A 141,511-nucleotide genomic window follows, 5' to 3' on the forward strand; every position below is an offset into this window, starting at 1 on the left:
CCTCCAGGTAGTGGCTGGAGATCTCCTGGAATTACAACTGGTCTCCAGGCCACAGAGATCAGTTCACCCGGAGAAAATGGCTACTTTGGGGGGTGGACTCTATGGAATTATGCCATGCCAAGGTCCTTTCCCTCCTCAAACCCCTCTTCCTCCAGGTTTCACCCCACAGATCTCCAGGAATTTCCCAACTTGGAGCTGGCAACCCTAATTATACCCCACTGCTTTGGGTCCAGTGATATCTAGACATGTCTGAGAGAGGATATACCCAAGGCTGACAGAGAAGGGCAATAAGGGAAAACATCTGAGCCCTTATCCACTCAAGGGTTAATATTCTTGCTAAAAGAAGCCTGCTTGCGGGGAGGGTGGAATACAAATCTAAAATAGTAAATAAAATCAATTTGGCCTTTATCCTGTACTGACTAAGCACAGGAAGAATACAAAGAAATAATAAACATAGTGTGCATGAGCACATGTTGATTTGATACACTTTAGTTACTCCAGAGCACAGAGAGATGGGAGACATAAAGAAAGAGCAGGATGTCCCAAAAATTTCCTAATATGTCAGTCTTACATTTGCTTATGCTCTGTTCCAGCGTTTCTTCAACTCTGTATTTTTGCTGGTTGTAAATCTTTGCAAATTTTAATTTATGTGCCCAATGCACGCTGCTTATTGAAACATCTTTGAAACTCATTATACTCACTGAGTAACCCACTCTGAGTTTCAGTGAGAAAGGTGGACTATAAATAATGTAAACAAAATAAATAAATAAATAAATAAATAAAAAAGCAGTGTGATCTTGGGCCAGTCGCTCTTTCAGCCTAAACTACCTCACAGGGTTGTTTTGAGGATAAAATGGCGAACCACGTATGCGCTGTTGGGAGTCTTTCCGACAAAAGGTGGGATATACAGTGAGGAAAGTTGAGAGGAAGAAAACTGATTCATTTGAAATGTGGTGCTGGAGGAGAGTTTTGCAGATACCATGAATGGTCAAAAAGATAAATAAGTGGGCACTAGATCAAATCAAGCCTGAATTCTCCCTGGAAGCTAAAATGACAAAACTGAGGCTATTGTACTTTGGTCACGTCATGAGCGGACAAGACTCTCTGGAAAAGTCAGCAATGCTAGGAAAAGCGGAAGGCAGCAGGAAAAGAGGAAGACCCAAAAAGTGATGGCTGGAATCAATAAAAGAAGCCACGTCCTCCAGTTTGCAGGATCTGAGCAAGTCTGTTCATGATGGGACGTCTTGGCGGTCTTTCATTCATACGGTCGCCTTAAGATGCAAGCATGCATGTCCACGTGTGTCAACCGCTGGGTTTGCAAGGCGTTTTAGAACTAATAGACAAATAATAATAACTGCATTACAGAGTGCTGAATTGTAAGATCTTCGGGGGGGGGGACCAGTCTTCTTGCTTGAGGCACTGTAAAGCACCACGTGCAAAGGACCATATACCAATACGCATGCGCCCCCTTGGCGCGGCCCGTTCGCCTCTCCTTTCGGCGTTCAAGGCCAGCGCAAGCGCGTTGGCGGGCGGAGAATGGTGGGCGTGGCTTGGGGGAGTGGGTGGGAGGGGCACGTTAGAGAACGGCTGCTAAGGGCCGTCCCCCGCGCGGGACTGGCCACGTCACTTATGCTGGTGAGGTGACGGTGGCGGCTCGGCGCATGCGCGCTAGGCGCCACCTCAGAACCGGCGTTGTGAGGCAAGAGGGAGAGAGAGACTTTTGGGTGCGCGCGCGAAAGGGAAAGAGCTCGCGGAGGGTGAGTGGCGTGGGTGCGCGCGCGCGCGATGGGGGGGCTGAGGTGAGGAGGGCGTCGTGCGCGCGCGCTCCCTCCCCCCCTTGTGGAAAAGTGTTGGCAAGAGTGCCTCTGATCATGTGCAGAGCGCCTTGTCGCCTCCGCTTCTGAGCTGCGGCTCCTGGCTTCCTCCCCCGGGGCGCTTCAGGTCGAGGGGCCGCCAGAGAAGCTCCCTCTTCCCTCCCTCAGGCGTTGGGACGCCCGAAGCGCTTCAGGCACGTTGTTTTCTGGTCGTTCTCACAACAGCCCCGCTAGGTAGGCTAGAATAGTCCTCATCTCCAGCCTGCGGGGGTGAGAAGAACTCCTGCTCAGGCTGGTTTGGCTAATGGGCTGTTGTGAAGAATTGCTGCCTCTTGGACTGGGTTTTCATGCTTTTAATGCACTTAAATGTGCTTATGTTTTAACGTATTTTACTGTGATTTTATAGATTGATGTTACCCACTCGGAGTCCGGCTCGTGAGGAGAGCGGGTTATAAATATAATTTTTTTTAAATTAAAACAAATGTAAATTTAAATCGGCCAGGGCAGAATTTGAACTTTTTGAGCTTGCAGCTGCCAAGCTAAATTTTGGAAATGGGGGGTGGGGGGTCAGTTTAAACATAAGAAGAGCCCCACTGGAAGAGACCCACCTAGCCCAGCACCCCGTCTCACACAGGGGCCGGCCACTTACGCTGGAGGGCCAACAGCCGGGCACAGAGGCCGAGGCCTTCCCCAATGTTGCCACCGAGGTTGACTGCCTTGGAGTCTGGAGGTTCCCTTTATTCGCCATGGCTAACTCCCCTGATAGACCCCTCCTCCATCAATCTGTCTAATCCTCTTTTAAAGCCGTTTACGCCTGTGGCCACCACTCCGTCCTCTGGCAGCGCATCCCGCGTGTTAGTCACTGGTTGCATAAATTTATTTATTATTTATTTATGTTGTTTACAGTCTGCCTTAAAAGAAGTATTTCCTTTTGTTCATTGTGTATCTACTTCACATCAGTTTCACTGGACGCTCCCACATCCTCTAGCCTGTGCATAATTTTATAAACCGGTATCATATCCCCCCCCCCACTTAGTAATTTCTTCTGAATTGCTGAGTTCCAGACTCACCAGCCTTTACTCATAAGAAGGGTGTTCGATAGGGGAATTTTTAAAATAGAACTCTGTCACTGAGGCAGGTTTGCCTCTTGTGTGGGTGTCCTGTGAGGATGAATCCTTGCCTATTAATTTTAGAGGAGGGGTCCCTTAACAGTGTTCCAACCCTCTAACCATCTTGGTTGCCCTCTTATGTGCTTTTTTCAGCTCTGCCATGTCCTTTTTGAGATATGGTGACCAGAACTGCCCGCCGTATTCCAAATGAGGCAGCACCATAGATCTATCCAGGGACATTATAACATTGGCCATTTTATTTTCAGTCCCTTTCCTAATAACCCCCAGTATAGAGTTGGGCTTTTTCGCTGCTGCAGCACAGTTGTTCGACACTTTCATTGAGCCTCACTGAGTTCCTTGGAGGAACGGGAGGGATAAAGATGCGCTAAATAAACCGCCACTCATCCTACTATTGGAAATTGAATGTATCTATCAGGAGCTTCTGATATTTATCTTTTATTTACTTGGAACTGTATATGGGTGTGAATAAGACATACAAGGGAAATTTAATTGTATAGCCTCAGGTTCAAAAATGTTATATAGCACCACAGTCTCTTACAAATGAGTAGTTGTGATTAACATAAGACCTATTAAGTGCAATGCACCTGAAGCTTTTCCGATCATCACTGCTCAGCCTTGTTACATCTCCTGCTAACTGTGATCTCAACTGTTGGTAATAGACTTAGTTTATTTTAATATGCTTATTCTACTCCTTCATCTGACGTCTCCAGGGTGGCTTACAAGTGAAATTAAAAATAAAATGTAACATCTAAAATTGAGCAGCATGATGATGAGTGCCGTCAAATTATAAAACAGCAAAATAAAACAGTCAACAATAGATGAGGCATCAATTTAAACAAGGGCAGAAGCAGTAATAATATTACATGCCCTGTGGGGGGGAAGTTCCACCTGGCATATAAAATAAAAGAATGCTGCAGAAGGAATTCCACAATAGGGTGTCACCACTGAAAAGGCCACCCCTCTGTTTGTTTCGTGCTTAACTTCCGAGGGGAGGAGACAGCAGAGGAGAGTTTTAGAAGACTTCCTCCTCTAGTGACAGAGAGGCTATTTTCCAAGTTCCTAAAGCAGATCCGTTTCTTGTAGAAATCGTGATTACTCCAGCTTTGGCGCCAAGAGAAACTGGCCTCAAGCAGGGTGGGAAAGATCCAAGATAAAGTCGGCTGCTTCCTTGTTTGCTTTCTCCATCTTTTACAGCAAACATTTCCTTTCTATTTGTTTAATCATTATTGATTGACTAAGCTTTAGTGAGTTTCCATGTGTTCAAAAGGAACTGAGATGCTGGTACTGCAGTGATACAGCATCAAATGTATGCTCTCTGGCAGGGGTCCACAAAGTCTGACTTCAGGCAAACTTTTATCTGTGGTTGCTATGGCACCCCATATTCTGGAGCATGTGCAGAGAGCTTGGGGCAGGAGGACTGTTTTCCATAGACTTGGGCTTCTGCAGAAGCTGAGCTACCACCTGCTGTGAAAGATCAGTGGGGAGGGAAACTGCCCCATGGAGAATTTGAGGGGGGTCCCCAGAAGCTGTGTTGGAACCCAGAGCTGGGGGAGGGGCATTCACCACTGGCAAACAGGGGTGGTGCAGCTATTCATGCAATGGAAGTCCAGTTCCCTTTGCATGTGTCAGACGGTATTCCCCCCATTAGCATGCCAAAACCTGGGAAACTCTTTCAGGATGACTCAGCCCAAACCCACCTTCCTGAGTAGATATAAATTACCTGCTAACATTTTCTCCACACCGGAACACTGAGAATTCTGTCTTTTGGTGCTACACCTCTGAAGATGCCAGTCACAGCTTCTGGCGAAACGTCAGGAACTACAATGGCAAGACCACGGCCATACAGCACAGAAAATCTACAACAACTAATGTCAGACTAATGTTGCAAAGTTCTGGGGAGCCCAAAAAAGAGCATGAAAGATACCAGAAAGATAGGCATGGTGAAGTACCTGTTTCCTGAGCTCATTGTAAGACTCTTGCATGCTGTTAAGGTGAACTTGTTCAGGTTCTTCTCTGATGAGATCCCCATAGCAATAGCGGTCTACACTAAATTTTTGTATTGATGAGACTAATAGTGTTTGTTTTTAAAGAAATTTTGGAGAGTTGGGTTTTTTTTAATACTTTTAATTTTATTGATAAGTTTAAAATCTCGAAAAGAGAAAGAAAAAAATAAAAAGGAGAGAAAATAATAGAAATTAAAGAAAAAGAACAAAGAAAAATAATACATATTTACATTTTTCTCTACAACACCCAGGGTTTTTTTTCAGCTGGAACGTGGTGGAACGGAGTTCCGGCACCTCTTGAAAATGGTCACATGGCTGGTGGCCCCGCCCCCTGATCTCCAGACAGAGGAGAGTTTAGACTGCCCTCCGCGCTGCTCAGCAGCCACCAGTCATGTGACCATTTTCTCCGAGGGCAACCCACTGAGTTCCACCACCTCTTTTCCCAGAAAAAAAGCCCTGACAACACCTATTATATCTTTTCAAACATTATACATAGTTTTGATACCACCAAAATTTACCTTTTCAATACTGCCCCCCTTCTATTTAGTTTCCCCAAATTTATCTTCTTAGAAGATAAATTTCTTGACAGGGCTTTACAGGAAATATATCGCAGTTAGTCCTTGTTCTACAAAATGCTCCAGTGAAATTAATTAATTAAAATAGGTCTCTAAAGGATCTTTGTCTTCAAAGGCGTATTGAACTTAGAAAATTTGTTTAACCTGAGTTCAAAGAACGGGCATGATGAAAAATAAACACTAATTTTATTAACTTTACATTGCAGATGTCAGGGTAAGAAGCCTCTGTGCGATCATAGTATTGGTTGGATTTGTATCTTTATTGCATTTTATAGTTTTTCATTTTCATAATTGGGAGCTAAAAAAGAAATGGTGTGTTGGGGGGTGGGGACAAATTCAGGGTACAGTAGAAGGGTAATTGGAGGGCAGAGGAATAAGAGGATAACCCAGTAGGAGGGCCACTCACACACAATATTTAGTCCAAGTTATCTTGTGTCATCCTGGCTTTCTTGTGATGCACATAAGGAAGCCAGGATAACCAGCCTAGTGAACCACCCTTGTTGTAAGGGTGCCAGGCCAAGGCAAAACGAACTGGGTGTTGGAGGGGCAGGGGGCTGGTCTAGTTCCCCCCTTAAAGGCAAAAAAGGGGAAAAGCTGTATGTTTACCCCAAAAGCAAAGAGTTGTAGGCTGAAATCGAAAGACAGAAGAAACTTTCAAAAAGCAAGGAAGAATCAGCACAGAAAGTATTTCCAGATGGCAACTGTTTGATCAAAGTTGTCCTTTGATTTCAGAACGCCAGTTGCTGGTCTTGCTGCCATGATGCCTGTAGCAACAATAAAGGCCGACACTGACAGCATGCCGTTGTATGATCCCCGCCTCCTTCGTGAGCTGGATTGGAGCCAGAGCAGCGTCACCTTTTCACCTGCCATTTCTCCTGCAGACCCTGGCGACGGTTTGGTTTTGAGACCTTTATGCATTGGTGACATCAACCGAGGTACAGTTCCCTTTGGGTTCTTTTTTAAAAATCAACTGAGTTACATGAAAATGGTGAGAAATTAGTAGGGTTCTGCACCATCTACTCTTGGAATTTACGGGCCTTACGTTGTGAATATTCTATCTGTTCCTGGCAGGCATGCTAGCAAATTCAGCTTGGGCTTGAGATAAGAGAATAGTGTCCAGAACACCAGGAAGAGTTCAAGATGTTTTATTGGATTAACTGTAATTGTTGGGAGAGAGCAAGCTTTTGAATGCCACAGAACACTTCTCTAGGCTGAAACTGTTCTGTGGAGTCTTAACATCTTGATACCAACAGATAAACCCAGTGAATTATGCTAGGATTGTAAGTAAAATGACTGGATTTTAGGATGGTGTCTGGATTGAGTACCAGAGACACCAAGTCAGACCATGGCTCCATCTCAGTGGTCTCTTCTGTCCAGCATCCTGGGCAGAGAAAGGGTCTTCCTGACACTTGCTGCATGTCTTCCTTTCAGGTGAAGATGTCAGAGCATAGACTTGAGACATACGGACCAGGCGCTCTGCCATGGCCTGGGGCTCCTCCTCAAGATTCTGTCCCTGCCAGACGGTATCCCATGCAAGCCACTCCTGCCAGGTTGCTTGGAGCCACCCTGTCTTCTTGATCTGGCTTTACGAAATTGCCTTCCCTTGACTTTATAACTAGTCAAGAGAACATATTTTGGCTTTGCCTTTGAAACCAAAATCTTAGGGTTGGATCCCGCCAAATATTTTGTTGGTGCCAGAGGAAAGAGGGCCCCTCTTTGACCCCGACCCCCCCCCCCATCTAAAATAGAGATTATGAGATCTGTATGGACCAAAATCCACCCAGGCCTGGGCTCTTGTGAGGATCGGAAAAGAGTCTCTCCTCAGCCTTGTGCCAGTAGAAAGGCTGATCAACTCCAACCGTCAGTCTTGGAATGGATAGCCGAGCTTTGAACATGACACTGATATGATCAAGTGACTTCCTATGTGACTTTCCACAGGGCCAGGGTCTTCTTTAAACCACGTGTGCAAAATAGCTCCCCGTGCTTAGCTAGCCTGCCAGCATAATGGCTCCAAGGGCTGGGACTCTGTGGCACATGCTGCTCCTTTGCAACAGGTGGCAGCGCAGTTTAAATGAGTTGCTGAACTTGTTCAAAGTAGTTTGGAGAAAGTATTTCACCTCACATGCTTCACGTTTACATCTGTTGTATGAAAAAAATGATTACTGGAAGAGCAGGGTGCGTGCCTATTGATCGGGAGGGTGAGTTTTCTTGCCTCTTTCATTGTGCAGTGGAATGTGGAAGACCCAGAGGGAATGCCGCCTTCTCCCAAGACCTCTCCCGAAGTCTCTGAACGCAAGTGGTGCTTTGGGTGTATATCGGAGCCTGTCCCGGCAGTGCTTTTGCAGTGGGTGTTGACGCTGTTTGCAAAACTCGTCTTTAAAAAGCATCTTTTCTCTTGCAGGCTTTTTAAAAGTTCTGGGTCAGCTGACTGAAACTGGCGTTGTCAACCACGAGCAATTCAAAAGTGAGTTTGTGTTTTGCTGCTTGGGAAGAAGTAAGCGGAAGTGGCCAATTCCACAGAGTCTGCTGTGTTGCAGCCCAAACAGCAGGACAGTCTTGTGCCACCTTCCAGACTGGCCATAAGCCCACTTTGGTAGCTGCAAGTGATGCCTGTCACATGAGGAGACACCACTGGACTCCTCAGTGAGAGACCTGTGAGGTCCTTGACAAGGAAATCTTTCCTTCCAGCCAGTTCTTGTCCACTGGTGAGCTGCACATTCCAGTTGCTTCTTAAGTGCCCCTCCTATCCTGCGTAGGTGCACTGAGATGCCTGTGAGCAGGCAGAGAAGGTGGGCAGGGCTGCCCGGAAAAAAACATGCTGCTTGTGTTATCAAGGTTGCCCTTGCTCCTGTTTCCACAGAAACTTTTGAACACATGAAGAGTTCTGGGGACTATTACGTGACCGTAGTGGAAGATACAAATCTAGGACAGATTGTGGCGACTGCAACTTTAGTTATTGAACATAAATTCACTCATTCATGTGCAAAGGTATGTATGAAACAAAGTTGTTATCACAAATAAGCTCTGTGGCTTACTAGTCCTAGCCGTTTATGATATGGGAATAAACCCAGGGTTTAGTGGTGGCTGAGTATTGATAGACAAGTTCAGGTTCCTGCCAGAGGGATGGCAAGAGCCAGTTTGGTGTAGTGGTTAAGAGCACAGGACTCTAATCTGGAGAACCGGGTTTGAGTCCCCACTCCTCCACTTGAAGCCAGCTGTGTGACCTTGGGTCAGTCACAGCTCTCTCAGGGCTCTCTCAGCCCCACCCACCTCACAGGGTGTTTTGTTGTGGGGATAATAATGACATACTTTGTAAACCGGTCTAAGTGGGTGTTAAGTCATCCTGAAGGGCGGTATATAAATTGAATGTTGTCATTATTATTACTAAGAGTTGTATCCTGCTGCTCCACTCTCCATGGCGCTTTCCCCCAGCCAGGGCGACAGGCTTCCTGGAATGGTGCAGTACAACCCCTCTTTTCTCCCCAAGATGCTTCCAGTGTCTTCACAAGATAGGGATGTGAATTTCCTTTTTAAAAACACTCATTCAAATGTGTTATTGTAGAAACATCAGATCCAGGGAGGGGAACTGAGCCCGCAGGGCCTCTTGTTCCTCTTGGTTCGCTACAACAGACTCCCCTGCTCATCATTGGTCTGACACCAGTGTGGTGTAATGTTTCGTGTCAGACTAGGATCCAGGAAACCTAGGTTCAAACCCCCACTCTGCCATGGAAACTTTCGGGTGACCTTTGGCCAGCTCCATACTCTCAGCCTAACCTACCTTGCAGGGTTGTTGGGAGGAAAAAATGGAGGAGAATGGTGTAAGTCACTTTGGCTTCCCATTGGGGGAAAAAGTGAGGCAAAAGTAGGTAAATAAATATTTACAGAAACATATACACGGTAAATGTATCCTTATCATTTAAATGTTTACTAATTTGCAAGCCCACCAGAAGTGTTGTTTGTTTGCGTCAGTGGACCCTCTCTGTGTGTGCTTTCTCTGAAGAAAGTCCCATTGAGTTCATGGGGACTTCATGTGCCCTTGGTCCTTCCTACCTTATACTTATGGTTACTGAACATACCTGATGAGAATTTGTTTCATGTTTCCAGAGGGGAAGAATAGAAGATGTTGTCGTAAGCGGGGAATGTCGAGGAAAGCAGCTTGGGAAACTGTAAGTATTTCTTGACAGTTGTGATCACTGACCAGGGAGGCCAAGGTCATGCGTTCGAATTACAAGCAGGTTTCTTGGTCCAGAAAACTGCAGTCCTACTAATTTCCCACATGGATACTGAAATAACTTAGCACGGCATTCATCAAGTGTCCAAAGCTCTTCATGGTCATTAGTGCCGTGATTCTGACATCTTTGTAAAGTAGGCCAGTAGCATGACATCCGCATTTACAGCTTTTCTAAGGGCCACATGATGGGGCCAGAGAATCTCTATCCCTGTGTTGCATGAACACCTCAGCCAGATTCTAAAAGGCGATGCTGCAGCTGTTGGGCTTTTATGAGGGAAACCCACATCTATTTCCCTGCACATTCTTTGGCTGTAGACGTTTGCTGTCAGCCCACCTTACCAAGAAGCCAAAGTAATTATATTACTGTAATATTCTTTATTCAGGGCTGTCTCTGAACACTACCAAGAAACTTCAGCTGGGCCAAATTGACCTGCCAGGTTGCAGTCAAGACCTGGGTATAAGGGATTGTACCACTGGCTGCCAGTTTGTGACTATGTGCTAGTTCCTACATTTACAGCCCTAAATGGCTTGGGGCCAGGGTACCTAGACTGCTTTTTCTCATACTGTCCAGACAGCCCATTAATATCTTCCTTCTGAGCCCTGTTCTCTGTGCAGAGCCACAAGAGAGAGACACAGCTTTATCAGGTGGTACCTTTTGGAATGCTGCTCTCCCGTGGCCCCCCTGGCACCTGCTTTACTGGCTTTTAGGCACCAAGCCAAAACATTTCCTATTTCCCAAGCTTTTAACTGAAGGAACATCCATCCATATCTGTTGCTGAGGACTGTTTTATGGTTATTGTTTTATGCCCCCTGCTAAAAAGAACCTTACGGTGTTGAATATGGTTTTATGCTTATGTTTATTTCCTTAGCAGTCTTCTGGCTTGTGTTGCTGGTTTTAAATTCTGACAGTTTTGTGCTTGGTTTGATGATGGAAGTGTATAAAGCTGTTTTACTTGTGAACCTCCTTGAGCAGGCCTTTAAAGAGGTAGTTTATAAATTTTTTCAGTAAATAAAACCCTCATGGAGTTTTTAGGCTAGAATGCTACTTTGAGTTCCTGAGGAATTCAACTGCAATTACAAAGACATAAAATCATTTAAGTCTCTGGTTGGAAAGCATGAAGGGCAAATTAAAACTGGGCAGTTCTGTTTCCTGTCCGGATGTTCAGCCCTTTTCGGGATGGCTTGTATGGATTTTCCATCTGCTTCAAAGGCTTGATCTGCTTCCTCTGCCTGTTGTTGTGTGGGTGGCTCTTGCAGCGGCTAGTGCCGTACCTTTCTTCCGTTCACACCTGTCTTTGCATTCAAACCTTCTGGCTCCCTCTATCCATCTCCCCCAGAGGCAGGTTGGAAAGGGGAGTGTGCCTTCCCCTCCTCTTCTCTCTAAGCTTGAAGCTGATTTGTTTGGGGATGGTATCATAGCATTGACAGGTAGAGAGAACGTGGTTTTCATCCATGCCATCGTAAAAGGCGCTCACCCCTCCTGGAAGAATCTTGCCAGATCATCCTCCTTTTTCAAAGTACTAACTCTCTTTTCCCCCCTCTCTTTAGATTGACAGCCACTCTTACGTTGCTAAGCAAGCGACTGAATTGTTACAAAATTACACTCGAGTGTCTGCCAAAAAATGTAGCTTTTTATAAAAAGTTTGGGTATTCAGTATCTGAAGAAAACTACATGTATCAAAGGTTCTTCAACTAAAGAAATTCCGCTGTAATCTCTTGCAACAGACTGCTGGTGGGGGACCTTGTGCTGCTGTCTGCATTCTTCCTGGAAAACCAGTATTTTCTGTAAAAGGTACAATCGCCTCTAAAAACGGGACAACAAATACTTAAATGCTGCAGACCGATTCTTTTAGGTTTATTTGCAAATGGTGAAACCTATTTTTCCTACTGTTCATACTAAGTAATGTTTTTGTTAATAGGGAGTGGATGAATATTATGAAAGGAGATCGTTTTTTTAACCAAAGGGTATATATTTTTACCTGATGCATTTTCTTGCCTCGTATTTTTCTAAAGTGATGTGCTGCTTTTTCTCAGTAGCCAAACAGTTCTTACAGGTTTGGACTGACGTGCAATTTCTGTCACTTAGGAATGATAAACACAAGCTCTTCGTTGGGCTTCAGTCACTTACGTTGTCATCAATGTACCTCCCAAGGTTCACATGCCCTAGAAGAGTCCGAAGGGAGATTTCCCAACTGAGGTAGCTTGTGCAAAATCAACAGAGATCAATACACCTGTTCAACATCTCAGATGCCCCCATGGCTTACGCCTACAGTGGATTTTTGGAACAGGATGTGGCAACTCTTGTCCCTGCTAAAAGACACAGGAGTCCCAGTGTCCCCTCACAATTACCTGCTTAAACTTGGTGGGGTTTGTTTGCAGGTGAAAGTTTCTGCCATGTTCTGCACATGTTACAAACCAAAAATTCTGCTTTCAGGAGCTTGATGGGATTAGGCACTTTGGATTTACATAAATTGTTTTAGCACTTTTTGTCATCAGTTGACAATAAACGTATGGCAAATCCACCCACACCCACCCTCCATTTAACTCTGGAGGGTGTTTCCATATGAAGTTCAGGGCATTGTGAGCAAATGAAGGCCATTACAGAAAAGTCTGCTGTTTGAATAATCAAGCTTCACTGAACCACAGAGGGCTGTTCTCAGCTAGGAGGGCTCTTTCATTTCATGAGTAGTGTGGTACGTAACTTTCTGGAAAAGTTTGTTCTATTTATTCAATTTAAAAGCATTGTAAAACTGAAAAATGGGGACTTAATAAATCTCATTTTGAGTCTATTAATTCTTATCCTTTGGTTTGAACGTGCTGCCATCCACTTAATGTGCTAAGATTAAATTCACAGAATTGGTCTGAATGTGTGCCGTAAACATTGAAGGCGACTGTCATGCCTTAAAGGTCAACCTTCTGCCCCAATGTTGCCTCCCAGCACTGGTACTTAGAGGCTTACTGTGGCTAGTAGCCACCGATGGACCTCTTCTCCATGATTCTGTCTGATCCTCTTTTAAAGCCAGCTCTGCTCATGGGCTACACTAGCAGTGAATTCCACAACTGAATTACTTGATGTATTTCATTTCCCGAATATACTATTTAATTTTATTGGGTACCCCCAATTTCTAGGATTATAGGTCATGGGAAAAGCTTCTTTGCCCACTTTCTCTAACACATACGCAACCTCTATCATGCCCCCACCCCCACCATCCCACCTTTTTCCTAAACTGAAAAGCCCCAGACTCGTCGGGAAGGCGCTCCAGCCCCTTAGTCACTGGGATTGCCCTCTTTTGCACTTTTCCCAGCTCTGCAATATCTTTTGAGATACGGTGACTAGGACTGTAAACCATGCTCCCAATGAGGTCTATGCAGGTGGCATTACAATATTGGCAGTTTTATTTTTTAATTCTTTTTCTAACAATTCCTATCATGTAGTTTGCGGCACTGCAGCACAGCGAGGTGACATTTTCATTGAGCTACAACCCAAAGACTTTCTTTCCCAACTGGCCAGTTCAAACTCCACCAGCATATAAAATTCCATTCTTAAGAAGTGAGGCTAGCAAAACCTGATCCCTTTCTTACTACTTCCCCTGCACTTGCCAAAAAGTAGCTCTGGGTTCTGGTTTAGGCAGTGGGTAATGTTTTCCAGCAGTGGAGAAGCCTACCTGTTTGGGTTGCTCCTTGCATCTGTTCCACAAGCGGGGCTGCACTGTAGACATGCAGAGTCCCTCCAGCTCTGCTGGGAGGCAAATCCCCAATATATGCCCAGCCACCTCTGCGGAAGCACATTGCTGAGAGGTATTTCCTGGCATGGCATATACATATGCAAAAACTGCCTACAATTTTTTTTTTCTGAAATGTCACACAGCTAGTGCCCCAAATCTCATCCCAAACCTCCTATGCTGTCTGTCTAGCACACCAGTTAAGGTCTTCTGCAGAAGCCGTTCCTGCCTTCAGCGAGGGCCATTTCAATAATGGGAAGTGACTTCTGGAATGTCCGTCTCCTTGAGGATCACCGATCACCTATGCTACTCTCTTTCGGGAACCTGGCCAAAACACTTTCTACCTAAGCTTTTAATTAAGGGTTGATCTTTTAACTTCATTTTTATAGGCTGCTTTTAGCCCAAGACGCATTTTAAGCTGCTTGACGTTTTATGCTTTTATGCCGTGACAGAACAGTCAACCCTGGCCAAGCGCTGCTCAAGAAAAGCGGCACATGTCCTCCTCTCCGGTACTGCCTTGCAGATGCAAGCCATTGATCTGGATCCTCAGCTCCCTTTCTGCTCACTGCAGGCACTTCCGCTCCCAGAAAGAGGGCACGGACAATTTTCCACCATTCTCTCTGCAACCTCCATAATGTTCCTGGGCCCCCAACGATCCAGGGGGCACAGATCAATGAAGCCAGAGGGGGGAGGCAGGAAAATTAATATTTATAGAGCACAACGGTCCAAGCTGTTGTTTCCGGGGAAGACACCGATTTTCTGCTCAGTGGGCAGCCTGTCCCCACCCTTGGTTTCTGCAGCAGACGGGTAACCTGGGAACTCGATCTCGTCCTTAGTGAGCTGCATGAGGCATGAAGGCCCACAGGCTCCCACAACTGAATTCTTCCTGTGCCTAATGCAGTGAATGGATGGCCCCGATAGGGAAACCTCTTCCTATCGTTTGCCTGCTGAGACCATTCCTGTGGTCAAGGTCATCTTCCAATAAACCAGCGGCTTCTCACCGGGCCAAAATAGCTGCTTAACTTGGAAGAGAACCTGAGCATTGTATTATGGCTAAACACAAGGTATGAAAAACCCATTCTAATTCATGGTGACTGTGGAAATAAATCCGAACACCTCACAGAAATCATTTTCTGTATCTTAAAAGAATCTTGAGAAGTGAAACACCATACAAACTACAGTAAATTTTAAGAAGTTGGTGGTTGTTGTTTTTTTACTAAAGACTCTTGTTATAAATTACACAAATAACTTTATAAACAAATCCTCCCCACCCAAACTCGCATTTTGTTTAAAGTAATAACTTTATCAATACAAATAAAGAAATTTCAAGTATGAAAAGTGCATTATTGCAATAATACCTCTTTGCAAGTCCAAAAGTCTTGGTTTAGGGTAAAACTATAAAGTGTAAAAAAAGGAATAAAACAATCAGTGCCATCTAGTCAGTCCAGGAGTCCAATACCTTAAAATGCTGCCTGGTGTGCTATTGGAGGGGCAGGTTTGCATCTGGAAGTTGGGCTTGTGTCCCCCCCTCCCGTAAATATTCAGCTGATTGAATCCTGCTGAAATTAGCACCTGCCAGTGAATGGAAATGCCCCGCCCACAATTCTAGGGGGCCCTCAGCATCAACCGTTCTGTGCTGCTGCTTGCATATTGCCGACTTCTTCATCCTCTTCATGGGTCCGTTTCAAACTTCCTGCAAAGAAGACAGATTCAGTTGGAGAGGCTGGGCAAGAAGATGGAAGCAAGAAGATTTATTACCGAACTGAAAGGGCCCTTAGGGCCAAAGTAGACGTGATGGTGCCCGCAGGGATACTGCTACCATCATAAAGTGATTTTAAAATGCTGTGGTGGTCTGAGGTGGCCCCTTGCCTCCCATGTCCCTTATCAAGCGTCAAAATAGCTGCACCATCTCCCTTGCTGCTTCGGCACGAGAAAAGGTGCATGTGTGGGATGGAACCCAGCGCTGCCGGCCTGATCAGCACCAGGCCCTTATGGCATTATTAAAACACTTTATAATAGTGGCAGTGCCCTCGTGGCAGACGGGGGACCATCACATCTAGATTGGCCCTTGGTTCGAATATAAAGGAATAGATTTCTGCAGAAACATCTCATTTTTCCTTGAAATATTCCATTCAAAGACAAGTTAGAAAGCTGAATTTTTATTAACTGTGTCCTTTTTAAGACTACACCAAAATCTGTAATAATAAAAGGACCAATCAGTAGAAGGCACAACTCAAAGCTGGGAGTTTCAAAACTGGCCACCGGCGTCAAGATGATCATAGGAGTTGCAGGGCCAGAAGAGAAGGGAATCAGAACACCCCTCTTGCTTTTTGCAATGAAAGTAAAGGTTTACTCACAAGAAGTCCGTAAGGTAAACGAAGCACAGACAGGGAGGGTTCAAAATATCTCCTCCATCACCAAAGGAGGTTTAAACACTTCCCTGGCCTATAGCCTGTGTGGTCTATTGGTTAGTTTCAGCACAGAATCTGGGTGGCCCTGCTTTGAATCCCCTCCGCCATGGAAGCTCGCTGGGCGACTTTGGGCCAGTCACATCCGCACAGCCTAATGCTCCTCACATGGTTACTGCTGTGACAATAAAATGAAGAACAGGAGAATGATGTGAGCAGCTTTGGGGCCACGCTGGGGAGAATTGTAGCAGAAGCTGGGTGGAAAATGTCCCTTCCATTACAAAAGAAAGAACTTCTCTGAGCTATCAGAGAAGTCTGGTGCAGTGCTTAGAATGAGGTCTGAGTCCCCCCTCTGCCACAGAAGGTTGCTGGCTGCTCTTGGGCCAGTCAGACACTCAGCCAGGCCTACCGCACAGGATTACACTGAGGATAAAAAGGAAGAGAGGAGAAGGATGTAAGCTGCTTTGTGTCTCCGCTGGAGGGCAAACGAGGGCATAAATAAAGTCTATAATAATAAAGTGGGGAGGGGGTGTCTCTCAAATCTTTTCATTTGTCCGCCTGTCTTTTTGTGGCAGGCATAACTCGTCAGAATAGAAAGCCAGGCACTTGCAAACTGGCCACCAGCTTCAGCACAATCGTGGGAGCTGCTGTGCTGAAGACGGAGGGAATCGGAACATCCTCATTCTATTTGCAATGGAAGCAAAGACTTAATCACAAGAAGCCAGAAAAGTGCAGGCAGCATAGAGGAGGGTGGGAAATAGCCCCTTCATTACAAAGCAAAGGGGGCTTAACAACTTCCCTGACTTGTCACTCCAACCCACTTCTAAGGATGTTGTTGTGAGGTTTAAAAGCATTACAGGAGAAGGATGTATGCACTTTGGGTACACACAGCAGAGACAGGGAGGGTAGAAAATATCCCCTCCTTTACAACACTGGGGCGGGGAGGTGACAATGATTTCTCTGAAGTCTTAGAGCCAGTGTGCTTAGTGGTCAGAACATCAAGGAGATCCAGGTTTAAGTCCCCACTCTGCCATGGCAAGCTGGTTGGAAACCTTGGGTCAGTCAGACACTCTTAGCCATGCCTACCTCACGGGTTGTTGTGAGGATAAAATTGAGAATGAGAGAAAGGTAAACTTTTTTGGGTCTCCATCTGAGAGAAACGCAGTGTGAGATTTGTTATAAATCTAACATTGCCTACAGTTTGCCAAAAAAGGATGCGCACTATTGCTTCATCAGGTATCGCTGCTAGTATTTTGGCAGGAGGGAGAACTGCTCTTCCAGTATTCACAGCACTGTTAAATATTGTGAGCGCAGCGAGCAATGGGGTGGGCCCCAATGTAGCAAACAAATTCCGTCAATTTTTTTACAAATGTATACTAAATTTAGTTACTGTGCAAAGGATTCTGCATCTGATCACCTTTTCCAGCTTCTCTTTCTGTATCTGAAATGAATAATTTCAGTCATCTTGTGCTACACGATCGTTTACTCCTGAGATTGCTGCAGATATATTTAAAATATTTACCTCAGCTTTCAATTTCAAATCTACAACACGACACCACAATTCTAAACACCCCGTAGCAATTAAAAACGCGAGCCATGCCAGAATCCAGCAAGTACAGCGAAAAACCCAACCGAGGGCAGAACAGAAACAGGATCCGCATCGACAGGAAAATCTAACTCGGCACCCCAAAGGTTCACAAAGACCACCCCTGTCACCTGAACGCACGTGACGGCAGGGCAAAACAAACTTCCCTCGGGGGAACTCTCCAGTTTCCGCACCACGGCCCTTTCTCAAATGGCCACCCGCAGAATCTCCAACGACAGTCCTTTAAGCAGGCCCAGAAAAACCGATGAGGATGATGCAAGACTGGGATATAAGAGAATCCCTGCAGCCGCCAGCTACGCTTGGACCACCACTAACATTTCTGGAAAGGAGCAGACGCACATCCTGTGCGTTCCAGTTGTCTAATCTTGCTGTAATTAAGCCATCAACCTTCTTCTAGAGAAAAGGGAACAACCAGTGGACCAGCCTGCTCCCTGGCCACCATATACTGCCTGCACATCCCAGGATCAAGAGAATGCACCTGAGTTATAAATCCGAAACTCACAGAAGAATGGAACTCCTGCTAACACAGGCTGTATACATGTTCAGACAGAATCCCAAGTGACAGCGATGGGATTTTCACCGTGTCTAGATTAATCTTTGGTTGAAACTGGCCTGGTCTGGCCCTGAACCAAGACAGTCACTGGGGGCTGTAGCTGGTGCCACTCTGTGTTATCAGGACAGGACAGAGCCTAGAAAACTGTCCTGCTGCGAACACAGCCTAGACCGTGAAGCTCACCTCATTAAAACAAAATGGAGGTGTGAACATCCCCTTCCACGGCAGCAACAGGCCAACCTTGTTAGGATGGGGGCAGAGACAGCAGCAGAGAGAGAGCTCACCTGTAGTAACAGACAGTGATCGCTCCAGTTGCCGAGGTGACATCATCTGGATAGTCAACTTGGCGAGATAGATGGCTTCGTATTCCTAAAAGAGGCAGTACTGTGAATGGTGGGGCAAGCACAGGTGGGAATCTAGCTCAAGCAGCCCCCAAGACACAAGAAGAGGAAGATGACCAGAGACCCAAGACAGAATCATGAAGGCGGGAATATTACACTCTTCTTCACCTGGCTGGTCAGAATTACACATTAAACAGAGATGGAGGCAGGGCATCAAACCCTTTGGGCTGGATTTAGAGGACCAAAAGCATAGCTCTGCCCCCTCCTCACTTCCTACTGCAGCCCACTGTCCTCCCCCCCTCTTCTGGAACTGTGAACTCAAGACCTGAAACCATTACAAACCACGGCAACTCTCCCATCTGAACCACCTGAGCAGTTACAAAACTGTTGGCGCTTACGTTCCTTTACGTGCTGAATGGAGTGAACTGCCTAAAACCCTGAAAAACCTTGGAGACAGCCAATCACCACCAAGGGAGAACAGCAGTTTTCTAACCAGAATAGAATTATGCAGCATGTACAGTGTTCTGGCAGCCACAGTTACACCTGTCTGACAGATCTGTGAAAGTCTGAACATAGCCTAGGGATGTCACAGCAAAATGGAATGAAAATGCAGCAACTGGGATAATATGAAGGCTACTGCCTCACTGCCAGTTGCAAGCTAAGGTGCAGAAAGTGCTGTGGGATCCAAACACTTGAACATCAGACAGCCCTGTCAGTTCTAGGTCAAGACCCGCCCCCCACTCTAGGTGCTTTGTACATGACGATGGCCCAGGTTTTTCCAGACCACTTCCAACGTGTCTTTCCGGGATCCTCTGCAAGCCTCAGTGCTTTCCAGAGCTAAAAGCCTCTGTGAATTATAGGTGATCTCCAGTTCCTGCTCAGGATATTCTGGAGGCTTGAGGCTGTAAGCAATTAACTGCAGATGTGTAGCAAGTGGATGGGGACAATGTCCACAACAGAAATTGACAGGAAAAGCCAACTTGCGGTACTATGCCTATCAATAGCCAAAGCCATTTTCAGAAAAACGGTAAGGCAAGTGGTAAATAAATGTTTCCGTCTCAGTCACCGAAGACCCATGCATTTCAGACCCATGCATACCAGAAAGACCACCAAGACGGAGGGAGGGGGGCTTACCTGAAGTTGATGAACAAATCCGGCATTGGGGTTAATACAGAACCTTCTTTCTTGCACGTACGTAAATGCGTCCCTGCACAAGAAAAGATGACTGGTCTTCGTATTTGATTTATACCAGTCAGCGTTAGCTTCCTTACGAGCTTTCTTGGCATTTTCTTGAGCGCTGTGTGTATTCTATACATCAGGCGTGATTAGCTATTATAGCCACCAGGAGAAGTCCCAGTGGGCTGATGGCCTGGGGGAATCAGCTCGCCTCACCCAGGCCGTGACAGTCACCTTGCCTGCCCAACCATGCTGCTGCAGCCAGGCCAGACTCTGCGCGTTGCTCCTTTGGGTCATGCCTCCCTTTCCAGGGCCATTAGGCCCTCCCAGCCTACCCTTTCTGGCCTTCCTTCAAGGGGCAGAGAACGGTGTTCAAGGGCTCCCCCAAGAAGCCCTACCCAGGCATTAGCCTCATGCAGAGCTGCTTTGTTTCAGGAAGGGCTCCAGTTGTTACTTTAGCACTGAAGAGGGGCTCAGCTCACTGGGAAGATCTGCTGTGCGTAGCCTGCTGGAACTGACAGGCCCACTGAAACACAAACCCGTCAAGGACGACAACACTTCCTTCTTTGCAGCAATCCTTTGAGGCGAGTTCATGTGAAATGAAAGCCTCTTTTACAGAGGCTGAGGGCACAATAACAGATATCCAGGTATCTAAGGTGGAAATCTGGACTTCTGTTCTCTAGATCAAGATGCAGCTCTTGGACATGAGCCCGTTTTGCTCGAAACAGATCTGGACCCAGGACCCCACCTTGAAACAGGGAACCCACTGAATTTTTTATACTGGGAGGGGGAAAGCACCACTTCCCACTTCCAGCATCTCAAATAACCTTCAACTACATTATGAACAGAACCCCTCCCCCTGAACCAATCTAACCCCCTGAGGATACTCCTTTTGCCTGCCTCCAGTTTCAGCCCCAGAAACCCCTGGCCCTAGATGTGCTCATACACCTATTCCACACACACACACACACACCAAGGGCACTGACTAAAAGCCATGGGTGCACCAGGGAACACCCTGCATGCCAAGTATCCACTGAGGCCAGATAACGTAGCGAGGGCAGAGGAAGTAGGTCAGCAAAGAACAGGGAGGAACATTTCTGAAAATGGCTGCCAGCGGAGCCCAGAGTAGAGATGTCAAGTTGCTCGTACAGGGACTGGTTCGCCATTCAAAAATAGGTGCTGTTCTCTGGGATCTCCTACTGGCCTTTGGAAGGGGCTAGAGCTCAGGGGTAGGACGTAAGCGTTCCGTGTCTAAGGTTCCAGATTCAGTCTCGGCACCTCCAGTGGAAGGATCTCAGGAAGCACAGAAGTGAAGGAGGCTGGAGAGCCATTGCCAGTCAGAGAGGATAATACTGGATGGGGTGCTCTGTTGTAACGTAAGGCAGCTTTAAGTGCTGGGGAAGGGACGACAGATCTGGAGCTTCACCCCAACAGGCAGGCTCATTTGCTCATCTGCTCCATTTCAGCCACTGGGAAGGGGAGAAGCCTGCTGTTCATCGTGGCCCCTAGCTACCATGACAGCAGCAGCGAACTTGACCCAGGAAGAGCTGCCCTAGAGTTGATGGGGAGGGCAGGAAGAGTGGCTGTTCCACCCCCACCATCCTCATGAAAGCTTGGAGGCAAAGGGGCAGCCTGGCTCAATGCAGCAGCATCTCTCGGAAAACCCATTTTGGCCACATTGTGGCTCAGGGATCCAAGACAGAAAATAGGATCATACATTTCCATACCTGTACTTCACCCCAAATGTTTCCATAATATACGCAATAACTAAGGCAGCACTGAAAAAAGAAAAAAAAGAAGTAAGGTAAGATATCCAATGGCCACACCTTGTGAATGCTAAAATAAAGAGAAGCCATCGTTACCTTCTGGAAATCCCTGCGTTCCCATGGACAAGAACTTTTCCTGGGAATGGAAATAGTTACTTTACACGAGCCGGCCTGAATTCTCCCCCCAAATCACCAACTACTTGTCTTTAAAGACTGAATTTATACCCCCATCTTTCAAATCTTCAACAAAACCCGCAAGGGGGCTTTTTAGCAAAGTAACATGAGCACAACCACGGCTCACTGAAAGCCAGCAGGACGAACACCAGTCCCTTAAGCACCTCTAAGCAAAAGGCAAAGGTCCGCTCTAAGCTCTGCGTTTCCCTCTGGGTCCCCCAAGCAAGGCCTCCACGCTGCAACCTATTCCTCAGCCTCTCAGTAACCTGAGTGGTGAAGGCAGAACTTGAAGACTCCTCTAGCCACCATCAGCCCCCAGAAGATACTATTCACTCAGTGAGAAAAGCTGCTCCCCAAATTAGAAGGAGCACCCAGGTAGGGAAATGCCCACTTTGCCTTGGATCTATAAACACTCCTACCACCACGACATAAGTTCAACCACCTCCCCATACTCACTTATGTGTGATTAGGATAAAAGTAGGGAGGCAAACAGAAAAGCCACATACCTCCAGTCTGTAAACTGCCATCAATAAACTCCTTAGTCTAAAGGGGAAAAAACACACGGAGATGCCATTCCTGTTACATTCAACTCAGAAGTTCTTACAGCAGGACTGGTGATCATGGACAAAAGAAAGTTTACACAAAGGAAAATGAGGTTTGCAATTGCTGATAAGTCTTATTACTGACATTTTTTGCAGAAGAAAGATGACTTTCCTTAAACATTTGCTGCTTTCAGGCTACACCTGCAGTAGCCATCTATGGCTTAAAATGGCTTGCTGAATGTGAGTTCAATGACCACACATCAGAGGGGTGCGCTGTGTCTGGATGCTGTGGCTCAAGGAAGCTCAACTGCAGTCACGTCTGCAGACAAAAATCTTCCTACCAGCGGTGTTGCCTCTTTGTGCAACGTTGCACTTACCTTGCCAGCACGAATATCAACTTTCACACAGCAACATTTCCCTACATAAAGCTGTGCTAAGAAGTGCATTCTGGACATACTGCTATATGTTCTGTGCTGCCACAGAGCAGCAGCAAAAGGGCTATTAACGGCCTCCAAGGCACTTTTGTTAAAGGCCAACAGACAGGCTCATCCATCCCTTCCCAATTATCAACTTCCAGGCTAAAAGATGGACGGGAAAGTTTTCACAGAGGTGTTGCATTTAGATATGGGAACCCATGTCGACAAGATGCATGTCTACCTGCAAATATCTGCATTTACAGAACAGAGGTCTTCCTAGAAGCTGCAGGTAACATCTGGAGTGGGAATAATTTGCCTTCTGTTTTTGTAGAGAGGCTCCTAGTCGCCAGAGCTGTGAAGCAGCAACGTGGGGCCAAGAGATCTGCAGCCTTTCCCAGTGTTTCTTCAAACTCCTGGCACGTACACAGAGCATTCAGACGTCTCTACAGCACTGTAAGAGTCTCTACACGAGATGCTGGGGCCCGTGTCTGTCAAGTGTCGGGAGACACAATGTTAGCCAGGAAGTGTAGTTTTGAAAGACAGAGCCGGCAGAAATCACTCCGGAGGGGACGGATTCACTCACAGCCCTCCGCTGCTTTGGCGTGCTGGTCTCCCCTTCTGAAGCTTTTACCTTGCCACCCTTGCTGCTTAAAACTTTGAATCAACCGAGCCTCAGCAGGGCAAAGGCTTTGGGAGACGCCAGAGGCAGCAGAGGGCTGTGAGAGACTCCGTTCCCTTTGGAGCGTTCTCCACCGGCTATGTCTATCAAAACCATGCTTTCCAGCTAACATTGCATCTCCCACCATGTGAAAACCACATGTCAAAAGTACGGTGCAGAGAGACTCCCAGAGGCCCCCACAGGCGTGAGGAGATCGTCGTCAGAAATGCTAACCATGGTCAATGGTCTGGTGAACAACTAATCTCCAGGGCAACTGGGCACCTAGCAGACTGAAGAGTAAAAGTAACTCAGATATCTTCTAGAATCAAGCAGAAGATTAGCAAAGCCATTCTTGAGGCAAGAATCACCGTACTGGACAGCTCTTCCCCCTCAGCGTTTGCATGGCTCTAAAACAAGACACAATCACCTGAGAAGGTCTCCAGCACAAATTACATTAAAAGGAGAGCACTCTGTGCATTGTTTCGAAAGCTGCTATGAGCCTAGAAAAAAGACAGGGTATATATATGCTTCAAAATAAACTTTCACGCAGCTCTCATTCACAGCAGTGCCACTTGCACAGGAGAAAAGCAGGCTGCTTACTCGCAACTGTCATTCCTTGAACAGTCACCCGGGCATCACATGGATGGGCTTTGCGCCTCTGCAGAAACTGGCATTTGGAGCTTCTAGAGTTAGCAGTTTGCAAAGACCTCCCCCTCATGAGTGTCGCCTCAGACTGTGCACGCTCTGAGAGAGATGCGGCATCCTGCTCAGTTCCTTCCACAACGTACAAGTACACGGCAGCAAGCTAAAAGTACCTTTTGCATATGCATCGAGGCACAGGTGACCACTTGAAGAACACTTACAGGTACGCAACTGGTTTTTACTTCCTTGTGGTTTCTGCACATCACATTAATGCATGAATACGAGCTAGCTTCCCTGCCTGGAGGCAGTTACGGGCGCATTAATGAAAGAGCGAGTTAAACACAGCATGTCCAAACAATGCACCGCTTCTAGCTCATGTATCGAAGATGGAGCATTTAATACATTTTGTTGACTGAGGCCAAGCAGCTACACACCTCTACCAAAAGTTGAAGTTGCTGCTACAGCTCCTATAGAATAAAACGGATTCTTAGCAGGAGCGGTTTCTTTGCCACTTCATAGCAGAGATGACTAGAGCTAGGATATCCAACCACAGGCATCGGGATGACACTTTAGCCTTTCTCTATTCCGTAGTAGACAAAACACGCAAGATGTCTGAAGAACTCCTCAGTGCGGCTGACACAGAAGGAGAGGGCCCTTGTGGCACCTAAGGAAGGGCGAGTCCCTTCTGCATCTGATGAGAGGGAAGGGCTGGCAGAACAAGGTTCTGGTTCTGATGGAATCCCAGCACCACCTCAGGAATGAAGGAGCTGCCAGGGCCAAGGAGACCTGCTCTGTATGGAATCACAGGAATGGGGGGATCAGAGCAGAGTGCAGAGAGAGCTGGTGCCTGCCGCCTTGTGAGAATGCCGCTAGGAAAGCTGTCTTCTGTGCAAGATGCTGGATGTCACAGGTAGCCACAGGTAAGCCCGGCCATAAATTGAATCAGAACAAGCTGCAGGGTCCATGCTGGAGTCAGAAGCTGCACTGGAAGATACGGCCAAATGAGGCTTCAGAAGAACTGCTATGTTATGTTATGAGAAGAGGGAGCATCCTCGGATGACAGGCTGAGAAGCGGAGACAGCCACCAGACGGACCTTGAGTGATGAGTGTTCCAATCCTAGAGACGGACAATGGAAAAGATACTCCAGGATGGAAGGCAGAGGACAGGTAGATGGATCTCCTCCCCGTAACGAGCAAAGGTGGTAGAGCACTTCCATTTGCACTGCTCTCTGGTTAAGTGGCTTCCTCCCCACTTCAGAGCACACGCAGTCTGAAGCTGTGATCCTAAAGGGGAGGTCTTTGTGCCAAAAAAACAAGCCCCGAAGTTTCTGAACGCCAGCCTCTGCACAAGCACAAAAATCCAGTGTGAGGCACAGAGACCACAAAGTAGTAACAGCCTAGCGATGGGTTACCTTTGGATAGCGCAATGCTGCTAACTAGGGGGAGGATTCACAAAACTGTAGCTACATGAACTACATAGGATGTCGTGCTGAACGGATCTTTCCACTTCAAGAACAGCCATGCAATGTGGCCCAGAAAAATGCTTCCTAGAGCATCAATGACAGTCGCTGCTGGTGTCACCACAGGAGCAAGAAAAAACGACTGCAATGCTTTGGGGGAAGGAGCAGCCTCTTGCTCTCATGAACATGAGTTAGTGTAGCACCACTCCTGAACAGCATTAGTATGAAACTCACAAGCCAAGAGAAACACTTACCATAGGGAAAAATCTTATTATATTTTCAATGGGATTATCTGCAATATCCAAGACTAAATACCTACAATTAAAATAAGTGTGTTAAATTCACAGCCATGACTGCTCATCTTGTAGACTGCAAACACGTAGCTTGGAAATAATCAGAAATTGATATAAAGAAGCCAAGTTAAAATGCAGGCTCCCGGCTCGGGGCAAGCCACAGGTTGTGCTGCAGTGGTACGCAATAACGGCCCCAGAGCCCCGTTTTTGCGAGCTGCCTTTGGGAAGGAGCCCTCTGCAGGGCTGGCCACTCCCCCCCCCCGAAGCCCTCCCCCCCACAGCTGCTTTAAGCCAGTTCAAACTAGGTCTGAAATTACTGAGTAATTGGAAGCTGCTTAGATGACAGGGACTGGAGGAGAAGAGGGGATGGCAGAGGAAGGGTTGCACATGCCCTTGGCTCCAACAGAGATGGGGCAGTTTGGCTATCGGTAGATGTGGTTGCAGCGTCACATGTCATTTGCACCTTAAGAGTCATGGTACAAGAGGCAGCAAAATTTATACATCAAAAGATTAAATTATTCTTAATCGAAGGGATGGTTCCAAATAATGCTTAAAGGCCGCCCACCACTTTATGCCCCCCGCCACAAATCCCTACACAGATGCAATTTTGGGAAGGTCAATATGAAATGGAACGAAAGATACGACACATCCCGGCTCTCTCCTCTTTCTTCACACCTTTTGAAGGATGGTTAGTTTGAGGATGGGAACTGAAGGCTTGAAACTAATAATGTAACCAGAAATAAGCCTATGCTGACCAGCAGCTACACCCCCAAGCCCTTGAAGAAATTCTGTGGTTTGTTTTCGAGGAGGGGGAGCACAGACCTTGCCTGCCTGACAAAGCTAGTGTGAAAACTTGCCCTGCTGACCTCTGGAGTTACAAAACGGCAGCACTTGTCCCATCCTCCTAGTTGCTCCCTTGTGGGAACAAACACGGCTCCTGAAATGGGAACTAGACTGGAGAGAAGCAGAGAGGCCCTTCTGAAGTCACAGCAGCTGGAAATGTGAACATTACCTGGGAAAAGGCCTGTTTTGATAGGGTTGACAAGACAGACAGGACATAACCTCACTTTTCCTCCTTTGTCCATCATAATGCAAGTTATGAAGAAACTAGATGAACATGCCAAGGAAACTCCTGCGCCTGCACTTCCAACCCTATGGAGGCATTGACGTATGGACTGAGTCCTGTTCCTCTTTCCCTCTAATGGCAGTGCTCTTCCTCGGCAGAAAGGGGCTCTGCACTGGGGAAGCGCTAGGGAGAGGCTCCATGGGAACCAATCCAGCATACTTGCCAACTTCTTGGATTCAAGAGACCTTTGAAACTGTCCCTACATGAAGAATCCACCGGGAAACTTGCTAACAAAGCACATGTTTCTTGAATAAAGCGTCAGACTGTCATTTGCAGAATAGTGTTGCAATGCTTACCTAAATAATTGCTGGAAGTTTGGTTTAATAAAGTTTGCTTCAATATTTTGCCGTATGCATATTATATGGGTAATTCCATTTTTCTGAAGTATAGGTAGCTGCAGAACGAAATGTTAAAAGAAAATGAAAACCTCTTGAAGTTAGTACTGATGCAATAATGGTAGGAGAAAACTGACACCTTTTGGGGTCCTCTGCATTTAACTGGTAGACATTTCCACAAAGGGGACTCCATCTCCAGATACACAGGAAAAAATCACTTATCAATCAAAAGGAAAAGAAAACTGATGAAGAGTGACCATGTTCCAAAAAGGGCACAATATTGACAGGAGTTGAGTGGTGAAGGAGAAATATCTGCTTGAGCCTCAGAGCTTAGAGAATCTTGGCAGTGTGATTTACAAACAACCCCCTACTTGGACAGTAATAACCAGCATCTTGCACAAGCCCCTGTATACTGAAGAATCACCACAAAGACTTGCTGTCGTTCCCATCCAGGTTTCTGGAGACTGTCCAGCCATTTCCAATAGTTCTGGGGGTAGGATAAAGGCAGCTTCCTAAAGGAGCTTCCCTGCCACTTCCATTCAAAGCTCTGGAAGGAGACTGGGCAGTTCAAGGGAACCAGAGAGAGTCTGCTAATGCAGCACAGGCACACAAACGCTTTAAAGCTGTCATTAAATTAACATGTGCATGAATTTAATGGCAAATTTATTTGATTCAGAAGTTTCAAAAACCTATCTGAAAGTTTTGAAGGTCAACACAATGGAAAATGTTTTTAATAGAAGAGATTCCAGAGAGTTCATTGGTACTGCAAGTTATTGATATGTATAGATTTAATTCTGGTTTAAGTTACCACACAAAGAAAAGACAAGATTTTGGTAAACCTTCTTTCAAACAAAATGATGAATTAGAGAGCAATGTAATACATTCAGTAGCAATTAACATATCAAAAGGTGTGTAATTATTCCCGTGTGCAGAATAATTGATGTTCTTTGTACAATTGCATTTACTTGCAGCATAAAAAAAAGCTTAAGATAGGCGTACCTTGCTTTTCATAGCTGAAGAATATGGGCCCAAGAACAACCCAGGTAAAATTTCCTAAAAAGGAAGGGGGGAGGGAAGGAAACAAAACACACAAAATTCAGCCTACTATACTGTTAGTGACAGCGGAAGACACGTTATTTGCACTTTAACTGTTCAAGTCTAATAAGCCTCTAAATTTGCTGCCCTGCTCCCTGCGGGCTACATGGCGAGGATGGGGGTTCTTTGGCTTCAGAAATGGTGGTCACAAGATGTGTCTATGACCAAAAAGAATTTCACCCAGTAGCATGTGAGCAGCACAACAAACTACGGCCGGACTGTTGACACAGCTGTTATTATTGGTGTACTAGCAGTAAAACGGCAATATGCTGGGAAGGTTCAGTTAGGATCAGCCAGTCCATGCTACACCAGGGACTTCAACCCAGACATCAGATACAAATCCAGCTACCTCCCCACGCCAGAACTTTTCGGTCGTTAGGCCTGGAGCTAAAGGGACAACACACTCATAAGTGGTGCCATGGAGGGAAACTCTCCCGCACAGTAGACAGAAGATCTTGGCAGAATGAAAAACAGGAGCACGCACTGCTTGCCTCATCACCTGGAACTCATGTCAGAATGTAGTCAATACTTCACAAAAAAGTGATTTGTCAGTAGACTACTGGACACACTCTGTCTGAAAAAAAGAGGCAAATTTGAACACTCCCCCGCCCGGCAGCGGCCCAATCCTGGCCGTTTCAAGTCCGATCCTGGCTGTTTCGGGCCCTGAATGGGCCCAAAACGGCCAGGACCAGGCCACTGCCGGGCAGGGAGTACTCCTCTACCCACCAGCAGCCTGATCCTGGATGTTTCGGGCCCAAATTAGGCCCAAAATGGCCAGGATCAGGCCTCTAATGAACAGGGGAACACTCCCCCGCCTGGCAGCAGCCCAATCTTGGCTGTTTCGGGTCCAAAATGGCCAAAAGGGACCCAAAATGCCCAGGATTGGGCTGCTGCCAGGTGAGGGAATAGTCCCACACCTGGCCGTGGCCTGATGTTGGCCATTTCAGGCACAAATTAGGCTGAAACGGGCCCAAAGTGGCCAAAATGGGCCTGAAATGGCCAGGACCGGGCCTGAAACAGCCAGGATCAGGCCACTGTCAAGCAGGGGAACACTCCCTCGCCCGGCAGTGGCCTGATCCTGGCTGCTTCGGGCCTAAACGGGCCCCAAACGGCCAGGATTGGCCCGGGGCAGGGAGGCAAGCGGACTTGAATCATGGGAGCGCTCCTGGGGGTGGTCATGCCCTGTGTGATGATGTCACTTCCCGGAAGTAATGTCATCACACGGTCCTGGGAGCGCGCACATGCACATGCACATGCTTTCCGCACATGCATATGGTACCACTGAGTTCCACCACCTCTTTTCTCAGAAAAAAAACCCTGGGGTCAATATTTACCTTCAGAGATCCTTTATGTCCTTATGCCCCACTAAGCTAAGGAGCAGACACTGGCTCACTTTCTTGAGTCATCTAAATTATTTTACCAAACCATTTCTCAACACACCCTTGGTGCCAGTGATATTTAGGGATGAGAGGTCCCCTGTGCCTTTAACAACCAAATAAGAAATACAACAGGCAAAGCTTTCCATCACTATATCTGCATGCCAAGCAAAACTGATCCTATTGAATTTCTGTGTGTCATGCAGCTAAATAGGAAATCTCTTCTGCTATATTAGACCTACTTCTACAAGACATATCAGGAAGGTTTCTCGTTCAGTCTGGATCTCCATGCAAAAAAAAAGACTTCTATTTTAGAATTTTACAAGTTATTTGCATCTTTATTATGGCTGCAATCCTAAGCACACATGCCCTGATGCGAACCCTACCAAAATCAATATACTAAAATTCTAAGTACACATTAAACATGAAACAAATGTTTGAGAATATCTGTCCTCTTCCTCCATTTTGATCTCTTTGCCCTCCCTCCGCACCTGATCCTCCTGCATGTATAGACTTTCCCAGATTACTTCTTTGTTCTAGGAACAGCGAGAGATTCAACTTCTCCCAAATGGACAAGTCACAAATCGAGGATCCCACCTAACCGTTAGTTTTGTTCCACACCTCCCGGTTCTTTCCCCCCCCTTAAATGTAACCTACTTAACAACTTTCTGAAATAACGGTACCATTCTTAAGAACAATGGCAGTGACTGCCACAGGGTGACCGACCAGCGTCCTCTACTGTCCACACACAACAGGAAGAGTTCCTGGCTGAACCAAAGGCCTCCTAGACCCTGAAGAAGTGGTGTATTGCCTGGCGCAAACCTGGCCCACTCAAGGAAATTCTGCATGGAGGGCAGCCAACGGCCCAGGAACAAAGGTTGCCATCACCAAATGGTGACTTTTGGGCAAATAGCCTTGGGCTGGGAGTTGCCCCCAAGCCCAGGAGCTTGCAGCAACCACCATTTCTACGAGGACACGAGCTTGCAATTTTTTCAACACACTAATCTGATGATCCCAACAAATCCTCTGATCTTGGGAACACGGTATCATGAAGCAACACAGCTTTGTACAGATCATCTGTGGTGGCAGCTCTACCTTTCAGGTGCACCCTGCTCACCACACGGAATTAGCCTTCTTGAGACCAGGGCCTCTTCTGGAGACAGGCGGCTTCCAGATGCTAATCCCTGATTTCCCCTGTAGCGCACAAGACCCATCTCACGGCTCCTTAGGATTTTGCTAAGCAGTACCAAGTAGCTAATTAACAACTGGCTTTGACTAAAAGAGACGTTCATACCTGCATCTCTCTTCTCATTGGGTATGTCCAATCCTGGAGAAAAAGACACACAGTTCATACAAAATAAAGACAAATTAGCCACACACAAAAAATCAAGTTCTTGAAAAAGCTGGAAGGTGGGGGTAGGGTGGGGAAGAAACGATCATCATTACTAATTGGTACTGCATCGTTAAAGTGCACAAAGGGCATCGTGCTTCCCATATTTGATAAGAATTCAATGACTCAGATAAGGAGTCTGCCCGGGAGGTAGCTTGACTGCCGGACAAGCAAGTTCATACAGCTCCCACACCACTACCAGTCCACAGAATGTGTTCAATGGAATTTGTTCAGGAAGGGATAAGGTTGCAGCAAAAATGGAACTTTCCATAAAAGTAACAGGGTTACAGTTAGACGGTATTATTCAGGAGGGCGTTTTTATAAAGTGAACAAGATTTTTATAAAGTAACCTATCATTCTCTTGATGTTTAAACTGTAATCACCATTGGATGGACAGTAAATAGTAAGTTTTATCTCCCCCACCGTAGCAAGCAATGACTTCAATTATTAAGTGCCCATTGGGCTACCAAAATACCACTGAAGAGTAATTCACTAACATTATGCAACAAATAAAACACGCCGCCTTTTATTTTCACTAGCAAGAGGAGTCTATCAGCCATGCTGACTAAAGGAAACCACATTCAGAGGCAGTCAAGCTCTGAATCCCAGTGCCAGGAGGCAACACCGGGGAAGGCCTCGGCCTCTATGCCCTGTGGTTGGCCCTCCGGAGTAACTGACTAGCCACTGTGTGAGACAGGAAGCCGGGTGGGCCAGATGGACTACTGGTTTTATTCAGCAGGGCTCTTCTCATGTTCATAATTTTGTACTTAAGAGATCTAGATACATTTTATTATGTGTGCAAAGTTAGCGTAATCTCAACCCTAACCCTGTTAGGACAAACAGCGCAAAGGAGTTTCTTTTTAAGAGCATAACTACATTCAACCCATTTCCTCCGTTAAGGAAGTCAAGTCATATAACTGCCCCGGTTTCCTTTGGACGACTGTGGGATCTAAACGATGTCACATAAGGAAGTAGAGAGGGGTTTTTCCCCCTAGTAAAAAGTGATCAACAGTTAACAGGTGTGAACTTCATACTAGGCACAAACAGGTTTTCAAGCACCATCATCTATGCTGTACCAGGCACCTGGGGCTTCATGCGCATCTGAGCTCACCAGCTCAAGTTGTATTCTTTCGGCACTGCTGAAAAGCTCCTTGGAACTGAGCAGCGTTTGAAGCCCCTTTTTGCCATGCAAATTTCTTCCAATAAGGCTTCTGAATGGCACAGCAAGAAACGAATGCACACACATTCGCTTGCTTCCACTCTACTATTTTATCTCCCAACAACAAAACTATTAAAACTAGCTGAGTGATGCATCAGGATGAGCTATTTGTACAGAACTGCTGCAACTCGTGCAGTCCCAACTGGCAATTTACAAAGCCTTTTAAACCACGGAAAGCTAGCCCAAAATGTAAGCATTACTGAGAATGAACAATCTTCACACTGTGTCAACCCAAAACAGCTTTGCAAACGACTACATTTCTGGGTGCCAACAAAAAACAAATACAGTTATCCAGTTCCAGATCCCAGACAGACATCCAAATCTAAGCAACCAAAGTATGGATTCCCTACAATTTACACCTGAAGCAATATTGATTTCAGTGGAACATTTCCAAGTGTGCTCAAGATCACAGACTTGAATTAGACCACCCGCTTGTTTAATAATTAGTCAAGGGCGTTACTATGTAAAGCAAGCATATCTAAGACTTGTTTTTAGAAGTCCTGTTGCTCTTTCTGATGCCTTTGACTGTGATTTTTCTTTACTGAAATTAACATTTCTACTCCCATATTTATTTGTTCCCAGTACAGCTCTGGAATAAAATTAGAAGCATCTTTTGGAAAGGCAGAGAAACAGCAATATGCACACACTTTACCTACTTCTAGGCTTATTTGAACTTCAGGCACTAAGATTTTTATCTGTTTGCAACCTGAAAAGCAGACATTCAAGTTACATATCTGACAATATGTTTTTCTAAAAAACAGAAAGCAGCATTTTTTCAGTTTTATAAATATGTAACAGAATTCTGACAGTAAATGCACCAATTTGTTTTTAACTTATATATCAACATGACTTTTTACAGTCGTTGATTTTGTATGCCTTGCATATGCAATAAATATCCACAGTTTTTGCAAGTACAATATTCCTGACACGTAAGTATGAAGGCCTTATCTTTTTCCAGCTACCACATACCATCCGACGGGGACGGCGGTCTACAAATGCAATAAATAAATAAATAAAAATATGCATAAGAATATGTATTATATAATATGGTGGCCAGCCTAAGGAGAATATGCCGGACTGCACAAAATGCTCAGCAGCATAAAATAGACTGATATATTACACAGCATTGGCTGTATTATATTCTAGGTTAGAGGTGAGCATGGACTGGAAAAAACCCACGGACCATCGGCCCGTGGTCCATCATGTTTCACAGACCACGGACTTTTCACGGACCCACCCCGTTCACAGACTGGTCCATCGGTCCGTGTTCCGTAGGACGGCCCCCTTCGCACTCAGAGATGCCAAACTCGCAGTGAGGCTTCAGCATCCTCTCCTCCAGCCACTCTCCAAGTTTGGCCAAGATTGCATTTCGGAGGTTTGAGTTACAGACCCCCAAAGCGGCCACCACCAGGAAACTTCCAGTAGATACTAGGATTACTGCATTAGCTTGCATTAGATACTGCATTGGCTTGCAGCACCAAAAAGCTGCAATGAAGCAAAATCAAACAGAAAAGCGTGGGGGAAGAGCCCCCTCACTCACCACAGACACCTTCCCAGCATTGCCTAGGGAATTAATTCTTGTTCCTTGATCGCATAGAGAAGAATGGGAGCTCTCTGGTTGACAGCCAGAGCACCTTTCAAGTTTTTAAGGGCTAGGATTGGTGTGTTCCCAGGACTGCAGAACGTTCCTCCCCTCTGTTGCCTAGGAAATTAATTCTTGCTCCTTGCTCGCATAGAGAAGAATGGGAGCTCTCTGGTTGGCAGCCAGAGCTGCCTATCAAGGTTTTGAGGGCTAGGATTGGTGTGTTTCAAGGTCTGCAAATGCCCATTCCATTGCCTAGGGAATTGATAGACTGGCACCAGGATGTCTTGACTCACAGACCATGGACCAGCCCAAACGGACCAAAGTTTGTGAAAACTGAGTCCCACGAATCACGTGTTCGTGAACCATGAACCAGGCTGGACCGTGTCAAAGTTAGGTCTGTTTTGAGGACCGTGCCCACTTCTATTCTAAGTATCATAAAATGCTGGGCGGCATAAGGCAGCACAAAGTGACACAACATGCTTGGAAGGTGGCATAATATGCTGGAAGCATCAGAAGCCTGGGTACAGTTCATTAAGGCCACAGGAGAAAAGTGATTTGTTATTAAGCAGGCAGTCAGGATTCCTGAGAAAGCAGAGGCAAGAAATGCAGGAAAAAGTTCTCTCTGGGACAGGTTCTCTCTTGCTGACACGACACCTTGTCCAGATAGAGGAGGCAGCCTGCAAGGCCAGGCTCCATAGGCCCAAGGCATTGTGATTGGCTCCTTGAGAGGTGTCAGAACCGGTCTAGTGCTCTAAGACTGGAAGGGAAAGGCAGCCCATGAGGCACTGTTTTATGCAACCTGGGCTCCTGGGCTCCAGACTGCTCTAAAAGAATCCAAATTTGAGCACTACCCTGGTGACTTACAGGAAATCATCACATGGCAAAAAAAACGGATGAACACCATTTACCAGCATAATGTGATATGCAACACAGTATCTTGCACACACTTAGGACAATACACTGAAGGAGGTGGCACAAAGTGCCACAATGTATTGGATGATATGAAGTACTGGACAGCACATGGCAATACAAGCAAACTTGGACTGCATGAAGTGGCATAATGTGCCAAGAGGCAGAAGGCAGCTTGAGGCAGCAGAATAGTATGCTTCTGTAAGATGCCCAGCCTATGTCAGGCACACACATGGCACAAGTCAGTATAGTACATCACACAGAAAATTTTCCAAAATCGATTAATTTTCTAATGAACAGAAAATGATCAACTTCTAAAAATGCAACATTTCATAAAAGTAACAGTAATGAATGGATGCCATTACCAATACAATATAAGGGAAGTTTGGCAGTTTCAAGGGTTTTTCAGGTGACTTTCCCGAGGAGTTGTGTGAGAGTACATGTATGTTTTGTTGATCTGTATGGAGAGAATAAAACCATGGATATATGTAACAATTCAATTTTTTTTTAAGTTATGAATTTGCCTGACTGGCAGTGCAGGTCAAATAAAAAGTAATGCTAATGTTTTTATTTATACATCTATATATTGTAATCAGTAATCCGATATGGGACTAACAAGTAATTCAACTGATGCTATTGAGAGTGATAGTGAATCGAGGCACATCAACAACCCCCATAGAAGAAAACTGAATTCAGCTGAAATAGATGAGTGGACAGCCACTGTCACAGTAACTTCTGTGTTTTCACCTATTTCTACCCATCCAAACCTTTAGGAATGTCGTGGATTAGAAACACAACGAGGCACAAATTAGAGCAGAGAGGTCTTGTACCTCTTTCCTGCTCCGCATTCTCAGATATGTGACCCCTGTACTTAGTCCATCTCACCATGGCTCAGGTATAAGATGGGCGATTTTAAACCATCTTTCTCACTGTCCCTTTTTAATCTGCATTGACAACTAAACTGGAAGAAGCCGCCATAAAGAAAGGCTTAACAGCAACAGCATATGGAATTCCGCTGTCAATAACCACATCCCACTTTTAGAAGTCCTTCCCTCCAAAAGACTGGACTGAACAGCAAAACATTTGATAACCTGTGGGAATTGTTTATTAACTCTATTTGGAACATGATGAATTAAGGAAGAGAGTTGCACACTGTTTATCTATAAATGTATGAACATATTGTGAACTTTGTACTGATTAAGTTAATGTTGAATCACTTAGCGGAATAGTATTGATTTTGCAGCAGAGAGAGCATCTGTATTTTTGTCCTTGGGACAGGAAGACAACATAAAAATTTCAATTTAAGTCATTGCCCCCCACTACGCTCAAGAGCCATATTTGATTCTCAAGTCCTCAACCCCTGTTACAGATGGCTGACAAGATGGCAAAGAAGAGCAGAAATTGCCCATTTTTTCTGTTTTGTTGTTGTCCCAGCTTACCGCTCGTTCAGACATCTCCTGGATTGTATCATAAATACAGCCGTTGAACACATTTCTGTTCTACATGTCTCTCCAGTGTTGTTATCATAAAAACACATATGATACTATTTGCAGTCCCAAACTGTTTATTTCTGTGGTCTCTTATTAGTTGTTCATACATTATTTTAATAATGATCTTTAACCTTTTCCACAAAACAACATGCAAAGCCTCCTCCACAGCATTTTACCAGTGGAGTGGTTACTTGTACCAGTGAAGGTACAAATAACTTCCAAAAATTAACAGTCTTTCCCACAATTTCTTACTCAGGCCAAATGAACTCCTGAAGCCAATAAATCTTCCTCAGTGGCAGGGGTTTTACTGGGGCCTACAAGTGACCATCTGATACCTCGCTAACACAGTACAGCTAAGCAATGCCAGAAATGGATAACCTTGCTAAGGTGAAAGCCAACAGAAGATAAAACCTTTCCTATGTGTACAATCCTCCAGGCATAACCCAAAGGACATGCAATACACTTCACTGCGTGCAAATGAAATACAAGCTACCACACATTCAGCAGCATAATGGTAAATTTCTTTAAAACATGGGCGTGAGGACAAGATTTAAAATTCAGCTGCCATGCTTGGGAGAAAGGCTATATTCAACCTAAAAATCCCAAAATCAGGACCACATTTGGATTACTATGGACTCTGACAGGAAATGGTGAGGCTAAATATAGTAACCAAGTAATGCATCAATGGAACCAGAGATGGAGGGGGAAGATATGAAATGCAGGAAGTATAAAGAGGGGATGTGCAAAGCATGATGTAAAGACAAGCATAAGAGGTGAACAAAAAGGAGAGAAGAAACAAAGAGCTAAAAAGAAGAGGCAGGAGGCTGCCCTCCATCGTCATGGGCTACTTTTGCCCTTAGGCTTGCAAGAGAACGCAGAGATCTTAATGGCTGGCTCCAGGAGCAGAATATTTTTCCTGGAGGTTCACCAAAGCTAGAATCAAAGCATCCTCCAGTAACAGAGATTTTTTTGTTGCTTTACAGCACCGGCTGTGTTTGGCTGGGAAAGCTACAACTCAAGCAAATTTAGTAAATACGGAAGCAGGCAGGTAACCAAAGGATGTACACTGGACTTATTATAATGGGAGAATTCTATGCCATATTTACATCTTAAGTTGATTCAATAGCCAAGCCTGCTTGCTAGCAGCTAAGTTTGGGATGTACAAATGGAGAAAACGGGTGACTGAATGGGTTTAATGCACCACCAAGACGTCCTCTGTCCCTTATGCCTGTTAAATGAGGTTCACACAGACCCTTGTTAAAGAAGAGTGGGAGAAGGGCAAATAACAGGCATATTCTACTAGAACCAAAGCAGGAATTCAAGTAAAATTCTCTAGCTGAAGAGGGGGCCAACCAACATCCTCAGGAGGCAGCGTGGCAACTCAACCAGCAGTCCTTAGGATGAAAGCAGTAGGGTGGATGAGAACAAATCCTGTAATTGTGGATGAGGACTCCTATAGAGCTAGGAAAACTTGTGTCAATTCTGTACCACTGAATACATATTACACAAACCTACTCTATACAAGATGGCTTACTAGTATAAAGCCACGTCCTCCAGTTTGCAGGATCTGAGCAAGTCTCTTAATGATAGGACATTTTGGAGGTCTTTCGTTCATAGGGTTGACCTAAGTCAGAGGCGACATTATAACATGCTTTATACCAGGTCTGAAAAACGGTTCCTCAGTATCATCTACTCTGCCCAAGAGCATACGGAATTCCAACCAGATGGGGATATGGGGATATAAATCCCCCAGAGGGGGATATATAAAACAGAAACAAGAACACGGAGCAAACACAGGCACTTGTGACTGAATTAACACGTGTAGGAAAAAGCAGAATCGCATCCCTTGAAGGGGGCAGGACACTCCAGCATCCTACACTTAACAAGAGAGGGTCACGAAGTGCCTGTATTTGTGCAAAACCAAGAGCCTGAAATCTACTGGCAGGGAGGGGAAAGCTTGCCAACCTCCAGGTGGTTACAATCTGTGCACTAGGTTTGCCTTATTTGTTAAACCTCCAGGTGGTGGCTGGAGATCTCCCGGAATTACAACTGCTCTCCAGGTTACAAACATCGGTTCCCCGGGAGAAAAGGGCTGTTTTGGCAGGTGGGGCCCGACTGCATTATACCCCGCTGAGGTCTATAGCCCCCCCCCCAAACTCCACTCCCCCCAAATCTCCAGGAATTTCCCACCCTGGACTTGGCAACCCTCGGGGGGGGGCAACAGCGGCGGGACCCGTTCGCGCTGGTCTCGGCGCGGTGGGCGTGCGGGGAGGCCGCCGCGGGCGGCTTCTCGGCTCCCGAGCGCGGCGAAGGGGAAGGAGCGGCGCGCCGGGCGGGGGCGCGCCGGAGAGGCCCCCGGGCAGCCCGCCCCGACAGGCCCTGCGCGGGTCCGGGCGCGGGGCTCACCTCCGAGTCCTCCTTGGGCTGCGGCAGCGCGGGGAAGACCGGCCTGGCGAGCTCCATGGCCCGGCCGGGGGCGGCCCTCGTTCCCTCACACGCGCTCGGCCTCGGCCTCTCCCCTCCCCGTCAGGCCGGCGGGACGCGGCGACGGCGGCGGGCGAGCCGCGGCGCTCGAGCGATGGCGGCCGGCGACTGAGGAGGAGAAGGCGGCGGCGGCGGCGGCGGAGGCTCCCGCGCGGCCGCCATGCTGCTGGCCCGGCCCGGCTGCCCCTCCCCCGGGGCCGGCGGCGGTCACTCCCTCGCTCCCCCCCCCCGGCCGCCCGCCCGCGCCGCTCCCTCCCTCACGGCCGCCGCCAACCGTCGCCCGCCAGCCGCTGCCCGAGGGGCGTGGCCCGGACGGGCCGTAAAAGGAGGGGGCGTGGCACAGCGCCCGCGCTCCCCCGCCCGCCTCGGAGGAGGCGTGGGCGTGGCCCGGCGGCGGGGTTCGAGGGGGTGTGGCCGGAGAGAGAAAGGGGCGGGGCCGACCGCGCTCCAGGCTCGCCTCGCTCTAGCCGTCCCGTTGTGCGCCTGCGTGACGTGGATGCTGCGAAGGGAAAGATAGTACAGAGTCCAGTAGCACCTTTAAGACTGACCGACTTTATTGTCGCATAAGCTTTCGAGAACCACAGCTCTCTTCGTCAGGCGCATCTGACGAAGATATGGGGATATGGCTCTCGAAAGCTCATGCTACAGTAAAGTTGGCTACTAGTCTTAAAAGGTGCTACTGGACTCTACTATTTTGCAACTACAGACTAACTCCTCTGGATCTATGAGAAGGGGAAGGCTTGCAAATCTTGCTGCTGATATTTACGTTTCTCTGCAAATTCGGAATGAGGGAACCCCTCCAGCGCTGAATAGGGCGCTTGGATCCTCTCGGGACAGATGCTGATTTTCTGCGTTTCACACCCCCAACTCCTATCAAGCTTATTCAGGAGAGAGATTAAGATAGGCAGCCCTTTTTGTCTGCAGTAGTAGAAAAAGAGCAAGAGTCCAGTAGCGCCTATAAAACTAACAAAATTTGTGGTAGGGTAGGAGCTTTTATGAGTCACAGCTCACTTCTTCAGATACCAGTAGAAAAGAGCAAGGGTCCAGGAGCACCTATAAGACTAACAAAATTCATGGTAGGGTAGGAGCTTTCATGAAGGATTTGAAGAAGTGAGTTGGAACTCACAAAAGCTGATAACCTACCACAGACTTTGTTAGTCTTAGAGGTGCTATGGGACTCTTGCTCTTTTCTACTAATTAAGTAGTGTGCGCCTTCAAATCAGAGCTGGACATGGCGACCCCGTGGGGATTTCATGGCAAGAGACTAACAGAGCTGGTTTGCCATTGCCTCCCTCTGCTACCCTGGTCTTTGATTAAGGTCTCCCATCCAATTACTAACCCACCCTTCGTAACTTTTGAAATCTGAGCAGATCAGGCTCACCTGGGCCATCCAGGTCAGGGTATCAAGCTAATCACAGCATAGATACACCTTACCCCTCCCACTTTCTAGCTGGATAAAACCCGACACGCTGCCACTTCCAAATGTATCTGAAGAGGGGCGTATTGACTCTCAAAAGTTCACGTCTTGGAAATATGTTTGGTCTTTAAGGTACAACCGGACCCAGATCTTGCTCTTGCTCCTCCTAATTCTTGTATCCAGTGCTTTAGTTACGTCATGTGGCAGTGAGTTCCAAAAGTTATTACTGGGCTTACCTTTTTGCCTCATCCTGCCCTCCAGATAATGAAACTGCTGAATATGGGGCGGGGGGGGGGGGGTTGGAGGGCTAGTCTCTCCATTAAGAGCAGGCTCAACACTTCGGCAGAAACATGACACAGGCAAAATATTCATCAATGTGTGTTCACATGCCAGTGTAGTACAGTGGTTCCATTTCTTTGTTCTTATATTCACTGCCACAGGCTGTAGTGATGGTCCACAGGCAGAGACAGCTTTGAATGGAGATTAGACAGAGGAGGATAGGTCCATCAGTGGCTGCCATCCATGGTGACAAAAGAGAACCTCCATAGACGGAAGCAGTCAACCTTTGAATCCCAGAGCCAGAAGGTAACATCAGGGGGAGGCCACAGCCTCTCTGCTGTTGAGACCTTCAGAGTAACCGGTTGGCCACTATGTGAGACAGGATGCTGGACTAGGTGGGCAGCTGGTCTAATCCAACAGGGCTCTGCTTAAATGTTGGACCCAGGTTTGAATCTCCACTGTGCCAAGGAAACTTGCTTGGGCGGTCTTGGGCAGGTCAAACACTCTCGGCCTAACCAACCTCACAGTGTTGTTGTAAGGATATTTTATATTTTGTAAGCCACTTGTGTTCCCATCGAGGAGAAAGGCAGGGTATAAATGAAGTAAGTAAAACTTGAGCACATGATGCACAACATGCCCACCACGAGCCCCAGCACGAAAGGGTGAATAAACAACGAAGAAATGAAATGTGTTTGTGTTGCATAGTACTGCGCCAGCTCAATGACATCACTGTGCAGGGAATGTGCAGGCCTGAACATGCTCACAGCACACACGTTGCTGGACTGCACTGACTAATAAGCACACTGAAACGGGTGGTGGGGCTGACCTGTTGCACTCACTGTGGAGGAGCCTTTGCGGAAGGGCAGCTAATGAGGGTAGACGATATCAGAGTATATGGGCAGTGAGCTGTGAACCCGTGTCTAGAGCATGGCTATTTCAGCAGCTAAACCCCCAAGAGCAGCATAGGGGCAATCGGATTGCAATCGGATTGACACATGAAAAATCCCTTCAATGCTGTATCCATTTCTCAGGCTCACTCCCTGCTCCTATGCAGTGAAAGAGAAGCGTTCCCGTCGAAAGGAAAGGTCTGCTTTAGCTGAAGGGACTAAAACATGAATATTTATTCGGAACCACATTGCCCTGGAGTTCTGTGGAAACCAACCCCCTGCTTTCGCCCAGGCTCCACTGACAAACTTTGAACACATCTCGATTTTCTTCTCCCTTGGGGGACACACAAGAGATCTTCTACCACTGTAGCTATTTATGGAGCTCCACTAAAAACAACACTGACTCCTTAGGGCTTGTTTACAGAGTCAAAATTCAGAGACTCTCTTAAAGGACAAGTTCTGGGAAATGTCAGTAACGTGATAACTTTGAGCATATGCAGAAAGCTTTTTTCATGCTCGTTAACCACTGTAGGAGGACTGATGCTACAGTCCCTTTAGAAATGTAGCAGCTAAGAGATTCTTGCCTCTGCCACAAACTTACTCGGAAGCCTTAGGCACGACCCCCCTTTCTCCGCCTGAACCCCCGTGAGCGATGTAGAGATCTTGTGGTCTGATACACTAAGGAATAAGAGTCAAATCTTCACGCGGCCCTGAAGTTCACTGAGTGACCTTGGGCTAGCTCACTCCCTCAGCCGAACCTGTCTCAGAGGGGTCACAGAGAACCTAAATACGCTGCTCCAAATTTCTCAGAAGGGCAGGATAAAATTGTACAAGATAGAAGCTAATCTTTCTTGTGTGACTGAGTACGGACGACAGTGTAGGTACAAAGGAGCCAGCCCTTCTTGTTTTAGGATGTAAGAGACTGTTAGCTCCCTGGCTGGAGCACGACATTTGAGCACTGCAAACCAAGACGCTTCCCAGATTTCACTTGCCCTTTTCCACGTACATTCAAAGCAGTAAATATAGGTCACTCCTTGGCCCACAAACTGGATCGCAGCCAATCAGCAGCCCAGGAGAGTCTGCAGCCTGTACCTGCCAAGAAGCAAACTTTTGGCTTGTGTGTTTTATTAAGCGTGGTAGGGCACAGCCAGCATTCACGTGAATTTTGATTTACATGTGCTGCTGGTGAGACAAAAGCTCTCCAACATGTACGTCTCTGCATGGTCTCGCGCAGAAACTGGGCTGCTCCCCTGCCAAGTCCTGCTCCAGCAAGACATCATGCCACCACCAAGACCCACGGGTGGGAGATTCTGCCTCGCCAGCGGCACATATAAATCAAGTCAGTTGTGCATGATCTCAGTTGGCACATTCATTGCCCGAATTAACTTCTGCCGCTTGTGACTCCTGAGGGAAGGCTGGCTGACTGCACTGCAAGCTCAATATCTCTTTAAGCAGAAGAGCAAGCTGGGTCAGAAAAATCAGTACTCAAAAAAGCAAGTATTTGGATAAGGCAGGTTGTAGACTCCACTCTAAAGAACCTCTGTTGGACTTGAACATTTCGATTTAAGACTCTCTGCTTATGGAGCTAGCCCCTAAGAGTGTAGCATGAAATCTTCCTGCCGGGGGACTCTGGTACAGCCAGCAGGCCGTCCATTTAAAACACTGGCCCTCTTGGCTCAAGAAGTCCTAAAGTATCCTCCTCCCCTTTCTTCGACACCCCTTCCCCCTGCACTATCACAGTCAGACACTAAACAACCTAGAGGCTGAATAGTAGAGTCCAGTCGCATGTTTTAAGACTAATCAACTTTTTAGTAGCATAAGCTTTCGAGAACCACAGTTCTCTTCGTCAGATAGAAGCCGAATAAATCCATGGTCTCTCTGTAGAGAGAGAGGCTGAATTCTCCATAGTCCATTTACAGACAGCACCTTTAAGACTAACCAATTTTATTGTAGCGTAAGCTTTTGAGAACGACAGCTCTCTTCATCAGATGCATCTGACAAGGAGCTGTGGTTCTCGAAAGCTTATGCTACAGACGCATCTGATGAAGACAGCTGTGGTTCTTGAAAGCTTATGCCACAATAAAGTTGGTTAGTCCTGAAGGTGCTACCGGACTCTTTACTATTTTGCGACTACAGAGAAACACAGCTAACTCCGCTGCATTTACAGAGATAGTTCACAGCCATTCAGAGCAGCCAGTTTAATGCACTTCATTGGGCTGGGCTGTGCAGTAACCATTTGATCGATACGGCACACTTCTCATCTGCTGATTAATAAATGAAGGCATTTTCTTCCAAGGGGAGGGGGGAAAAGAGGGGTGTGCTTGTAAAAGCTCAGTACTGCTCCCTGAAACCAAGTTATTGGTTTCAGAACAAAGACGAGTTCTAAAAGATGACCCCTGAATAATAGATTTTTTTTTCAAAATCCAGTTTTGCTCCCCTTGTAACACTGCTTGAATGAAAAAAATATATGGCCCTCTTATTCTGAAAGTGTCTGACCAAAGCCTCAATGCTAATAAGCACCCTCCTTCTGCAAAATATCATAATTATCTCAGCTAGAATGCCACTCTCACTTCTTCCAAAACTGTTCTAATGGAAAGCAAACGCCAGGTACACACGCGCTTGCTTGCTAGCAGAACACTTTAGGGGCAGGGGGGTGAAGGCTGAGACCACTTGCCCCTTGATGGTTCTCCAGAAAAATGAGAGGCGGATCAAGACGCTAAACCAAATTTGGACACAATGGATTTCTGTGATATTTTGTTACTTTTCTTGGGCGAGATTTCAAGCAGCCATTTAAAAAGGTGAAAATGAGAACGGAAAACACACACTCTGCCGTAAGGCTAGACAGTCTCACTGCAAAGGAGCCTGTCCTTTTATTAAAAGCCAGGAAGCCTCAGTATTTGAATAAGATGCTGCTAGGGGCAGGGAAGAATTACCCACCCACCCCCGGTTCGAACCGGGTTTGATTCCCCGCTCCTCCGCTTGCAGCCAGCTGGGTGACCTTGGGTCAGTCACAGCTCTCTCAGAGCTCTCTCAGCCCCACCCACCCCACAGAGTGTTTTGTTGTGGGGATAAGAAGAGCATACTTTGTAAAGCGCTCTGAGTGGGTGTAAAGTCATCCTGAAGGGCGGTCTATAAATTGAATGTTATGTTACTGTTCCACAGAAAGCCAAAGGAAATTTATATCGAAGAGGGTTCAAACAAGTTTTATTTGATTGTTTAAAGGGGGAAAAGTATTAAATGATATAAAATAAGAAATGCGCCATCCTCCAATCTGCCAAAGGAAACCGATTGGCATATGTATAAAGTTGCAACGTGAGAACACAATTTATTCTGCTCTTAAGTGGGGGCTGCGTCGAAGGCCAGCGTTTTCAGATCTGTTTTTCAAATGCAGCAGACTCCCTGGCAGTGGACTCGCCACTGACTTGCTTACCGGTATAACACAGACACTCGCAAAAAAGGACACAAGGAAGGGATACGTTTGTTTCTCAAGTAACCCATTAAGCCCCCAGCGTTCCCATGCAGTTCGTCATCCGTTAGCCGCCCGCTGAAGTTTACACAGGCTTGTAGTCCAACTTCGACTCCAACTTCTTGGAATCCGCAACTTTCCTCACCGCCTTCATGAAGTCTTCCTGAACTACAAAGTCGTGGTCTGCTCGAATAGCAAACATGCCTGCAAGGACAGAGAGGTTTTGACTTTGGTTTTGACAAGCTTTGCAACACGGTCACATGCCTGCTCGTCAGAAACACAGGGTGGACATGTAGGAAGGCACAAAGATATTGGATAAAAATACATGAAGAGACATGACACGTCTGTCCCGACACCCCAGAGTAGATAGCTAAGATTTACGAATATGCATCAATGGCTATATGCACAATAGACCAATAGCAGAATTTTGGAAAAAATAGAAAGATTTCTTCTACAATTTAGGTTAAAATGAAGATAAATTCCAATGATAAAACACAGGAGAAATGATCAATTAAAAATTACTGACACTAAAGTTTGAGTATAAGCAACTAAAGAGAGGGAATGAGAGTTGTTATATAATTTAGTTGTGTTATATACTATGAATATATCTTTTTATTAGCCTAATCTAAATTCAGATGTTGTGCTTGTATAAGTTCTTATGCACTTTCTATTGTTATATCTTTTCTTTTTAAATAAAATCTTTAAAAAAAATTGTTTAAAGAGATGTACAAGATTATCAAGCTTCGGTTTGAGTTAAATCCCAAAGATATGCTATTAAATATTCTGCCAAGCAGTATTACAAAAGAATGTGGTGAACTTTTCAAGTACATGGTGACAACTGCGAGAGTACTATTTGTAGCAAAAAGGAAGATGGAATCTGGCCCAGATATGTCTGCGTGGATGGATAAAGTGTATGAATATGTATCGATGGCTAAATTAAGTTCTTATGTGCATAACAGACGAATATCGGAATTCCAGAAAAAACGGAAAGATTTCTTTGATTACGAAGCTCGAAGTTAAGAAAAATTAGGAACAGCAAATATGGAAATAGATTAATTACAAAAGAGAGACCTTAAAAATGTTGAGTGTAAAATATGAAATAGATGACTGATTAAAGATTATTGATATGAAATTTTAGGTATTAAGTAATTAAGGAGGAGAGGAGAAACATTCCATAAGTTGTATTGTCGAAGGCTTTCACAGCCAGAGAACGATGGTTGTTGTGGGTTTTCCGGGCTGTATTGCCGTGGTCTTGGTATTGTAGTTCCTGACGTTTCGCCAGCAGCTGTGGCTGGCATCTTCAGAGGTGTAGCATCAAAAGACAGAGATCTCTCAGTGTCACAGTCACACTGTGATCTCCCACTGTGACACTGAGAGATCTCTGTCTTTTGGTGCTACACCTCTGAAGATGCCAGCCACAGCTGCTGGCGAAATGTCAGGAACTACAATGCCAAGACCACGGCAGTACAGCCCGAAAAACCCACAACAACCATTCCATAAGTTAGTTGTGATAGCACATATTCTAACTATTCTTTTCTGTTGTAGTTTAAATTTAGAGGAGTTAGTCGTGTTAGTCTGTAGTAGCAAAACAGAAAAGAGTCCAGTAGCACCTTTAAGACTAACCAACTTTACTGTAGCAGAAGCTTTCGAGAACCACAGTTCTCTTCTTCAGATGCATCTGATGAAGAGAACTGTGGTTCTCGAAAGCTTACGCTACAGTAAAGTTGGTTAGTCTTAAAGGTGCTACTGGACTCTTTTTCTAGTTTAAATTCAGTATTCTGTATAAGGTTCTATGCACTTGCTATTGCTATTTGTATTTTTACTTTCAAATAAAACTCTAAAAAATTTTAAAAAAAAGAAACACAGGGCTTCTTTTACTGAATAAAGGCAGCTGGAATTTCACAGCCACCCCTGGCTCCTTCCATAACCAGGTACAGAGAAGCCTGGATGCTTCCCAACAGGGCCAACAGTTCTGCATAACTTCGTGATAAGGAGTGTGCACGCCATGTCTCTGCCTCGGTTCCCAAGACTGAGAGCGTTATGGGGTTGGGTCCTGCAGATCCATTCTGCTAATGAAGGGGCATTCCTTTGGTCTCAGGGAAGGACTCTATCTGCAGAAGGAAAGTTCTTTCCCTACAGAAATTAGCTCTACAGGATCCATCCCCACAAACTGCTGGGCTGCTGTCTAACCGGCAGTTATCACACAGTAAGGTGCAGGTGGAATGGAACGGTTAAGAGCTCTTAGCCTCAAAGATGAGAGTTGCTGGGGCTGGGGGGCTGGGGAAAGGGCTGCTGTCTTCACGGCTTGTCTTGGGGGCTTCTTGCGGACATCCTGGAGAGCTGCTATGGGAGAGGGAACGCTGGATGAGACTGAGGTCTGATGCAGAAGGATTCTTACGTTAGCAAGAAGCAAGGGGAGAAAGTGGGTCTGAGGCCAAGGCATTGGCAGGTCCGCATGGAGGGGGCCTCCAGGGGGCCTCTGCTTTTGAGGACAGGTGGAGAGCTACCGGACGAATTGCCTTTTCTGTGCTGGAACGCCAGTGGTGGGATTCCCTCCCCACACCAATCTGCCTCCCATTATCACCACCTATTTACGGAAATATTTATATCCCACCGTCTGATTGCTCAGAGCAGCTTTCAATCAGCAAGTGCTAAACAGGCCTGGCCCAAATCGCAGAAAACAGGAACCACTCGAATAACCCTGTTTCAGCGCTTCTGGAGTCCGTGGTCCGCCAGAAGCCTTAGCCACCATCAAACAGGGCAGGTTTGCCATGCTGCCCCCCCCCCCCAACAGGCCACTGCCCTCCTCAGTTCTAGGTGGCTGTCCCAAACAACCAGCCCCACAACCTGTAGCTGATCTGATACACCTGGGGGAAGTGATGACAAAGGAAAAGGACAAGATTCTCCGCGGTTTGTTTTGCTTTAGACTCCAGGCGAAACCCATCCCGTTTGTGCCTCCTTTTCATCTGCTCATTTTTGAATCTGAATTTCATACTGAAACTACAACAGCAAACATACTGGGATCTCGCTCAAGGGCTAATATGGTGGAAGGGTGAAGGCAAGCTTAAGCATTTCCTGAAATGCACGTCTCCAGGGCTAACAGCAGCTGTCCTTTTCCCTCTTCCCTGCTTTGGTATGGACAGTCCAAAGTGTGTCCTAAATGGCTCCCTCCAGTCATGTGAGGAGCAACTGCTATACCTAGGATGCTTCCCTGAAGAGGTGCTTTCTAAGCCCATCTTACAATGCCAAGAAAAGTGCCCAGAGGTCCAAGGAACACCACAAGGACTCAAAGGACTAATTTAAACTAATGTGTTCCCGCTGATGTAAGCCCTGTGTCAGAGTCGCCTGCCCCTTAACATGGAGCTGTCTGTGTGCCGTGGGTATACAAGTCGTGTGCAAAAAAAAAATCAGAACTGGTGCTGGTCACCAAGGGTACACAACTGGCTGTCCTTGAGAGGGAAGCTTCGTTTCCAATGGAACTTAAAAGCATTCTATTCGGCTGTTCTGATGGAACACGGAATTCCTGCTACATGTTCTCTCCTGGAACATCTGAACGAACGCTCTTAAGACACTCGTTCTCGTTTCTTTCATGAGCTTGTGCAGAACTTCCCGCAGTTGCACCAATATAGATAAAAGCACATGGCAATAATCAATACTGAGCAATATTAGGCCATGTACTTGTATTCTAGATGAACTTTCAAACTTTGCATGAACCGTCTGTGTTTTTTTCTAAGTGTTAGGTAATTCTAACAGGTGTGCTTTAATCTTTTGATAGTTAATTAAAATAGTGGACTCTATCGAGATTAATGTTCCTCTATCGGAGATTCAACCAATGGTGATCTCTCAACTTAACTTTTTCTGACACTTCTCAGAGATTTATAGTTTTCTTTTGCAAGTTTGAGTATAACGTCATTTTTTAATAACTGGAAGGTTATACAATAGAAACTATGAATATTCAATGAAGCATCAGACCAATTATCGTTTGTTTGTGCTATCATGTGAATAGACCTTAGATATTTGCATATGACGACTTATAAAAATGCAAATTCAGATAGAATGTCAGAGCTCTGATGGAAGAAATCTCTTGAGAGAATTTAGGTGAGAATTTATAAAAATGCAAATTCAGATAGAATGGCAGAGCTCTGATGGAAGAAATCTCTTGAGAGAATTTAGGTGAGAATTTATCTTTACCTATGCATCTCACAGAAACTTTGATTATGTTAAACTTGGAATGTATTAAGAAATGTTAGCAAACTTATTTCGTATTGCCTTTCTGTGTTCTGTTTTTATAGGATTTATATTAATAACCATTTATATTTTAATTATTTGCTTCATTAAAAAACTAGGGTGTATTTTCAATAAAGTGAAATAAACTCTAGACAGGTGTCTGTGTGTTTGATAAAAAGTTGCAAAGCAATATCGAATCCTATATAAATAAATGTACTGATAAACAGGTGGTTCAAAGAACTTATCTGTTTGACAGGTCTGAGAACTAATTGCTGATAGCTTTCCAAGAGAAAAGATACACCTTTCTTTTGGCTAGTAGAAGTTTAGTTTCAGACACGGGCAAAAGCTCGTTACACCGCTGCATTGTGCCCCTAAGCTGCATGCCGTGAATGACTCGTGTTTGAACAAAGCATCCCTCCATTAAAACCAAAAGACACAAAAGACAACAAGAAGCATCGCCAGCTCCTCGTGTCTCACCTGCTTCGGTGCAGACATTTCTCAGGTCAGCGCCGTTAAAGCCATCAGACAGCTTCACGATTGCTTCATAATCTATGGATAAAAAGAAGAACTGCCGGTAAATCGGAAGGATAAGCTTTGAACTGCTAACAGCATCTGGGGCAAAAATTACAAGACGTTGCTTCCGAACATGATTTACAAAATATTTTCACCGTGCAGAGCGATTTGCAGCCAGCTCCCAAACTTGATCTAGTATACAGTTCTTTGGCCGTGTGAGGGCTGATCAGACAGTTTTTAGCTCTACTTAACTGAGTCTGCAAGCTTTATTATACTAATTACTATCTTGTGGTCTCTGGTCCAAACAGGTGTGCTATCGGGGATAAAGGGCAGCACCGGATTCTGGGAAATGTAGATTCCAACACCTGCTAAGCCCAGGAAGCAACTCTGGGTAGCTGGGGCTAGTCACACATACACACACACACAAAACCTAACCTATCTTGTCAGGTTGCTGAGAGGATAAACAGGGATAACATATGCCTCCCTCATTTATTAACGGCATATGTGTACTATTTCACCTTAGCCGCTCAAAGCGGTTTTCAAACAATAAATCAATACAACAGGCCATTAAAAGCCATTTCAAACCTGAAAGAGATCCATAAAGCAACCCGAGAGCTTACTAAGTTCATAAAAATGTCAAAAAGCTCTCCAGAGCAATGCTGATTTACTGGCTCCCCTAAAGGATAGTAGAGACGGCGCACCTCAATGCGTAACTTATGCCACAAGAGAAGAAGAGCTACAGAAAAAACCTTCCCCCCCCCCCCCCAAAAAGAGAAAGAAATTGGACAGTGCTGGAAAGAGTAGTTGCTGCCTGCCTAACACAGGAGAGGCAGCTCCTTGGGCCCTTGTAAAATGCAATTTTTATAAATGGATGCAGTTGTAAAAAAAGGAAATACCATGTGGTATATTAAAAGTGGGGCTCAGCAAAAATTAGAAACAGAATCCTACTCAAAGAAATTACTGCAAGACTGTAACAGTTCCTACCCTACTCTGGGGACAGCAATCTGTAAGTAGGTACAAGAAACACACACATTACTTGGACAGTAAGATGCAAAGCACAATTTGCTCGGAGAGTGTTCGCAAAGTCCCTGGGTGTTTACCTATTTCGCCATGTTTAGTGATAGGCCCAGCGTGAATCTTCAAGATGTCTAATCTGGCTTGTTCGTTCGGCAAGTCAATATCTAAAAAGGGGGGAAAGCTTCGTTAATATAAAATGGAGGGTGTGGAGGGGAGGGAGGTACAGAAGGGCATCTAGAAACTCTACTCACGAATTTTCCTGTCCAGTCTTCCGGGACGCAACAACGCCGGATCCAGAGTATCTGGCCTGTTTGTAGCCATTATCATCTTAACTCTGTGCAGAGTGTCGAACCCGTCCATTTGATTCAACAACTGAAAGAGGGTGCAAAGAGAACAAACCGAAAGGCTTTTTCACAACCAGTCCTCACATTTCTTAATCTGAGAGCTCCCTTCAACTGGCAGGTGGAGAATTACAGCTAGGGCTGTCCTGCAGTCCTCCCAAACACAGAACATGGAGACTGATGCATGAAGTCAAAATCCCTGACAGTCGCACTTTGAAAAGGCATCTATGGGGCTGTGGCCATCACAGCTGTGTGGACAGGGGATGGCTCTTATCACCAACACAGCCGTGTATTATTATTATTTATTACATTTCTAACCCGCCCTTCCCACAAGCGGGCTCAGGGCAAGGTACAGCAGTTATAAAAAATATAATATAAATATTAAAAACAATTCATAAAACAACAGTTCATCATAAAATCAACAAAGAGATAGTAACTGTTCCAAGATGGGGTCAATTCCAGATTCCTGCCCATCAGCATACCGGGGGGGGGGGGGGGAGGGAAGCGGACAGATAATGTACTGCAACCCATACGTGGGTCAGGTAATGAATGGGCACTACATAGCCCTGTGCTGTACCCATATGTCGGGCAACCGGACGGTGGACACTGTATAACCCCACACTTAGTGGGGGGCTGGTGAGAGGCTCAGTGAGGATCTCATGCTGTCCTCAACCATACGCCCGGTTGAACATCTCCATCTTACAGGTTAAAATGATAAGACGATCCTGACGGGCCTGGGTGTCCTCAGACAGAGAGCTCCACCAGGTCGGGGCCAGGACCGAAAAGGCCCTGGCCCTGGTTGAGGCCAACCGAGCCTCCCTGGGGCCAGGGACCACCAGTAGGTGCTTCCCAGCTGATCTCAGCACCCTCCGGAGAGTATATGGGAAGAGACGGTCCCTCAGGTAGTCTTAGGGCTTTGAACCAAATCCGGAATTCCACGGGGAGCCAGTGGAACTGCTGCAGAATTGGTGTATTAAGTATCCTGTAAGGAACACCCGTCAAAACACGCGCAGCAGCATTCTGGACCCAATGTAATCTCCGGATCATACCCAAGGGCAGCCCTGCATAGAGCGAGGGACAGTAATCCAACCTGGAGGTGACCGTTGCATGGATCACTGTCGTTAGGTCCTGGGCTGAGAGACAGGGGGCTAGCTGTCTGGCCTGCCGGAGATGGAAAAAAGCAGCCCGGGCAACCGTTGCTATCTGGGCCTCCATAGATAAGGAGGAATCCAGGATCACGCCCAAACCCCTAACCGATGGTACGGGCACAAGTGGTTCCCCCCCCCCCCAAAGGCTGGGAGATGGATCCCCTCCTCCGACAGCCCAAGTACAGGACCTCCGTCTTCGCAGGATTCAACTTCAGCCTGCTCCATACAACCCATCCAGACACGGCCTCCAAAGCTCTCAACAGGGCATCGGGGCAGAGCCACGGCTGCTCCATCGGGAAAGCCTCTTATCAATGACAAACCTCCACTTCCTGGGTGGCAGAGTGGCAGGATTCACGTGGCCAGCAGCCGCCGGCACTTCAGACATTAAGCAACCCCTGCCTAAGCGCTCGCTTGCAAACATCATCTGCAAGAGGCTTCAGCGTTCAAAGGCAAGGAGCTCAGTGCCTCGGGGAGTGTACTTTATTTATAGTCCGCTTTTTTTTTACTGAGAGCAGAACCACAAGTGACAAAAGGCACAGGTTGGACACTTGTCTGCTTCCCTCAAGTGTTGATGGGAAATGTAGGCATCCTGGTCTCGCAGCTTCGCTCTCCGACTGCTGTCCAACGGACTTTTCAACGGTCGCTTGTCCAACATTCCGCCAAGCGGCCTACATTTCCCGCCAAAACTTGAGGGAAGCTGACAAGTGTCCAACCTGTGCCTTTTGTCACTTGTGGTTCTGCTCTGAGGCTCAAGGTGGATTACAAGATAGAAAACAGTGCAGACAGCATAAAATGACCAACGAACAATGCAGCACCAGGACTAGGATGCTAGAACTAGAAAAAATGTGAACGAAGGCTCTTTGGTTTATTGTGTTCTTCAGAATGATTTACTTAAAATATTTATTAGCTGTCTTTCCACCAAAAAAGGAGCTCAAGGCAGCTTACAGTATAAAGCAAAAACAAATAAAACAACAGTTTTTACAATATAAAACAAGTAATAAAAATATTAAAAAAACCAAATGTTAAAAACAGTTTAAAAGACATCTAAAAAGCTACCCTAAATAAAATAGTCTTCAGCTGTCTCCTAAAGCTAAAGCACGAGAGGGCTAGGCACTCCTCTCTAGAGAAGCTGTTCCACGATCATGGGACCGCTACCGAAAAGGCCCCGGCCCGTGTACCCACCAACTGAGCTTCTTTGGTCGGTGGGACAGACGGGAGAAATTGCTCTCTATCCACCCACCCTGTACCCCTATCTCTGCGGTCTCAGCCTCCATTACTGACCCCTGCCAGGTATATGCCCCCCGCCCCCTCTCAACTCATGAAAGGCAGAACAAGATGCTAAAATATCCTGTTGTTGCTATCCACCTAGAAGTGAAAGGGCAGAGAATGGAGAGTGGGGCTGACGGGGAAACATTACCTCCATTAGAGTTCTCTGGATTTCTCTATCAGCTGAAGTCCCTTCAGAAAAACGACGGCCACCTAAGGGGGGAAAAAAATGCAATGTTTCATTGAACCCCCGAAGACAGCACGTTAAGGTCTAAAAGGAGTTTGAAGAGCTTGGAATTGGACACAGAGTTTTAGTTCAGAAGGCAGAAGATCTTGCTTCAAGGAAGGGGCTTCCTTCATTCATGAGGAAGTTCTGGAGGGCAACACAGTTGTTGCGAATGGCTTCCCGGGGAGCCCCCGTTAACAAAGGGGGTAGATATGACCAAGTATGTGACAGGTCTGGAAGTCACCAGGAAGCCCCAGCCTTACCAATGGCATCAATTTCATCCATGAAAATAATGCATGGCTGATGATCCCTGGCGTAGTTGAACATCTCTCGGATCAGCCGAGCACTTTCGCCGATGTATTTGTCGACAATGGAACTAGACACAACCTGCAGACAGGAATCGGGTCACGTGAACGGCGGCCAAACAGGTTTGGTTCCACCTTCCAGAACGGACACCATGGGTTTTTTTTTTTTACCTTTAAGAAATTGCAGTCTAGCTGGCTGGCAACTGCTCTGGCCAGGAGAGTTTTCCCCGTACCTAGATGGACGATTGAGGAAGACAGAGCAAAGGGTGAGGAGGGCGCAGAGAAATAAGTATGAGAACCAGTGAGGTGAAATGAGACTTAATTCTGGGTTCTAATTCCTGCTCAGACACAAAGCTCCGACGGAGGCTTTGGGGGATCTCTCCACCTAGGCTTCCTCATAAAGTGTCAGGAGGATAAAGTGGGTGGAAACTCACTTTTGGGGATTTTTGCTGCACTGAAGGCAGCTGGGGGGGGGGCAGAGGATACAAAGATGATAAGTAAGAGGAAAATGGGGTTAAGCAGAAGCACTAATTATGCAATGATTTAATAGATCTATGGGTTGCCTCTCTTTCCATGGCTCTTCTAGCTGTGGGCACAAAGTTCCCAAGCAGTTTCCCAACTCAAGAGCCAGACCCACTTAGTTTCAGCAAGGGTGGCTGCTTCCTGTGCCATGCCCGGAGGGCCCTGTTAAAACTCTGCCATACAGGGCTGGAGCAATCTCCTAACACATAATGCCTGCGTCATGGAACAGAAATCACAACACTCAAAAACCAATGGGAGAACATTTTAATATTTCATCACATTCCACTGCTGACCTAAAAGTGGCTGACCTCAAACAGAGAAAATTCAAGGGGAGATTACAAGGTGAGATTGCTGAAATGGAATTCATTCACGAATTCAGAACAATGGACCTCCCGGGGCTGAAGAGAGACATAGGATTCTTACCTCACTACAGATGCTAATTTCTGCTCTAATCAAGCTGCATCGTACCTTTAGATCTTGACACCTTCCTTTGATACACCCCTCTCATCTAATCAAGCTGCACTGTTCCTTTGACTCCTGGAAGCTTACACTCTGAAAATCTTGTTGGTCACTACAGTTTGGTGTAGTGGTTAGGAGCAGCAGGACTCCAATCAAGAGAACCAGGTTTGATTCCCCCACTCCTCCGCTTTAACCCAACTGAGTGACCTTGGGTTAGTCACAGCTCTCTCAGAGCTCTCTCAGCTCCACCCAACTCACAGGGTGATTGTTGTGAGGATAATCATAACACACTTTGTAAACTGCTCTGAGTGGGTGATAAGAGGTCCTGAAGGGTGGTATATAAATTGAATGTTATTATTAAAGTGCCACTGGACTCAAATCTTGAAGGCCAACACAGCTACCCACCTAAAACTATCCACATGGAATTTTCTTAAAACTCTGGGATCTGGACCCTAAAAATGAGTATTTCCCCCGAAGACCTGCTGTTGCAACCCCTGCAAAGTCCATCTGAACGTCTAAGAAACCCTGACCCAAAATGGAAGGACAAGGCTCTATTCCTCCAACAAGACCTCTCAGGGTTTGCTAAACTTTCTCCTTCTCCCACACTGCTGTTTTCTCTTTCGGGCCACCTGCCCACCCTCCAAGCGGACATAATTTCTCTTGGACACTGCATGCACAAGTCAGGGGTGAAGCAGGCATGCCTAAGAACTCAGCTCACAAAGGGCTTGTTCAAACTGGCCTTTAGCCTTGAGCTGTGTATCCCTTCTCGCTCTCGCACTCACTCACTCACTCACGCACACCTTTAATGGAGCCCAAGGCCTTCTGCATACAAATCAGGCAGTCTAACTAAGCTCTGCTAACAGACTGCCGATGCTGAGCAGTTCATGTATTTCATATCAGACCAAACACCAGACTGGGGTAGGGGGTCAGGGAAGCAAGCATAAAGGTGCGCTACTTCCAGAGGTACACTGACCTGGTGGGCCATACAGCAGGCAGCCTTTGGGAGGGATAATCCCCACCCGCTGGAACAACTCCGGATTTGTCAGAGGAAGTTCTATAACCTGCAAAGCAAAGAAGCCAAATGTTGGCTGGGTTTGAGAAGAGAAGATTCGCAACCTACCCGGAAGAACATACAAAGAACAGTGGAAGGAAAGAAGGCTCTTTTTCTCGGCCACAGTGTCCTTGCTCCGCCTGAGACGGCAAGCCCGCAACAGAGCTTCGGCTATTCCGACTGAGGGGTGGGGGTTCACAGGACGGAACGGCTTTTTGAACGCAATTTTTAAAAATCCTCCCGTCAGGAAGATCTCTGTCCAAGAGAAGGAATCTGGAATGACATGCAACTCTGTTTACTGAGCTTTTAATCCTGCATCACTCAGCTCAGTTAATGGCTGCTGGCGCCTTCCTCTGGCCCAAGGGAACTTCCTCCAGTGGATGTCGATCTTCCACTCTGCCTCTTGCACCAGAGGAAGCGTCCTTGAGCTCCCCCTTTAGCTGAGTGGAAGGAAACAATCAATTGTACTTTAAAAAATTGCTTTTTTAATGTGTTTATTATTATTACTGTCTGCATCTACTCAACACCCTGATCTACCAGAACAGCAGATTATACAGATATTAAATTAATCATTTATTTGGATAGCAACGGTCGTGTGTTTTTTTTATGGCGGAGTCTTCAGTCATATGAACCCCCAACCTGTAAAACGAAGGGCTACAGCCCAGAGAGATATTTGCCACCTCCTTTAGTGCTGGGCCTAAGAGCTAAGCTGCAAGTGATGCCTGACACAGGTTGGACACTTGTCAGCTTCCCTCAAGTTTTGATGGGAAATGTAGGCATCCTGGTCTTGTAGCTGTAATGGAGAGCCAAGCTGTAAAACCAGGACGCCTACATTTCCCATCAAAACTTGAGGGAAGCTGACAAGTATCCAACCTGTGTCAGGCGTCACTTGTAGCTTGGCTCTCAAGAGTATGTCAAATAGAGCGGATTTTAAGGGGCAGAAAAGGTATCTTAAAAATCCAGCCTCCTAGCAAAACCTATCACAACCCCAATAATGGCTCCAGAAAATAAGTTCAGCTGCATTCGCTAGAACACACATCCAAGCACCTACCGTCAAATGCACTCCCTAATTGATAAAAGATTAAGCTTTCTGGGACTTGGGATGGCACATTTGTGAAACTGGCAAGCTGGACGGTGTAGGCAACAAATGTTAAGCGATCCTCCAAGCTGAACAATAACATGCCTGCACGCTCCCAATAAATTAAATTAAATTCCCCCCGCATACCAATTTTAAATGCTGATTTAGAAGCAACCCATTGTTGACGTAGAACGTTTACTGTAAGCTGCCTTTCTGCCAAGGCAGTTTACAAGGCATATAAAAAGTTGACTATTTTTCTCCAAAGATGCTGCTCTTAATCTTTGCAGCATTACTGGAGGACCGGGGTGGGAGGGGGACTGGTGAATCTTGTCCCTGCCCTTAGATGACCCTGCTGCCGAAGATGGGCTGTTGCCAGGCCTGGTGTATTAAAGCCCCTTCTCATGAAGTAGCTGCTGAGCAACTTCAACAAGGGACATCAACAGTCATTGTGAGGGGTGGGGAAGATCTCTTCTTCCAGGCCGCAGTCCTTAAAGTAGCTCCAGCCTCAACTCCTCCCTTCGTCCCAGGAAGACAAAGAGGAATCCTTGAGGAATCAAGGAAACGGAGTACAGTAGGATTTGAGTCCAACGGCACCTTTAGAGACCAACAAGATTTTCAGAGTGTAAGCTTCCGAGAGGCAGGAGCTTGGCATCATCTGCCATACCCAGTAATACCCTACTGTTATGCTGAGACTATTCTATGCCGCTTGCCTTGTCTTTCGGACCGGCAATGGGAAACTATGGAAGGTGTTTGTTCCTGCTGTTATCTGCCTGCTCCTCTGAACTCTACCAGGGCCCTCTCTGGGAAGAGGCGCCTGCACGGACCCTGAACATCCTACACATCATTTCAGCTGTTTTCCCGCCTAGATGCCTTCCCGCTGAACTTAGCTAACTGTTAGACTGGAGGGGGGAGAGGGATTTTAGAATTTGCCCATGCTCTGGAAACTGATAAATCTGATTGATGCTTGCATGTAACCCTCATTCCTGGCAAAGACGGAGTCAGCTCACGACACTGGCAGCTTTTCAATAAAGTTATTTTTACTGACTACAGTGGAATCTTTTTTATTTATTTATTTTTGATTTTTATTCCGCCCTCCCCACATTTCCAGCATTTGGAGATTTGCTTGGGAGATCTTTACACTAAGGTGCCGCTGGATTGAAATCCTGCTGTTCCACTGCAGGGCAACATGGCTACCCACCGAAAATTATCCTCATGGAAGGAAATGGAGAAGTTAACAAGCAGTCCGGGTGGTGGTGGGTGGAATGTGAGCCAATGGCATATTCCGGATCCTCCAAGCCACGGTGTGGAGGATCACTACCTGACAGCCAAACTGAGCCACAGATTCAAACATCTTGCCCTGCTAGAACAAACTTTCCACCACACCAAACCCATTACACAGATCCATAATGAAACAGGCGAGTACCTCTCTTAGTTCCCGGATCTGTTCTGACAGTCCTCCGATCTCAGAGTAAGAGACATTACCAGGATCTTCATGAGACATGTTGTAAACCAACGGGTCAACTTCCCTCGGCAAATATCTAAATTGGATAATGGACACAAATGCTCTACTATTTCATTCTGTCCTGACACATTTCTGAACTTCTTAGCAGCAATTCCAAAACCTTTTCCCAAACACCTCTAACCTCACAGGAAAAAGGAAGACACATGAATTCATTTTTTTCAGTGAAAAAAAATTCTATTGATAAAGATTCATTGTTTCATAAAAGTAACAAGGCAGGGATGTTACTGTCAATAAAATCTTAGGCAAAGCTTGGCAGCCTCAAAGCTGTAATTAATGTTTTCCAAATGATTCTTTTGATTGTGTTTCCTTGATTTGCAAACTAAGGGAGGGGCAGAATACATATAATTTTAATTTTTAAAAAATTAGGAATTCACCTGATTGGCAGTGCAGGTCAAACCAAAACTAAATCTAAAATTCTTATTTATGTATCTTAACAACAACAACAACAACAACATTCAATTTATATACCGCACTTCAGGACAACCTAATGCCCACTCAGAGGGGTTTACGAAGTATGTCATTATTATCCCCACAACAATCCCCCTGTAAGGTGGGTGGGGCTGAGAGAGCTCTGAGAGAGCCGTGACTAACCCAAGGTCACCCAGCTGGCTTCAAGTGGAGGAGTGAGGAATCAAACCTGGCTCTCCACATTAGAGTCCTGCCGCTCTTATCTGGAGAGCCAGGTTTGATTCTCCCACTCCTCCACTTGAAGGCAGCTTCTCACATGTGGGAAGGAATATTGTAATCATCAATATGATATGGAACTAGCAAGTAACGTGATGCCACAGAGAGTGACAGTGAAACTCATTAATATGTTTCCAGTGACTTTTGTGGAAGAGAGTTAAATTCTGTTAAAACAGATGAGCGGACAAACACATCCACGACATATCACTCCAAGTACTTTGGGTCTCCTAAAGTTAATTAGTCAACAGTTTTCAGTGTTTTTGGTAAACTTAAATGATGTAAATAAGTACGTTATATTGTCTACATTTCTACGACTGTTGGTCTAACAAAAATAATTTCCACGTAAAGCACACTTATTTGATTATGAAGAAGAAATTTCAGTTCCAGCATTTGTTATCACTGGGACATAAAATGAACACCGAGTCCTTCTGAATGTTATTGTTGTGCATATGTCAGACTAAACATTTTAAATCAGATCATGTTATGTTTAGGGCATGAGACATTTTTCTGATTAATATTTTTCGGAAAATTCACATCTCTGCACTTTTAACCTACATTCCCTTGGTAATCCATAGAGAATGTCTCTGAGATACAAGTTTTAAAGAATACTTTTCTGGTTAAAAAAGGCACTACTTCACTTCCTTCATTGCTCTGTCCCCCCCCCCCCACTATACGCACACCCTGTTTGATGGCAAAACCTTACCTCATAATAGTGAGCGTGGTCATATCCAGGGCAACTCTCGTTCCCGGCTTCAGCTTACTTTTATCGAGCTGGAGGCAGGAAAAGAAACAGCCCCAAAGCCCAACTGTTAAGAGTGCCCAAACAGGGAATAATGTTTACGAGGAGGGGAGGCCTCGTCTGCTTTGCACGCAGGCCCTCCATGTCACATTGGAGCTCTAGTAAGATCACACACATCTATCAATTCTTCTGCTCCCCAATACAGAGTCCCCCCCCAAAACAAACGTTACAGTTTTTAAAACAACTTGGAGAAAACTGATATAAAAACAGGAAAGGTTTCACTTATATTGCAGATAAAGGATTTTCCACCCAGGAAAAAACGGCTTGTGCAGCTTCCCGTTGCTGCTGTGGCTACTGATACAGCATAACTGCAACAGGGCTTCCACACAGCCGTTGTTTTTTAACCAGTGATTAAATAGCATTATATCAATATACTATTATATGTATCAGGTTATCTGAATTCCCAGCTTTCATTTTAAAGAGGTCACTAGCCCCTTTCCTTGCCCTTTCAAAGTTTGTATGGCCATGGGAGCTCCTTGGAGAAAGGGCAAAATATAAAAAAGAAGAAAAAATTCACACACACACACAAAACTTCGGGTACGAACCCAGCACTGAACTGGCCCACAGCCTAATTTAGTCGCCATCCAGATTTCCATGCACAGCCTGCTCCCTCCTGAGCCACCTGACGTGCTTACTCAAGAGCATGATTCAGCTAACTCAGATCAGAGCCTCAGAGGCATTCGCCACACTGACTATTTTAGACACTGATGCGCAAATACCGAAAGCAACTTACCTGACGCCGGCAGCCGACGACATATCTTGGTCCGTTCGTAGCTTTGACAATGACTGCAGCAGCAAAGAAAACATAAAAGCAGAGTCAGCAGCCGAGAATCCATCTAGGATGGTGGTGGCAAGAGGAAGGCAGGCTGCACCGTCCAACTACAGGCTGCGCTTTGATGCACCCACCCTCGCCACTCTTGGTTTAAGCCAAAGAAGTCATTTTAGTTCCGCCACATTAAAAAGGGCGGGCTGCACCCGACCTCTTTGCTCACAGCGGCACCTTCCTCCCGCCCAAGATGCTCGCACTGGAAGAAGGCGCCGTCAGACGCAGGGCAGCAGAACGCAGCCCATTATTAGGAAAGCCACTGTCCAGGGTACTTACACTTCTCTTCTGTTAATTGTTTAAGAACCTCACCGACAATCTGTTAAAGAAGCGAAAAGAAAAAATTAGACACACACTGACATACACTGAAGATCCTTCCTGTCTGTCTTCTTGAATGCACACGAAGCTTGGCTGCAGTTTTTACTACACTGTTTAAGGAACAGTCAAAGAAGGAAGCAGTTCATTGATTGGCTATTTATACTCAGCTGCTGGGATGTGAGTAAGCAAAATCGGAGAGCTAGTTGACTCGTAAGGGAACAATGGATTTGCAAAAATCTGGGATATGATGGTATCAAAGAAATCAGAGAACCAGTATGGTGTAGCGATTACAACACCGAGAACAGTATTCAAAAGATTCTGATTTCAAACCCCCACTTGGCCATAAATACTGCTGGATGATATTGGGCTGTTCACAGGACTGTTGTCAGGATAAAACAGAGAAGTATCATAGGTGCTGCCCTAAGCTCCTTGGAGCAAGGCGTAGCGTAAGACTAGAAACTTGGGAAATCCAGCTTCAAATCCCCCCTCAACTATGAAGCTCACCAAATGTCCCTGGGCTACTCACACACATTCTCTCAGCCTAGCCAACCTGAAAGGGTTATCGTGACTCCTAAATGCACGTCACCCAGAGCTTCTTTGAGGAAGGGCAAGCTGAAAATGCGGCAAGCAGCCACCATAAGAGGCAGGCAAGAACCATGAGTGGTTTCCTCATTTTACTTCATGGGGCAAGTTTATATAATTTCAAACTATAGGAAATGCACCAATACCAATCAAATGATCGTGTACGTTTATAATGGTCTATAAAAAGGTAAACGAGTCAAATATCAGACTGGGGCCTGAGGACAATAGCTTTTAGATTCAACGCTGTATAATAGGACAAATTGGGAAACGTTTTGAGGAATAATGGTTGTTGTGGGTTTTCCGGACTGTATTGCCGTGATCTTGGCATTGCAGTTCCTGACGTTTCGCCAGCAGCTGTGGCTGGCATCTTCAGAGGTGTAGCACCAAAAGACAGGGATCTCTCAGTGTCACAGTGTGCAAAAGATGTTGGCAGGTCATTTAAATCTACTCAGGAGGGGTGGGGTTGGGCTGAGTCATCCTGTAAGATTTTCCCAGGGTGTGGAATGCTAATGGCGGGAGGCTTCACTGTATCCTGAGGAGGTCCTTTTGCATATGGATTGGTGCTTGATGTGCTAATCTTCTCTGCAGGGCTATTGTTGGGTATAGGAATGTTTTGAGGAATGTTTTTCTGAGGGGTCTGAATGCTTGCACTTTGTCCATTCTATTTTTTCATGTACAAACAGTAATAGGGGGTCTCCAACCTTTTGTAGCCAGCAGGCTCCTTTGGATATCTGACATGGGCGGGGAGGCAGGTACAACCACAAAGCAACTGTCACAGCAGGCAAAGCCCACTACAAAATCTGTTCATTCATACATAACTAACTGTAGCTCTTCGGCATTTCAGGCAGAAGCACAGTTTAACAGCTTGGTTTTTAAAATGGCCATACTGTTTAAAAATATTTTCTTGTATACCCAAATGTATACATATCTTGCTAGTTAAGAGCCAGAGGAGTTAGCCGTGTTTGTAGTAGCAAAATCGAAAAGAGTCCAGTAGCACCTTTCAGACTAACCAACTTTACTGTAGCATAAGCTTTCGAGAACCACAGCTCTCTTCGTCAGATGCATCTGATGAAGATGGTTCTCGAAAGCTTATGCTACAGTAAAGCTTGCTAGTTAAGAAACACTGAGCTAGCAATACCTGCCATATCTCCAATGGCAAATCAGAAGCACTGCTGGCACCAACTGGCCTCCCCATTTGCTAAAAACACTTAGCAGGAGCCAGGAAAGATGCCAGTGGGCACCATGGCACCTACTGCCACCATGCTGTGGACTCCTGCTGGAACATGTATTGAATTATATTGCAAAGAATACCCAGAATGACAGGAGGGGCCGCACGACACAAACCTACCCTTGTTACATTGATCCTGGACATCAACTCAAGACAAGATTTTACAGGCTGGAGTGGAGAGGGGGTGTTGTAATAATATAGATTAAAGCACATTTTACTAATCAATACTAAGCTAATTAAAAACAGTGGAGTCCATCTAGATTAATGTTTATCAGAGACTGGACCAATAGTGATCTAGTATCTTAACTCTTCCTGTCATTTCTCATGAATTTATAGCTTTGTTTTGCAAGTGAGCTATAATGTCATTTTTGGCTAATTAAACGGTCATACAATAAATTATGAATATTCAATGAAGCATTAAACCAATCACAGTTTGCTAATGCTATTACGGGAAAAGATCTTAGATATTTGCATATGATAACCTATAAAACATGCAAATCTAGATAACGAGTTAGAGCTCTGATTGGAAGAGATCTCATGAAGATTAGGTGAGATTCTTATCTTTGCAATGTAGGCTATGAAAATCTTAATGCATTTCATAAAGACGTTGATTATTTTTAAACTTAAGAGTTAGGAAATGTTAGCAAATTTAATTTTGATTGTCTTTCTGTGTTCTATTTTTGTAGGACATATTAATAATCATATATTTTTAACTACTTGCTTCATTAAAAAAATAGAGTGTATTTTCAATAAAAGAAATAAACTCTAACAAGTGTCTGAGTACTTTGATTAAAAGCGGCAAAGCAATGAAAAACCTTTTACAAATAAATGTACTGAAAAGCAAACGGTTCAAAGAACAATTTTGCTCTACAGGTCTTGAACTAATTGCTCAACGCTATCCAAAAGGAAAGATAAATCTTTCTTTTGGAGTAGTGGAAGTTTAGTTCAGACACAGGCAAGAGAGCCTGTTACCCCGGGGCGGGGAGGGGGGGCGGTTCTGAAGTTGAAAGATGTCAGCCCAAACCAGCAAGCAAATCTTCAAACCCCCAATCTCCAACCTGCAAGCTCTACTGGATGAAATTAAGAGGCAAAACCAGATGCAGAAGAGACCCTGGTCAGACCGGATGTCATTGCAGCTGCTTATCCCAACGCAAGATTATTTGGGACACATCTTTGCTTTGTGTTCATCCACCACTATTCACATTTAGAAGCTAGTTCCTAAAATAGGCGAAGCCAAAGCATGTTTTCCTCACCTTATGCCTGGCAGAGATTCCAGCCAACATTATGAAATGTGCGAAATAACAAAAGACCTCAAATTCATGCCCACAGCCATCTGTAAGATCTAACACTTTTTAAAATTTAGAAGACGGGGAACTTTTCATTTTCAGGGGTGGGGGGGAAGACAACAAAGGGGAGGTGGTGTAAGAAAAGAGAAAATACATAAGAGAAAATGTTTTCTCCTCTCCCACAATACTAGAATGTGGAATCACCAAATGAAGTCGACAGGCAGGCATTGTCCTCCTGCACTCAGGGTATCATCATCTTCTTCATCATCATCATCACCACCACCACCACCACATTCAATTTATATACCGCCCTTCAGGACAACTTAATGCCCACTCAGAGCAGTTTACAAAGTATGTCATTATTATCCTCACAACCACCCTGTGAGGTGGTTGGGGCTGAGAGACCTGTGACTGACCCAAGGCCACCCAGCTGGCTTCAAGTGGCCTGTTTTCTCCCCCACCCTCATCTGCAGTTTCAAACACAGCTCACGTTCACACCTTAGGCACTTGCCAGTGACTGGACATGGCCGCCAACACAAAAACACTCACCTGGCCAACACTTTGCAGAGCCTTGAGGTCATTCTCAGATTTTTCATACTGCTTGGTCAGCTCCTTCAGCTGCTCCCTCACTACAAACAGAAACAGCGGTGGTGGGGGACTGATGTGTGTGCTAATAATCAGACTGCCCCCCACCCATCACTCTCTGAAAGGTAAAAACGGAGCAAATGCAAAACATCATCTGGGAGGAATGGCAGAATAGATATCTGACTTCTCTGTCTTTGCCTCTCAGGCAAGGGCTGTGGCCCAGTGAAAGAGCAGCTGCTTGGCATGCGGAAGGTCCCAAGTTCAATCCCCAGCCTCTCCAATTAAGAGGATCAAGTGGTTGGCCATGTGAAAGACTTCAGCCAGAGACCTGGAGAGCGGCTGCCCGAGTGACTAGACGATACTGACCATGATGAACAAAGCGCCTGATTCAGTATAAAGTAAATTCCATTAGGAATTTAGGGCGACCTTATTGACATGCATAGGTCAATGCAAAGTCTATGAAGAAACCAGCAACAAGAAAATATACAGTCTTGGTAGGCAGCAAGCAAGTAGCAAGCAATGGCAAACCACCTCTGTTAGTCTCTTGCCATGAAAACCCCACCAGGGGTCGCCATGAGTCAGCGATGACTTGAGAGCACACTCCACCACCACAGGCCTATAGATGTTGGCGTAGGAGAGTGATGCCCTGATAACAGCCCCTAAACCTTGAGACTTCTTGGGAAAGTTCCGCAGATCTTCCTGCCTCTCCTCTGCTGGTTCCCTTTCTTCCTCTTTCTGATTTATCTCCTTTGGACCCAACTGCCCCCCCCTCCCCTCAGTTGGGTTTCTTCTCTGCCTCCAAAGGCCCCATTCTCCCTCTCCACCCCAATTTCGTCTCTCTCTGCCTTTCACATCCCCACTTTTCTTCCTTCTTTACCTTCTCCACTCCACCTCCCCTGTTTTTTCTCCTCTTTTCCTGGAACTCCTCCACATGCTAGCGAGTCCCACAGCCTGCTGCCTCCTCTAATGACATTAGGGCACCTCTGGTTTTGGCCTAGGAGATTCTTGCAGCTTCTCTGGCCACCTCCTATCAGGCCAGCCACTTCTGGGCCCTCTTCATACACTGGGTCCAAAGCTTCTGTCCACTCAAGGTCTTATGCCCTGGTCAGCAGCCACCTCCATTCCAACCCCATTTCCTCTTGCTGATAGTTTTAGGTGGTCTGCAGTAGAAGAACAGTCCAGTTTGAGTCCAGAGGTACCTTACAGATTACAGGGATGTAATAGCATAGAGCCTGCCATCCAAAGCAGCCGTTCTTGCTAGCAGAACTGATCTCTGTAGATCAAGAGGGGCAGCTGTGTTAGCCTGTCTACAGCAGTAGAAAAGAACGAGTCCAGCAACACCTCTAAGGCTAACAGAATTTGTGGTAGGGTGTGAGCTTTCGTGAGTCACAGCTCGCTCCTACAGATCCCCACAGGATTTGAGTCTAGATTTTCAGAGCATAAGCTTTCAATGCTCTGCTGTTCTACTGCGGATCAACACAGCCCCTCTCCTAAAACTGATCTCTGCCCTTTCCATTGTAATTCTCCAGGCGCCACCCATGGAAGCCGTAGAAGCGGCTGGTCAGCCACGGTTGGAAGCAGAACCCGGGGCTGGCTTTGAACAGGGGAGCCATGGAATGGCCTCGAGCCGAAACGGTTTATCCCTCCGGAAAAGAGAAGGCCGAGCGAGGCGGGCCTGTTGGCTCTCCTACGGGACTCCCTGCCACAAGATGTGGCGACGACAGACGGGGGGTGGGGAGGGAGAGAGAGCGATCCCCACAGGGAAGGAGGCCTCTGGGAGGGCTGCCTGTGGAGCCTCCAGGGGCAGAGGCAGGCCCCCCAGGAGACGGGGCACGGGGGCCAGGGCCACTCACGCTCCTTGAGGCGCCCGTCGATCTCCTTGTGCTCCAGCAGCTTCTTGCGGTAGTCCTGCAGCGCCTTGTCTCGCGGCTCCGCCATGATGACGATGAGGCTGCCGGAGCTGAGCCGGCCGGGGCCAATGCGCAGGCGCGGCGCGAGGCACGCCGGGGGAAAAGAAAAAAAACCAACGCGGGCCTTTCCGTAAGTCTTCCGAATCGGCCTAGACTCGCCCGGCTGCGCGCGCACGCCTCCGGCGACGCTCGACCGGCGCCCCCTGCCGGCGCCTCCAGGCCTCGCGCTGAAGCGGATGAGCAGCGCGCGCGACGAGGAGGGCCCTTCGCGCCCTCTGGTTGCCAACTTCCAGGTGCGACCTGGGGATCTCCCGGAATCATAGCGGATTCCCCAGGTCGCAAAGATCGATTCCCCTAGAGAAAACGGCCGCTTTGGAGGGAGGATTGTACAACATTTATACCCTGTTGAGGCCCCTGCTACGGCTGCCAGGTTGGAAAATTCCTGGAGATTTGGGGTGGGGAGAGGCGGGCTTTGGGGAGGGCAAAACCTTACCTCATAGTATGATGCCATATAATCCACCCTCCAAAGCAGCTGTTTACTCCAGGGGAACTGATCTTTGTCACCTGGACAGCAGTTGTAATTCTGGTGGATCTCCAGCCACTACCTGGAGGTTGGCAACCTCTCCCAATCCTAAGACTCTTGCTCTTTCCTACTGCTACAGGCAGACGAACACATCTTGATCTATCTGCCTGGAGAAAACGAGTGCCTTGGAGGGGGGACGCTATGGCATCATACATAGGAGGGCCGCAAACTCCGCCCTCCTGAGGCTCCCGGAATTGTCCAACCCGTAGTTGGCAACCCTAGACTGCTCTCAGCGGGGAGGAAAGGGGCGTCCGACAGACTGCCTTAACGCATCCCAAAGGCGCTCAACCAGGCGCCTTCATCGCCCCACACGCCACTCCCGAGGGTGGAATTCGAGCGAGAAGAAAATGACCAGCGAAGGAGGAGGAGCAGGTTGCGAAGAGAAATCAGGCGCGGACACGGGCGGCCTCGTGACGAAACATTCACGCGCCGCCCGAGGTGGAAGGCCCCCCGCCTGCGCCGCCCGGCAAAGGAAGGCCCTTCCGGTCCCCTGTCCGTTTTTCTCCGCTGCGATGCCGCTTTACGAGGGCCTGGGGAGCGGCGGCGAGAAGACGGCCGTGGTGGTCGACCTGGGCGCGGCCTTCACCAAGTAAGGCTCCCCGCGACCCTTCTGCTCCTCCCTGGGCGGCGCCCCTTAGGCCCAAGAGGGACGCGGCGCCTCCCTCTCGTTTCCCCCAACTCTCCCAAGCAACTCTTTTCTTCTCTTCTCGGATTTAAGGATGCTGCGTTTACACACACACGAAAATGGGGAGCTTAGGCGGCTTTTTGTTCCGTGCTTTAGGAGGCTGGCTTGTGGAACTCACTGCTACCAGAAGGGGTGACTGACAGTTCCTGGCTTGGGTTGTGCACCTTTTGGAAAATTTCAAAATATTGACGTGGTTATGTTTTGGTGCCTGTATGGTTTTAGTTGTGTCCTGACCTGGATAGTCTAGACGAGCCTGATCTTGTCAGATCTCGGAAGCTACGCAGGGTTGGCCTTGGTTAGTAATCGGATGGGAGGCAGGCAATGGCAAACTACCTCTGTTAGGTTGCAGAGGTAGGCAGTGGCAAACTACCTCTGTTAGTCTCCTGCCATGAGAACCCCAGCAGGGGTCTCCATAAGTCAGCTGTGACTTGGCAGCACTCTCGCATGGTTTTATTAGTATAGGGGGGGGTTTGTCTTGCATATGGGGTGGGGTCATGGCTCAATGGGAAGAGTATCTGCTTGGTGTGCAGAGGGTCCTAGGTTCAATCCCAGGCATTTCCAGTTAAAAAGATCAGGTGGTAGGTCATGCCAAAGACTGTTACTTGATATCTTGGAAAGCTGCTGCCATTCTGAATAGACAGCACTGAAATGATGGACCAAAGGTCCATTTTATTCAACCTTCAAGTGAAGCCGTCAGGAGAAATCATTAATAGCTATGGAACTGGATGTCAGTATGCAGATAACACTCAGCTCTGTATCTCACTAGCCAAATTCCCTTGTGATGCAGTAGAGGTATGGAGTTGCTGCCTGACAGCTGTGATTAATTGACTGAAAGTAAACAAATGGAACCTGAACCCAGAGAAAACATAAGTGATGCTAATTGGGAAGGTAGAGATCTTGAAATACATTTTGCTTCCACTTTCAGTGGGATTCAGTTAACCCATACAGACTCAGTAAAAAGTCTAGCGTTTATGCTAGATCTAGCATTACTGCTAGAGAAGCAGGTCAATGCAGCTGCAAAAAAAGGCCTTCTTCCAACTCAGTCTAGTCCAAAAGACAACTAGCTACAGCAAATGAAGCAATAATTCAGTTCCTATTCCTTTTCCAGAATTTCTGTAAGTCATGCTGGAAACTCCTTCGCCTCACCCCCAAGCTCAGATGTCTCTGGAGTGCTAGCTGTAACTATTGTGTTGACAATGCCTTTCATGCCCTCTGTGAAAGGACTGGTTGGGATCCAAGAGCTCCCCCTATAAGCCAATTAATCTCCATACCAAGAGGAGATGTTTACATTTACTAGCAAAGGAATGTTTTGGTTACATCCCCCTCCCCCCCTAACTGCATCTTCTCTCTCCTCCCCTCCTCCTCCCCCCTCCTCTTCTATATTTGACCAGTTTCTGTACCATGCATCTGACGAAGAGAACTGTGATTCTCGAAAGCTTATGCTACAATAAAATTGGTTAGTCTTAAAGGTGCTACTGGACTCTTTTTGATTTTGCTACCACAGACTAACACAGCTAACTCCTCTGCATCTATAGGAAGTAACTTTTTTTGATGCTTATCTCCCACCCTGGTACACATGTAATCTTTTGTCTCATGCTTCTTATGGTGTGTGAACATTTTCACACATATTCACTTGTGTTTCACTGTTGCTGTGATCTTATGTCACCAGCTTCAGAGGAAGGCTGTTTGCATCAAAAGAACGTGTGACTGATAGTAACTCTGCCTACAGTGTTAATATCTGTTTGGTTTTCCCAGATAGGCAAAGCATTGCTGTGAGCAAAGCAGTCTCTTCTAAAATGGTTTTCTAACATTGTTCTGTTTCTGTCTGACCATAGCCCCTATGTGTGCAGACCATAATGGATCAAAGTTTAAAAATATTTTTCCATTGGTCAGTCCAGTCCATCTTCTTACTACAGAGCAGTTGGCAATATTTTCAACGTTTTCTAGGTGCGGCTTTGCAGGTGAAACAGGACCAAGATGTGTGATTCCGAGCGAAATAAAGAAACCCGGTATTCCAAAGGTAACGCTTTTTAAAAAATCTAGTGTTACTGGTGTTTTGTTGGATACCCATTAAATGCACATTGAAAGCCAGTGTGTATGTCTTTGGCATCCTTTAAAATGTCCTGTTTTGTATTGACTTCTGATCCAAGATAGCCATGGTCCTTTCAGTGGACAAAATGGTAACTGTGGTGTATAGCCACCAGAGTAAGCATTGCTGCATCTGTGTAAGTGGTTGCTGAAATCTTCCTTGAGAACTTGCTCCCATCCTAGCTATCTTTCTGTCTGTTGCATTTGTATCTTGCCTCTCTTCCAAAGACCTCGGGATGGCTTATGTGGGTTTCCCTTTCCCCATTTTTATTTTCACAACGACCACCTGAGATAGGTTAGGCTGAGAGATAACGATTGGGGTGAGACCCATGGCAGAATGGGATGTCTAAATGTGAGCCTTCCCAGTCATAGTCCAATACCTTGGCACTATGTTGCACTAAAAATGCTAGTGCAGCCTTCGGTTCAAGTAATGTCCTGTGTAGATAAAACAGAGGACTTTGGCAGCAATGATATTAGGGGGTGTCCTATCCATAACTAGGGAAGCTGAGACACAGGATTCCAGCTAGTGTGTATAGCAACAAGCTGAGATGCAGTCGCTGTGTAAGCTGAGCTATAGCAAAGTGCCTGCATGGCCGGCTGGTATCTTCAGAGATGCACTCCCACAAGAGCTAAACCTGTTTATACTTCAGCAAATAATACAATAGCTTGTACCCACTTTTTTCCCTTGCAGCCCATCAAAGTTGTTCAGTACAACATAAATACAGAAGAGTTATACTCATACCTGAAGGAGTTTATCCATATGCTTTATTTCAGGTAAGTTTAGGCTGCATTGCTGATTCGTTGTCCACTGAGTGATTTTGGTGAATGTCAAAAGAATTGGCTTCTGTGAAGAGGCCCAGACTCTGAGGTGGCTGCTCTAGTAGTCGAGTCACACCTGTTGAGGACAAGAGGTCTCTTCAGTTCCCTGAAAAGCCAGCTCGGGATCCTGTATTTTTATAGTGTATAAGACAACCTGGCCTGCAACACAGAGGGTCCTATATAACCCAAGACCCAGGGATCCTACACTTCTGTGCTGTGGATTACCTGGTCATTTATTCATAAGAAGCAAAAGAACGTACACTTTTAAATTCTGTAAATATGCCGAATAGCACAATTTTATATGCCAACAATAAATGATGCATTTTATGTCATTAAAATGGCAAAATAAATTTAGGTTTGTTGCAGTAGTAAATACTACATATATTTCAGTACCATCCCCCCCTCCCCCCAAATTTTGTATTTTTTTCTCCATGACTTCAACGTTTCAGGAAATTTTAATCTCCAGCCACTGTTAGCTGAGCTGAGCGGAGCAGTAGGATAAAATCCATTATGCCGAAAAGGAAGTGTCTTGTCTCAAAACATCTCCAGTTAGAACAGCCCTAAAAACTGTTTCTTCTTGATACCTCCTTGATACTGTGCAATCGGTTACCCAGGAGCTCCTTCCTGATGCTTGTCTGTATTTAGGAAAGCACCATTTCAAGATTATTATTACTCTGTGTCTTCAGAGTCCTGCCTAAAGCAGCTTACAATTAAAACAAGGTCACAGCACGTCTCTCTTTTCTGCCCTGAAAGTGCAGCATTTTTATCCAGTCCCCGTTGGATAAGTTAAGAGTTGCCAGTTTGGTGTGGGAGCCAGTTTGGTGTAGTGGTTAAGAGCATGGGACTCTAATCTGGAGAACCGGGTTTGATTCCCCACTCCTCCACTTGAAGCCAGCTGGGTGACCTTGGGTCAGTCACAGCTCTCTCAGAGCTCTCTCAGCCCCAGCCGCCTCACAGGGTGTTTTGTTGTGGGGATAATAATGACATACTTTGTAAACCGCTCTGAGTGGGCATTAAGTTGTCCTGAAGGGCGGTATATAACTTGAATGTTGTTGTTGTTGTTGTTGTTGTTGTTGTTGTTGATGTTATCTGCTCAGGATCACAGTAGAAGATGAGTTTTTACACGAAGACGGAAGAGTTGGGGAGGAGCTGTGGCTCAGTGGTAGAGCATCTGGCATGCATAATGTCCCTGGTTTGATCTCCAGTTAATGGGAATCGGGAAGCAGGTGATGTGGAAGACGTCTGCCTAAGACCCTAGAGAGCTGCTGCCTGTCCAAGTAGACAATACTGACCTTGAAGGACCGAGGTCTGATTCAGTATAAGGCAGCTTCATGCATTCAAGAGGAAGGAGTTCCAACACTTGATTCAGTTTGCTTTGTTTAGGACTGAGTATTTTCATGAATTGGTTATTATTTTTTGTCAGAAGCTGCCTCGAGAGTCACTAGCAGAGTGTTTGCAGGATGTAAATAAAATGGTTTAATCTTTTTCCGGCCTTCTGTCCTGGTTGCCTTTCCAGGCATTTGCTGGTGAACCCCCGAGACCGCCGTGTTGTGATAGTGGAGTCCGTGCTCTGCCCTTCCCATTTCAGAGAGACGCTCACAAGAGTTCTGTTCAAGTATTTTGAGGTATGTGGATCACAGAATCACAGAGTTGGAAGGGGCCATACAGACCTTCTAGTCCAACCCCCTGGCCAATGCAGAATGAGCCTACAGCATCGCTGACCAATATTCATCCAGCCTCTTCTTGAAAACTCCCAGGGAAGGGGACATGGAACGCTTATTCAGTATTTAAATGATTTTAAGGTTGTTATCCGCCCTGAGCCTGCTTGCAGGGAGGGCAGAATACAAATATGATATAAATAAATAAATCTATTTCAGCCAACCTCCATCTGACTATGTACACAGAGCTCCCTTTCTTAGCGTTTTCCCTGCCCATTTGAATAGAGGACACAGACTGTGCGCGAGCTGTCTGTGGGCGTCAGTCCTTGCATCCACAGGAATACCGGACTGCTGAAACTCTGTTCTTGGAGCTTGTGTTCCATGCACGTGTAGGAGGAGCAACAGTCGCTTGGCTTTCTGTGTGATGCTTTGCAGTCTCATTCAGAGAACCAGAGTTCTGTAGAAACTCCCAGCAGTTTACAGCTGCCATTGAAGTGTATTGGCCTTGCTGGACTCCAGATGAACGTCAAAAAATACCGGGCTTGGAGGCAAGGAGCTGCTATTTCAGGGCATTTTCTTGTGTCTGTCCATGATACAGATATGTATGTCCACTCTTAGAGCTTCCCACCTCTTTGAGATCCTGAAGCGAACGTGGGTTCAAGACACAATAGGGTTTATTGATTGGATTTCTCTTTGGCTACACTTGTATGTAAGTTTGGAGGCAGCGAGAGACGCCCAGTCTACAAGGCAGGTTTATTTTGTTACTGCTCTCTCCCTTCCAGGTTCCCTCAGTGCTGTTTGCTCCAAGCCACCTGATGTCACTCTTGACCCTTGGGATTAATTCTGCGATGGTCTTAGATTGTGGCTACACAGAAAGTCTGGTGCTGCCAGTATCCTTTTTTTTCTCCCTTCTTTGGCATGAATAAGTCAGAAAGGAACTACTGCTGTGCACCCCCCGGAGAAAAGCTGTCTGGGTTCATGTTTTTGAAGAAGTTCTTATTTTAATTTCGCTGAGTTGGGAGGATCCCGTGTGCGCCCGCCTCTTAAATTTCCAGCACCCTCTTTCATCACAGTACCTTTCCCCCCTCTTCCTTCAGTCCTATCCCACCCTCTCCACCCCATCATGAATAAGTACCATTATGTTTAATTGGATTCCCTTACAGTTTTGTAAATCAGGTTCTTCAACTATTGGATAATTCATAGCCCCAAGTATTCAGATCCAAATAAAAATGCATTCTCGCTTCACCAGGCTTCCTAACTTTGGGACTTTGAAACAACAATGAGTTGATGCTAGTGTTGAGTTTGTGTCTTTTTTTTTAAAGCTCTTGCAAGTAATCCTGGCCATTTCCAGGATCCCCTTTTGTGCTCCAGTGGATCAGTGAAGGTTATCCTGGCCAGTAATCACTGATTCACATCTTATTCTCTCATGAGAGACCATGCCTGGCGATGGCTGGGGTGCCTTGCACAAGTGAACACCTACCACAGGATTATACTTCGTATGCATGTGGCTAGGGAAGACGCGGGGTTGGATCTTACAAAGCACAACGGCACTTATAAATCTCGTATAATCTTTCAAGACCTCTGAAAAGCTGATGTTCGAGGTCTCTGGACACATGTAAACAAAAACGCCCAGGGGCTGTAGTGAGGAAGGGAGACAGGGAAAATCACTCCCCTTCTTCTTTTGCCTGCAGTGCTTCTGTTGGGAGAGTACAGTGGATTCCACCGTTTTATTCTGGCCTGCACAACAAAGGCTCCACTTAGTTTCTGTTTTGCTGCAATGGCTACAGTTCTGGTTTTGGAGCCTTCCAAGGAGAATGCAGTGACTCTTTTGCAGGTGCGACGGGCTTAGGGAGTTACTCAGTTTTGCTTTCTTTATTAAAACACTTCTGTGTTGCTTTGCTTAAGGTGGGACTTTCCAGTAATTCCTGCTGGTGAAAAAGAATTAAATACTGTGATTGTAACTAAATTGAAGCCCCAGAATAAAATGACTGAAAACAAGAGCTAATTAGGAACATTTTTAAAAAGTACCCCGTCATTCCAAACGGACTTGCTTCCTCCCGTTCTTAAGTCTGCCTGTTGCCAAGTCAGCATGTGGTGCGTTTGTGCTCGTCTTTATGTAAGTTGTCTCACAATTGCCAATACAGTCTCCTGAGCTGCTCACAGATCTACGAGGGAATCCCAGTTCTGAACTGCTGGGGGGCCCTTCCCTTGGGAGGGAAGGCCATTCACAAGTAAGTTGACGGCGTGTTCTTGTCCGAAGGCATCAACAGAGTCTGCTCCAAGCATCCTGTGAACGTTTAGCAGTGAGAACTGTTTCGCGGTGACGCTAGGTGCTGGGGCACGGCGCTGGAAGCGAAACTGATCTGCTGTATGGGCACATCCAGTGGTGAGGTGAATACTAGAAAACAGTTTTTGCTAAAGTAACTTTTAATGCGCTTGCAATCCTTTAGGGAACTAGAATACCAACTGCTCGAGCAAAGCACTGTGGATACAGGAGCCACCAAAGGACAGAACCTTCCTTCAGTGATGGGTAAGGAAGCCTTTATTTAGATTTTCTGTCCCACTTCCAGCTAGGGACTCAGAGCAGTTTACAAAAAGCTATCCCTTATTTTTTAACCCAACAACCAATACTATACTAATTAATAATTATTTTCCAGTTTTCTATTGTTACTATCTTCATTTAATATAAGTTTAAATAAGAGAGAAGGGGGGTGGGTAAGGAAGAAAATACAACGTCCCGTCTTCGCTCAATCACACAAACTTAATTTAGCCTTCTTCTTCCCCCTCTAGATCCCCTCCATCTCCATTCTTCTTTTCGGCCTGTTGTGGGATGTTTCTTATATTAAAGTCCTTAAGTAACTTTTTGGCTTCTAAAGGACTTTTAGCTCTATTAAATTTACCATCCTTAAAAATCAAGATATTTGCAGGATATCCCTAAGAGATTAGCACTCCACTCTCATGTAACTTCTGTGCATATGGTTTCATACCTTTCCTCTCTTGTAAAGTCTCTGGTGATATATTGTCGAAGGCTTTCACGGCCGGAGAACGATGGTTGTTGTGGGTTTTCCGGGCTGTATTGCCGTGGTCTTGGCATTGTAGTTCCTGACGTTTCGCCAGCAGCTGTGGCGAAACGTCAGGAACTACAATGCCAAGACCACGGCAATACAGCCCGGAAAACCCAGAACAACCATCTCTGGTGATAAATCAGGCCGAGGTGTGACTCTCTGACCCTAAAATTGCAAGTTCTTAATTTTCCTTAAAGTCTTCCAGACTTTGTCTTGTATCTTTTCCCTTGAAAAAGCAATTATGCTATCTCTGGGGCCGGCTCCCGTTTTTGGCTTCGGTTTCAGGCTTCTATGAGCTCTTTCCAAGTCTTCTTCTGCAGTATTTATTCCAAGCTCTCGAAACCATTTAATTAGTGTTTTTTCAAGGTCGGCAAAATACCTCTTTAGACATATATACAGTGCAACTCCCGACTGCTCGGTTGGTCCTGGCTCTGCTGGCCTGGTTCTCGGGGCCACGGGTAAAGAGCCAAGGGCTGTGAAGACCTCTGACTCTTGCCCTTTGACCTGCCCCGAAGGCTCTTGCCTCTGGCCACACCGAGGATGTCAGAGGAGGAACATCAGCACAGTCCAGCTCTCAATTCAGCCGGCAAAGGGAAGTTCCCAGCCTTCCTCTGCTGGTAGGAATGCTGCTTGTCTGATCTGCTGAACGAAAGGGTGGGTTAAATGTTTGCATCTTATGCTAACAACATGCCTAAACTAGAGCCCTCTCAAATGATGACCGTTTTGTTTGAGAAATCCTCCTGTATCTCATTCAAGATGCAGGTCTCTGGAGAGGCTGCAGATACGTTTTCTAAATCAGAATAGCATTCTGGCCCCCTGTTTGGGTCCAGACTAACTTTTCCTCTTGCATAAGGCACTTCTGACCGTAGAACAGAAAATTCTTGTCTCCCCTTCTCCCACTGATCTTCTCTTAAGTGCTGTTCCTGGGGGATGAGGAACCTTAAGGAACAGCATAAGAGCAAATTGGGGGTCTGCATCGGGAAGAGGGAATTAGTAGACGTTAACCTACACCTTACGTTAGCAGAAATTTTAGTCTGCATCCAACCCTCTGGCTTCATTCATGGACTGTGCAACATAAAACCTCCTTGTGGACTTAAAGAGTTGAAACAGGTCTCAGAGGCCGTCAACCTCCTGCTCTATGCAAGATATCCAAAGCTAGAGTGTTGCACCAATATAGATAAAAGCACATGACAATAATCAATACTGAGCAATACTAGGCCAAGCACTTGTATTCTAGATGAACTTTCAAACTTTGCATGAACCATCTGTGTTTTTTTTCCTGTGTGTTAGGTAATTCTAACAGGCGTGCTTTCATCTTTTGACAGTTAATTAAAACAGTGGACTCTATCGAGATTAATGTTCCTCTATCAGAGATTCAACCAATAGTGATCTCTCAACTTAACTTTTTCTGACATTTCTCAGAGATTTATAGTTTTGTTTTGCAAGTTTGAGTATAACGTCATTTTTTACTAATTGGAAGGTTATACAATAGAAACTATGAATATTCAATGAAGCATCAGACCAATTATCGTTTGTTTGTGCTATCATGTGAATAGACCTTAGATATTTGCATATGATGACTTATAAAAATGCAAATTCAGATAGAATATCAGAGCTCTGATGGAAGAAATCTCTTGAGAGAATTTAGGTGAGAACTTATTTTTACCTATGCATTTCATAGAAACTTTGATTATGTTAGACTTGGAATTTATTAAGAAATGTTAGCAAATTTATTTCGTATTGCCTTTCTGTGTTCTGTTTTTATAGGATTTATATTAATGACCATTTATGTTTTTATTACTTGCTTCATTAAAAAACTAGGGTGTATTTTCAATAAAGTGAAATAAACTCTAGACAGGTGTCTGTGTGTTTGATAAAGAGTTGCAAAGCAATATCGAACCCTATATAAATAAATGTACTGATAAACAGGTGGTTCAAAGAACTTATCTGTTTGACAGGTCTGAGAACTAATTGCTGAAAGCTTTCCAAGAGAAAAGATACATCTTTCTTTTAGTTAAGTAGAAGCTTAGTTTCAGACACGCTGATAAAGAAGGAAATCCTCACGGGAGAAAAGAAAATAATACAACTCTTGGTTCAGTTTAAAGCACAGTCTTTATTTTGAAAGAAGCAACTGGACATAATAATTGCCTTTGGCAGAGACTTTATTTTGGATAACGGGACCAATTACACCCAGAGAAGATACGGTGTGGTCTCCTTTTGTGACTCTCCCGGACTTTTGTTTCCTTGCTTGCTTATATGAATATTTATATGAATGTCATATGAATACTCACGATATTAAGTTCTCTTGATATAATTTGGTCATCCTATTGGTTACACATGAAACAATAGAAGTGACTATTAGCATTTGTGCTTTAAACTGAATCAAGAGTTGTATTGATGGTTGTTGTGGGTTTTCCGGGCTGTATTGCCGTGGTCTTGGCATTGTAGTTCCTGACGTTTCGCCAGCAGCTGTGACTGGCATCTTCAGAGGTGTAGCACCAAAAGACAGAGATCTCTCAGTGTCACAGATCTCTGTGATCTCTGTCTTTTGGTGCTACACCTCTGAAGATGCCAGCCACAGCTGCTGGCGAAACGTCAGGAACTACAATGCCAAGACCCCGGCAATACAGCCCGGAAAACCCACAACAACCATCGTTCTCCGGCCGTGAAAGCCTTCGACAATACAAGAGTTGTATTATTTTTTTTTCTCCCGTGAGGGTTTCCTTCTTTATCAGCAGTTTCACACGGGAGTTGCCACGGTTGTTTGCTTAGTTTCAGACGCGGGCAAAAGCTCGTTGCAAGAGTATCCATGAGGAATGGCTGTCTAGCCTGTACTTGGAGACCTCCAGCAAGGTAGAGCCAACCCCACCCCCAGGTAGTCAGTTCCTTTGTTGAATCCTTTTTATGCTCATAAAGTTTCTCCAAACTTTCAGCCAAAATCTACCCTTCTGTAAGACCCAAGCCAGTAAGGGAGAAAAAGGCACTGAATTTTTCTTCCTTTCATTCTGTTAGAAAGCATGTTGCAATTGCATCTCTGCTGGTAAGCTTTTGTTTGCTTGCTTGCCTTTCAAGGCCATGATTAGAAACGAGTCAAGTGATGGTTTCAAACTCCAGTTTCAAGCATAAGCATAAATCGCGGTTGCCTAGTTCAGATGCAGTGGTTGGGAAGAGGAGATCACAGGCCTGCACCTTGGCTATGTCGTGCCGTGTTGTGGCATTACACACGGGACAAGCTGTTGTGCATTTGGCACATCGATGCTGGTGGGAGGGTGGGGGTTAATGTTTGCTCATTTTGCTTGTTCTGGGTTCTAATTCTGCCCATTTGGTTGATACCAGTTCCCAATTTGTTGGGCTTAAAATGTTTCTTGTATTTCAGGCTCAGTTCCTGAAGACATCATAGAAGACATAAAAGGTATGAAAATTTCTTTTTTTTCCCCTACAGATCTTAGCTTGACAGAAATCAACAGCAAACGTTATATGGAGTAGCTCGTGATAAAATGTTCAGGGATTTGCTTTAGATGTTCTGTGAGGCAGGATGCTGTTTTCATCCAGAAAAACAGGGTTCAGTCTTTGCACATGGCCCTACATCAGAGGAGGCAAGTGACAGTTTTCAAACTTCCTTACCTGCCTGTGCTAGTGTCATGGACTCGTGTGCTGGCAGTCTGGGTCATTCATTGAGGCTGTAGGAAGCTTTACTGGAAAATCTTTCAGCGAGCCAGCTGTGGCCCACAGGAGGACAACGTTCTCCCTGTGAAAACTTACTTCAGAGTAAATGTCACGAGGCATTTGTAAAGAAGTGCACCAGTTTAGAGATCTGTTCACACACAAGGGAATCCACTAATTGCAGTTTAGATTCTCAAGAGGAATGTAAACACATAGGAATCAGTTTTAGGTGGGTAACTCTGTTGGTCTGCAATAGAAGAGCAAGATGCGAGTCCTGTGGCATCTTAAAGGCCAGCAGGATTTCCAGGGCATGAGCTTTTGAGCATTAAAGCTCCCTTTGTCAGGTACAAGTAGGAAAGGGACAAAGGGAGCTTTAATTCTCAAAAGCTCAGACCCTGGAAATCTTGTTGGTCCTTAAGGTGCTACTGGACTCTCATCTTGCTCTTATACAAATCAGCTTTCTCTGATACAAATGTGGGGGCCTCTGCAGAGAAGGAAGCCATATGCATGTCTTGGAGCTCCCACACTTGGAACTCATCAGCTGCGTTGAACTAGAAATGATGGATATAACTGAAAGCTTTTCTCTCTGTCTTGTGAAGTTCGGACTTGTTTTGTGAGCGACCTCCAGCGGGGGCTGAAAATTCAGGCGGCAAAGTTTAACATGGAAGGCAGTGCGGAGGTAGGTGAGGAATTGGATGCGTTTTTCCAATTCGGCAGCAAAAAGCGGATTCCTTTTTTTAAAAAAAAATTGGGTTGGTCCCATGGATCCATTCTGCAGGATCCAACCTTTTGTCTTCTGACCAAGTCTATTTGATTTTAGCGCCCAACTCCCCCTCCAGATGTTGACTACCCGCTGGATGGAGAGAAGATCTTGCATGTGAATGGAGGCATCAGGTTAGAAAGATAACAGCTGTCTGTATTATTATCAATGGGCTTCACTTACCCTTCTCTTCTGATAATGAACTATATTTTTGGCGAGTCTCTTACTGTATTCTACAGTTCTTTTTGTTTGGAGCAGCTTCAGCCTTGACTTTGGTGCGCAGGAACCAGAGGTACACGTTCTCTGGACGTGTCTGTTCGTCCAGTGATGATTCAAAATTTTATTGTAATGTTTTATCTGCTTTTATGTGTTTTTATGTAAATTAAAATGTGCTCCGCCCTGAGCCCGCTCGGCGTGGAGGGTGGACTAAAAATCGAATATAATAAATAAATAAATCTCAGATGCAAAAAAAAGATGCAAAGGCTGTGAGATGGTTATAAAAGAACAAGAAGCACAGCAAAGACGAGGTCCCGCCCCTGTGCAGTCAGGTCACAAACTGTTCTTGGTCATCACTCAGATCAGCTTCCAGAGCAGACAGGAACGGGACTGCTCGCTGCTTTCAAACAGAAGCCCGCTGATGAGTTGTCGAGAGCAGAGTTGGCTGGAGTGATGTTGCTAGAGGCAGTTTCGCTAACAATCCTTTGAAAATCTATTTCCACATTTTTATCACGCCGTCCCTCCAAGGAGCTCCCCCCTTCTCATTCTTTATCTTTGCAATGACCCTGCGAAGTAGGCTAGGCTGAGAGACTGTGATGGGCCCGAGGTAACTCAGAGGGCTTCATGGCTGAATGAATTATGTACCCTGAATTTCCCAGATCCTGGGCATCTGACACCCTGACCTGGATAGCCCAGGTAAGCCTGATCTCGTCAGATCTCAGAAGCTAAGCAGGGTGGGCCTTGGTTAGCAACTGGATGGGAGACTTCCAACGAAGACCAGGGCTGCAGAGGCAGGAAATGGCAAACCACCTCTGTTAGTCTCTTGCCAGGAAAACCCCACAAGGGTCGCCATAAGTCAGCTCTGACTTGAGTGCATTCTCCACCACCACCAGTCACTTGACACTCTTAACCTCTTCACCTCACTGGCTTCTGCATTTAATAACGCAGAAAATAAAGTTTAGCTTTCACAAGCTGACATTTCAAGGCTGGGAACAAATAGGGCTGGAGGAGGAAAAGCAGGAAAAGTACCCAAAGTTGATTATTTTATCTGTGCTCTGGTAGTGCAAAGAGTTCAGTGGACAGGGATAGTCCATTGTCGCAGGCACACCCACGATGAGTCCCGTGTCTGGATTTTCTTATGGGGAAGTTCGTACCTCTATAACCAGGTAGTAACTTCTCCCAAGGTCCCTTGCAGGTTCTGTTCATTGTTTATAACAACATCTCTGGCACACGTGCCATTTGAAAAGGCAGGAGAGCAGGTGAGAGCAGTGTCAGACTGGAACTTGGAAGACGCGGGTTCAAATCTTCGTTCCACCATGAGCCTTCACGGATGACTGTGCTAGTCAATGCTGTCAGGCTAACCTACATCATAGGATGCTATGAGGATAAAATGGAGAAGGAGAAACCGTTCTGTGCTGCCCTCAGCTCCTCAGAGGACCGGTAGGATAAAAAGCTGACTGAGCAAGTGAGCATTTTCACCTGCCATGTCAGCTAGCAAGCTGCACCCCTTGTCTACCATCTAATCTCCCTCCCTACCCATCTGCACATGGAGTGGACATAATTTGTGGCCCACGCCAAAAGTAGGAGCGCTAGATAAAAAGTGACTGTCTAGCAGGATAGTAAAGAGTCCAGTAGCTCCTTTAAGACTAGCAAACTTTTAAAAAAATATTTTTATTAATTTTCCAATTTTCAAATATAACCATAGGAACATATAACAAATAGCAAGTAACAATAAAGACTCTACAGTTACAACTTGTAACTTTTAAAGCTTTGCTAAAACTCCATACATTGGCATTTTGGTAAACTACAACTTACATTGTGTTGTTTGGCTTCTTAATGAGTTACCCTGAGCCTAACATTTCCAAATTGCAAACTGCTTGTTGAGGAAGTTTTCAAAATCAAAAAGAGTCCCGTAGCACCTTTAAGACTAACCAATTTTATTGTAGCATAAGCTTTCGAGAAACAACTCTCTTCGTCAGATGCATGGAGGGCAAAAAGAGAAACTGGTCAGATATAGAGGGGGGGCGGGGTAGATGCAAACATCTCCTTCTGATATGCAGATGCAAACAGCTCCTTCTGATGTGGAGATCAGTTTGCTTCTGTAAAGGTTCAGAGGACTTAGCCGTGTTAGTCTGTAGTAGCAAAATCAAAAAGAGTCCAGCTAAGTTCTCTGAACCTTTACAGAAGCAAACTGATCTCCACATCAGAAGGAGTTGTTTGCATCTCCATATCAGAAGGAGCTGTTTGCATCTACCCCGCCCCCCCCCTCTCCTCCTCTATATCTGACCAGTTTCTCTTTTTGCCCTCCATGCATCTGACGAAGAGAGCTGTGATTCTCGAAAGCTTATGCTACAATAAAATTGGTTAGTCTTAAAGGTGCTACTGGACTCTTTTTGATTTTGCTTCTACAGACTAACACAGCTAACTCCTCTGGATTGAGGAAGTTTTGTGACGGAAAATTCATTTCTAGAGAGAAATTCCAAAAAGGGTTCCCGTTTAGTGTAAAATTCTCGTTGGATTCGTTTGAGAGCATCTTTTTTCTGTTATTTTTTCCATCATAAATTGGTCCCAAATTTTGTTATACCAGGTGTAAGACTAACAAACTTTATTGTAGCATAAGCTTTCGAGAACAACAGCTCTCTTCGTCAGATGCATGACAAAGAGAGCTGCATCTGACGAAGAGAGCTGTTGTTCTCGAAAGCTTATGCTACAGTCATGTTGGTAAGCCTTAAAGGCGCTACTGGACTCTTTGCTATTTTGCAGCAACAGACTAACATGGTTGTTGTGGGTTTTCCGGGCTGTATTGCCGTGGTCATGGCATTGTAGTTCCTGACGTTTCGCCAGCAGCTGTGGCTGGCATCTTCAGAGGTGTAGCACCAAAAGACAGAAATCTCTCAGTGTCACCAAATATCTCTGTCTTTTGGTGCTACCCCTCTGAAGATGCCAGCCACAGCTGCTGGCGAAACGTCAGGAACTACAATGCCAAGACCACGGCAATACAGCCCGGAAAACCCACAACAACCATCGTTCTCCGGCCGTGAAAGCCTTCGACAGACTAACACGGCTAACTCCTCTGGATCTATGTCTGGCAGGAGGCCTTGAAAACTGAGAAGGGCCTTCAGGATTCTCACATAAGCTAAAGCACATTGTAGGTGAGAAGTGCAGGAACTGGCTGTGCTTAAAAATCCTGGTGAGTGGCCATAATTGTCATCTCCACATGAAGGGGTGTGTGGCTCAGTGGGACCTGCTTTCCCTGCAGAAAGGCTCAGGTTCAGTCTTCAGTTCAAGGAAAGCGGCTGCCAGTCAGAGCAGACAATACTAACTTTGACATACCTGATGGTCTGCCTTGGTACAAAGGCGGCTTCCTGTGAGATGGGAGAAGATGAACGGTACCCTGTAACCTTGCCGGTCACAACGTTCTCTTGCCTTCTACACATGGGTTCCTCAGTCTTCCTTTTGCTCCTTGCCCACAGGGATTCTGTTGTGGAAATACTCTTTGAGCAGGACAATGAAGAACAATCGGTGGCCACTTTAATACTGGATTCACTTTTACAGGTATTGTGATCGGGTCGTGTTCGGATTTTGCTTCTCTCGAGGTCGTCCAGCTGAAGAGATTCCTTCTGCCAAATCCGCTGCAGAATTAGATTTTGCTTTTCCCTGCAATGACTCTCTTATCTGCACTCTTTGACCTACTGACAGCTGCTGTGACAAGTGTCCAAGTGGCAATGTATGTCAGCTGCCCCACCCCATACACTCTTGCCAGTTTGGTGTAGTGGTTAAGGGTGCGGGACTCTCATCTGGAGAGCCGGGTTTGATTCCCCGCTCCTCCACTTGAAGCCAGCTGGGTGACCTTGGGTCAGTCACAGCTCTCTCAGAGCTCTCTCAGCCCCACCCACCTCACAGGGTGATTATTGTTGTGAGGATAATAATAACATACTTTGCAAACCGCTCTGAGTGGGTGTTAAGTCATCTTGAAGGGCGGTATATAAATCGAATGTTGTTGTTGTTGTTGACACGCCCCTCCTGCCCATTGGGCCACCAGGTGCCCCAGTCTCATCTTGATCCCTCCGAAGCTATAAGTCATTCTTGGTTTTTCCACTATGGTTCTCCCCAGAAGGCCATTGCTACTAGCCCCAGAAAGAATGGCAAACTGCCAAACTAGCTATGGAGGAAGGCAAGGGGCGAAAGCCAGCCCAGCCCGGAGGGAGGGGGGTAGGGGAGCAAGTTTGAGCATTAAGCAGCCCTTGCTGCTGCTGCTGTTATTGTTGTGGGCCTGTTTCTTGTTCTTGCTGCAAGTTAAGGGGTTGGCTCCCAAGGGAATTGAGCTCCCCTTCCCTTTCTCGCTGCAGTTCACTTGGGGGTACTGCTTCTGGGGACAGAGTACCAATCAGGAACGACTTGAAGGGTATAGTGGGAGCTCAGGGAAAGAGGGAGTTGTTAGCAAAAATGACCCATCTGTCCCTTACACAGGAGAAAATGGCTTTTGGAATCTAAGGGTGGGTCCCTGACCTTTGCTGCCAAATATCCATGGTACTGTACACAGGCACATAGATCCAGGGGAGTTAGCCGTGTTAGTCTGTAGTTGCCAAATAGCAAAGAGCCCAGTAGCACCTTTCAGACGAACCACCTTTATCGTAGCACAAGCTTTCGAGAACCACAGCTCTCTTCGTCAGATGCATCCATGCATCTGACGAAGAGAGCTGTGGTTCTCGAAAGCTTGTGCTACAATAAAGGTGGTTCGTCTGAAAGGTGCTACTGGGCTCTTTGCTATTTGTACACAGGCACAACTCTTTTGTAAGCCCTTGAAAAGTAGGGGGAGAGCCCTGCTCGCGTGCACGGGGTTCTATTCATATTTTCAAGTGAACCGATGCAGGGCACGGGGGTGGAATCCACAATAGGACAGCCAACTCTGGGTTAGAAAAGTCTTGGGAGTTTGGGGATGGAACCAGAGGAGGGTGTGGTTTGGGAGGGGAGGGAGCTCAGTGGGTCGTAATACCATAGAGTTCACCTTCCAAACCAGCCACTTTTTCCCAAGGGAACGAATCTCTGTGATCAGTTGTAATTCCAGGAGAGCTCCAGGCTCTTCATCAAGGTTGGCATCCTTAGTCTGCTGTCACAGTTTCACCCCCCCCCCCCGCCCCCCATGCATGTTCACTTAGCTTGGGAAGTCATGACCATCGGGCATACGTGTCCTTTATGTGACTGACGGGCTTCATTCATCTTCCCCTGCCATTCTCTTTCTGCCAGTGCCCGATAGACACCAGGAAGCAGCTCGCTGAGAACTTGGTAGTGATCGGGGGCACCGCCATGCTGCCGGGGTTCCTGCACAGGTTGATGGCGGAAATCAGGTACCTGGTGGAGAAACCCAAGTACAAGGCGATGCTGGCCACCAAAGCCTTCCGAGTGCACACCCCACCCGCCAAGCCCAACTGCGTGGCGTGGCTAGGAGGTAAGTTGGCATTGGCGGCAAAGGAAATCGGCGCGGGTGAGACTTGGGGCTGTGGGTGTCCCCTCCTGTCATTTCTTCAGTTCCAAACGTGTATTGCCTTTTCCCTTAAAGTTCAGAGCAGGGTACGGCCAGTCAAATAAGACAAAAAGGGATCAGTTCATTTATGTCATTTATAGTCCACCTTTCTCACTGAGAGTCAAGGTGGATTACACAGAGTGAGGTTAGTACAGTCAAAAGCAAGGGCATTTCCATAGAACACAAGGGAGAACCTTGTACCTGGATGCCAGTGACTGCAAATGTTCTGGTGAGCATCGGGGCAGCTGTGTTGGTTTTGACAAACAGTCCATCCGGTCCAGCAGCCTCTTCCACACGCTGGCCAACCAGATGCCCCGGGAAAGCTTACGTGCCGGGCACAGAGGCCTGTTGCGTCCCCACCCCAGCCCTGATATGCAAATGCCCTGGAACAAGAAGTAAACAGCCCAGTAGCACCTTTAAGACTAACCAACTTTATTGTAGCATAAGCTTTCGAGAACCACAGCTCTCTTCGTCAGATGCAAGGAGGGTATCATTCATCTACCCTCCATGCATCTGATGAAGAGAGTTGTGGTACTCGAAAGCTTATGCTACAATAAAGTTGGTTAGTCTTAAAGGTGCTACTGGACTTGTTAGGACCCTTTCTTTCTCTTGGGTAGATTTTGCCTTTAATCTTTCTCTTACACCCTTTGAGTAGATTGCTTCCACCAGGAATAATATATTCCATGATATTTTATTTAAATTTCCCCTTTAGTAACGTTCCCAAAGGTCAGGCTCCTTCATGGTACTAAGTGGCCCTGAGGATAGGAATGGGATATAGAAATGACAGATACTCTGGGATATAAAAAGAAAACAAAATAATTTTTTATTTTTATAAGAAGCGTATCTGTTTCATATTATTTCTTAAGCTTGATGGTTTCAAAGAGTGTTATTGGTTCTTAAAGTTCCTTTTCATAGACTCGGTCACACAGATCTTCTCTCAGGCACACACACAGTTGGCCTGCTTCAAATAGAATGAATATATAGTCTCACAGACACACACAGTTCAGGCTTCCACACAGGTTGCCTTTCTCTCACAAATACAAGGACACTCTCAGGCTGCACACAGCTTGCCTCTCTTGCCCTGACTGAATTTTTATTCTCCACTCTCAGTCTAAAACTGCATTCACTCCACCCACACATTCAGCCATCAACCAGTCATGTCACTCACTCATCCCTCTCTTTCACCCCCACACTTCATCTGTACCACACCAAGCATTTAAAGACACACACACACACACACACACACACACACAAAATCATTACAGGACTCTTTACTATTTTGCAACTACAGACTAACACAGCTAACTCCTTTGGATCTGGAACAAGAAGGTTTCATTTAGACATTGTGGGTCCTACCCCCTGATGGATTTTGGTTCCATGTGTTTAGGCCATCCCTTTTAAAAGCAAACTAAACTGGTGGGCCATCCGTACAACCGGTGGCAGTTTAGTTACTCTTGGAATGAACTCTGTGCCCCCCCCCCTAAAGAGCCTTGGGCACTTACAGAGACAAATCTCAACTTTGAACAGGAGTCCAATAACACACTTAAAGAACCAGGAATGATCAGAAAGTAAAGGGTCCAGCAGCTCTTTTCAGACTAACCAACTTTATAGCAGCATAAACTTTCGGGAACCACAGCTCTCTTTGTCAGATGAATTTGACTAAGAGAGCTGTGGTTCTCGAAAGCTAATGCTACAATAAAGTTGGTTAGTCCGAAAGGTGCTACTGGACTCTTTACTGTTTAGCAGCAACAGACTAACACGGCTAACGCCTCTGGAGGAATGATAAGGTTTGACTCTTGTTCATGTGTGAAATTCTGCAGGAGCCATTTTTGGAGCCCTCCAGGACATCCTCGGGAGCCGCTCCGTATCCAAGGAGTACTACAACCAGACAGGACGCATCCCCGACTGGTGTTGCCTCAATAACCCTCCCTTGGAAATGATGTTTGACGTTGGGAAGACGCCTCCTCCACTGATGAAAAGGGCCTTTTCCACTGAGAAATAGGGGTTCGGCTGAGACGAGAGGCTCTGCTCATTTGGTGCCCCCCCTTCCCCATTCCTTTTCCACGAACTGGTGACTGTGATGGAGCTGAACATCAAAGTGTCCAGGAAAAATGTGCCACAATTGGATGTGCCCCTTCGGTCTAGTGGAACTAGCACCAATGATTTATTTATAGGTACCAACTGCAAGATAGGTGCCCCCGAGCACTCAAACTTTTATATTATTTAAAGTATTTAAACATGGGGGTAGGGGAGAACTGCTTGGAACCCAGAATTGCTTGTGTAACATTCTCTGCCATACTCAGTACTGTGTTTATTTTGCATTAGTAGATGGATGAAATATTAAAATAGCAATGGGATAGCCCAAATCTAACGACGTGTGCGTGTGTGTGATTCCTGGAATTCTGTGAAAAGACTGTGTGTGTCAGCCCTTGGCAAGTAAATCCCCATGTTCTCCACAGCATTCCCACAGGTGATTTGGTTGAAGTAACTTTTATTAGAGATCTGTCAGGCTCAAGGTGCTCAGACAGTGGAAAATTGGCAGAAGTGACGTGTTAAGGGAAAGCATAGGGTAATGTCCTGCCCCCAGGTTAGTAGCCCATTGAACTTCTGGCGCGAACGCCAGAGACAAAAAGTATCAGAGTTGAGACTATGATAGGCAACAATAGCAAGTTGGGTATGAAATCATCCCCGTTCTCAGGGAACATAAGATTCAGACTAGCGGCATCTGGCCTCAAGGCCGTTGGCTACAGAAGTGAAAGTGTTTAACTTCAAAGGAGAGAGAGAGAGAGAGCACACTGAACTTCCAAATAACAGGCATTAAACGGTACTCTGAACTCTCCATGGGGCCAGAGGATTAATAGGTTGCACATAACATACCCATGGTATGTACTGCAGGCAGGCATACATGACATTGTGCCTTCCTTAAATGAAGGTAACATCTCTGTTAGGGTGCCTGACGGACGTGAGGGGGAGGTGGGTAGCTCCTGTTGCTTTTTCCTTGCTCTTCCTTTAAATTTAAGTCTGACTCAAAAACTCTCAGTCAGTTGTGAAATTTATTAGATGACTGGAGGGGATGTCAGATAAAAGTTTTAATGAACAGGAAGGAGACAAGGAAGCAGGGAAAGAGGAGAGGATATGGGGGCTGGCAGGGGGACGGGAAAAAAGAAAATAGTGTGAGGATGGGAATACGGGGGGGACATGAAGCAACTTGGGTTTCCCGTTCACTATACTGATCCCTTCTTAAGAATGTCCTGAACATATTTGTTTTGCACATTCTGCAAAATGATAGAAGTGTGGGGAGGGCCCTTTTTGATAGCCTCAAGCAGTCAGTTCCACGGTGTGCACACGAACAGGCAGTTGCTGATTTTCTGGTTTGCACGATGGCACCTTCACGAGGCTTTGCTTGGATGAGCGCAGCTGTTGTGGTGGAGCAGAGCAGGAGAGGTAAGTGGACCAGGCCCTTAAGGGCTCTGTAAGGGATAACAAAGAGCTTAAATTGAACCCTGTAACTATTGGTAACCAAAGAAGCATCCACAGACTGTGGTGCGATATACTGTGCTGTTTTGTACCAACAGGAGGCAACAAGAGGCGAGCTTTTGTCATTCGCCTTCCTTTTGTTGTGTCCTCACAATAACCCTGTGAGGTAGGTTAGGCTCAGTGTGCGTGCCTAGCCCAAGGCCACCCAGCGAGCATCCACGGCAGAGGCGGGATTCGAACCTCAATCTCCTATATCCTAGTTTGACACCCTAACCTCTGCATCTCAGTGGCTCTCTCGAGGGTTCTGTTAGTGAAGTTATACAATCTGAACATAATTTTCCAATTTATAACATGATTTTTCTAGTAAGAAAAAGAGAGCTGGGGCGCTCGAAAGCTTATGCTACAATAAAGTTGGTTAGTCTTAAAGGGGCTACAGGACTCTTTACTATTTCAATAATATGATTGTTATGTATTGTTCATTCACCTCAGGCACTGTTCAGCTCACGTATGATCTTGATGGGTTTCACCCCCCCACACACACCAAGATGACACCTTTTATTTATTTGATTAAACAGTTACACCAAGGGTTGCCAACCGAGTTGGGAAATGCCTTGAGAGGGTGGGGATTGGAAAGAGGAGGGACCTCAGCAGGATATAATGCCATAGACTCCACCCTCCAAAGCAGCCATTTTCACCAGGGAATCCGGTTTCTGTAGTCTAGAGATCAGTTGTGATTCTGGGAGATCTCCAGGCCCTGTCTGGAGGAGGTTGGCAACCCATCTTTCATGCACTCAAAACTGTTCCTTAATCACAAAAGACTTATCTACAGAAATGATCTGTATCAAGTCAGTTAAGACACGTATCAACAGCAAAAAATAAAATGTATGTGAGGATGTGGACTCTAGCTAAGGTGACCATCTGGCCAGGGGGAAAAAAAGTCCTGTCCCTTTAATAGAGGGGTGAAAATAGGCAGTTGAAGCTTTTCACGGAAGCGTGATAAAGCTCATTATCTTAGAACTGCTGCAGATCAAACTGATATTAAAGGGGCAGATAGAGAAATTATTTAATATCTACATGCGCCCCCTCGCCCAAGCTGGTGCGGAGTTTAGGGCTTGGGTGTCACCAATATGCGGATGGCACCCAGCTTTATCTTTTGATGGACGGCCAGCCTGGATCGGCCCCGGATGTCCTGGAGCGTGCTTTTGAAGCCATGGCTGGATGGTTGAGACAAAGTCGGCTGAAACTGAACCCTACGAAGACAGAGATCATGTACTTGAGTCGTGGAAGTGTGGATTCGGGACCCCGGCTTCCTGTACTCGATGGGGCAGTGCTTACACTGGTCCCGAGAGTTAGGACCCTGGGGGTGATTCTTGATTCCTCCTTGACAATGGCCAGATCGCTGCAGTTACCAGGTCTTCCTTTTACTATCTTCGACAAGCCAGGCAACTTGCTCCCTATCTAGCGTCCCGCGACTTGACTACAGTGGTCCAAGCAATGGTCACCTCTAGATTGGACTACTGTAATGCAGTCTACGCTGGGCTTCCCTTGAACCTGATCCAGCGGTTACAGCTGGTACAGAACGCAGCGGCGTGGGTTATCGCTGGAACACCAATTTGGGAGCACATAACACCAGTATTGCGCCAGCTGCATTGGTTACCGGTGGAATACCAAATCAGGTTCAAGGTTTTGGTATTAACCTATAAAGCCCTAAGTGGACTGGGACCGTCGTATCTGCGGGACCGCCTCTCCCCATATGAGCCCCAGAGGACCCTTCGCTCTAGAGATAAAAATCTATTAAAGATCCCTGGCCCTAGGGAGGCCCGCCTGGCGTCGACCAGGGCCAGGGCTTTTTCGGCCCTGGCCCCAGCCTGGTGGAACGCTCTGTCTTACGAGACCAGGGGCCAGCAGGACTTGTTATCATTTCGCTGGGCCTACAAGACAGAGCTGTTCCGCCAGGCATATGGTTGATGCTAGGCGGTGCCACCCCCCCCCCTTAGTGGGGGGTTAAACTATATGCCCTCCCGTTCAATGTCACCTCCCATCTCTCACATATTTTGCTGAAAAATGCTCTATAGATGGTGAAAGGTGAGCGCCTAACGTGTTCCTATGCTCTCTGTTTTTATACTTATATAGATGTAGTATATTTTTAAATGAATGATATGTACTATTTATGTTTTTAACGGTAATGTTGATTAATTGTGTAGTGTGTTTTTAAGCTTTGTTGTGATCCGCCCTGAGCCCACTGGTGTGGGGAGGGGGGACTATAAATTGAATAAATTAAATTAAATTAAAAACTAGCAACCTTCTGCTCTCCCATATTTCTGCTCTACCATACAGATACCCTCCTCAGACTTGGAGGCTGGCATCAGTTACTTCCATAGCCCACCTCAGTCCAAGTTTAGCAGGACTGCCTGACCCCCTCCCCTCCAAGCAAAAAAAGGGGGGGAAACAGCAGCTCCTCATCAAAGGACCCTGCCCCCCTCCCTCTGTTTATAGCACATTTTTCAAAAAAAGAAAACCCTCTCTAATAGGAGCTCAGTTATCTGGCCTTCCTTGCCTCCTCTGCTTTTTCATCACAACTAGGGAGAAATGTGGAGAAAAACTGTCCCTTTAATAAAACCTTACTACGATTTACCAGGTGATGTTATTCACCTCTAGATGGAAAAGCAAACAGCACATTAAGCCTTTATTAAAGGGATAGGGGGGGATTTCTTCCAGTTTTGGCTACTTTAACAATTCCGTGAGGACGGAGTTGGACGGAGAAGAAGTAACAGGCCCAAAGTCATCCAGTGAGCCGCCTGTTGAAAAGGAATTTGGACGCAGGCTCCTCTAATACTACTTTGATGCTCTAACCACTGCACAGCACTGCTTTCCAATCCTTTCTTCCTGGGATGACTTGCTAACAAAACTCAGCTCAGAATAGAGGCCCCAGGTCTACATCTCTCAGGATCTAATAAAGAAAGGAGCGAGCCTGCCTGTTGTGGACTGGAATCTTTGGAACTGGGAATCTTTAAAACTGGGGTGAACTCTATGGAATTATGCCATGTCACGGTCCTTTCCCTCCCCAAATCCCACTTTCTCCAGGTTTCACTCCCCAGATCTCCAGGAATTTCCCAACTTGGAGCTGGCAACCCTAGCCCTTCAGGATGACTTAACACCCACTCAGAGCGGTTTACAAAGCATGCCATTATTATCCCCACAACAAAACACCCTGTGAAGTGGGTGGATCTGAGAGAGCTCTGAGAGAGCTGTGACTGACCCAAGGTCACCCAGCTGGCTTCGTGGAGAAGTGGGGAATCAAACCCGACTTTCCAGGTTAGAGCCCCGCACTCTTAACCACACCAAACTACAATTCCCAAGATGCATTGAGGAAAGCAGAGACTGTAGAAACCCATTTAGATCTGTAGCTTATCTACACTTCTTGATCTGGGCTGAGTAAGTGAACGCCCATATACATTTTCCTAGATAATCCTATAGAACCAGACTTTATTTTTCTTCTCACACTAACAGCTTTAGAAGACAGCCAGGAGAAGCCACCAGGTGGTTTTTATTTTACAATCAAAAGGATCAAAAATTTCAAGAAAAAACCCACACCTGATTTTTTTTTGTTCTTAGATAAGGAAAGATCTTCATTCAAGTCAAATGCATTCATTTATTCAATTGTCTTCAGCTGGAGCTACTGTGGTTCTTTCCTGAACAGCAATTCCACCCCACCCCCTATCTCCATAAGTGGTGATGGCGTTCGCATGTGCTTTTATTCTATTCTGTGGCAAAGAAGCAAGCCATGGATGGAGATTTCTTCCTGGAAAGCTACCTTGACCAATGCACTAGCCAGGTAGAGTAAGGACGCTGAATTTAGGCTAGCAAGACTTTGGGGGGTGGTCCTTGTTCCCTGTCTAGCATTACTAGGAAGGTCCAGGAATAATTTAAATTTCTATCTCCTGTACTTTATCCAAGGAGTGTGAACTGCCCTTTCCAACAGGTGAATCCTATAGGTATAAGTTCCGCAAACTGTATATGACGGACAGTGTAATGGTTACAGTGTTGAGGAGAGCTGTGTTTCTCTGCAATTAAACTCCCCGGGTGACTTTGGGCCAGTTACTCTTTCGGTCCAACCTCCCTTAGAGGGCTGGTGTGACGATCATTGGAGGACGGGGCAACTGTGCATGTAAATGAGAAGGCTTCAAAGGAGGGGCAGAATAAAAGTATCTTAGATATTTCTGTATGCTCCTTTGCTTTATTCTGGTGATATTAAAAATTTCTACGGTGCTTCTAACGATGATAATGCTTAATCTATAAATAGTTTCAGGTGGGTAGCCGTGTTGGTCTGTAGTAGAAGAGCAAGATTTGGATCCAGGAGCACCTTAAAGTCCAAGATTTCCAGGGTAGGAGCTTCCAAAAGTCCGAGCTCCCTTTGTCAGATACTTCTTATATCTAACGATGACCCTTTGTATCTGACGAAGGGAGCTCTGACTCTCGAAAGTTCATACCCTGGAGATCTAGTTGGTCTTTAAAATGCTACTGAATCTGAATCTTGCATGTGTAAACAGGGTGTTTCTTTTGAGCACGCAAGGCATTTTATTTACATCGTCCTTTATACCCCACCGTTCTCCACAATGGGGATCCAAGCAGCTTGCATCATTCTCCTCACATCTAGTTTATCCTCCTCACAACCCTGTAAGGTAGGTTAGGCTGAGTGTGTATGACTGGCCCAAAGTCACCCAGCAAACTCCCATGGCAGTGTGAGGGCTTTAACCTGGGTCTCCAAAAGCAGAACTTTAACCACTATACAACACTAGACCTCCCTAAAACTTGAATGTATGTATACTGTATAAATACTCTCCTCCCCCCGCCCCATTTACCTATTTTCTGCTGAGTCAGGCAATGCATTTCCAGAGTTTTAGACAGGAGTTTTGGTCTTTCCCAGTTGCAAGTGGTCGAAGCTACAGGACGGAATCCTCTCTTCACCTGATGCCACTTGGTAACATTCCCAGTACAATATTTACTCAGAAGCAAGTCCTGTGAGTTTGATGTATTTACTTCTGAGTAAGCATGGTTATGAGTGCCGCTGTGACTGAAGAGAGGTGCTTTGAAAATATTAATGTGGGGTACTTGATCGAAGATGAGCCGAGTTCATAGATGCTGGGACCCCACCATGCACCTGAAATGCCTGAGAGGGTCAAGAAAAAGGGCCGTTTGGGAATTGGGAGCACAGATAAACAAGGCAGGATTTCAGCCAGGGTTAGAGTGCAAGCCGAACCAAGTGACCTCTCAGGCCCAGGCTGCTGGTTTGACAACGTCCGCTTCTCAGTTGGCTTAGAGACTCCAGTGCTGCAGGAATTCAGCTTGGATTGCTGTCTTCCACTCACATGACCTCCGTTACTTCTACTACAAGATTGATAACAACAACAACAACATTTGATTTATATACTGCCCTTCAGGATGACTTAACATCCGCCCAGAGCGGTTTACAAAGTATGTTGTTATTATTCCCACAACAAAACACCTTGTGAGGTGGGTGGGGCTGAGAGAGCTAGAAGCTGTGACTGACCCAAAGTCACCCAGCTGGCTTCAAGTGAAGGAGTGGAGAATCAAACCCAGTTCTCCAGATTAGAGTCCTGCCGCTTTTAACCACTACATCAAACTGGCTCTCTGACTGAGAGACTGTTGTGTGTGTGTGTGTGCCATCAAGTCACAGCTGACTTATGGTGACCCCAGCCCCAGCAAGGAGCTTTCAAGGCAAGTGAAAAGCAGAGGTGGTTTGCCATTCCCTTCCTCTGTAGATTCTTCTTTGGTGGTTGCCCATCCAAGTACTGACCCTGCTTAGCTTCTGAGATCTGATGAGATGGGGCTATACCATGCCACCTTCCCTCCCTAGAGACTGTTGTACAAGATGTCTTCTTGAGTGGCTCTTTATATTCAAGTTATTTTAAGCCATTCTTCATTTTGGTAGTGTCCCATCTGAGGATCCAACCCCTATCCTACCTTCTGTTGGAGGAAGAGTCACTTAAGTTGGAGTAAGGCTTTGAACTTTTCCCAGTGAAGAGGTAGGAAGGGGAAAGAATCCACCCCATTACATAGTGTTAGCAGAGAATTGTCTAATCTATATATAAAATCACTAATATTATATTATTATTGTATTTCCTGTGGGGTGATCTGACCAGGGTAGTGGCTTTCTTTCTAGGAGTGTTTTGCATAAAAAGTATCTTGATACAGTTATTTCATGAATTTGTTTTTTATTTATCTTATTTACAATCCGCATTTCTCACGGAGACTCAAGGCAGATTACACACTGTAGGCCAGATACAAAGAACAGGATAAGACTTCCCATAAGCAATTTAATAGGAATTGGACTGCAATAATCTGAAAACAGCTCAAGCAAAGCATAAGCATTAACACGACATGTTAAGCAATGCAGAAATTACAGTAACAGTCCATATGTTCCAGTGTAGGCGCTTTTCTGAAATATTTTGTTTCCAGTACAGCCCGATTCCCAGTTTAAAAAAGGCCCTCCTAAATAATTCACTTTTACATAGTTTGCAGAAATCTCAGCGATTGGGACCCTTGCTGACCTCATCAGGCAGGCCATTCCATAGCATGGGAGCCACAGCAGAGAATGCAGGTGGACAGGCAGTCGGGAAACAACTGCCTGCAACTGTTCTGCTCAGACTGATGCCGTTGTAGATCGACATGAGAAATCTTTGAACCTCAGGAAGAAGCAGAAGTCTTCTTCTTGAGGTGTTCTAAAAGCTAACTCCTTGTTCTAGAGTAAACTTTCATAGCCTACAGCTCACCCTCAGATGTGATCTTAAAGAGGGTGACCGTGCTTAGAGGGTGATCCCTGGGTTGAGACAACTTTGATAGCTTCTAGAGGGGCCAGGCTTGGGGCAGGAATGCTTCTGGGCATTGCAGCCAATAAAGGCAGGTAAGAGACAACCGGAGAATCTAGGGTCCTACTTCTGATACTGTTCAAGGCAGAGGCTCAAAACAGAACCTATGAGACTTGTGCCAGCATTCCACACTCAACCCATTTGTCTCTTCTATATTTTTGAAGGATGGTCTTGCATCAAGCAGCCCGCAAGCATATGCTCCCTTGAGTCCCTTTGCGACAGATCTGCCCATTTCCTCAATCCCAGACGTGTCGTTTGATGCTCGGCCTGACCCAACCAAAGACTTCTCGACTAGCTTCTCTTCGGTGGACCTCAGCTTCCTCCCGGATCTTGGACAAGATAATAAGCATGATGACAGCGATGTGCCAGGTGAAGAGTCCGGCTCTCAGTCAGCAATGCAAGACAGTGGCATGGGCTTGGAGACCAGCGATCTGTCTGAGCCGAGGGATGGAGACGCAGCCCAGCTGTTGCCAGATGCATCTGGGGCCCGTCCCCCCTTGACACCAATGACCCCAATAACTCCAATGACCCCAACTTCAGAAAGTTCAGGCATCGTTCCACAGTTACAGTAAGTAACCTGGAAGGTTGCCTGTTCATGCAACCTTCATGCCCAACACTGATCTTGCTTACTTGAGAAGCAACCGCTAGAGGGATTGGATTGCTCCATTAGTGGGAAGGAACAACAGACACATCTAGGGCTGGTTCCTGGTTTTTTGCTGCCCTGTGCACAGTACATTTATCAATTTGCCGTGGTCGGCTGGGTCCGACCCATGCCCCTGCAGCATTGTGACTGGTTATTGTGGGGATATTGGCACTTTCCTCACAAGGCAGTGATCTTGTCTGCTGTCTCATCAAGTACAACCCTAAATAAAGTTTACATATAGGGTGCAAATCAAGTTTTTGCCTGGTTTGTTTGGCCCTTGGACTCCAAACTCAGGCATAACAACAGTAACATTTGATTTATATACCGCCCTTCAGGACAACTTAATGCCCACTCAGAGCGGTTTACAACGTATGTCATTATTATCCCCACAACAACAAACACCCTGTGAGGTGGGTAAGGCTGAGAGAGCTCCTAGAAGCTGTGACTGACCCAAGGTCACCCAGCTGGCTTCAAGCGGAGGAGTGGGGAATCAAACCCAGCTTTCCAGATTAGAGTCCTGCCGCTCTTAATCGCTACACCAAACTGGCTCATAGATCATGAGTTCTAATGTTCCAAGCCCCTAGCGACAGGTCTTAGGTGTGTTGGCCCCAATGCAGACTGGGATTGTAAGGCAAGGGGATTTAACAGCCCCCCCCCCCTTTTCCCAACCTGAAATGGGCCCAAGAGCTGCTTTTTACCTCACCGGATTAAAATTTAGATGAAACAAATTAGCCTCCCAGGGCTGGTTTGGATTAGAAAAGCAACACAGGTGGGAAGATTAAACCCCACACTCTGATATCCTTTTCTAGATTAGGCCCCTGCCTGTCTGAAAATTGAGTTTAAAAAACCACTGGCTTGCCCCCAAACTACTAGGACATGGCAGTTGAACACCCAACATAGCTTTTGGTAGCAGCATTTTAGGGAGTTGCCCCTGCCTCAGTTGTGCCACCATTTTTGACGCCACAGCCAATAATTTTTCAGCTGATAGAAATGAGTATGTTTAGGTTAAGTAATAAAAATGTAAGAAGGGCCCTACGGAGTCAGACCTGTGCGTAAGGTTGCCAGCCTCCAGGTGGTGGCTGGAGATCTCCCGGAATTACAACCGATCTCCAGGCCACAGGGATCAGTTCCTCTGGAGAAAATGGCTGCTTTGGAAGGTGGACACTATAGCATTATACCTTGCTGAAGTTCTTTCCCTACCCAAACCCCACCCTCTCCAGGTGCCACCCCCCAAATCTCCAGGAATTACCCAACCTGGAGCCAGCAACCTTACCTGTGCTCCATCGAGCCCAGCATCCTGTCTCACATAGTGACAAACTAGTTACTCTGACAGGCCAACAACAGGGCATAGATGAGGCCTTCCCCTGATGCTACCTCCTGGCACTTGGTTGCCTAGTAACAATGAGAGATGATTCCATAACAACTGCCAGGATCATCTTGAAGCGGCTGGGTGCATGTTGCTAGGCAACCACAGCGAGCCACTCCTTTCTTCTTATTGGTCAACAAAGTGGCCAGGTAAGGGCTGCGGCAGGTAGGTTGGCGCTAGGGTTGATAACCTCCCAGTTGAGGCCTGGAGATCTGGAATTACAACTGATCACTAAAACGACAGAGATCAACTCCCCTGGAGAAAATGACAACTTTAGAGAGCGGGGTCTATGGAATTACACCCTGATGAGTTCCCTCCCTCCAAACCCCACCATATCCCCGGGCCGCACCCCCAAATCTCCAGGAATTCCCCAATTTGGAGTTGGCAACCCTAGTTGCAACAGGTCGCGCACCTTCTCCCATATATTCCCATACTCCAACTACATTCTTCAAGCTGCTACACCTCAAGGTTGTCCCGCACTTAGGGTGGCCCTCCTGGCATGCAACACAGCCCAGGCCTTTTCCATTGTGGCCCCCACTCTTGGGGGGAGTGAGTGAGGTATCTTGGGGTTTTTTTTTATTTGGTATCTGTAATGTTTTAACTATTACCTGTAAGCTTGGAGGAAATGTGGGGCACAGATATTTTAATAAATAAACTGGGAAGGGCTGAGCAAAACCCTGAAATGGAGAGGAGAAAACTGGGGAGAAACTCATGCATCCTCCTGGGCCCGTTTTTTCCAGGATGACTGAATTGCAAAAATCCATCTTGGTAAACTTTCGATCATTTTTGTCCCCTTAATTTCAGCCCTTTGACTCTTCAACCATAGCAAGGCCATGTTTTTGTGATCTGGCAACACCTCATGAGATTATGATTGTTTCCACACTAGCCACTGTTGCTGGAATGGCCTTTCATAATTTACTGCAAGCAATCCAGGCATTCTCACTGGTATACCATCACAGTATGTTGTTTTCCCTGCTGTACTCCCATCTGTTTTGAGACCTGGTCCATGGCAATTATTCTCAGACAGAATTTAAGCATGTGTCCGATCAGGGAAGATTGGCAATTGACCCTTGACCAGCATTTTGGATGCGCATGGGAGAGAGGAAGAAGGGAGCCTGATGGATACAACCATGAAAATTGCTCTGAGCCTGGCTGTATTAAAGAGCCCATTCTGCAATGGTTTCATCACCTCAGCTAAGAGGCAAGTACCTCACTTCTGGGGTCCACGCTTGGCTACCCACCAACATGAACTCCCTTCTATGCAAGACGCTGCTGATTCTGAGAGCCAAGCTACGTGAGGAATGACACTTGAACGGCAAGTGAACAGACTCACGTGTATTCCTCCCTGTTCACTTGCCCTCCACTTGCAAGTGAGTCTGTTCACTTGCCGTTCAAGTGTCATTCCTCACTTGTAGCTTGGCCCTGAGATGCTGCAGAAGGAAGACCCTTTGGGAAGCTCATTGTATGCCATGTAACCATTTTAGGTTCTTCCTTCTTCCTCTCCCCCAAGTATATAAGGGATCTGTATTTGCCTTTTGTGTCTGCTCCCTAAAACCCGTCTTTCTTGCTTTCCCAGGAATATAGTGGCCACCGTGAACTTGGCTTGCAAGCTGGATCTCAAAAACATAGCCCTTCATGCCAGAAATGCAGAATACAACCCAAAGGTAGGAACTGTAGCAGCTGCTGGTAACCAGTCTTTCCTCTGAGCAACATGCCTTGGAGGTCTCTTCACGATTCTTGCCAGACCCAGAGTTCCTTAGCTTTAGAGACAGAGCAATGTTAAGTGTCCCCAGGCTGTTCTCTGGTCCAACAGGACTTTATGTAAGTGGACCTGTTCTAAACAGGCCTCAAAGTAATATCCCAACCAGGGAAGGCTATAGGAGTCTGCCCTAGCCAGTGGTTCCTTCCCCTCCTCCCTCGAGATCTACTTCTTACAACCACCCCTGGCCTCACCTGAATATATTTCGGTCACCATCTGCCCTCAACTCCTCTTCTCAAACCTCTGCTTCTGTCTCTTTTGGCTCAGTGGAAGAGCCTCTGTTTTGCATGCAGGTTCCCAGGTTCAATCCCCAGGATAATCAGTTAAAAAGCCCAGGCAATAGATGATGTGAAAGTAGGGTTGCCAGTCTCCAGGTAGTAGCTGGAGATCCCCCGGAATTACAACTGGTCTCCAGGCCACAGAGATCAGTTCACCTGGAGAAAATGGCTACTTTGGGGGATGGACTCTGTGGAATTATGCCATGCCAAGGTCCTTTCCCTCCCCAAACCCCACTTTCTCCAGGTTTCATTCCCTAGATCTCCAGGAATTTCCCAACTTGGAGCTGCCAACCCTATGTGAAAGACCTCCGTCTGAGACCTTGGGGAGCTGCTGCCAGTTTAGTTTTAGTTTATTCGGTGTTTAACCCACCCTCCCCACAAGTGGGCTCAGGACGGGGTACAACAGTCATAAAATACAGTTTGCATAACAAGTTTTACCAAAAAATCCAGCAATTAAAATCATATATATACAAAAGCCTCCGATGGTTGGCTACGCATTCCTGCCCCCAGCATACAAAGAGGAGACAGACAAACAGACGAGCTGTACTTGAATACCGGAGACCGGTGGGAGACTCAATGATGGTCCTGACGCTGGCCTCAGCCGTAAGCCTGGTGGAACATCTCCATCTTGCCAGCCCGCCAAAATGATACAAGATCCTGGCAGGCCCAAGTGTCCTCAGACAGAGAGTTCCACCAGGTTGGGGCCAGGACCGAAAAGGCCCTGGCCCTGGTCGAGGCCAGCCGAGCCTCCCTAGGGGGATCACCAGCAAGTTCTTACCCGCTGAACGAAGCGCTCTCCGGGGCACATACGGGGAGAGACGGTCCCTCAAGTATGCTGGTCCCAATCCGTTTACGGCTTTAAAGGTTAAAACCAACACCTTGAAAAGGATGAGTAGACCATGCTGCTCTTGATAGATTGACGGTCTGATTCAGCACAAGGCAGCTTCATGTGAACTCTGCTTTGTGTCGTTCCAAATCAGTAGTTCAGGTCTGTGCTCAGCCAAGATGCTCACTTTGTGGTGGTCCTGAGAGCCAAGCTACAAGTGACGCCTTACACAGGTTGGACACTTGTCAGCTTCCCTCAAGTTTTGATGGGAAATGTAGGCTTCCTGGTTTTATAGCTTGGCTCTCCATTACAGCTGCCAGACCAGGATGCCTACATTTCCCATCAAAACTTGAGGGAAGCCGACTAGTGTCCAACCTGTGTCAGGCGTCCCTTGTAGCTTGGCTCCAAGTCACTAGATTTCAGCTGAACACACTTTGCAATATTCATGAGACAATCAAGAACTTACTAGGCTGGGATTTGGGGTGGGGAAGTTGGGTTGGAGGAGGGTGGCAGTTGGATGGGATAGATTAGAATATCTTGGTGCTTTCCACAGGAGGATGGACTTATGGGGTTTCCCTGTTTTTGTTGTGGCTGCAGTGCAGATACATTGCAACAGAAAGAGGGCTTCCACATGGCAGGTTTCATTGCACTGTATCTGTGACCATCCCCTGCAGTGGCCGTACCCCTCCCCACTGCACCACCAGGGGTGTCTCTACTTTTTTAAAAATGGCGATTGAATATTGTTATAACAATCCATCTATCAGATTCTCTGAATTTCCAGCTTTCGTATTTTTAAAGAAGTAAATTTCTAGCCCGTTTCATTGCACAGATATAAGGGGGAAAGCATACCTCCAAAACAAAAGGGGCTGGAGAATTACTTAAAAAAATTAAAGCTGGGAATTCAGCAACTGTTATAGACAAATTGTTATACTGTTATGACAATATCAATTGCTCTTTCTCCCCAAAAGCGCTGTGTTGGGGCAGGGCTGGCCGCCACAGAGAACAGGAGCGGAGAAAATGGCAGAAAGTTTCCAGACTCTCGCTTCCACCTGGGTGCCATTCTGGCTTTGCTGCTATCTTTCCCAAAACATTGCTCCGAAGTACGTTTGGGGAAGATCACAGGAAAGACAAGAGAACCCCAGGAGATACATGGAAGCACCACAATGGTGTGGGGAAGCAGACCTCCCCCCCCCCCCGGCTTTTTTTCTGGGAAAAGAGGTGGTGGAACTCAGGTCCACACAATGACATCACTTTGGGTCAGCTGGAACAAGGGGGAGTTTTTTAAAGTTTAAATTGCCCTCGGTGAAAATGGTCACATGGCTGATGGCACTGCCCCCTGATCTCCAGACAGAGGGGAGTTTAGATCTAAACTCCCCTTTGTCTGGAGATCAGGGGGCAGCGTCATCAGCCATGTGACCATTTTCAAGAGGTGCCGGAACTCTGTTCCACCACGTTCCTGCTGAAAAAAAGCTCTGCCCCCTCCAACTCTTCCAAATAGTATTCAAGGAGGGGCAAACAACCCATGTGTAAGGAACTTTGGCTGTGCATTCTGTTTCCAACTGTGGAAATTTCCAGGCATGAAGGCAGTAGGCTGTCCCCCGTATGGTCTTCAGTTGTATACTATCTCTGAATATGGAGGACCATTTAGGTAGCATGGCTAATAGCTGTTGATCGATCATTCCTCCGTGAATTTATGCTGGTTCTACTGAGCTCCAATTTCACAGCTGCTTTGAACTATGTGGAAAGGCAGGGTATAAATGCTTTAATTAAAAAAAAAACAAATGAACGTCTTGTCTAGAAGGTGGACAAAAGTGTTGTTTGAAACAAATTGATCAGTATATAGCAAAATTTTATATGGTTCCTTTTACTTGTGCATAAAAATTAGCATTATACATTATAAATATGCTAGACACGTAAATAATGTACATGATATATATTATATATGACACAGTATGGAAATGTCCTTGATACTGATTGTACTAATCTCACACTATGTAATCCGCCTCGAATCTCAGTGAGAAAGGTGGACTATAAATGACATAAATAAATACTGCAGGGCTTTTTTTCAGTAGGAACGCAGTGGAAAGGAGTTCCGGCACCTCTTGAAAATGGTCACATGGCCGGTGGCCCCGCCCCCTGATCTCCAAACAGAGGGGAGTTTAGATTGACCTCCGTGCCGTTGCGGCACAGAGGGCAATCTAAACTCCCCTCTGTCTGGAGATCAGGGGGCGGGGCCACCGGCCATGTGACCATTTTCACCGAGGGCGATTTAAACTTTAAAAAACTCCCCCCTTGTTCCAGCTGACCCAAAGTGATATCATTGTGCGTTCCTGAGTTCCACCACTGAGTTCCACCACCTCTTTTCCCAGAAAAAAAGCCCTGAAATACTGTATTCATCACATACAAAAACCATACAACATAAGCACACTTTGCAGATTAATGTACCAATGGTGAAAAGAGAATCAAAATTGCTGTCAAAAACGTAAACAAATGTAAAAAGAAATTAAACAGAGAAGATTCTCTCATTTGTCATTAGGAAGGTCATACTGAGTCCCCTTTTACACTGAGCCTACTGAGACAGTATTTTCTTTCATTGCCCTGAACAAATGTCCTTTAAAAAATCCCAACAAAATCCATGTAACGCCTACTACCTTTTAAAAACAGCCTGCTTAAGAATTTCAAGCTTCTAAATGGTATGCTTATTTCTCCATATATAAACACACATTCCTTCCTTCTGTGAACAAAATTTTTTTTTTGCAATAAAGTTGTGTTTGCTAAAATTTCAAGCCACTTCTAGTCAGAACACATGCTGCTAAAATGGCTGCTTGAAAATCCACTTAAACATTTGACAGAACTCGTGGGAAATTGGCAGGGCTTTTTTTTCTGACGGGAAAATTACAAATGTAAATAAATTCCAGAGAGAGTTGCTTTATGCAGAAATTCTTTACATTTAAATTAGAGTGTTATAATGTCAAAATAATCAGCAGGAGAAACTCTTACAGCCTACAGGAAACTATCTCAGGCAAAAACGTTACGCTTGAGGATTCTTAGAACGCACTACACCCCATCCAAGTTTTTGTGCGTCGGCTAAATGCAGTAGGTTAGCATTGGAGTTTGCTAAGTGGTAACCTGAGTTTTCTTGAACTTTAAGAGGTTTGCCGCTGTGATCATGAGAATCAGAGAACCACGAACGACAGCCCTGATATTTAGTTCTGGCAAAATGGTCTGCACAGGGGCAAAAAGGTAAGATGATTTTGTTTCTACAGGGAATCTAGAAAAACGTAGCAGTATGACTCCTTCTCCCTCAAAGCCTATCTGACCAGAACTGTTCAGCACTCTGAAAATATGAGCTCTCAGCCCGCCTCCCCAGCTTTTTTCCTTTAAAGCAAGTTTTTAGCTCTATAGCTGTGTATAGTTGCCATTGTTAGTTTGTAAACCAGATAATGTCTTTTCCAGGCGTTTGTGTTCTGATATCTCTCGAGCATTTTCCCATCTTTTCTCAGACTTCATTTGTGATCATTCTTTTACCTGTTAAAACACTTTTGCGGTGGCTGCTTGTATAGTAGAGGCTGGTTGCTATAGTGTGGACTGGCAAAATTGCTTTTGCTTTTTCACTTTGTTTCTGTTTCTCAGCTTAATCGTTTCCTGTTCAGTGGCAATTCTGAACCTCTATCTTTCATTTCTTGTTGGGGGGAGGCGTTAATTGCTGCTTTTCACTTTGTAGCCAAAAAATTGGCTCACTATAAAATTGGCAGTTAACACATATGTACAGTCTACCCACCAACCAAGAGCTAGCCGATATTGATTGTGCTGACGCACACTGTGTAATCTGCCTTGAGTCTCAGTGAGAAAGGCGGGCTATAAATGATGTAAATAAATAAATAAAATGCTGCAGCCACTGAAACAGAATATGAAATAATTTAAGCTGTGAAGTAGGAATGTCTCAGTAAGGTTCTGCCAAGTAACCTTTGAAAGGCTCCACTATTGGTTAGTAAGAGCCAGCGATCATTTTGAGACGGAATGTGCAGGAACGCAGTTCCGGCAGTTCTCAAAAGAGGTCACATGTCAGGTGGCCCCACCCACTGAACTTTTGGCCATTTTGGGTCTGTTTTGGCCTGGATCGGGCGGTTTTGTCCCGAATTAGGGCCAAACGGCCCTGATTGGACCACTGCCAGGTGGGGGAACACTCCCCTGTCTGGCAGCAGCCGAATCCCGGCCATTTTGGGCCTGATCCTGGCCATTTTGAGCCCCTTTCAGCCATTTTGGGCCCAATTCGGGCCCAAAATGGCCAGGATTGGGCCTGAAACAGCCAGGATTGGTCCCAAAACAGCCACGATCAGGCCTCTGATGGGTGGTCGATCACTCTCCCACTCAGCAGCAGCCCGATCCTGACCATTTTGGGCCCCTTTTCGGCCATTTTCAGCCCCTTTTTGCCATTCTGGGCCCAATTTGGGCCCTGAATGGCCAGGTTTGGGTCCAAAACAGCCAGGATATATGATGTCAGGGGGTATGGCATATGCAAATCAGTTATGCTAATGACACACTTCTGGTGATGGCAAGGGGTGTGGCACATGCTAATGAGTTACGCCTGCTCTTTTTCTACGAAATGACCCCTGGTAAGAGTTTTATTGAAAAGTTGCTAGTTCATGATCTTAATGGGTTCCTTGTCAGGAACGAGGCATGCCTACATATCAAGCACCTTATCATTTACAGACTAACATTCCCCCCCTTTGTAGAAGCTGACCAAATCTGCTGGGAACTAACTGTACAGGAGAGGACATAAGGTTCAAGGTTAAGTGGGCTCCTTTCCCAGCGGCTAGGAGCAAGCATAGGCTAAGAGAGAGAAGTCAAGAATTCACATCCTTGGAAACACAGCTTCAACAGACTGTCATCACATCATAGCCTCCAGCCCCAACCCCCCCCAGGTATGGGTATGGCAGATGCTGCCAGCACCTTGACAGGCTCTTAAGAGGGGGGGAAAATATACGCTTGTTGCAGAGAGAAGTGGGGCCCTTTGCTAGATGGGATGTGCAAGTAAACATGTAGTAGGATGTTACCCATGGGACACTGCTAGATTCTGAAGAGGAATATAGCACTATCCTGAGTGTAGTGTGGAAACATCATTTTAATTCTGCTTGCAACTGATTGCAGAAGAGGAATAGTAAAGAGTCCAGTAGCCCCTTTACGACTAACCAACTTTATTGTGGCATAAGTTTTTGAGAACCACAGCTCGCTTTGTCAGATGCATCGTTAGCTGTGGTTCTTGAAAGCTGACGATGCACCTGACAAAGAGCAGTTCTTGAAAGCTGAAGATGCATCTGACGAAGAGAGCTGTCTTTCTCTAAAGCTTATACTACAATAAAGTCGGTTAGTCTTAAAGGTGCTACTGGACTCTTTACTATTTTGCGACTACAAACTGACACAGCTAACTCCTCTAGATCAGAAGAGGAATGACTGAACTGTGCAAAATGGTTGCCATGTGGGAATAACTTATATCAGGTTTTTAATTGAATTTAAGGGTGAGGTTTCAGTGCCCTTTACAGCTCATTGTACTTCCCCACTAAGTGAAGAAGTAGAATAAATCGTTCACAGTAAACGCATACCCATTTGCTCAGTTTTTGTAACGGTTCTTCGCTTCGCATTTTCACCCAGAGAATCTACAGCCCTTCTTGATGGACTTCTTTTCTTGTTTTCTTGTGCGGTCTATGCAGCGAAGAGCAATCCAGGCTGGCTGCCAGGAAGTATGCGCGGGTGGTGCAGAAACTCGGGTTCCCGGCGAAATTCTTGGACTTCAAAATACAGAACATGGTGGGCAGTTGCGATGTGAGGTTCCCCATCCGGCTGGAAGGCTTGGTTCTAACTCACCAGCAATTCAGTAGGTATGTGTCATGTCTGTACCCCATCCGTGCCGTTATTCCCAGCTGAGCTGTCACTAAGAACCATTGTTAATGCTGTGCCTTGATGTCACATTGCCAATGCCATAACTGCTTCGTTTTCACAGGCCTCACGAAGCTGCAGGTGCCTTATCTCATTCCTTTGAAGCTCCAGGGCTTCTGACCTTGTAATCGTTCATTCTCATGACTTACTGTGTTTCAACTTTAATCTTGTACTTTCCTAGTGTCTAGAGTCGATTTGTAAAATATGTGAGGATCTCCCAGGGCAGTCTTGTGCCAAAAGTTATGTTTACAGTTGGGGGGGGGGGGAGTGTAATTGTGCTCTATAATAGAATGATTTTCACACGTCTTGAGTATTCCTGTCAACCTGCTGTTACTGCTTAGTTGCTTACCTTGCTTCTAAGTAATCCTATGGACATATCTGTGGAAATGATCTGATTTCTGAATAAAACCTTTTAACCAAGAACCCGGATTCTTGCTGTAATGGTACAGGGGTCTATCTGCCATAGCCTGACATTATGTCTCTGTGTAGAAAATTGTAAAAGACTCTTGTAGTAATACTGAGAAATAACAATATTTTATGGCCTACATCAGGGAAGGGCAAACTTTTCAGCCAATGGGCCACATCTGGGCCTCCAACAGTTTGAGGGCCATTCCAACTTGTTAGGAGCATCAGCCCTAGGGTTGCCAGCTCCAGGATGGGAAATTCCTGGAGATGTTGGGAGTGGAGCCTGGAGAAGGCAGGGGATGGGGAGGGAGGGGACCTCAGCGGGGTATAATGCCATACAGCCCACCCTCCAAAGCAGCCATTTTCTCCAGGGCAACTGAGCTCTATGGCCTGGAGATCAGTTCAGGCTCCTGCTACCACCTGGAGGCTGGCAACCCTAACCAGCTCATTAGCAGTCTATTGGGCTGATGTTTGTGAGAAATTGTTTAGCAGTTCTCGGGCCAGATTAAAAAAAAACTCCCAAGGGCCAATATGTCTTACCAATACGTATTTGTGCAGCTGTACAGAAATGTTGCCCTGACCTGGATAGCCCAGGTGAGCCTGATCTCATTAGATCTCAGAAGCTAAGCAGAGTTAGCCCTGGTTAGTAATTGGAGACCTCCAACGAAGGCCAGGGTTGCAGAGGCAGCCAATGGCAAACTACCTCTGTTAATCTCATGCCATTAAATCTCCCCCCCACCCCGGGTTGCCATAAATCAGCTATGACTTGAGGGCACCCTCTACCACCGCCATGGAAATGTTAAAATTATAAAGATGGGGTAACAGAGGCATTTTCTGTATGCCACAGATGAGATTGTTGGCACAGCACAGAATAACTCTTAAAAGTTATAATGTTACAAGAAACAAATTAGTTTATTCTTAAACCAAGTTTTTATTTTTATTTTAAATACAGCTACGAACCAGAATTGTTTCCTGGCCTTATATACAGAATGGTCAAACCAAGAATTGTATTACTTATCTTTGTGTCCGGAAAAGTTGTATTAACAGGTAAGTAAAGTCTGCATGCTCTAGGTGTGACCATGGAAACAAATGTGGTGGTCCCAGTTTGTGAGAAGCCCTCCCAATTTCAAGTCCTACTGAAATTAACAGGCTGTGGGGTCTTAGTTCTCATTAGGCTTGGATCTTTTAGGAATGAGCAAGAGTATCTTTGGGCATCTTCCCAAATGAGCGAGAATACCTTTTTAGTCTGGAATGTCTGCCTGTCAGGCCGTTTCCGCACGTCCTTAAAGGAACGGCCCACTCACCGAACACGGGTGGCTCTTCCAGTTTACTCCAAACATCTACATTTTCAAAAAGGCTGTTTGGCTTCCATTTTGTCAGATTATGGATGATGAGATATGGCAGACAGATCCCTGGATCATTTCAGCAAGACACAGGTCCTTGGTTAAATGACTTTTATTCAAAAATCAGATCTTTTCCATATGCACAGGTCCAAAAAATTTACTTAGAGCCAAAGAAGCATCCAAGCAGTACAGCTTCTTTGAAAGGAATAGACGCTTGAGAAAAGTACAGATCTAAAATACTCAAACATTTCCCTCTTCCCTAACCCACAGTTTTGAGCAGGAAAAGTCTGGGAAACTTTTGCTCCCACATCAGCTAGACAAGATAGAAAGGGATGGTAACATTTCAGACATCCAAGGTCATTTCGGGGAGCTTCAGAGAAATACATAGATTGTATTGTCGAAGGCTTTCACGGCCGGAGAACGATGGTTGTTGTGGGTTTTCCGGGCTGTATTGCCGTGGTCTTGGCATTGTAGTTCCTGACGTTTCGCCAGCAGCTGTGGCTGGCATCTTCAGAGGTGTAGCACCAAGAGACAGAGATCTCTCAGTGTGACACTGAGAGATCTCAGTGACACTGAGACATCTCTGTCTTTTAGCGCTACACCTCTGAAGATGCCACCTCTGAAGATCTCTGTCTTTTTGTGCTACACCTCTGAAGATGCCAGCCACAGCTGCTGGCGAAACGTCAGGAACTACAATGCCAAGACCACGGCAATACAGCCCGGAAAACCCACAACAACCATCAATACATAGATTACCCAGCTGCATTCTCAGGCAGGGAAGAAGAGAAACGAAAGTGATGCATCTAATATTTGTAATATGAAAGCAAACCACAGTATTGACATTTAGCATCCCTTACAGCAATGACAATTGTAATATGAAATCAAACCACAGTATTGACAATTAGCATTCCCTAGAACAATAATGTGGATGGAGGGGTACAGACATTCATGACACGTTTTTTCAGTGCTGTGGGGAAGCGCGGTTCCAGAAAAGATGCTGAAAAAACGGAAGCTTAAACAGCCTGCAACCGTTTTGAAAACGTAGACATCTGGAGTGAAGTGGAAAAACCGCCCGTGTTTGGCGAGTGGGGCTGTCCCTTTAAGGACGTGTGGAAACGGCCTCAAATAAGAACAAGGTGTTGAATCTTGGTGTACTGACAGGGTACACGCAAATTTGAAAGCAGGGTTTGTGAAAAGTTGCCTCCAGTCATGGAGGTGATGGGGCTAGGGCAAAGCAAAACTTTTAAAGGCACGGTAGGGGGGAAATGAGGCTGGATAATTGGCTGTCAATCAAGCCTGGTGTTGGAAGTGTGAATAGAGAGTGATGGCTCACTCTAGATGGGAAAACTCTGAATTGTTGGTGGAAAGTACGGGCAAGTTTATCAGAAAGGACTATTTTGCACATTATCTCGTTAAGCTTTGGAACCCAGCTGCCATACTGGGGGGGGCAGGGCGGTACTGCTGCTGCTAAAGACACTCATGGAAGAAGAGTATATGTGGGGTAACAGCTAGACTTGTGAGTGGCATTTTCAAATGGTATGCCAGATATCTGAGCCTGACACACCATCGCCAAGGATAGATACTGCTATGGAGCTTCAACCTTGGATCTGTGAGGTAGTCTAGCTCCCGGTTAGAGATGAAACACGATGGGGGCCTGCAAGGGATTTTGGAAGGAAGGAACCGTTTGGAAACCCCGCACACACCTTGAAATACCCTCCCACATTCTGTCACTTCTTAGGGGCTTGGGCAGAATAATTCCTGCCCCTTTGTTTCCCCTTTAAGTGGATCTTGCCATTCCGTTCTTCCCAGAGTACACTTAGTCCACATCAGGCTTATATTTTGGGGGAGTCATATTTACAGAATATACCCCCCTTTTTTCCTGCATACTTAGGGAGCCCCTTCCTAAGTAGGTAAAAACCCTTACCTTGTTTGTGGGTGGCCGACTTTTGCAATCTTTATCAACCACAGAGGGTGAGCCAGCTGACTATTAGATCTATCAATGATGCTGACCTGTCCAGTCCAGCATTGAAAAGGTTATCGTCAGCACTCGCTCTGGCATTGCCCTGGCAGAAGGGCCACTCTCTGCTCTGGTGCAAGCCCTTCTGGTGGCGTCATAAGGCTGTGGACTGATATGAAGGAACGAAAGGTCTGCGCTCTTTAAAAATGTTCTAAATTCTGCCCTGTACTTTGTTCGTACATTATCCTAGGAGATCAAACATCACATACAACTTTCCCACTTCCTACCCCTGCCCATCCATACCAGCAATTTTTACGAGTGAGATTTTTACTGAAACTAATTTTGGAACCATTTCCTTCTCCCCTCAGGTGCCAAAGACCGATCAGAGATCTACGAAGCATTTGAAAATATCTATCCTATTCTGAAGGGCTTCAAAAAACCCTCTTAATTATAAAAACTTCTGAAGAATTGATAAGCTTGCATGTGCTTTATAAGGTCTTAAGCGCTCGTTTAAGATTTGGAATACTGCATTGTAGTTTAAAGAATATTTTCTTGTTAGACAGAGTTATTGAATGTAAAATAAATACAAGTAACAAATCAGAGATCAGAGATATCACTGTCTAGCCATATAGCGGTTTCTGCTGCTGGTGGGGCTCAATGCTGCCCTTACACTTTGCACTACAGTTTGTTACTTTAACCCCTAAGTGCGCAATGGACATGTGCCGACCTTAGTCCCTCCCCTGGCGAGACACCTGGGAAAACTTCCTTTTTAACTTTGCAAGGAAAGAAGGTGGGAAGTTTTCTTAACTCTGGCTTATTTACGGCAGATGCACACCACACCCTGGTTTTGAATTGCTGGTTTGAATGTAGATTCTCACATTGGGTAGCAGGAAGCCTTGGACCCCTTTTGATGCATTTGTACTTGGGACTGTGCCCCACTGAACTTTATGAGCCTTTGAATTAGCTAAATAGTAAAGAGTCCAGTAGCACCTTTAAGACTAACCGACTTCATTGTGGCATAAGCTTTCGAAAACCACAGCTCTCTTCGTCAGATGCATCTGACGAAGAGAGGTGTGGTTCTCGAAAGCTTATGCCACAATGAAGTTGGTTAGTCTTAAAGGTGCTACTGGACTCTTTACTATTTTGCAGCTACAGACTAACACGGCTAACTCTTCTGGATTTGTATTGGCTGTGCAGTTTATACTTGGTCTCAGGATATGTTTGGAGAGGTATAATGGAGCTCCCTCGCTGAAGAAAACAGTGTGCATGTGGGAGACTTGTGCCCACTGCCCAGAGTTCTGTGGTGAAAAAAAGGTGGGCAATAGAGATGTAAAATGATAGAAATTTTGAAAGCACAGGGAAAAATGGAAATATATGGAATACTAAGTTTCCTTTCAAAACGAAACCCATTTTGCTGCTTTAACAACATATGAATGATGCATTTTGACTTGGACAGCATAATAAAATTGTACTAACTGACATATGTATGGTATTTAAAAGTATAAATGCCTTCATTTTCTACAAGGAAAACTGCAAATATTCCCAACACTAAGAAGAGAGGAAGCTGCCAGGGAACTCAGCGGGCACGTGACACCATATTATCCAGTCTGCCCTCTGCAGCTGCCATCTCCTCCAGGGGAACTGGTCCCTGTCGCCTGGAGATCAGCTGTCATTCCAGGCGAACTCCAGGCCCCAACTGGAGGATGGCAACACAGATTTCCCCCACCCCATTTAGCCAAATGCAGGGTTTTTCACAGGGTTATGTAAAAGGTAGGGATTTAGGGTTGCCAGCTCCAGGTTGGGAAATTCCTGGAGATTTTGATGAAGATGGAGCCTGGAGAGGGTTTGGCGAAAAGGAGGGACCGTCCTCAGCAAGGTATTATGCAATACAGTCCACCCTCCAAAGCAGCCATTTTCTCCAGGGCTATCTATCTATCTATCTATCTATCTATCTATCTATCTATCTATCTATCTATCTATCTATCTATCTATCTATCTATCTATCTATCTATCTATCTATCTATCTATCTATCTATCGCGCCTTTCTCACTGAGATTCAAGGCGGATTACACAGTGTGAGAGTAGTACAATCAGTATCAAGGGCATTTCCATAAACAACGCCATAGGGTACATAAATGTGAAGAAGTGAGCTGTGGCTCACGAAAGCACCTCCCCTACCATAAATTTTGTTAGTCTTATAGGTGCTCCTGGACTCTTGCTCTTTTCTCCTGCGAGTTTACAAAGGCATAGCATTAGCAAGAATCCGGTACAGTGTTGAAGGAATGCTGCAACAGAACAAAAGCAATGCTGGGACTGACTCTGCTACGACTGAGCTCTGTGCAGCTGTAATTCCGGGAGGTCTCCCGGCTCCACCTGGAGGTTGGCCACCATCGGCCCTCCAGCGGCTCCAAAAGGCCTCCGGAGAGAAGACGCGACCGGGGGCGCGGCCTATGACGCAGTCGCGCCGACGGCCCCGCCCCCTCTCCCTCGCCTCCGCTGTTTTCCCGTCATGCCCCTGCTTGAAAACAAAGTCCCACGTGACGGGCGGCCGCCGCGAGCTCGTCGGCAACATGGCGTCTCCCAGGGGCGGCGGTTGGCCGGGCCCGGCCTCGGGGTGGCGTCGGGCCGGCGCGGCCGCGGCCGAGGCGGCGGAGGCGGGCGAGGCCGGCGCGGAGGGCCTGTACGTGGCCGTGGAGCGCTGCCCGCTCTGCAACACCGCCCGCCGCCGCCTGACCTGCGCCAAGTGCGTGCGCGGAGGGGACTTCGTCTTCTTCGACGGCCGCGACTCCGAGCGGTGGGTGGCCGGCCGGAAAGCGGGGCGGGAGGGAGGCACTCTGCGCACGCTCAGAGGCGCGCTCGCAGCCGGCTGCGGGGCTCAGCCCTCTTGGCAGCGCCTGCCCCTTTCCCCCGGGGGCTGCGCTGGGAGGCTCGGCCTCACACCCCCGTTCTCCGGGAAAGCTCCCTGGGGTGGCCTGGGCCTCTCTCTCCGCCCGCCTACCTCACGGGGTGGTTGTGGTTAGAAAATGGAAGCGGGACAAACCTGTAGGCCGCTCGCAGCTGATTCGAAGAGAGAACCCAGTGGCCCCCTTAGAGACCCACAAGATTTTCAGGGTATGAGCTTTGGAAAGTCAAAGCTCCCCTTTTCAGATCTGACCCTCGAAAGCTTAAACCCTGAAAAACTTGATCAAGATGGGTAGCCGTGTAAGTCTGTCTGTAGCAGTGGAAAAGAGCAAGAGTTCAGTAGCACTTAAAAAACTAATACAAATTTGTGGTGGAGTATGAGCTTTTGTGAGTCACAGTTCACTTCTTCGGATACCCATATTCTTCAGATACTTGATATCTGAAGAAGTAAGCTGTGAGTCATGAAAGCTCATACCTTACCACAATTTTTTTTTTGCCTGAAAATCTTATTGGTTTCTAAGGTGCTGTCCTGCTCTTCTACTGCAGACGGCAGGGCTACCCACCTGAAACTATCTGAAGAAGGGAGCTTTGACGCTTGAAAGCTCATACCCTGAAAATCTTGTTGGTCTTTGAGGTGCCATTGGGTTCAAATCCAGCTCTTCTGCTGTAGACCAGCACAGCTACCCATGTGAAACTTTAGAGAAAAAATAACCCTTTTCTTCAAGAGAGCTGCTACAAGCAGTCCAGATGAACTCCCAGCAATGGAAAATGGTTATATATAGTTTTTCCCCTCAGTCTCACAGAGAAGGTTCAAAGAGAAGGGAGGTGGTAGTACACTGCATATACCCAGCTACACCCTCTTCTCTTGAGTCCTCACAATCTTTTAATTGATTTATTGTTTTTATCCTATCCTAACTCTGTGGTTTATCTGATATGTCCATTCTTTGTTTTTCTTATCGCAACCCTGTGAGGTAGGTTAGGTTGGGAGAGAAACACTGGCTGAAAGGTAACCAATGATTCACGGCCTCTGTGGCTTATTTTGTAGGGCCTTCAGGGCAAATGTTTGGCCATTGTGAAAGACAATGCTGAATGAGATGATCCACGCATCTGCCTAGCACTTACTTACTTCTGTGTCATCTCTTCACAGTCCTGCTTGAGGCAACTTACAGTTAAAAAGATCACGATATAAGTACAGTAGAAAAGGCAAGCGTCCAGTAGCATCTACTGGACTCTTGCGCTTTTCTACTGCTACAGACAGACTAACATGGCTACCCATCTTAATATAAGTACGGGCTGTTAAAAACAAGCCAATGGACAATAAGCACCATAAAAACCATTATGCAGCAGAAGCTGACTATTAAAAGCTGTTCGGATGAAACCCCTAATTAGAAGCCTGGGTAAATGATGTGTGTTGCCCTGACACCTAAAAGAAAGCAAAATAGGCACCTGGTGAACCTCAAAGGAAAGCATTCCAGAGGTGAGGTACCAGCATGGAAAATACCCCATCTTTAGTCTCTACCTGCCTTGCTTGTGAAGGCAGGGGCACCAGAGAGGAGAGCTTGAGGGTTAGATCAACTGGCAGGTGAATACTATGAGAGTTCCCTGGCCCCAAGCATTTTAGAGCCTTAAAGGTAAGATGCAGCACTTTGAATTGTGCCCTGAAAAAGATGGGTAAACAGGGGTTCTTACGTTCCTAAAGCAATGTGAGGATTTAGACCCACAGCTTCCAGATGCCAATCCAACACTGTAGCCGCTACGCTGTGCAATATATTACAGGCTACTGGTTTTGATCACAAGTATCGAGCAGCAGGACCCCACCCAACCTTACCAGATGCATGTTCACCCTGTAAAGCTGGATGTTCCCAGTAAGCATTGCTTCTAGGAGTTGGAATAGTCTTCCAGAACGTTTGACTGAACTTTTTGAATTGGTCCTTATTTGCCACTAGTTGAGGCTGCAGTTGGAAAAAAAAATCCTGTTTTTGTTACAGTGTTCATACTATCAAATGGAATGCAAAATGATAGGAATTTGACCTTCTTTTTTCCAACAGAGCCTTACAGGTTATGGCTGTAAACTTTGTAAGTGGCTTTTGTTGGTCTTAAGACCCTTTCACCTGATTCTTCAAACAGATTCCTCTGCCTTGTGCAACGAGGTTCATTGTGTGAACATTTGAAGTGCGTAAGAACATACCGAGTCCTGCTGGGATCAGACCAATGGCTCTGTTTTATACAGTGGCCAGCCAACAGACAGAGCCTCTTGGCGTTGGGTTTCAGAGATTTACTGCCTGTGAATATAGACGTTTTCTTTACTTACCATGGCTGGTAGCAGTTAATGGGCATCTCCTCCATGAACGTCTAACCCCCTTTTAAAGCCGTCTATGCTCATGGCCAATGCTACTTCCACTGGCAGCGAATTCCGAAGTTAGTTTCTCATTGAGTAAATAGGTATTTCCTTTTGACTGTCCTGAAGCTGCCTTATATTGAGCAAGAACATCCAAGCCAGTATTTTTCCACACGGGTGATTGACAGTGACATTCCATGAGCTGAGGCAGAGGGTCTTTTCTAACTCGGCCGTCTGAGATCCTTGTAACGATATGTTTACTCAAGAAGCAAGTCTCATTACATTGAGTGGAGCTTGCTGCCAAATCAACTTGTGTAGGATTGCAGCCTTCATATTTTAATATCACTGTAGCTAATACAACATTGTAGTAGCCCCCTAATAGCCCAGGTCAGCCCAATCGTATCAGAGCTCAGGTGCTATGCAGGGTTGGTAGTTGGATGGGAGACCAGCATGGGAGACTGGGGTTGCTATGCAGAAAAAAGCAGTGGCAAGCCACCTCTGCTCTTCTCTTGTCTTGAAAACCCCTTGAGGGGGTCACCGTAGTAATAGCAGAGAGTGCCCTCAACTCATAGCTGAGTTATGGGGACCCCTGGCTGGGTTTTCATGGCAAGAGACTAACAGGTGGTTTGACATTGCCTGCCTCTGCAACCCTGGTCTTTGTTGGTCTCCCATCCAAGTACTAACCAAGGCTGACCCTGCTTAGCTTTTGAGATCTGACAAGATCAGGCTTACCTGGGCTATCCAGATCAGAGTGAGGGGGTCACTATAAGTCAGGTGGAAATAGAAGGCAGTAGTAGCTAGGTGCTGTGTGGCAAATGAAAGCCACAAATCCAGGCCACCTGGAGACAGGGAGGCAAAAAAATGTGGGTGTAAAGTTACCAAAAGAAACAGAACTGATGTGGGGTAGTGCTGGTCTAGAAACTGGAACAACTGGGTTTGAATCCTAGTTCTGCTATGGTAGCTTACCAGGTGACTTTAGCCCCACCATGACCTCTCAGCCTGACCCACCCCACAAGCTTGTTGTAAGAATTAAGTATGGGGGGGGGATGCTGTCATAAGCCATGTTGAGTCCCAATTAGGGAAAAAGGCGAGAGATCAATTTTAAAAGAAACTTTAAAAATCAGCCTGATGAGAAATAAGCATGTCCGGAAGTACTGAGAATGGCCAAGTTTCAGTTAAAGGAAAGCAGGAAGTGAGGTGTATATGATGGGATTTCTAAAGTATTTTCCCCACCACTGCAGTTCCTGGCCCAAGCCCCAATTGTAATTCCTAACTCTAAACTTCGTATGCCTTTGATCATGTAATGCTTAATAATAGGATTGAAGGGTGTTAATCAAAATTAAATGTCTGCCAAATCACCCATTTATTTCCTGCTGAATTAATGTCCTCCTTAATACTGGTGTGCATTGAAGAAGTTTGAGCTTGGTTAATGTTTAATTAGCAGTAACTAATCAAGGTGTGGCAGGAGTTCGCGTGGGTGGTGTAAACAGAGGTGTCCTCTTTTTGATCTATGTCACCATCTATTTGGGTAATGCAGCCTAGTCATGGCCAAGATATCAGGAAGTGGGGAGGATTTTTAACAGGAACTGATCAGGATGGGTAGCCGTGTTAGTCTGTAGCCGTAGAAAAGAGCAAGAGTCCAGTAGCACCTCTGAGACTAACCAAATTTGTGGTAGGTTCTGAGCTTTCATGAGTCACACAGCTCACTTCTTCAGATCAGCTTCCACATATGTTGTTAGTCTTATAGGTGCTTCTGGACTCTTGCTCTTCCAGAAGTGGAGAAAGCTAGGAACTGGTTAAGATGGGAAAGGCTCCAGTCCAGGTCTTGCCTCTGCCGTGCCCTTGCAAGATGTCCTCAGACAGTCCCTTCCTCTTTCAGCCCCTCACCTGCCATGTGGGGATTATAGTACTGGCCTGCCTGCTAGGGTCATTGTAAGGAGAGCTCAGAGAATCTCTGTGACACAACTTTGCACGCTCCTATGGTGTGTAAGAAAGCTGCTTGTTAATTAAAGAGCTTGACTGTCAAGTAACACTTTAAATGCAGTTTGTGAATGTATTTTCTTCATGGCAAGCTCTCCGTTTGTGCACACGCTTGGCCGGAGCTCAGTCCCCAGTCAGAGATTTTCTCCATGAGGGTCCTTTTGAAAAGCAAGTGAGAGATGAGCGCCGTCTCCAGACTGGCCTCATCCAATTTAAACATTGTTTAAATTTTGCTAACAGTATTTAAATCGATATATTGTCAAAGGCTTTCACGGCCGGAGAACGATGGTTGTTGTGGGTTTTCCGGGCTGTATTGCCGTGGTCTTGGCATTGTAGTTCCTGACGTTTTGCCAGCAACTGTGGATGGCATCTTCAGAGGTGTAGCACCAAAAGACAGAGATCTCTCAGTGTCACAGTGGAAAAGATGTTGGCAGGTCATTTATATCTACTCAGGAAGGTGGGTTTGGGCTGAGTCATCCTGTAAGAGTTTCCCAGGGTGTGGAATGCTAATGGAAGGAGGCTTCACTGTATCCTGAAGATACACTGTATGCAAAAGAACCTCCTCAGGATACAGTGAAACCTCCCTCCATTAGCATTCCACACCCTGGGAAACTCTTACAGGATGACTCAGCCCAACCCCACCCTGCCAACATCTTTTCCACACTGTGACACTGAGAGATCTCTGTTTTTTGGTGCCAAGACCATGGCTATACAGCCCGGAAAATCCACAACAACCACCAGTATTTAAATCATTTATTTAAATTTGAATTGGAAAAATTTTCCAGTTCCAATTTTCCTCAAAACCCTGCATCACTGAGCAGGGCAGATCCAAGGAATCAAATCCAAGATAATTACAATAAATAAAGTCTTTGCTCCTAAGCCGGTCTCCCATCCTAGATAAATGTATTGCCCCCACCTTGATGTACCAGTGTTCCTTAGTCCTGTAATTGAGCATACCAGTTTTAATCAGTGGCCAATCCAGCAAAGCTCTCTGTTGCTTTGGAGACGGTGTTCATATATTTCTGGATAAGGTGACACCCTTGACATTTGCCTGGCCGCTCATCAAATACCCATCACTTCCTCTCTTGGCTGCTCAGGCAGTGATGGGGAAGTTTAAAACGGTTCTGTCAATTTCGTGTGTGGTTTCATGCAGAATGCTGTTGTGTGGAAGCCTGCAGGTCTTTTGTGGGGTGGGGGCTCGGTGACAGAGAATGTGCTTTGCATGCAAAAGGCCCCAGGTTCTGTCCTTAGCAGAATCTGCTGGCCGGTGCTGGGAAAGACCTTTTTCTTTTGGAGAGCTTCTCTCATTCCGGGTAAACAGCACCTGAGATAGGTGGGCCACACCTTCCTACAGTCTGACGTCAGATCTGCTTGGATGCTGGATAAGAGCCTAAAAAATTAATTTTAAAAAAATCCTTGCTTTTTGTCACATAAACATTTCATATGAAGGCCACCCAAAGCAATTTTAAATCCCCCCCCCCCAAACTATTCTGTTATTGCGTGAGCCAGTGTTGTGGTATGGCTGTGAGGTGTGACCTATGGTAAACAGAAACTTTCTGACTTGTGTCAGTTTCTGTGACTCTCGGGTTAGGTATTGATATGAAAGCCATGCGGAGGCAGGTGCAAGAGCTGCTATACCGCATTCTTCCCGTCCGGCTACCTTCAGGCTCTTTTACAGAGTCCACATTGTGCTCACTCAAAGGAAGACATGGCAGTCTTGGTGGTTCCGAAAGGAAAGGTTGCAGGGCCAAATCACACGGCTGGGCCACAAGATTGTCTTAAGCTTGAGCAGTGGGTAAGCAGCTGTACTCAGCAGTTAGCATCTGGATGATCTTATGTGGACACCATTGACTGATGGCCACATCTGGTCTTGTTCCAGTTCTTCTGTGATTTCGTCCCTGTAGGATGCTGCTTGAAATTTGAGGCACACTTCTGTTGCTGAATTAAAATTAGAGGCACACCTTTCTCTAATACCCCTACAGTGTGTCAGAGTAGGAATTACCCATCCTAAGAGGAGCCCGTCCCGTTGTGTTCTTGCATGATTCACTGTTCTGAGTGTATCCATGCAGAGATGCTGCAGACAGGCTCCTGTGAAGATTAGTAATTTTACTGTGCCTCTGAATCAGGTGTGTTTAGAATGATCATTCCATCAAATCAGAACCAGAAGCTCAGCAGAAATTACTCATCCCCAGTGAAGGCAGATTGAAAGGAGACCAAACCAGAACAGCAACTCACGCAGAGGCTCAATACACACACTCCTCTGTAGATGGGTGCAGAGCAGCTTTTAATGATTTCGTTCAGTTTGTTTCTCACAGCTTGGCGATTGTTGCTGCAAACCATGGCAACATGAACAGTACACAAGGTTGCCATGTTCCATGTTCTTTTTAAATATAGTTTGCTTTCTGTAATGCATTTCAGAAGGGAGTGTAAGCATTAAAATAAGTGCATACCAGTAGGACAGTGAGGGGAAAAGCCCAGTTATAATTCTTTCCTTTTCATATTCTGCTGTTGTGTGGTTATATTACCATTTGGTAGCTTAAGCGTTTCAGTCCCTGTGTGTTAAATAATCTTCAAATTTAATTGCAAACCTGCCAAGTGATACCTTCTACGTCATTTTGTAGTTTCCACTGCTAATGCTTCCTGGCTCTCCTTCCATTGATTCTTTTCTGAACTTAACCTGTGGGTTGGATTCCCGGATCTCTTCTGCTAAAGTGTTGTCCTTTTGCAGAAAGAGCCTTCTCTGTGTGCAAGAAGCTCTTACACCAAGTTGGCACCTTTCACCACAGGAAGGTGTATGGATCCATGGGGCTCGGCCCTGTGGGTTTATGTTGAACGTATTGGGTTGGATCTTATGAATGTGGATCTTCTCCCTTACCCCTCCTCCTCTGAGACTTCCTCAAAATTGAAGGCTAGAGATTCGCAGGGTCAGGGCTCATGGACAAGACTCCACAGTACTATGATTAGGAGAACAAACTGAATGACATCCGGTCCCATATCCTGGCACAAGAGGCCCTGATAGCGGGAGACCCCACACACTGCATGCACCCCAAAGGCAGTTTGTCCACAAGACTCACCCAACCGCCGCCCCCCCAGCATCCAGTTTTGGAGGGCACTGGGAAGGGGAAAGAAGGGAAAGATGCACAGACATGAATTCCCAGTTCAAATGCATATTCTGTCTCATGAAAGATCACGTGCAGCGATATAAGGTTAAAAAACACACTTTCAAATCCAGATAACCACAGTCAGTCAACTGGCTTTTGTTCGAGCCGGTAAAAAGTTGTATGTTTATATTACTGGCTCTAACCAAGATGTTCAAATAATGTCCATTGAGGTATACATTTGATCGCCTTTGAAATATCTTTAATCTTAATAATTGTTCTGAGGTCAATTGTTCGGTTATTGTTACATCAGTTTAAAAGAGTTTTGTTTTTTAAGGGGCCATTTTGAAGAGAGCAGAAAGACTTCTCTAGATTGGAGCAGGATGACTTTAGTCAACCTGCTTAAAAAAAATAGAATTGTCTCACTGGAGTCAGCCATGCTCCAGTCCAGCATGTTTTGCAAGAATCCTGGCAGCTGCTAGAAAATGGCCTGTGAGCCGTAAACTACCTTCTGCTCACCTCTGTGCCAGACTTCCTGAAACGACTGTGTATTGCTCTAAAAGATCTGGCGTTATTGATTGAATCTTGTTTTCTGTGCCCTCTTCAACTTGTGCCTTACTCTCTTCCAGGTTTTCTGAAAAGAAAGAGAAATTAAAGCACCTTAAAAGCAAGCAGAACGAATTCCAAGCCCAGTAAGTCCTTTTCCATTTCCGGTACTTTTTAGGTTGGTAAAAAGATACCAACAGATAGATAAATGATCTTCTTAATGCCTGATGTTTGCGAAATGCATAAACTTGGACCTCACAGATCTGTTCCACCAGCATTGGCCCAGTCCCCTGACAAAAGAGGTTCTCTCTTTTGAGAGGGCACCTTGCACGAGAGGAAAGCGCCACTGTTGGTGGATTGGATCCACAAGATCAAGTCTGCCATTCGGGTTGCCAACTAATCTTCTGTTGCTTGTCTGCATTGCTTGTAGGTTGTTAAAAGCTATGGAAGGGAAATGGATAACCAGCGACCAGTTGGTGAGTTCCTTTGAACATTTCCTAGGGCCAATTCCTGTTGGGTTGTGCCTTGCACGTGGACCCCTTTGGGGCAGTGGGAGGCCACGCTCCTTGCATGGATGGGAGCCACATCTGGGTTTTATGCAAGTGGTTCCCTTATCTGGCACAATCTGAGAATAGCATTGAACTACATTTGAGGAAGCTGCACTCACGTTGCTGCAGAGAAGCGTCCAGGTTGCAGCTTCTTAGGGACGGTTCTCAGTTGGTTTTTTTTTGTGTTATCATTTGCATGGGGGAATAACTATCTGGAGCACCATACTGCTGCAAAATGAACAAAGCCCCAATTTAAACGTTTTTATTTCCTGATCTTTTGCTTCACTTGGACGTAAAATATCAGCGTTCTCCAGTCTGACAGTATTACTCGGCATTTCTTTGGTGTTCCTCCGCTTAATCTGTCCATACTTTTTAATTCTGCCTTCCCCCCGAGGAGTTCAGGGTGGCCCGTATGGCTCTCCTCTGCCCTAATTTATTTTATGATTTATACCCTGCTTTTCTGTCCTCATTAGGGCCACAGTGGCAACAAACAGATTGAAAATATCATCAGTCACAGTTTAAAAATAATTAAAACCAAACAAAAAACATTAAAACAATTAAAACCTGAGCTAAAATACACATACAGAAACATTAAAGAAACAATTAAGTTTATACCTGCAGCAACCTTATGAGACAGTGTTGTGCAATGGTTAGTATGTTGAAATAGGCCTCTGGAGGCCTGGGTTCAAATCTCCCATCAATGCTGATGCTCGCCTGTTCCTATGAGCCCCAGAGCAAGTTAGGATTTTTAACACCGGAGAGAAGACAGTCTTAAGCAGTTTCACTGTTTCTTTCAGAGATGGAAAATAATGTCTTGCAAGATGAGAATCGAACAGCTGAAGCAAACCATTTGCAAAGAAAATGAAGAAACGGCCAGGCGTAAGTAGCGGTCTTGCAACGGCAAGGTTACTTCATCTCACTTACCTTGTCTCACGGACGGCTTTCAGCTGCGTCCTGGAGAGCTGGAGTTCTCAGAAGTGTATCAGTTTGTGGTAAGATGGTGTGCAGAGATGGAAAAGAGACCTGAAAGGCAGCTTGTTTTTTTTTTTTAAAATACCTGTTCCTTGTATTTTAACACAAATTTTTACAAAGTAAACTTCCCGGTATTGTTATACAGGTTTCTTTTTTTCCCTTACCCTCCCCTCCCTCCCTTCCCTCCCCTAATCTTCTTCTGTCATTGCTTCAGCCACGGGCACAAGGTCCAAAGTTTCCAATTAATATCCTTCTTGGCTTCTTCCTCCATGATCCAGTCAAACTAAGGTGACCACTTCTTATTCATCGAACTCTTCTTTTCCTCCCAGGTCTTCTCTTCAGTAAATAAAGCCACAATATCTGATTGTACAAATTCAAAGAGATAATTGTTCCAATTCTCCATAGTCCATTTGTTCTCGTTTTTCCATCCCAATACTATCACAGCTTTCCCGGCTAATACCATAGCTTTGAGGACCTCTTGATATTTACTCTCTATTTTCTCCGTCTTTAGGGTACCCAATGTCATTAGATTGTTATCTATTGGTATTGATACCCCTATCTTATCTTTTATCCTGTCCACTACTTTCTTCCAAAATGTCTGCACTTTAGCACATTCCCACCACATATGCGAATATCAGCCTTTAGCCTGGTTACAGTGCCAACAGTGCCTGAAAGGCAGCTTGCTTTCCATTTCCACTCTCTTCCCCCTGACTCCATTGTATAGTTCCATGTGTGGGTGTTGAGCACGTTTTAATGTGCACATTTTGGTTTGTATGGGGCAGTGGGCACGAGAAGCTTGGCAGTCCCACCATGCACTGATTCGAGTCAAGTAGTCCCTTAAAGATCAACAAGATTTTCAGGATATAAGCTTTTGAGAGTCAAAGTTCCCTTCCTCAGAACTCTAACTCTTTCTTCTATCTGATGAAGGGAGCTTGACTCTGGAAAGCTTATGCCCTGGAAATGTTGATCTTTAAGGGGCCGCTGGATTCGAATCTTGCTCTTCTACTTCAGACCAACATGGCACCCTAATGGAAACTACCACCGTGCCCCGATTATACCCTACAGTGTGCCCCAGAATTCTTTGCCGTTTGGGGTGGGAGGGAACACAGGAGTTCCTTGATGGAAAAAGGAAAGGGCTCCAGGAAGGTTGGAAATTGGCAAAGGAATAGATTTGCTGTTACTCCCCCCACCTCCACACACACACACACACACACACATTCTTATTTTGGGCTTGGTTGAAAACTGTAAAGAAAACTCGGTCGGTCTGTTGTATGGACTCCCTCTTTGTCATACCTGTAACTTTAAACCTTCTTTGCTTTATTACCTGTAAATGAGTGTATTATTAGGGCCCCGTGGCTTAGAGTGGTAAGCTGCAGTACTGCAGCCCAAGCTCTGCTCACAGCCTGAGTTCGATCCTGGTGGAAGCTCAAGGTTGACTCAGCCCTCCATCCTTCAGTTTCCTGGGGGTAAAGTGTAGATGACTGGGGAAGGCAATGGCAAACCACCCCATGACAAAAGTCTGCCAAGAAATCGTCGTGATGCGACGTCCCCCCATGGGTCAGTAATGGCTCAGTGCTTGCACATTTACCTTTTTTTATTAGGGCCTGCGGGGAATCACTGGTGGGGGGGGGATAAAAATGTATAGAAAATCTCACCCTTCCTCAAGTCCTCCCCTGCCCCTCTCAGCTGCTTATTTATTTATTTATTTATTTATTTAATTAATTAGATTAGATTTTTAGTCCACCCTTCCCGCCGATATTTTGTGCAACCAGAAGCATATTCAGTTCTCCTCTGGCCCTTTTAAATTATTCTTGTAGTAAATGTACAAAGTTTTGTTTTTCTGCATGCCCAAGGAACCCCTTCCCCCCAAGCACGTAAGGCTTCGTCTTTGAGCCAGTCTGGCTTTACTGCTTTTATGATTGGCCCAGGCACTTTGCTAATAGATGTCACTATTTAAATAGTCAGCCGAATTAATTCTTGTGCCCAGAGGGCTGAGTTTTGGCAGCTGCATTGTGTTTTCCTCCCTGACTAGCAGAAGTAGAATATATTTGCTTCCCGGTTTTGCGTAACTGCATTTGGAGTATAGAATCGGGAATTCTGGAATACCAGTTGGATCTTTCTTAAATGTCAATTGCATGTAAGCCTGACTTTATTCTTTTGTCATTCTTTTAATTTTTTATTCCCTATTCTCCCCCTCCCCACTTTTTGCATGGATTGCATGTTTTTCGTTACGCATATGCGCTCCAGTTGAATTCTGAGCATAGATTGCAATTGAAAGCCTGTCAGTTGGGGGTGGCCAGCTCCCAAAGGCATCGAGGAGCAGCCCTGTGATTTTATCCCCCTCTGTTAGTTGAGGTCGTTCCCCTGTAGATGTCAGACTCTGGATGATAGATTACAGCAGACATCCCTGGTTCATTGTAACAAGACACTGGTTCTTGATTAAATGGCTTTTATTCAGAAATCAGTTCTTTCCATACTCAGATCCAAAGGTCTACTTAAGAGCAAGGTAAGCACCTAAGCATTTCTAGTAGAAAGTTGACCAGAATGGCTACACAGGAAAATTACATCCCTCTTCTACCCTCTGTTCCATCCCCCCTCCTAATTTCCAAACGACTTAGTGTTGTTTGATCTGTGTGAGAACAGTATGCATATTTGGGTTATCAGGCTACACGGAGAGCAGACATATCACAATCAGGAAGAAAGCCTCAAACTGATAAACACCCAGCCACCTGGGAATGGGTGAGAACTTATTGGAATGTTAGCAACAATAATACATCTAGGCATACAAAATGGAGTCACCCCTGACAGAATAAAGCATACACTTGACAGCAAAATCATTGGCATGAATGAATGGGTACAGCCAGACATGACAGTGGGTGCCTCTCCTTGAAGACCTTGACTGGGGCAGCAAGTGGTTTCTCAGGTTTGGTGCTGAGCACTCCATCCAATATACCGAGGAGGAGGAGGAGAAGCAGCCCCTTGATATGTAGCCAGCATTGCTGTTGGGGCATAAAATTAACATGGGATGCTTTGAAATTTTTGACGACTAAATGCAAGTTGAAGAAAATATGCTAAATCAGATCGTACTCTGATGTATTGTTGAAGGCTTTCACGGCTGGAGAGCGATGATTGTTGTGGATTTTCCGGGCTATATAGCCGTGGTCTTGGCATTGTAGGCTAGGCTAACAAAACACTCTATACCCTACAATAGCCCTGCAGAGAAGATTAGCATATCAAGCACCAATCCATATGCAAAAGAACCTCCTTAGGATACAGTGAAGCCTCCCTCCATTAGCATTCCACACCCTGGGAAACTCTTACAGGATGACTCAGCCCAAACCCACCTTCCTGAGTAGATATAGATTACCTGCCAACATCTTCTCCACAGTTTGACACAGAGAGATCTCTGTCTTTTGGTGCTACACCTCTGAAGATGCCAGTCACAGCTGCTGGCGAAATGTCAGGAACTACAATGCCAAGACCATGGCTATACAGCCCGGAAAACCCACAACAACCATAGATCATACTCTGTTTAGGACACTGGAAAATTTCCTGATTCATATGTTTGGCCACCTGGTACTCAAGGAGCAGCTCTGCATTAGCAGAATTTCTTCGCGGCAGTCATTTGAGAGGCACTGTGGTGTAGTGGTTAGACTGACGGACGAGGATCTGGCAGGCCCAGGTTCCAGTCCCCACTCTGACTTGGAAGCATGTCGGGTGACCTCGGGCCACTCGCACACTCTCAGCCTAACCTGCCTCGCAACACTTTTGTGAGTATAAAATGAAGAACTAGAGAATTACGGAAGCCACGTTGGGTCCCCGTTGGGGGAAAAGGGCAGGGTGTAAATGAAGTAAATAAATAGTGTGGCTGAGACATGAGAGCCCTGCTGTACCTCTGGTCACTCCTTAGCAGAGAGCACCTTGTCTGTGTGTGGAAGATAAAGGTGCAGAATGCAGTTACTCCTTGTTTGGCTTCGCCGTGCCCAGGGAGCGTGAACGCGGCTCCTTTCCGGGGTCAATCTGGGGACAGAAACCACCTGCTTGGCCATCTCTGAGCTGCGTTGCTCAAGCCATGACGCTGGCTCCGTTTTGACCCCGCTGGGCCGGAGGGTTCCATTCTGGAGCCTCACGGTTGCCTTGCCCTCCTACAGATGCCGATGGTCTCCTTAGAATTAAGGATGAGAACCAGAAGCTTTACCGCAGGGCCCAGCGCCACCAGGACAAGAAGGAGAAAATCCAGCGGCACAACCGCAAGCTCGGCGACCTGGTGGAGAAGAGGATCTGCGACTTGAGAAGCCAGCACGAGGAACTGGCGCGCCTGCGGCGGTCGCATGTCCTGGAACTGACCTCGATCATCTTCCCCATAGAGGAGGTGAAGATCGGCATGAGGTAGGCAAGGACAGAAAGCGTAACGGATGTTGCTGGCATGCGGGGAGTTGGCTCGCTTCCTCAGTCTGGAAGGGAGAGAGCGTGATTCATAGGGTGTGCGCCATTGCTCCCTGTAGCTCCATGAGAGCCAGTTTGCTGTAGTGGTTAACAGCGCGGGACTCTAATCTGGAGAGCCGGGTTTGATTCCTCACTCCTCCACTTGAAGCCAGCTGGGTGACCTTGGGTCGGTCACAGCTCTCTCAGAGCTCTCTCAGCCCTACCCACCTCACAGGGTGATTGTTGTTGTGGGGATAATAACAACCCACTTTGTGAACCGCTCTGAGTGGGCATTAAGTTGTCCTGAAGGGCAGTTTATAAATCAAATGTTGTTGTTGTTGGTTAATCGGGACAGGAGGTCATGTCCCATTAGCCCAGCTTGCATTGGAATCCTAAAAACATTTGCTTGGAACAAGTCCTATCAAGGGTAGTGGATTAGTATCCTAGGTTTAAACATCTTTAAAGCTCTGTTCTGAATCTATTTTCTGGGGGAAAGGAAGGCTCCATCCAGCCCCATATGAGCACTTTCAACTTCCATTTCAGCTGCGCTTTGGCTGGCTTGTCCGTCAGAGGCTTGCTTTTGGATTAGAGGAAGCCGGGATCCTAGGTCAAGGATTGTGGTTGTCGTTTGTTACCAAATTCCTACTTCTAGTCATGACGGGCTTAGTTCAGCCACAGTAAACCTCTGCCACCCTGTTCAGTTCGGTGGGCAGTTTAAGCACATTGGCGGGATTTCAGTGCTTAGCTTTGTCCTGTGCATAGAAGGACTTCACCCACTCGTTCTCCCTTCCACCAGTTATACGGGGTCCTGCCACCACCTAAGTGCTGCCCTTTTCCTTGTCAGCAAACAAGGTTTATTTATTGGTTTATTTATTTTATTTCATTTATAGTCCGCCTTTCTCACTGAGACTCAAGGCGGATTACACAGTGTGAGATTAGTACAATCAGTATCGAGGACACTTCCATAAACAATTCCGTAGGATAAATAAATAAAAGTTTCCAAAGACGTAGCATTAGCAAGGATTCAATACAGAGTTGAAGAAATGCTGAAACAGAGCAATCCTATGGCTGACATTAGACAAAATATAATATATAGGAGTACAAATTTAAAGCAACAGATAATATGCAAGGCAACATAGTGTTGGAGTCTATGGTCCCTAACTCATTAGCAAAGCATCTGAGAGCCCCTTCCTACTATTGTAGGAAGCCTTTTTGAATAATTCAGTTTTACATCGTTTGCAGAAAGCTAGGAGAGTGAGGGTGCTCCTGACCTCCTTGGGTAGGCTGTTCCACAGGGTAGGGGCCACCACAGAGAAAGCCCGTGTATGAGCTGCTGTTGAATTTGCCCATGTGCAGGGTGGCACCTGCAGGAGACCCTGTTCAGATGAGCGAAGCTGCCGTAGAGGAACATAGGGAGGGAGTCAGTCCCGTAGGTATGCTGGGCCAAGACCACGAAGAGCTTTGTACGTGATAACCAGTTCCTTGAACTGAGCACGGTAGCTGATAGGGTAGTCAGTGGAGTGACTGCAGAATGGGGTTGACGTTCATGCTCCTGCTCACTCCTGATAGCAGTCACACTGCAGCATTTTGCGCCAGTTGGAGTCTCCTAGTTAATTTGGGTGGGAGACCTATGCATAGCGCATTACGACCGTCAAGTCTTGATGTTACCATAGCATGGATCCAGGTGGCCAGGTCGGCCACTTCGAGCCAGTATAAGTTGGGGTGCTGCTGGGGCTCTGTGCTTGTGTGTGGGATGTGTGCACTTGTAGATCCCACCCTGCTTTCTTTTACTTGCTATCCAACCTTGCCCAGCCTGCCAGGAGATTCTAGCCTATGCATGGAAGAAGCAGCCAGGCATGGAGGCGAGATTCTTTGAACACAGTCTGAAAAGTGAGAGAGCTTTTCTTTAAATAAAAATTTATTCTGTAAAAAAAAAAAGTTGGATACAGAGCTTTACAGATTCATCAACAATTCTATAAACCAGTCGTGTAGGTGTTGTTAAATCCAAGTCACTATCCTAGTCAAAAATAGTAAAAGAGTCCAGTAGCACCTTTAAGACTAACCAACTTTATTGTAGCATAAGCTTTCGAGAACTACAGCTCTCTTCGTCAGATGCATCTGGACTCTTCACTTTTTTTTGACTAGGATAGTGACTTGGATTTAGGATAGTGGATCTAGTCAAAAATAACTCCATTTATCAAACTTACCAAACTTTTTACCATACAACATACAGGTTAGTCTACTTAACTGTATATATCCCAACTTTCTTTTTTCAATTGTTTTTTATTTTTCACACAGAAAAACATATCCAACAAAGAGTTCATTGACAATTCAGTGAGACAAGCGTGCTGTCAATACAATGAGTCAAGACCTTTATTTAATATAACACAACTTTAAACTCTAGGGGTTTAAATAAAAAAAAAACATTATTATGAGTTCCTTTTAAAAGAACAGTGCATACCATTAGTTCTTTCCTTACAAAGAAAAACCTCTTTTCCAAGTTTATAATAGGATTGCAAGTTCGGTTTCAAGAGATCTTTTTTTACATTACGTTCAGGTCATTTTTATCAGGTTACTTTTCTGAGGGAAATGTGTTATAGAATGAACAGGAGTTTTGTGGCATCTTAACAACTAACCAAGTTTTATTTCAGCATAAGCGTTCTTGGGCTAGATCACTGTGCTGTTCAGTTTGGATAAACACCAGATGAGTATAAACGATAATAACAAAACCTTTTAACTATCTTAGCAGATGTATTGTCGAAGGCTTTCATGGCCGGAGAACGATGGTTGTTGTGGGTTTTCCGGGCTGTATTGCCGTGGTCTTGGCATTGTAGTTCCTGACGTTTCGCCACCAGCTGTGGCTGGCATCTTCAGAGGTGTAGCACCAAAAGACAGAGATCTCTCAGTGTCACAGTGTGGAAAAGGATGACTCAGCCCAAACCCACCTTCCTGAGTAGATACAAATGACCTGCCAACATCTTTTCCACACTGTGACACTGAGAGATCTCTGTCTTTTGGTGCCACACCTCTGAAGATGCCAGCCACAGCTGCTGGCGAAACGTCAGGAACTACAATGCCAAGACCACGGCAAGACAGCCCGGAAAACCCCCAACAACCATCTATCTTAGCAGAACTCACGGCTGCCGATTTTCTCAATTAGATTTGAATCTTTCAGAATTACATTTCAGGCTGTGCTTCTTGCATTTCCTGGCCCTTTGACTGTGCTGTTTAGTTTTTTTTCCCCCCTTTCATATTTCCTGCATAAAAGGTCACCCTGAACTGGCTGGCCCCGGCTAGCCCGATCTCCTCAGATCTCGGAAGCTAAGCAGGGTCAGCCTTGGTTAGTAATTGGATGGGAGGCCTCCAACGAAGACCCGGGCTGCAGAGGCAGGCAAGGGCAAGCCACCTCTGACTGTCTCTTGCCTTAAAACCCCCAGCAAGGGTAGCCGTAAGTCGGCTGCAACTTGAGTAGCCGCTGACTCCATCTTCAGTCCGTGAAAGCGTCTCCTGAAGCAAACTTTCATTAATTGTTCAGAGGTCAACCGACTCCTATTTGTTTCAGCTGCAGCAAATCTTCATGTTTACCTCTCTGGAATTATCGTAGCTGAGTTTTTTTTTAAATGCAACTCAGCTTAAAAATCTTTGCTTTCATTGTTTCCCCTGGTTGCAAGCCAGAGATTGGGCTGCAAGCAGAGAGCAGAGCAAGCCAGTGGACAGCAATGGGATGCAGGAGGAGGCAGAGTCAGGCAGCGACTCCTGGGACAAAATTGAGAGCATCACAGATAGGTTGGTTGGTTGGTTGCCGTTCTCGGTGAGCCTGAGGACAGATTACATTGTGAACCGATGCAATCAAATAGCACGAGGCAGCTAATAAGCCATGGAACTGGATTAGGACTGCAGAAATTAGAAACAGTGCCAGAAAAAGCTTCTGCCAAACAAAGCAGAATGTGGAATTACAGAAGTAAAAAAAACAATGTACTAAGAGCAGGATCATACATTCAGTAAACTGTGGCAGACATCACAGTCTTGATTCCCTTTATAAAAGCTCCTTCCTGACCCGTTACATTATCATATATCCCCTGTGGTGGGGGAGAGTGCCCTCAAGTCATAGCTGACTTATGGCGCCCCCTGGTGGGGTTTAACAGAGGTGGTTTGCCATTGCCTGCCTCTGCAACCCGGGTCTTCACTGGAGGCCTCCCATCCAATTACTAACCAAGGCCGACCCTGCTTAGCTTCTGAGATCTGATGAGATCAGGCTCACCTGGGCTATCCAAGTCAGGGTAATATAGCCCCTATTTCTGTTTTACATTGTTTGCGGAATGGCAGCAGCATGGGAGCCTTGCTGACCTCCTGAGGCAAGCCATTCCGCAAGGTGGGGGGTGGTGCATAACAGGGACTGCGCGTGTACAGGCACGCCTTCAAAAGGCTTTGCTCAGATGGGCGAGGCTGACATTTTGGAGCATAGAAGAGCAGTGGTGCTGCAGATATAAGGGTCTGGGGCCACGAAGGGCTTTATTTGTGACCCCCTGTACCTTGAATTGAGCCCGGTGACTGATAGGTAACCAGTGAAGGGTCTGGAGAATGGGTATAATATGCATAGTCTGCCTAGCTTCCAATGCGAACAAAGCAGCAGCATTCTGTACTAAGTGAAATTTCCAAGTTGACATCAAGGTCAGGCCCACGTAGTGTGTGTTAGTAGTCTAGCCATGACCCAAGCCAGGCCAAAAAAAGTGCCAGCGTGGGGTTGCCTGAGATGGCTTGTGCAAGAAGCGCCAGTTGAATCACTCGCCAGGCTCGTCACTCCTTGCACGACACAGAGGCTGATTCCACACACCTTGGATAATGCACTTTCAATGCACTTTATGGCTGATTCCGCACACCTTGGATAATGCACTTTCAATGCACTTTATCAATCGTTTGAGGTGGATTTTTTGTTCCGCACACGGAAAAATCCGTTCCAAATGATCTCTAAAGAGGATTGGAAGTGCATTATCCAACGTGTGCGGAATCACGCAGACGCTGCCTTCAGCCTGGGCCCATGTTTCAGAGTCAGGATTCCCTTTGCCAGAGTCTCTTGCCTTTCCCTCAGGGATCCAGCGGACATTTCCTCCGAGAGCGACAGCGCCATGACTTCTAGCACTGTCAGCAAGCTTGCAGAAGCCAGGAGAACAACCTACCTGTCTGGGCGATGGGTGTGCGACGATCACAACGGAGACACCAGCATCGGCATCACAGGGCCTTGGATAACCCTTCCCAACAACGGCGACTATTCCGCTTATTACAACTGGGTAGAAGAGAAGAAGAGCACGCAAGGGCCAGGTAAAACGGCCGGATGCAGCTTTTGAAAGGCTGAGTGCTGGTGGTGAGGTTGAAATACAGGTTGTGAGCCGGTCTCTTCCGAGCTGTGCTTTGGCAAGGAAGGGGGAAGGCACTGGAATGTCTGGATCAGCTGTTCTTTTTTTCTTCTTGCTTGAAAAAGCAAGTGTTTATCCCTTGTGATGGCAAAGACATGCTTCAGAATAACGTGGCCACTTCCCGTAAAAAGGCTGGCAAAATAAGGTTGCCCCTGGATCGGGGACAAAGGTGGCTTGTTTTTTCACCCACAGGTACTATGTAATCTTCTTCCCATATTATTAGCCCCAATGACACACTATACCTGAGAGTCTCTACGCGAGACGGCTTGACACGTGTTCATCAAGTTTAAGGAGATGCAGTGTTAGCCAAGAAGCGATCGCTCTCCAGGGGGTTTGTTAATTTCATCTTCCCCTCTCTGGAGGCTCTGTCAATTTCACCTCTCAATTCTAAAACTGTGTGGGATTGCAACCAGAGAGCAGAGGGGAATGGAAATGGGCTGGAGCTGCCTCCCAGAGCCAGGCTTGGACCTGGAGAGGTTCTAATGGGCTGAAGTTTCCCTTCTGGCATTTTACAGTCCCCTCACACAGCTCCAGAGTATAGCAAAGCCTTTGCCCTCTTGCTGGCCCTGTCTTTTTAAACTACCCTTCCCGGCAAACACTGCAGCTCCCGAAGCGTGTTCTTCATGTGTCAGATGCCTCGTGTAGAGAGACTCTTAAAAAGCCAATCTGTAAATAGGACATTTGTTTTTGTTTGTTTCTTAAGGGGATCAGTTGACAATCCAGCTGCAATTAAAAAATGATTAATTGTGTTGAATTTTCTGCCCATTTCTGCATTCTCCCCCCCGGGTCCAAGCCTCATATTTGTGCAACAGAAACAACATTGTTTCCCCCCCCAGATTGATTACAGGGTGCTTAAGGTGTAACTTTGAGGTCTGTTGCAGTTGACTTTGGTCAGAGCAAAGGGAGTAGAATCAAGGTTCAAATTGCAGCCACGTGCTTAGTGGGGTGACATCTGTGAAATGGCCATCTCCAATCTACCTCTCAGAGCTTCTGCGACAAAAATGTGTAGATGAGGAATAAAAACAGTGAACAGCAGAGACTGGACAAATCACCACATAGTCTCAGTAAGGATGGATGTCTCGGTCCTGTCCCATGAATGTTGTTGCTTTCCACTGGTGCAAGGATCCCACCCTCACCCCCAAAACAAAAGAACTCTTAGAATTATAGGGTTGGAAGGGACCTCTAGGGTCATCTAGTCCAACCCCCTACACAGTGCAGAAAAGGCACAGTTACTTCTTCCCTCACACACACACCACACCCAGTGACCCTTACTGCATGCCCAGAAGATGGCAAAAAACCTCCAGGATCCCTGGCCAAACTGGTCTGGGTAAAATTGCTTCCTGACCTCAAAGTGGCGATCAGCATTACCCTGGGCGTATAAGAAGGGGCCGCACTGCTGTAACCCTTCCTGCCCTCGCTCTCATGATCTGCCTAGGTCCACAGAATCGGCATTGCTGCAGGGGAATGCAATGAGAGAAGTCTCCACGCAGCAGGGAACGCCCCACCGTTAGCGGGCTAGCTCTCTGGCCTCCAGCCCTAGGGCAGGATGGGGGGGAAAGCTGTGAGCAGTCTTTTTTCGAGCTCTCCGGTTTTCTGCTTCCTGTTTCAGACATGGAGCATAACAACCCAGCGTACACCATCAGTGCTGCTTTGTGCTACGCAACCCAGCTCGTCAACATTTTGTCCCATATACTTGACGTAAACCTTCCCAAGAAGCTGTACAACAGGCAAGTGACTTCGGGCATCCTGGAGAACCCCCTGATGGTTCCGAGCGGGATGTGCTTGGGTGTGCAGATGCAGGGTGTAAAAGACAGCTGTGTGCAGGGTGTCACAGCTTCCTGCTGACCCAGCGGGTATCGAGTGTGAGAAGACATCAGTGATGGGAAGGGGTTGGGGGCATCAGTATGGTGTACAGAGGCAGCCTCGTAGCTCCCAAATGCTCCTTTCCCCTATGGCTGAGCAACACTCGTCTTGCTTTCCCAAAGATGTGTGTGACAAAGTTGGAAGCTCAAAACAAGCAGAAGTGGAATCCGTATAATCTCAGAGATCGTCTCGAGATCGCCCCATCTTGTTTTGTCGTGTTGCCGCAGTGGGGGTGTCATAAAACGGGGGAAGTCCGTTGGCCTCGAGTCCCAGTTCTTCCTCCGTCTTCATCCTGTCTCTCTTAATCTGTCTTGCAGTGAGTTCTGCGGGGAGAATCTCAGCAGGCGGAAGTTCACGTGGGCAGTGAAGAAGCTCAATGCCAATATCCTTTACCTTTGCTTTTCTCAGGTAGGCTGGACCATTGTCCATTGCTTTGGGGTTTTCTTTATCTTCCTGAAATGCTTCAGTTCCGATGTGTGTGCTGAGTCTTGCCTGATAGATACTCTTTGTTCTTCTTCCTGCTCTTGTAGCATGTAAACTTGGACCTGCTACACCCCCTGCACACGCTCAGGAACCTGATGTACTTGGTGAGCCCCGAGACAGAGAACTTGGGAAGGTAAGGACGGACAGGCGCCCCGTTAGGCTCCTTCTGCTCAGCCTTATTTCTGATCTTCTGCACAAGAGAGTCCGTTCTCTCTGCCACTCTGTTTCTCTTTCCTCTTGCAAGACTCGTTTCTCTTTCCGTGTCCCTTCTAGTTTTAGCCAGCAAAGGGCTCACCTCATTCCACTTCTCTGCCCGTAGATCTGGGCCGTTTGAGATCAGCGCCGACCTGGAAGAGTCCATGGAGTTCGTAGACCCCAGCGGTGCTGGCGAAACGGATGAGAGCGGAGACGAGCGCATCAGCGATGAGGAGACGGACCTCGGGACGGACTGGGAGAACCTGCCGAGCCCTCGCTTCTGCGACATCCCCTCCCAGCCCGTGGAGATGCTGCAGAGCCAGAGCACGCAGGCCTTGCAGCCCAGCGCCAGCAGCAGCGCCGGCGGCATGATCTCCTCGGCGGCGGCCTCCGTGACCTCCTGGTTCAAAGCCTACACCGGACACCGCTAGGAAGCAGTTGGAACCCCCCCCCCTGCAACCTAGCATCACTGTAGTAAACATGACATGTTCAGCTGAAGTAGTGCCTGGAACAAAAAAGACCAGACTTTTCAATTGCATAAACCCAAGATGCTTTTTTTTTTTTTGGCCCAAGTTGACTGCGACGGAAACATTTTGTAGACCTCTCGAGAGAGAGGTGCATTTCAGAGTCTAGAAGTGGAACTTGGCGCCTCAAGGTCCTCATCTGTCTGACCGGAGGAGCGTGAGTGACCTGGCAGTCCTCTGAAGGGGGGGCACGGAGGGAGAACCATTTAAAGAATGCAGTTGGAAAGTCACGTCTACCGTCGCCGGTTCCCATTCGACCAATTCCTGACAGGGTTTATGGGTTCCTGTTTTTAAAGTCTCTCTCCCTCTCAATGCACACAAGTTTGACAGCACAAACGCACAGACATCTGGAGGTGGGCGAGAAGTGTGCATATCTTACATTTTTAATGCGGTTTCTAATCTGCATTGCCATAATTTTAATATAGAAAATAATCATGTTTTTTGAAAGAAACAACAGATTTTTTTTTTTAGGAGCAAGAAGGAGCAGTAGGTGCTGCTGGTCTTTTTTAGATTTTTTGTTTCTTTGGTGTGCGCTGCAGTTATTCAGTTACGGATTTGTTTTAACAGTCTTTCGCGTTAAGCTGCCCAGCGTGCCAAGCGTCTCGCTTGTGCTCTCCGACACCAAAGAGGCTGACTGCAGGAACCAGCCCTTACTGAGCAACCCCAGTGGCATCTTCGGGGGAAAAGAGCTGCCATTCTTTTGCAGTTGTACGTGTGCGCAAAAGCTGCACTCTTGGGGTGGGAGTGTGGGAATAATTTTCCTCCTCGAGCAGAATCCCAAGGAAACCTCTGCCCCTTCGAAGCACGGCCAGGCAGCTTGCTGGTTATTGCACTGCACCACTCTGGATCAGTGTCCCTCTGTTTTTTTTAAAAAAGTGGCACACTTGCAGTTGTGCAGTTGCTTTGCCGTTGAACGACGGGGTCCCTTTTTGTTCTGTATTCTACCAAAAACCAAGCTTCAGCTCGGATCTCAGCCCGATACTTGGTTCACGCGCTTCCCAGGGGAGAGCCAGTCCCATGATGCCCACGAAGGCCACTTCCACTCTGTGTCCAGCCTTGGCGGTGCCTACTGAGGTCCGTATCTGTGGAGCCCCGACAGGCACCAGGCTGCCCTGTCAAACAGGGAAGAGTGGGATGGATCGTGTGATGCAGCCTTCATGTGTGCCTGGATTCCCCTCTCCTTAGTTTGGGGGCGGGGGCAGGGGGTGGTGATGAAGAAGCGGCAGGTGCCCTCTACTCTCACCATCTGCTGATGGCGCAAGCCACGCTGGAGTGGGTCACTGGGGGTGTGGAGGGCTTTATGTCCAAGCAGAAAATCCTCCCTCTGTGACGATTTAAAGGAAGAGCGCCTTTGTGTTCTCATCCAAGGAAAGGGATTGGCTGCTTGGACCTGCCTGCCCTTTCTTTTCCACAATGGGTGGTTCCCCCCACTGGCTACAGCCATTAACTGCACATTGTGGCTGTCAGGCTGAATAGCTACATGGCTGTCCTCTCATTCTGTCCTCCCCCTCCTTTGCGACTCCACCCAAGCGGGCATTCGGGGATGCTTTTTTGTCTCGGAGCCAATTCAGACTTTCTCCAGGGCATGAAAAAGCCGTCATGGGGCATGTGTCAAAAATTGTGCCAAGCTCCGTTTGCCCGTGCCAGGAGATTTTTGCCATGGTCTCACGGGTAAGAACGGGGTGAATACTTCCCTGGGACGACCGTCCTGCATGCCTTGGAGTGGCTCTTGGCTGATCAGCCCTGTATTGAATTCTTGTTGAGGGTTTTTTTCCCCCGTTCCCCCATCAAGGTCTGTAGGTAGAAGAGCTTAGGCGAAGATAGAGAGTAACCATTTCTGCGTTTTCTTCAGACAAAATCTGAGGCTAGGGTTCAGTTCTGTGCGTTTCTTTTACTAAACCAAAGATCCTTCTCATTTCGTGTTTTGATTTAAAACCTATTAGGTGACGCTTCTCAGTCTGTGGAGTCTATTTCAGAGCAGCTGTGACAATGTCATCCTGTCTGTGCCGGGTCAGGCTCCTGTTGAGGTTGTGTCCAGTTAACAAGAGGCCGGGAACGGCTGGGATCAGGCACGCTGCCTGTTTTACCCAGCGGGCTTCCTCTGCGCGTCTCTCCTGGGCTATCAGATTTTATGTTTGAAATGTTTCTTTGAAGAAAGGCACTTTATGAGTTGCAGAAGGGATGGGCTGCTTGAACCCGGGGCTCATGGCTGCTTGGGGGAGTGGAGGGCGGTTCCTCCCCACTGAATTTTTGAGCCCCCCCCCCTTCAAGACATGCCCAGGGGCTCTCTCCTGTAAATATTCTTGTGTGCTCCCTCTTTTCTTCCCCCTCCCCTCTTTGTGTTTTAACCTGTTGCGGTGCTTATTTATGGCTCTTGTTTTTTAAACCACCCTGTACGCTTGCAAGAAACCCTTTTCCCGTTCACTCTGATGAGTGGAAGCAAATCTCGGTAAGCCACAAACCTCGTCACTGTTGGGATGTCCTGATTTTCAAACGGACGATGCCTCCGCAATACTGTAGCATCCATTCAAAGCCTACAGAGTCACCCTGAGAAAGTCGTAACGATTTGGGGTGTCACGCCCTTTCTAGATTCTTTTTTGTAACGATAGGTTTGCTTTTTTTATTTTGAGAGGTTTTTACGTGTATATATCTGGAAAATCTGGGAGCATGTGTCCAAAACTTCAGTGCAATTGAGATGCGTCAGTCTGCTCAGCAGGGAGAGAAGAACCTGCTAGCAGAGATTCTGGTTGAGCGTTCTGCAAGGTCATATTGTGAAGCCACAAAGGCAGAATTGCGTATTTGAGGGCCAAGATTCTTAAAGAGGCGTAGAGGCATGTCTGGAATTAAGGGGCTTGTTCTCTGAAAAGAGGGGACGTCTCTTTGCGTACTCCAAATCCCCAATCCCTTTTGGCCACGGTGTGCCATTGTCGAACTAGTAGGGTTGTAACACGAATGTGTGTGTTTTTCTAAAAAAAAAATTGTATTGGCGCAATAAATCTTTAACAGGAGTTTTTCTAAGGTTGGCTCGTTTGAATTTTTTTAAATTTCAGGGTTATTTAGAGAGGAGTGCTGAAAAGATGCCTCCTAGTTTTAAATTGAATGAAGGAAATGACAAATGTGTCTCGTGTTCTAACAGAGTTATGAATAGCCCCGAGCTGGGATTTTTTCCTTCCAGCATATGGGAAGTCTGTGAAGTCCCACACTCACTTCCTTAGAGCTTCCCTGAAACTCTGGTTTTGGATGTCCCCTGAAAACACCATTAATGCTGCTGCTTAGTTAACATCCCAGGTGGGGGATGTGGCTGTCAAACACACCAAATACTTTCCATAGCTGTCCTGCACCACACAAGGGTAGTCATGGCTGCCGCTCCCCGACTAAGAGCTGCAGTTTCTTTTCCTGAAGCCAGCTGTGTAAAGTTGCAAAATAGTAACGAGTCCAGTAGCACCTTTTAAGACTAACTAACTTTATTGTAGCATAAGCCACAGCTCTCTTTGTCAGATGCATCATCAGCTTTCAAGAACCACAGCTCTCTTCGTCAGATGCATCTGACAAAGAGAGCTGTGGTTCTCAAAAGCTGACGATGCATCTGACAAAGAGAGCTGTGGTTCTCGAAAGCTGACGATGCATCTGATGAAGAGAGCTTATGCTACAGTAAAGTTGGGTTAGTCTTAAAGGTGCTACTGGACTCATTATTATTTTGCTACTACAGACTAACACGGGTAACTCCTCTGGATCTGTGTAAAGTTGAGGAGGGGAGATACTGTCAATCTTGTAAACCCACCCTTTGTCTATTTTACCCAAAGCTCAGCACAGCCAATCAGTGTCTTCCCATTCGTCACCAGAACAACCCTCCAAGGTAGGCTAGGCTGAGTGCAGTTACCTCTAAATGCTTCACAGGGGAGGTTTTTAAGGGGTGGCTTACATTCCATCCACTTTCACCGTGCTGCTTTCATAAAGAATCAAATGATTTTACTCTTAATTATTTGATAACAAATCCCAAACCAGAGGGCACAATACCGCCACTTGTCCAAATTCCTGAGGAAATGGTGCTTAACTTGGGGCCAACACTTTTGGGGGGCAACGCCTTTGCATGGCATGGTGTGGAAGTTTTCTTCGCATCTCCTCTAAACCAGCTTTACTTTTATCAATGCGCTAAGATCTTGTGGTGTGCAGTGACCTCTAGTGGCCTTTTGTATGTAGGAAAAATCTTGAAAAGTGCCTGCATTTTCCTACCCTCGCGCATCTCTTTTGACAGCCTCGTCAAAGATGTCTTGTGATGACTGGTTATTGGCTGGATTCTGGCAATGGCTGCGGTGCCTAGCCAATGTTTCCTTAGCAATCTGAACGGAAAATGCGCCAGCTGTTCACTTGATAATAGTAGTACCATTGGAGTCAGCTTATGGCATAAGAAAGGCAGGTGAAGGGCGTTACGTTTGGGCTGTAAATGGGAGTGTAATAGCTGCAAGTACAGTGAAGCAACAAGAGGGGAACTGCAATGGGGGGGGTGTACAGACACCAGTTAGGGCTCAATGCAAGGGACTCCGCTTCTGCCCAAGGGAAGCCAGCCAGCTGTCTGATAATCAGGGGTCATTTCACAGCAGACCTGCAGGAAATCATTTGCATAACTCATTAGCATATGCCACGCCCATTGACACCACCAGAAGTGTCATTAGCAACCCCCTGACGTCACCTATCCTGGCTGTTTTGGACCCAATCCTGGCCATTCAGGGCCGATATTGGGCCCAAAATGGCAAAAAGGGGCCCAAAATGGTCAGGATCCACCACCTGTCAGAGGCCTGATCTGGGCTGTTTTGGGACCAATCCTGGCTGTTTTAGGCCCAAAATGGCTGAAAGTGGCAATTTTCGGCCCGTTTGGGCCCAGATCAGGACCAAAATGGCTGGGACCAGGTCGGTGCCAGGCAGGGGAAGGTTCCCCCGCCTGGCACCGACTCGATCCAGGCCGTTTTGGCCCCAATCCAGGCTGCAACAGGCCCTAAATGGCTGAAAATCAGGTGGACGGGGCCACTTGACATGTGACCTCTTTGGAGAACAACCGGAACTGCGTTCCTGCGCATTCCCCCTCGAAATGAGCCCTGCTGATAATACTGTTCAAACCCAAAAGTGTTCCCAAAAGCTTCAGCGCAGCAGACACAGCCCTGCCCTCAGACATACTGCGTTGCTGTGACAGTCTACAAAAGCGAATGCTTCAGTGTTAATATTTTAGAAACCACGAGACTTGTTTTGTGGTTGCAGCAACAGGTATGACATGGCTGCTTTATAGACAATTGCACCCTGTTTCACGGTGCCCCATACAGCATTGTTCGGGCATAAAACAGCCGTGTTGTGGCTTCCTTGTAGCTAGTTCGGGTGGGTGGCCAGGTGGGTCTGCAGTAGAACAGTAGCAACTCGAAGACCCAAGTATGAGCTTTCGAGAACCAACACTGTCCCTTCCTCAGATACCTGACGGAAGCTTATACCCTGAACATCTTGTTGGTCTTCAAGGAGCTACTGGACTTGAATCTTGCTTTTCCTTTTAAGCTCAATCCCTGAACGTATTTCAATTTTAGTGCAACTACTGGGACTCCCCCATCTCATGCTGCTAGTGCCATTGACCATTGAGAACTCGTTTTTACAGCCGGCTTGCCCCGTGGGTTCCCCGGAGAGGTCTATAAGCTAAGCGCCGAGACGTCAGAATACTAGTTGCTTGACGGGAGGTGGGGATTATGGACACGGGCTTCCAAAAGCATCTGTCCTGTCCCCTGCTTAAAGCAGGATCCTTGGCTTTGGGCCTGATGCAGCAAGGCAGCTGCAGTTGAGGAAAACG

At 46.2% G+C, this 141,511-nt stretch overlaps 6 protein-coding genes across 6 annotated transcripts; 4 read left to right on the top strand and 2 right to left on the bottom strand.

Moving 5' to 3' along the window:
- The first annotated feature begins 1,660 nt into the window (after window positions 1–1,660).
- Window positions 1,661–12,542, top strand: GNPNAT1 (glucosamine-phosphate N-acetyltransferase 1). The gene is made up of 6 exons (XM_054969871.1): window positions 1,661–1,757; window positions 6,255–6,457; window positions 7,924–7,986; window positions 8,383–8,510; window positions 9,627–9,688; window positions 11,302–12,542. Exons 2-6 carry the CDS (start codon window positions 6,280–6,282, stop codon window positions 11,447–11,449), a joined length of 579 nt encoding a protein of 192 aa, XP_054825846.1. The 5' UTR covers window positions 1,661–1,757; window positions 6,255–6,279; the 3' UTR covers window positions 11,450–12,542.
- A 2,114-nt stretch (window positions 12,543–14,656) lies between these two features.
- On the bottom strand, window positions 14,657–38,780 carry STYX (serine/threonine/tyrosine interacting protein). Its single transcript, XM_054970910.1, has 11 exons — window positions 38,442–38,780; window positions 30,737–30,769; window positions 27,971–28,024; window positions 26,933–27,030; window positions 25,472–25,532; window positions 22,006–22,042; window positions 21,422–21,461; window positions 21,287–21,337; window positions 19,518–19,590; window positions 18,327–18,411; window positions 14,657–15,168 (listed from the first exon to the last, which is right to left on the bottom strand). The coding sequence occupies exons 1-11, from the start codon at window positions 38,496–38,498 to the stop codon at window positions 15,098–15,100; spliced, it is 660 nt and encodes a 219-aa protein (XP_054826885.1). The 5' UTR covers window positions 38,499–38,780; the 3' UTR covers window positions 14,657–15,097.
- Window positions 38,781–44,289: 5,509 nt separating this feature from the next.
- On the bottom strand, window positions 44,290–66,551 carry PSMC6 (proteasome 26S subunit, ATPase 6). The gene is made up of 14 exons (XM_054972305.1): window positions 66,402–66,551; window positions 64,513–64,592; window positions 60,829–60,868; window positions 60,460–60,512; window positions 59,631–59,698; window positions 58,145–58,259; window positions 55,566–55,653; window positions 53,783–53,844; window positions 53,570–53,693; window positions 53,232–53,293; window positions 50,577–50,697; window positions 50,409–50,489; window positions 49,273–49,344; window positions 44,290–44,772 (listed from the first exon to the last, which is right to left on the bottom strand). Exons 1-14 carry the CDS (start codon window positions 66,484–66,486, stop codon window positions 44,654–44,656), a joined length of 1,170 nt encoding a protein of 389 aa, XP_054828280.1. The 5' UTR covers window positions 66,487–66,551; the 3' UTR covers window positions 44,290–44,653.
- Window positions 66,552–67,477: 926 nt separating this feature from the next.
- On the top strand, window positions 67,478–87,890 carry ACTR10 (actin related protein 10). The gene is made up of 13 exons (XM_054972890.1): window positions 67,478–67,630; window positions 69,674–69,746; window positions 70,506–70,588; window positions 72,150–72,258; window positions 73,074–73,181; window positions 74,455–74,522; window positions 74,742–74,821; window positions 78,733–78,768; window positions 79,619–79,698; window positions 79,840–79,913; window positions 83,469–83,550; window positions 85,243–85,444; window positions 87,340–87,890. Exons 1-13 carry the CDS (start codon window positions 67,554–67,556, stop codon window positions 87,519–87,521), a joined length of 1,254 nt encoding a protein of 417 aa, XP_054828865.1. The 5' UTR covers window positions 67,478–67,553; the 3' UTR covers window positions 87,522–87,890.
- A 4,890-nt stretch (window positions 87,891–92,780) lies between these two features.
- TBPL2 (TATA-box binding protein like 2) lies at window positions 92,781–110,848 on the top strand. The gene is made up of 7 exons (XM_054972265.1): window positions 92,781–92,831; window positions 96,051–96,454; window positions 99,472–99,559; window positions 103,910–104,001; window positions 106,470–106,637; window positions 108,053–108,147; window positions 110,769–110,848. The coding sequence occupies exons 1-7, from the start codon at window positions 92,781–92,783 to the stop codon at window positions 110,846–110,848; spliced, it is 978 nt and encodes a 325-aa protein (XP_054828240.1).
- Window positions 110,849–112,951: 2,103 nt separating this feature from the next.
- ATG14 (autophagy related 14) lies at window positions 112,952–138,690 on the top strand. The gene is made up of 10 exons (XM_054972313.1): window positions 112,952–113,194; window positions 121,347–121,409; window positions 121,694–121,739; window positions 122,609–122,690; window positions 126,935–127,172; window positions 132,298–132,527; window positions 134,232–134,349; window positions 134,803–134,893; window positions 135,016–135,101; window positions 135,288–138,690. Exons 1-10 carry the CDS (start codon window positions 112,971–112,973, stop codon window positions 135,592–135,594), a joined length of 1,485 nt encoding a protein of 494 aa, XP_054828288.1. The 5' UTR covers window positions 112,952–112,970; the 3' UTR covers window positions 135,595–138,690.
- Window positions 138,691–141,511: the final 2,821 nt, after the last annotated feature.

The sequence above is a fragment of the Eublepharis macularius genome, chromosome 2 (genome assembly GCF_028583425.1).
Source record: "Eublepharis macularius isolate TG4126 chromosome 2, MPM_Emac_v1.0, whole genome shotgun sequence".
In the NCBI taxonomy this organism is placed as follows: Eukaryota; Metazoa; Chordata; class Lepidosauria; order Squamata; family Eublepharidae; genus Eublepharis; species Eublepharis macularius.

Coding starts and splice junctions, on each gene's coding strand:
- ATG14 (XM_054972313.1), top strand. CDS start 112,971: ATGGCGTCTCCCAGGGGCGGCGGTTGGCCGGGCCCGGCCTCGGGGTGG. Junction 121,410..121,693: donor CAGAACGAATTCCAAGCCCA/GTAAGTCCTTTT, acceptor CATTGCTTGTAG/GTTGTTAAAAGCTATGGAAG. Junction 135,102..135,287: donor GAGACAGAGAACTTGGGAAG/GTAAGGACGGAC, acceptor CTCTGCCCGTAG/ATCTGGGCCGTTTGAGATCA.
- GNPNAT1 (XM_054969871.1), top strand. CDS start 6,280: ATGATGCCTGTAGCAACAATAAAGGCCGACACTGACAGCATGCCGTTG. Junction 7,987..8,382: donor CAACCACGAGCAATTCAAAA/GTGAGTTTGTGT, acceptor CTGTTTCCACAG/AAACTTTTGAACACATGAAG. Junction 8,511..9,626: donor TCACTCATTCATGTGCAAAG/GTATGTATGAAA, acceptor TCATGTTTCCAG/AGGGGAAGAATAGAAGATGT.
- PSMC6 (XM_054972305.1), bottom strand. CDS start 66,486: ATGGCGGAGCCGCGAGACAAGGCGCTGCAGGACTACCGCAAGAAGCTG. Junction 53,694..53,782: donor TAGACTGCAATTTCTTAAAG/GTAAAAAAAAAA, acceptor TCCTGTCTGCAG/GTTGTGTCTAGTTCCATTGT. Junction 50,698..53,231: donor TCCAGAGAACTCTAATGGAG/GTAATGTTTCCC, acceptor ACCCTCTTTCAG/TTGTTGAATCAAATGGACGG.
- STYX (XM_054970910.1), bottom strand. CDS start 38,498: ATGGAGCTCGCCAGGCCGGTCTTCCCCGCGCTGCCGCAGCCCAAGGAG. Junction 22,043..25,471: donor TAATAAGATTTTTCCCTATG/GTAAGTGTTTCT, acceptor TTTCCCCTTTAG/ACTAAGGAGTTTATTGATGG. Junction 21,338..21,421: donor AACGCAGGGATTTCCAGAAG/GTAACGATGGCT, acceptor TTCTTTTTTCAG/TGCTGCCTTAGTTATTGCGT.
- ACTR10 (XM_054972890.1), top strand. CDS start 67,554: ATGCCGCTTTACGAGGGCCTGGGGAGCGGCGGCGAGAAGACGGCCGTG. Junction 67,631..69,673: donor CTGGGCGCGGCCTTCACCAA/GTAAGGCTCCCC, acceptor AACGTTTTCTAG/GTGCGGCTTTGCAGGTGAAA. Junction 72,259..73,073: donor TTCTGTTCAAGTATTTTGAG/GTATGTGGATCA, acceptor TCTCCCTTCCAG/GTTCCCTCAGTGCTGTTTGC.
- TBPL2 (XM_054972265.1), top strand. CDS start 92,781: ATGGATGGAGATTTCTTCCTGGAAAGCTACCTTGACCAATGCACTAGC. Junction 96,455..99,471: donor GGCATCGTTCCACAGTTACA/GTAAGTAACCTG, acceptor TTGCTTTCCCAG/GAATATAGTGGCCACCGTGA. Junction 99,560..103,909: donor ATGCAGAATACAACCCAAAG/GTAGGAACTGTA, acceptor TTGAACTTTAAG/AGGTTTGCCGCTGTGATCAT.